Source organism: Crassostrea angulata, chromosome 2 (assembly GCF_025612915.1).
Source record: "Crassostrea angulata isolate pt1a10 chromosome 2, ASM2561291v2, whole genome shotgun sequence".
NCBI lineage: Eukaryota > Metazoa > Mollusca > Bivalvia > Ostreida > Ostreidae > Magallana > Magallana angulata.
The window spans coordinates 30,002,052-30,117,371 of NC_069112.1; the positions used below are offsets into that span (position 1 = coordinate 30,002,052).

Sequence of the window (115,320 nt, forward strand, 5' to 3'; positions counted from 1 at the left end):
TAAAAACACTCTTACTGGGAACTGTTTACCTACCTTCAAAATGAAAAAGCAAATAGAGAAAATCAGCTATAAGAAAGAACTTTACTGGTATATTTAACATATGTAAACAAAAACATGACAGGAACCTTCATTACGTAAGAAAGCATTTAACTTCTGTATCTTGCTTATAGCATACAACTGAAACTCAAAGGTTGGTTGTTACTTAAAATGGTTTACGAAAGCCATGTCAATAATACCCTTCTGAATATATATATGTTAATAATTAGTGGATAATGTCATTAATTAATTAATTTATTATAAACCCTAGAATTACTTAATATCTAGATGTCTTTAATGCCAAATGTAACAACATGTGCATTAATCCATATTTTTTATACAACCTGTTTACATAGTTTTTTTGGCTGTTTGCGGATGCATTATTGAAATTGAAAAACAAAATTGATATCCGCCGGGTTTGTTTTTTTAACAATCTTTAACAGCCAAAGGTTTACCCAAAAAAAAGCTCAGCGGATCGTATGGCAAATCGTGCCTAATATGTCCGCGATTACCAGTATCATAAATAATTCGTCTTGGGGTATCTTAAGCACTTAAACCTAGTAGTACTTACATCTTCTCATTGTAACAAAAGAAAATATCTAAACCTTTAATAATGTAAGGGTGCAATCTTGGAACTTTATTTACCTATTTCACATGTGAATAAATTTCACGTTTTGTTCAATTATGGAAAGGGGCGAGGAAAAAACGCGTGATAATTTAAAAACAATACTTCAAAGGTTGTAAATTTGAGAGATGGTGATATTAGAAATAAATATTTTTTTTATACAATAATATAACAATATAATTAATATTTGGTTATATCTATTTACATGTAATTATTAGCGATACTCTATATCAATTTTCAAAATATTTTTGGAAAGAAAACTGTTGAAATTATCTATAATAAATGAATTAAAAAAAGAAAAACAAGACAATCGTAAAATCATTTTATGTCAGATAAATATATTACACTGAAATTCTAACGGGCGATAGTAAATATTTACCTGTGCAAAGGTGACGTTAACTCTTTTAACGCGATTATATTATTAATGTGTTTTACAGCTATGCATGATATCGCCGATTGTACCACAGGTATTGCCGAATTTAGGGCAATGCCTCGACAATTATTCTCTAATTTACCACAAACTCCATCAGTCGAATAACACATATCAACATTACAATAATTATGGGTATATAGCTTCAGAACGTATCATTTTCAATTGATGCCGATTTCACGTCTAAGTTCCGGTAAAAAAAGATGAGTATTACTTCAGAATTTCTAAAAACAAATGAATGCTGCTAACAACGCGGAAAGTTCTCGAAGGTCATCCTGCAACATTTACGGAATCTCGTTTTTTTATTTTTTAATCGTTGATAAAAAATAATTTGAATTTATAGATAACATAACTGTTTACCAGAATGACCTGTTTAGTATATGTTAATTTGCTCGGCAGCATATTAAAATACAAACACTACTTATATTACTCTAAGAAACATTCAAACAAGTATTATGCACATATAATCTTGTAGTGTAATATAACATTAATACTATATTGAAATGGATAAAGTAACACATAGCAATGTCTTTTTAACCATTGTGATTGAACACCAAACCAGGCACGTACCATCATTGGGGGGGGGGGGGGCAGAGGGGGCCTGATCAAGATTTTTTAGATGAGTCTGCCCCCCCCCCCCTTTCAGAAACGATGCTACGTGTCTGCAAACTGACCGACATATTTTACTTACTGATGATTCAAATGTCCAATTTAGTGACTTCAATTTTTTGTTCTGAAATTTATCTTCGATCCCGGCTGTCTGTTAAATGCAGGACAGGATGGATAAAAAAAACTGGAGTTCAGCTAATTACGTCAATTTTCATTTGAGAGTTGCATTGTATCCCACATCCTTCCCTATAATTTATCCCTGTCAATTTTTTTTTTGGAATTGCGGCATTTTACCAATAAGTCGATTGTTCGACTATTGGTGGTGATGTTACTCTTTGAGTACATATGCACCAATCACAATTACATGGTAATTCGTTACTTTTACAAACTCCATAAACGACAAAAATTAAACCGTTTTTATTCATAAAATCTAACATTTAGTTTTTAATATATACTTGTTACAACATCCTGATCTTTCTATGTCATGTTCGTGCCATGTACTTAGATGCAGTCACAATTTAAAATTTCGTTTAACGTTGAAGTGGTTTTTGGATCTCTTAAACCACGCTCAAGCATAAAATACCCAACAATTTTACATTAAAACATTCTAATCTACAATCGAAAATAGGAAACAAATATAATCGAATGACATGAACTTCCTTATACTTAATTAGGCGTAAATTACTAAAGAATTAATTTGAACATTTGTTTCCGGATTTATGGTTATGCAATTCAACAGTATGGCGACATTGGGTGAATAATAGTTTAGGAACATTTGTCAAAATGAAAAGACAGACTTGGTATATTTTTTGGACGTATTTCTTGGATATTTGTCATTGCTACGGTATGTCATCATTGTTAAAAATATCTTTTACAAAATTGATCGAAAATGATTTTCAATTAAAACCTTAACAGCAGTGTTGTGATTATTTTCTATGAACCATCATTTAATACTTTTAAATGCATTCATAATATTATAATCAACTGCAATAACACTCATTTTATATCAACATCAATTCCTCTCAAATACTTTTGAAAACGTAATTGATTTGTGCAATTTAATTTCATAATTTAATATTTTTAAAAATCTGAAGAACAAGTAGATATATAAACAACATTGAAATACACAATAACTAATGAACTGTTATTTTATATTATATTCAAGCTCATTTGAATCATTATTTTCTGATTTTGCTTTTAATTGTTTGAAACATATTATACTGAACATTTAATACATTAAATATCGCTGAGTCAATGTGATACATGTATGTAGTGACCATTTATTCATATTTTTGTTCTTGGGTAAAAGAAGGGTTCACACTTGTACAAAATAAGACATTTACTTACTACTCTTGGCACTGTTTAATGCTCTATATCAAGCATTATGATACATTTAATTTCTGTACGATCACCAGCGCATGCCAAACAAGTATACAATGTATACATCATTATAAGACACCTTTATAAATATTTAACTTGGAAAAAGGATACTGAAATGTAATTGAAAAGTTTTTATAAATGAATGATATTTGGAATGTTTTTAGATATTCAATTCATTGGGATTTAGGCACACTCAAATAGAAATTCCAATTATTCTGAGAAAAAAATGTACAAAATTACGCTTAATTACAATTTTTGGCTTTCAATCACACCATCGTTAATGAGTTGTATCTTAATACAATCTTCTGTCACTTTCATTGCGCTAAATGCAACACCATCTCATTTAGTGTTTTACATTTATATATTGTGAAAATATTGTATGTATACACATTTTTAAAGTAAAGCAGAACATTTTAATTTAAAAAAGGCATTGGCATTGAAAATTTAAGCTACGATGTCATCATAATCTGAACAAAGTGGCTTTATTTTCATTTGTTATATTTTCATAATACATGTATCAAACAAAGAAATTTAGTCTAAATATTATAGAGTGTATGCAGGCTAAAGTTAATTTTATTAAAGGAATTCAAATCAACATTGTATACCAGAGACCATCAGCATACTTCAATGGTAACAACCGTGCATATACAATAGTTGATGGTTCGAACGTGTCAGGTCACAATTTGCCCAAAAAAGGCCACACAATTTTATACATATGTCCTTTTGCATATTTCAGTGACTGATACATATCTAAATGTTTTACAAACAGGCTCAACATGTTTTTGTGTGGGTGACTGCGTTGCACATCACAAGGAAATAGATTGGAACATATTATATTAGTTCATACTTGCAATAACACTTCAAACAAATATGAACATTAAAATTGGGAAATTTTTTTAACATGATCATCGTCAAAAACACTGATACACGTTATTTTTTTTAACTCTGTTAGGTTCCAATTGTTTGATTATGTTAGGGCTTTACGTCGTTTGCCGACGCACATGAGAGCGATGAGAGAGATGAAACCCATGATGATTCCGAGAGATTGGGGGACTTTTTTGTCGGCTGTTTAAAGTGTGTGTTTCTCAATGATTGTTTTAACGTTTTAGTGGGGTTTTTTATGCACAATGTACATTTAATAGTTTTGTAATAAGCCTTTATTGTACCAATAATTCTGCCTACGATATTCAATTCAAATTCAAAGCTAACAAGCATTCTGAGAGTATTGCATAAGCAATACACGTCCCCTACTGGTTTGTGAAAATTGTGAAAACAATGCACCTTAATGCAGAATATCGAACCCGACCATTAAAGAATTGGAATATGAACAATTATTTTTCTCGAAAAAATGTCAACAAATACGAAATCAATTGAAAATATTATATGTAAACCTGATCTGTAGTTTGATATTTTGAAGCTGCTCAGCAAGTTTCATATCATTCGTCCAACGCATAAAGAAAAAAAGTGTGGAAAACTGAAGTGGGACAGACAGACAGACGGACGGACAGACGGACTAACGGACGCAGAAGAAAGCTATAAGCAATTGAAAAACATGATCAATTCACCCTTCCTGATCCTCTTAAATGTAGGCGATGTCAGCACATACCCGGAAGATAATTCATATACAAAATCTTTATGATAAATTCGTTGAAAACCTAGTAGATGAAACGCAAACTTATTAGATCACAATCATGTAACTTTAGAGTTCTCCTAAATATAAATACAGAGTAACAATAAAACTGTTTCTGAAACAAGCTTTGATGAATATGCTTATGCATGTTTATGCATTGGTTCAATCGGACTTTTAAAAGAAATGCAAGTAATTCAAGAGTTTAATAGGTCTTGATTGTATATCAAAACTTATAGACTCTAATTAAGATTAACCGGGTTAAAATGCACAAAAAAATCAAACACCTACTTTGAAGCATACGAAATCAATTGAAAATATTATATGTGAAAATTGCTTTCTTGCGGATTTAATGTGGTGGTGGTAAGGAGGGGGGGGGGGTGTGATCTACGTATTAAACATTCCTAAGACATTTTACTTTAGATGTCATTTCTTTACGTGCCTTTAAATATCATTTAAACACCGTTACAAGCCCGCAAATTGTAACAGTGTGGTTTGTAAACAGGTAAAATGGCGGCTCTTCATCCCGACTGATATTTATCATACTTTTAATGCCGAGGTCAATCAGTTTGATTAAATGAATACATTACTTTTTTATTTTATTGTATGATTTGTGAGGCTAAGGTTGAGCACTGTCCTAGGATTTTTTGTTTTATTAGAAAATATTGCCATTGAAAAACCAGCATACCAACAGAACCCATTCATCCCAGGTAACGACATATATGCAGCAAGAAATGCTGTAGATGGGCGCAGAACAAACCTGAAGTGGAACGGAGGGCAATGTGCTGTAGCTGTTAGTGGACAAACCGCCACCTGGTGGGTGAACCTGACAAGCATCCACAGCATCCATCACATCACCATATACTTCTTGACGAATGATAAGAAATTTGGTATATTTATATGATTCATTTCCCGTAATATAACATTGATCATAGAAATGATAAAGTAATCAGATACCTATTTTAATTTCTCTATTTTATTAGAATAATGATATTTTGTTGACTATTTAAGCTCGCCTGAGTTTAGGGTTGTAGGGGGGCTGCTCTAATCACATCTCTCCTGGTGTGTAATTGAGCTTCGTCCAAAAGAACATTGAGTGATTAAATTTTTCATTATAGCTAGTTAGAAAAAAATCAAAAAATAAATCATAAAAAAATGCTGGAAAATGTAAAGATTTTAAAAAATATTACAACCCAATCCCATATGTGTCAATTTGCTAATCCTAGGGATTTTAACTTAACCCATTAGTTAACTCATTTCAAGAATGTTGACACCTAATTTTTGCAATGTGTTTTATGCTTTACACATACACATGCACGCAACAAAAGGTGTTACAACCCTTGCATTAAAAAAGAAGACTTGTAACACAGACTTCAGAGAAACATAAAATTTCTAAGCGTCAAGCTAATGCGCAATACATTTTACTCCCCCAAAAATAAAAGAATAGCAAAATGTTTATATTTCTTTTTTACACGTTGTCAAACAATCCTTGATCTAAAATATCATCCATCCTGAAAAATTACAGAAAACGCACGAACGAACCCGTTAATTAAAATAAACAATGTAAGATATTAACGAAACATTTCAGCGACTAAAATTACAGAAAACGCACGAACGAACCTGTTAGTTAAAATAAACAATGTAAGATATTAACGAAACATTTCAGCGACTAAAATTACAGAAAACGCACGAACGAACCTGTTAGTTAAAATAAACAATGTAAGATATTAACGAAACATTTCAGCGACTATAACGAAGTTTTCAAATATCACCTATTAGGTTTGTTACTGACTGTTTACTGAAATTGAAGGTGAGGCGGAGCAAAACTCAAAATTGTGCAATTTTCTTTGTATAACTTGTACATACCCCAATTGTGCATTTTTTAACGATACAATACATTATTATAAAAATGCCAACAAAAAATTTAATTCTATTAGAAACATCTAGTTTAAAATTTATCTGTTTGAATTTGCCTTTTTAGAAGTTAAAATCTGATGAATATCTTTAAAATATATATTAAATACATTATAAAAAAAACCTTATAATTTATCAGAAACATTAATTCCAAAAATGTGTTTTCACTGTTTCCGTAATAACTTTCCTCTTTTTTTTTAAATCCATTAACCATTTACATGATATCTAACTTTATATATTGTATAGATACATTTAAGAAATTCATAGGTTGTCTACGTACTAATTAATAAATAAATCGTTTTCTGAATCAGATTCATCGAATTATCTAGCACGGTCCTCTTTGGGATTTTCGGTGTATGTCTCCAACACGACAAATAGACTACAAGGAACACTGTGTTTTAAGGACACCAACTTTACTGGGAGCACCATACCTGCTGTGTTTAATACAACATGTATCGTGAATGGACAATATGTTATATACTACAACGAGAGACTGAAACATGTTAAATACCCAGAAGGCTACTCTAAATTGGCTGAAAGCGATCTTTGTGAGGTGGAGGTGTATGGTGATTAATTTTTAACATCTTTTCTAAAGAATATTCCCTTTATTTCAATTAATCGTATCTGATTTGTTGATTCGTAAACGATGACGTAAATAACTCTTCAAAAGAATGTGATGTCATTATCATCAGTCAGTCAAGTCAGCTGAACAAGGGAAGCGCAATGCAACGGTTTGCTATCTTAACGGATATAAGGATTTGCGAACTACTATGAAGTAAAATCAGGTTGAACATATGTATGTTAATTCTTACGGGCGGCGGATTATCACCTTTGACCGTTTGATGCTGAAGATATTTTGAAAAAAAAATTGTACAAAATTGAAATCGTGAATTTTTTGTTCAGCTGAGAAAATTACTACGATCTGTTTTCAATTACTTTCTTAAAATTTGCCTTGTTTCATATAACAAAACAAATGTTGACTGTGTTTTCGGGCAACAATGATTATGTTAGCCCCATTGGAACGAAGATATTGCCCGCCGCTTCGCGGCGGGCAATATTTCGTCCCTCAGCGGGTAATATAATTAATGCTGCCCTCAACCCTAATCAATATTTGTATAATATTAAGTGCATGTCGTACTACATCATATGAATTGTAAGGTTTAAAACTAAAGTAATTAAATTGAGAATTATTTCAAGGATGCCCCACCATTGGGTTTTACGGATCTAACTGCTCCATTCCTTGTCCGGACGTCAACTGTCGTTACTGTCACATAGAGACGGGCACCTGCAAGGGCTGTAAGCCTGGGTACCAAGGTCACCGTTGCGAATTAAGTAATATTGCTTTTTGTTTATACATTTCAATTAAAAGGTATATGTGGCGTATTTGGACCAACATTTTTGTCATGGGTGTGAGTAGAATATACATCATGCTTCGTAAAAATAGCAGGTATGAGTATTAGGTTAATTTAATGCAATTAATAACATAATTAAACAACTGTTTATAACATAATATTTGTGTCATCTTTATCTGTGCCGCCCAATCGATGCCATTATATACACGGGTGCTTATTGACACTTATTATCTCGGAAATCTCCTTAGAGCAAAAACTCCTGTACAACCATGACGCTGTCTGCGATCGGCTTTCATATTGACCAGTTCATTTTAAGAGTGATTAATTATAAAGGTGTACTTGTTTCTACAGATTACATGTACGTTTTCCCCTTATTTTCCATGCCCAAAATATCAATTGCGCATTTTAAACCAGTGCTTATTACATTCGAACCAAACATGTTTTATTATTCCCATAGCACTTAACGTAAATAAGGCCTTAATTTTACGTTATTAAAAAGAAAATTATAAATCACAAATTACATGATGCAGGTTCATCAATCGTACGGTTTTTTTTTGTACAATCAGGATTTACTTTTTTAGGATCAGAGATTAATTATCCCTGAAATTAAAAATGGTGAATGGTACTTACGCAGAAAATCATGGAATTAAAGACGTTTACAGTGGCAAACCACCTAAAACTTCATGATGGAAATTTAAGTTTTTTCGGCTTTAATTCCTATTCAATCAATCTACATGGTCTCCGATGATGACCGTCTCTTTGTTTCTATCCTGGTCAATCTGTCCCTTTTTTCTTTCCTGTCAAATCTGTCCCTTTTTTCTTTCCTGTCAAATCTGTCAAACTTAACGGTCTGCCTCCTTTCTCGTCGTCGCTATTGTTGTTGATAGACCGAGATATATGTCACGTCACCAATTAAAGGCGGGGTTGTTCAAGTCTTTTGTATTTTTTACTAGCTTGTAAGAAAATAAAAATTTTTTTTTGGTATTTTTTGTATTTTTCTCATCGGATTGACTTATACAGCGTAATTTATGTGAAAGTCCTCACTTTGAATTAAGTGATAAAGCATATAGTTAGATCTTTATTTTGTTATTCACAAAAATAAGTCACGTATACCTTTTCCTTTTCTACATTGATTCACGTGCCTAAACAGTTGATTATCCAGGTTACATAATATGCAATGCTTATTTTTTCGTTAGTTTAGTCATATAATAAAGAGAATGGTTCAGCAAAGCAAGTGGTTACTCGCAAGTACATGTATACGTGTAAAAAGGAAACTATATGCACATCGTTACCAGTTTTGGTAGAGACATGTGCACGTTTCACATACGTGTTAATAGCCGTAAACCTATAGATGCAGCTACTATTTTTCTAACTAGCTATTGATTAAACATGTTGCAGGATTATTTCATACAAATACTGATATATAGAAACATACAATTTTTCATACAGGGAGTGAAATATATTATCATCTGAAAAGAAAGTGATAGCTTTTTGGTAGTATTTGATAAAGTATGTATTTATATTACTGGTAACAATAAAAAAAAATATTTGCGTTTACATGAATAGGCACTGCTTTAAAGACAGGCAGTAAAAGAGAAAATTAGGATAAGCATTAGAAATCAAAAACATACGCTTTAATTATTGAATAAGAAAATATTTGTGCGGCTTTACGCGTAGTGCTAACCTGTACCCTACATATAAACATAGACACTCTATTGTCTGATGTGTAGACAGTAATTTATCATTCTTTTTATTAATTTAAATATTTACATAATTGCTTAAAACCTGTTATTGCAAGCAACGAAGAAGAGAAGAGGAAAAATCACATTTCTAACTTGAATTTTTACTATTTTACCAATATGACGTAGAAATACTTATACCGTATGTCCATAAAGATTTTGGAGAAAACCGCCATGTTCTATAAAATTTTTATACTATTTTTTAGTATGCATACAAACATCATACTTGCATTTTATTCATTAAACAATGACACCTTGCTTGTGTTAACATCTGTTTTAAATCATTTTTATTCCAATGAACTTTTCAGTAAAAAAAAATGTGCAACACCGAATTTTAATGACCATTATAAAAATTAAGGTACAAAAGGCAGAAAGAAGGAACAAAAGTTAGTTATAGAAAGTTTGATATTTTTCCAAATAGGAAAAGTTCAATCTTATTGACCAGTCACAAAAATGTTTACTGTTTATATATATATATATATATATATATATATATATATATATATATATATATATATATATATATATATATATATATATATATATATATATATATATATATATATATATATATATATATACTATCAGGTTGCCCTCACGGATATTTTGGAGAGGAATGTGCTGATAAATGTTCCGATAAATGTTATGGTTGTAACAACATAAATGGTCTGTGTGATTCCAGATGCCACTCAGGATGGAGAGGAGATTACTGTCATGAAGGTTTGATTTGTAATGTGTTATGTATCATTAATGATTGTGGTCTATGGATTTTGGTGTTTTGTTTTTTATTATTTTTTTTAAGATATTTATTTGGAGTTAGCTAATTCAGTCTGTCCACGACGTGTACTCCAATTACTAATTTTTTTAATCTTTCATTTTTAAGAGCAAACAAAGTATATAAAAACCTTCTATAATTAGCTTACATACCTATTGTAAACTTCCTTAATTTTTGAATTTATGTTGCATATAAATGAACATGCTCTCATCGAGATGATTTTTAAAACGACTTTTTCTAACAAGCTGTCTTAAACCAACATGTCATCATATACATAAAAAGTAAAATGTTTAATTTTTGGTACATAATTTCTTATTGTTAATCAAATAAAGATACAGACGTCGATATTCTTCAGAGTTGCATAAATAGGACCCATAATGTTTACGTTGTATATGCATGTGTACACATAAACACTTGGGTATAAAACTAAGTAAAAACTGGTATATATCTTCCTTTAAGTACAAATTGAGCAATAGTAATGAAAAGATAAATATTTAGTAAATGAACATAAGATACTATTATTCTGAAGTTGTTATACCATTTCACCTTTCCATATGAACGGAATGTAATTAACTGGGCGTTATTCGTGATAACATTAGGGATTTTGTAACTATAAATGTAGAAAGACAGATTTGATTTTAGGTTGATTTTCATTGTACTTCCAGTTTGCTTACACGGGTTCTTTGGACAGGACTGTTCTGAACAATGCCACCAAGCATGCAATGGTTGTAACCATGTCAATGGTTCGTGTCTCTCTGGGTGCAAACAAGGCTGGAAGGGGGACATGTGTCGTGAAGGTATTTGTTTATAAAATGCATTTCGATGTTCATAAAGATCATACATTTAAATGCGCCCCATCATTGGCATACTTTTTTGGTTCGTTTGTTTGGGTTTTTCTTGTTTGTTTTTCATACTAACATCGCAAAACAATAGCTCAAAAGAAACATTTGCGTTGACAATGTTCGAATACCAACATGTATTATACAAATAAACTATAAATAGATCAAAAGCAAGTTTTTATTAGTAGCATACTACACTAAATAGTCATTGATTTTCTTATAAAAGCATGTTACGAGGGACTCTACGGTCTTAACTGCAGTGAAAAGTGTGGACATTGTCAGGACATAAAACAGTGTTTTCATCTAGACGGGATGTGTACAACTGGCTGCGATGCCGGCTTTCAAGGAAAATTGTGTAAAACTCGTACGTTTTTTATTTGTTATGACGTTTATATACCAATCAATGAAAAACTTTTCAGAAAATGTAACTGTACATCATAATTTCAATAAGTTACTTAAATATATGCTTGAATAGATTTAAAAAAAATACTTACAGATTGCAAAAAAGGATCATATGGTTATGAATGTAATGAAACGTGTGGACACTGTCGGAACAATGGTTTTTGTTTTCATATCAATGGAACATGTTTGACTGGATGTAGTGCCGGTTTTACGGGAGAAGTTTGTAAAAAGCGTACGTACGAGGGGTAATCACAGTTTTTGATGATCTCATGTCGATGTAAGCTGAGATAAAAACAATTTTTAAATAAATTATCATGTTTTACAAGCATATTGCAAAATTTGGGCATTTTTCTTAGTTTTAGATATAAGCGGCTGTCATTTGATATACCTGGTTTTGTCAAACCCACAAGTACGCATGATCCATTTTTTTTAAATAAAAAAATATTTACTTCTTGATATGATTTTACTTTCTTCGATAGAAATGAAGCATAATTTTGAGAAAGTTCCACAATCAATGGCATTGAATTTGCTTTGGAAAAAATATTAATTTTACTTTGCCAAACTATGACTTTAAATTGTCTAAAGAATTAGGTCTTAATTCTTTCAAACTAATTATGTAAATCTCTCAACAAATATCATTATTTGTTGGAACTACTGATTATTTGAATAGACAAATTACAGATGCGTTAATTTGATAATACAATGTGCACAAACACGTTCTTAATCAAAGTGCCATTTGTACAGACGGTGAGTCAACCTTTTGATGTGTAACAACTTGCAGATAAGTAAAAGGTTTTTTTTTATTCAATTGCAGTTATTTTATCATTTTCTTACCATAATCACAGTTGATTTGTCTAAACATATGTATGTCTAAATGCGTCATCCAATATACAGTACAACCACTTATTCTTGGGACAATGTGGTTGAAGAATATTTTTAAAAATTGGTATAATGTTGTTTACTTTAGCACTATCATGATTAAATCCTACAGCAATGCGTATTAGACTTTTCTATTTTGTTTTTCTGATTCAAAAATAGGTTTATTTAACTATCAATTCTATTTTTAGTTAGTTAAGGAAAACTATTTGCGATATTTCATTAAGTATTAAATACAGGTATATGAATACTCTCCATACGCTTAGAAAAACTAACATCTTTAATTCGTTATAGGCTGCTTATATTTACATTCGGTGTACATTTTCATTTGGAAACCTAACTCGATCAATGTCGAATAACAGATACGGCGTTAAAGCTTTCAGACGTTTTAGATAAATTAATTACTGAACGATGTTATAAAACTTACAGAATTAATTTTTGTTTGTATTTTGAAAGTTAATCGTAAAATCATATATTTTTGATATGAAAAAATAAAAAATTCCCTGCCAACGTATATTAAACGGCTTTAACCCGATAACAAAAAAAATATACAAAACTAACGTCAACATAGATACATGTATAAACAATTCGAAAATCGAATCATTTTAGCATGTTCATCGTGTAAAACAATGAACTTGATAAAATGACCTAATGTTTGTATTTATCGAAAAAAAAACACATCACTCAATATAGCATTCTCTAGGGTCGATTTTTGTTTCTGGATTTTGGCCGAGAGTGTATTGTTATTGGTTTAGAAAACACAATAGCAACAGGTTATTTTATTTTAAATTAACAGTGTCAATTTTATAAAAACACAAAAACCCTCTCCTATTAGAAAATATTGTTAATTGACATAAAATTTATCAGAGATTAATTAACAATCATTATCATTAGATGAAACTAGACACGTCTGCAGCTGTATTACCGTATATTCGGGTTTTTTCTCATTCGTCGTGCGGATTTTGAAGTGCTTGAAGTACATGCACGTCATTGTAAGTTTAGAAATGGCAAAATAAGGCTTTCAATTAATAAGTTAAGAATAAATAAGCTGTTTTGTATTACAATGTATAAGTGATATATTTTTTTTAGATTGTAAAGAAGGGTCTTATGGCGTAGACTGTGGAAATAAGTGTGGACATTGTCGTGACGTAAATCAATGTTTACATAATAATGGAACATGCCTCACCGGCTGTAGTGCAGGTTATCAGGGGACATTGTGTAAAAGAAGTACGTAGAAATCTACCGAGGAAGTTTTTGTTAAGTAATAGGAAAAAATTGTACATGTATTTGTTTTGATTAAAAGGGAATACTTATACTATCATTTGAACAATCATAATTTTCAAAAAAAAAAAATGTGCATTTTGCCAAAGTCAACTATCATAAAAAACCTTTCATTTTTTAAAATTAATAATGAGATATTCTTAAGGTTTTTTTTTATCTAATATGACCGATGAAAAGAGGTAGGCATGAAAACAAAATGATGAAAAACAAACAACAAACAACTTAACCTTAAGCTTGTCAAATCAATTTAAAGAAATGTGTTTTAAAAATGACAAACCTTTGAATATAATAAAGCTTGCAACACTGGATCATATGGAATGAACTGCGGTAAACAATGCGGACACTGTCGTGAGAACGACTGCCACCATAAAAGTGGAACATGTATAATTGGATGTATGGCGGGTTATCAGGGAAACCTGTGTTTAAAACGTATGTATATTTACAAATCCACAGTTAAAACTACTTTAAGTCCATAAGTGAAGCAAAGCAAGTAACCATGAAGTTCTTATTCGTTTCTTAAAATGACAAAAATGTACATCATTTGAATGTTAACAAACAATGTTATTTATGCAGACATATTGTCAATTATTAGTCAATATATTGCCCATGTTGTAGACAATACGAATATATCATTGAATGTTTGGGAAAATATGTTATTAGGAAAAGATGATTATGAATACAATGCTTATTCACCTTATTCGGGGTTTTTATCCTATTGCAGACTGCAACAATACTTTCTATGGAATAAATTGTACACAAAAATGTAATAAAAGATGTATGAATTATAATTGTCATCACGAAAATGGGGAATGCATTGAAGACAAAACGGTATGTTACCTAGTTTTAAGTATATATTCATACATGATATTATAGAGCATATTTAAATAAAACAATGATAATATGAAGCGAAAATGAAACTAATGTGAATGCCTAAACGTTGCCCCATTGTGCATATATAGTATAGTATGGAAAAACGATTCTTCAAATCAATTATGACGTCATAATGATGCAATCACCAAAAGGACAATCTGGAATCATTTACTAGATCTTGACCTTAAGGAACGTTCACTATGCGCAGAATATACATATATAATATATCAATTGAATCTACACATAAATATATTTCCGAAACATTATCTGTTGATATGTTTGTAGAAAATGTCAACTATTATTGTCATCGTTGGATTTATCGCTTTGGCCATTGTTCTCCTCATCACATTTGTATACAGGAGGTTATAGTTGTTTTATACATTTGCCTTCTTAAATGATTTATGGAATTTAATCATATTTTTATTGCCTCCAATTTAATGATATTGTTTGTATGTTTTACACAATTGATCTCTAAATGTATGTGTATGCATGACAGGTCTCGATTTAAGACTTTGGAACTACGTACAACATCTAATAGATACGATTATTCAACAGAAACGTTTAATCAATATGGTTAGTATGGCTGATTGTGGTTTTGTTTATTGAACGGTAATTGTGTGTGTGTTTTTTTTATTTTAAAAAGTGTTTTTTTTATCTTTATTTTCATGTATTGATTTATATAGACGTTACACACAGAATGCAGAGTATTTCAACTTTTGACCAGACTAGTAACTTGGAAGAAAACATGCATTTACCAGGTCAAGATATAACGCTATGTCTACAGGATGACTCTTTTGTTAAAGCAAGCATTAGCAGGGCAATCAAAGACGAAACTATTGAATCGAATGGAAATCTACATGCAGACAATCCGATAGAAGAAACTGAAATCGGAGATAAACATAATTTAGATATTGATATTACTAAAGTAGAAGAAGTAATTAAAGAATACATGAAAAATGATGACAGTGGTTTTAAAGAAGAGTATGAGGTAGGAAGAGCTATATATATTTTTTTTATATAAAAATATGATCTAATTAAGTTCACGTCATACTTTTTTCATATATTTATTTCTGTGATCTCATAAAATTTAAAGATTTCCTTGTTTTACAGAACATATCATATGGAGAGCAATACTCGTGTGAAAACGGAAAGCTTCCTGAAAATATACCAAAGAATCGATTTAAAACAATATTTCCATGTAAGTATATCTATCAACTACTTCAATAAGAACAAAAGATATAGTTTAACATATAAAAAAAGAATATGTTAATCAATGAATATGATTGATCTTATTCCAATAATTTTAATTACTTGTAGATGACCACTCTAGAGTAACCTTAGCAACACGAACTTCTGACTACATTAACGCTAATTATATTGATGTGAGTATAAATTGAAAAGACACGAATACTTAAAAAAAAATAAACATACTGTTTATGAGAAGGTGTTCAGCTGAAAAGAATCGATGTTTATTTCATTTTCAGGGAATTGGACAAGAAAATGTTTACATTGCAACACAAGGTAATATTAATTATGTTTCATCGTATAAATAAGGCGTTAATATTTTTGTCAGAGATTAGGAGCTTATTGGGTTTTTTCCACAGGACCAAAGCAAACCACTGTCAATGACTTCTGGTTTATGGTCTGGCAGGAAAATGTAACACAAATCGTCATGTTAACAAATCTGATGGAAGGAGTCAAGGTAAAAACTGTTCAGCCTTACAAAGTCGAAAATATTCCCGTTCAATTCTTGCAGTTTAAAAGGCAACAACAAAATTACAATTATTATTTTTTAATTGAAAAGTCATATAACAATATTTTTTATCTTTTACAGAATAAGTGTGCTAAGTATTGGCCTGACTTAGAAGCAAGCATGGATTGTGTGATGTTCACATTGATTACTATTGATGAAAGGCGTTATGCACATTACGTTATTCGTAGGCTGAAAATGACACATAACCTGGTAATGAGACAATTCTGTACAAGAACCTCTGGTACATGTAATTCATACTAAAAATAAATAAATATTGTTGCTGCTAAAATTAATATTCCTCAACCGGTCCATGATCGACATGGAATCTCATTATGCAAAAACTTTTGATTTATATTAAAAACATTTCATCTTAGTAATCTTTTGATAATCCTTCAAAATATTTAGCTTTTGAAAACATATAAATTAAAAAATATCATGAAGGCATCAACATATAATTTAGTTGAACTGACTATTAATCAAAATATGTGGTGTTTCATTAGTTTAAAAAATGAAAAACATTGTGGATAATTTTTTTTTAAATCTAGATATAATAAAAAATACATTGCATGTAACAGAGTTTCATTGAGGTTTTTTTTTTTGCAATTTTAGCAAAATAGGAATAAAACTGTCACCCATTATCATTACACTTCCTGGCCGGATCACGGTGTCCCGGATTCGCTTTGTCTTTTACTATTCCACAATCATGTGACAAGAACAAAAAATATCAGCGACAGAGGTCCAACTATTGTGCATTGCAGGTATGTTCATAGAATAGAACTGAAATAAGAAAATTGAAAGATCAAACGACAAAATGTTTGTGTGTACAATTTTTGTATCGGTGTGTTGCATTCCGCAAAGTTTATTTCGGAATTTTACATTATTTTTAGTAGTTGACTTGCATTTTAATATAAAGAAGTGTAATATAAGAATATATACTGTAGTTTCATTAATATTCAAGGGTATCAATTATCGTGGATAAAGTGAAATTCACAGTTTCAAGGATACGTAAATTCGTGGTCAATGACCCAATCAATAAAAAATGTTAATAGAAATTGCATTTCAATGCACATTTAATTTCGTGGATCAACTTAACAATAAAATGCACGAAAACTGGTATTCAACGAATATTAATGAAACTACAGTATATATATATATCCAAGACGTACAAAACTTTACATTTCTGAAGAATGCTTGTAATAATAACCGAAGTAATTGTTTTTGTTTCAACACGCTCTTTGTAATGTACTAATTATTTAATCTGAAAAGTGCTGGAGTTGGAAGAACAGGAACCTACATAGCAGTTGATGCCATGTATCATGAAATCCAAATGAATATCAAAATCAACATTGCTGAATTCGTAAAGAATATGAGAGAAAAAAGAATGAATATGGTCCAAACTTATGTAAATATTTGAGAACTCATTTATTTCTATAAACATTGTATCAAAACTCGGAACGAAAACAAAAAAAAAAAACAGATACAACTGATGACATATTTTTTAAACAAAAAAAAATCGAGTAATACATATGTTTCCAATCTTACAGGTGTTTATCATTTTTATATTGATATTTATAAGGATAGAGGTTACAAACTACTCAGTATATACTTTCCTTACAGAAACAATACAAAACAGTATATCTGACTCTCCACGAACTGTTTAAAGCTCAAACTACCATTGAAAATACAACGGAATTTCTACAGAAATTGCAGGCTGCAAAAACAGATCAACCGGCAAATACTTCTTTAATACGAAAAGAGTTTCAGGTATTCGTGTATAGTTGTAAAACATCTTTTCGAATACTTGGGTATCATTATTTAGATAAAGAAACTCGAATGGGAGTTTACTCAGTAAAAATCTGCATTATTCAACTCTTAGAAAATGGTACAATGTAATAATGCATTTGGCATGAATTGGCTAGGTTAAGTTTCTATCAAAATTGTTGTTTCTATAAAGACACAGTGCATGTAACAATCGCCTATATAAACATATTGTAGCTGCTTTTGACAATTCGGCCTCAGTACACAGAAGCCGATTACAAAATTGCGTCCGATTCAATGGATATGTCAACCTCAATTCTCCCTTGTAAGTAAAAAAAGAATACGTTATTCCATTGAAATATTTGAAAATTATTTATCACTCCATCATCTTGTTTTTGTTTTTTTACATATAACAAAATAGTTGAATAATTTAAATTGTTTTAGTGGATGAATACGTGTTGTTTCTAACGTCAAGCGTTTCCGAACGTGGGAATTACATCAATGCAATAGCTGTGCCCGTAAGTCTTAAAAAACAAACTTGCAATATTGTGTAAGATATTGTTTACATTCATATCTATAACATTTACCAATATAACTCAAAAACGCATTGATAACCATTATCACTATTGACTAAAATTTAATTAATATACTTTATGTTTATGATAGTCTTTCACCAAACGGGATAAATTTATCATCACTCACTATCAGAATCAAGCGAACGCTGTAGATTTCCTGCGACTTATAACTGATCACGAGTCCGAAGTTGTCGTCTGTATGGACCCTCTCAGCAGTGTTGAATCTGTACGAGCTTAAAATCTAAGACTTAATCTACAGAGAATTTTTTTTTTTAAAACCCATACATTTCTGATTTACATCTTATTGTATGTTGTGTTTTAAGAATATATTGTATGATGTATTACAGGCAGAGCAATGGTTGCCAACTATAACTAAAGCTAAGAGTCTGAGACCTTTCAAAATTGAACTTCAGGAAGAACATAAAACAGAAATAAGATGTCGAAAAATAAGAATTTCTAACAAAGGGGTAAGCAATAGAATGATTATACAGATTTGTATAACTGTTATGCATGTCCATCAACTTTTTAAGTCATTTAAGTCAATGCAGTCTAAGCTTTGTCTTTTTTTTTTCTTAGAAAGAAGACAAAGGATGTTTGGTTGAATTTGTGGAACCATTGTATAGCGTTAATCTTAAGGAATCCCAGACGGCTTCTCAAATTCTTGGTTTGGTGTCATTGGTAGAGAGAATTGAAACAGACAACCCAATAACCGTCGTCAGCAGGTTTAACCTTTATTCGAAATACGAACTGAAACTTACTAATACTTAACAATAAACGGTTTCTGTTATCATCTATATTCAGTGTTAACGTGGTATGCTCCTTATATTCATTGTTAATCTGATTGGTAAAAGGGGAGCATTTTGTAAAGAATATGTTCGTTTCGTTTATTCCTATGCTTATATTTATAAATATATTAGCGGAAAAAAAATACTGTGCATTATTAAATTTAGTATAATTTTTCTATATCTATTGTTTGTATTTATAAATTCAAACATTCGAAAATGGTAATGTTTTTTATAATATCGGATGGTAACCGTCCGGGTGCACGGACTTTTTCATGGTTAGTGAGCACCTGTTGTTTATTGAAGAATTTGTAAGCACGAGTTTTACGGGCTAATACTGTTTGGAATAAGAACTGTAAGGGATTTGCTTACACTTTTTGTGTTAGGAAATCACTTTAGTTTCAACAAAATTTACCCCTATGTCATGCACGACTCAACGAAAACCAACGTAGTCGTGCTGTTGGGATGCTGCGAGCTGGAATGCCACAAAATACTGTAGCAAAACATTTTGGAGTTCATCTGAACACCATCCAGTCATTATAGAGACGCATTCACATTAGACTTGTGCATCTGACAAATCGTTTCCAGACAGCAAGTTTGGAACAGCAAGTTAGACCAATTTGTTCCAAGAACTGTGCGTAATCGTCTGCGCAAGCAAAGCATCAGACCAAGACGTCCAGCGGTGCGCCAAGTACTGCTTCAACGTCATCGTATCGCCAGAATAGCGTGATGCACACAACTCTTCGATTCAGAATACAGGACTGGGTCAATATTCTGTTCACTGATGAATCCAGATTTCATTTGGATAGCAGTGACGGCCGTTGTATGGTGTATCGTTGCGTTGGGGAGCGTTACCAGGACGCTTGTGTTATGCAACGTCGATAATTTGATGGTAGCGTTATGGTGTGGGGTGGAATATCAGCACGTGGAAGGACCCCTCAACAAATTGTCAATGGAAATCTCACCGGCGTACGCTATCGAGATGAAATTATTCAGCGTCATGTGATACCCTTCTTACAGAGACATTAAAATCGCATCACCATGCAGGAAATCAACGCAAGGCCACTTGTTTCACGTGTAGTCAGGGACTTGTTTGTTCGACAGAATGTCAATATCTTGCCTTGGCCAGTTGTTTCCCCCGATTTGTCGCCGATCGAGCACGTCTGGGATGGAATGGAGAGACGTTTACGCCGTTTACCAAATCAGTCAGTGCGATTGGCTGATTTAAACAACATCTGGAACAACATCCCTAAAGCATTTCTTAACACTTTAGTGGCATCTGTCAAGCATGCGTGAACACAAATGGTGGTCACACGCGTTATGAATTTTGTTAATTCAATTTCAAATAACAGTGGCTTTCGAGTGTGCTGAAATTGCCGTAATTCGACGTTGACCTTAATGTGTTATGACATGGTATTACGAATACATGTGTTAATAGTATTAAAAAAAAATAAAATGTGTTCATTGTAACTTTTAAATGTTTTATTCATATATTAAATAATGCACACTTTCTTTTTTCCGCTCGTATGTGTAGCAAACATGATGTCCTTGGTTACACAGTGCCTTGCCTTGTTCTTTGTGTGGCTTGAGCTCTTTTGTAAAACCTTATATCTGATGATGCCCTTAAATGTATAAACTCTGATTGTGTAAATGATAATATATAAAAAAAAATTGCCCACCATAATTATTTTTTGTGCACTACATGTACAAGTGCTTATATGCCATATCTTATTATACTTAAAGGGATGGTGCCGCTCTCTGTGGAGTGTTTTGTGCTGTATATAATCTGATACAACAACTGACAATGGACGAGGAGATAGACATGTTCTCTGTGGTCAGACTCCTACAAACACGACGCCCTGAGCTTTGTAGCTCTCTGGTAAACAATTTTTGATTGCTTGTTGATATAATGTCTTTTGTATAAAGTAAAAAGAGTAAACTTATTCATTTTTTTTTATTTGAATTATGGTTTAAACAATTAATACCGGCCTTTTACAATAAAAGACATTATCCTCAACTAAAGTAATGATGAAACAAAGTTTAACAAAGATTAAAGGCGATAGTCATGGTTATTCATGAAGATTGATATCGTTTGTAAAAAAAAAAAAAACCAACAACAACAATATTTAGCGCATTCGATATACATGATGTAAAGTTTCACTATAACATGTTTATTTTTTTTTTCCAGGAGGAGTACGAACTAATTCATGAGGCCTTATACAGATTCATAAAGTCGCGAAAAGAAGAACACATCTACTACAACCAATAAACATTAAGTTTATACATCGTTCAAAGTAACATTGTCTGTGACAGAATCATATATTGAGTAATCACAAATACTTATATATATATATATATATATATATATATATATATATATATATATATATATATATATATATATATATATATATAGAAAACTTAAATGAATAAAAACATGAAAAAAAAAACATGGTGTTTTTATTCATTTAAGTTTTCTATATCTTATCCGACCACTGTGAATTTTTTCTGGATTTACCTATATATATATATATATATATATATATATATATATATATATATATATATATATATTTGAAAAATCATTTCAGTCTGTGGAAGTTCAAGTTTACTTCTTTTCTTTATTATAAGTAATATGTTTGTGTGTGTTTTTTTATTTAAATGCAAATTACTTTTTGCTGTTTTAATTTAGAACACTGTATTTTTTCATCATTAAAAATGTTTTCGTCCTGTTGACTTTAAAAATGAAATGAAATAGGAAGAAATTTATTAATGATATTTATCCAATTTAGAAAGTTGTTGCAGGTTGGCCAACGATAAATGTAATAGAATTGATAATCAAGTTGAGATATCTAATTCTAAGGTAAGCATGCGATTGCTTTAGAATAAAACATATTGTCAAATTTGGTTTGTTTTCTTCTTTCTTTTCTTATTTTTATTTTGGGAGGGGAGGGGGTTAATACAACTTTTTTTTTATGTTTTGTTGTTGTCTTCTTCCGTACCTGTTTTGTATTAATGCATCTGTAGGGTAAGAATTACATAAAATAATTACAACCCCCCCCCCCAAAAAAAAATATTCGAAAGTGTCTCTTTTTGATAAAGTACATTAAAACTCTATGCAATAATTTTTTTCTCTTTTTTTTTGGTTCATGAATACTGTATTTTCATCAATATTCGTTGAATACCAATTTTCGTGGATTTCGTTGTTAAGTTGATCCACAGAACACAAAATTAAATGTTCATTGAAGTGCAATTTCGACTAACCTGTTGTATTGATAGAACCATTGGCCACGAATTTAAGCATCCTTGAAACTGTGATTTCCTTTGAATCCACGAAAATTGATACCCTCGAATATTAATGAAACCACAATAATAACATAAAGCTGTAATGATTAATGATAAATTTTTTACTTAATTTATGAAATTCGTGGACTTAGGTTTACACTGTAGATGTTATATATAACACGTATTTGCTGTACAATTAAGATGCTTTTAATTATAAGGAAATAACCTAATTGTAATGTTAACCTATCAGACAGTCTTGTTACAATGCCAAACGTGTGTTTATGTATTATCAACGATTACTTCAATGAAACAAAAAGATGTGGTCCCAATGTCAGGAGTTCGTGTGTTAGATTTCACCGATTGGTAGCTGATATTTTCTGTTCCATCGTTTTGTTGTTCAAAGCTGTAGAAAAAGCGGTAGATTTTACATTATGTATGATTATCAACCCCAATTTACCTTTATGCTGCCTTAGCTAATTCTTTTCTTAATTAAGGTAATCGTGATATGCAATGATGATTACTAAATTACATTGAGTAAAACATGTACATGTAGCATTTTTCATGACAAAGTAGCTTGTTAACTGATACTGTACATATTTAAACAAAATAAAACAAAATATTGGAAGCATTTTACTGGTTGACGTTCACATGCAGATTTAGCGCGAGGTGATCGAGTTTAACCGCGAATGACGTCGTATTTACCAAGCCCTATTGGCTTGTAGACAAAAGAAGTGTGTGATTTCTTTACGGATCACGAGACTCCGTGACCTCTAAGGTTTTTTAATTAAAAGTTTCAGAAGTTTTAAGACTGTAAATTGAGGTCCAACAAAGAGTTATTCTATAGAACAATTTTTAAGCGATCTACGTTCACTCATTTTGCTGAAGAAGTATCAGCGCTGATCAGACAACATTCAGAATAACTACAAATGCAATTGTAAGACCACTACTTTTATACAGCCTAAATAAAAAAGAAATAAGTGTGTTAGTTTGTATCATTAGGCGCCGATTTATCATAAGTGGTTGATCTTGTCAATTGTTAATGCAAGAATTTATAGCATTAGGGGTTGCAATTGCAACGCTTAATGATATTTGTATTATTAAGCGGCGTTTTATCATTAAAGGCTGATACACCGTAATGTGCTTCTACAGTATAACATGAACAAATTTCTTAAACACATTTAAAAAGTAAAAACAAAAATTGTGAAATTTCAGACGGTTATTCCTCAATGTACAAAAAATCATGACATATTATCAAATAAAGTGGAAAAAAAATGTTTGAAAATAATCAATTGTTTAATAAAAGTGTTCCGTAGATTGTGTATAATCGGCAAATACTAGGATATTCAGAATAGTTTTAGAAATATACCGTCTGGTTCTTTCAATAGGTCATCTCAAAATGCTAGTACGTACCTGTATACAATTTTATTATATAGGAAATTGTCATCTTCCACACTTTGAAGCAGGTTTAGAAAATTATACTATAGCTATTTTCCTTAAATTGTATGTTATTAGGAATAAAACTTATAACTTATATGAACAACTAATAAATTCAAATAATTAATATTCTTAAATTAAATCATTTTTATTTGTATTTTATATTATATAGTTACTGAAAAAAGCACTGTAACTTAATACTTTGTGCGCAAACATGCATAATCCAAAACTACAAACTGTCTATTTAAAAAAAAAAAAATCAAATTTTATTACATGTTCTACATGTATCTGTAACACATTCTAAAATTTAAAAGAATCTTTTTAGTAAAAAGTTAACAGAGTGTTTTCCTACTTCTGTTAAAACGTTAGCAACCCCATCAAAAAAGCCACCGCCCCCTTCCACTTCCTGTCTTGCTTCTTCCCGGGGAGCTATCAGTTGACTGTGTTCGCTGTTCACGCGATGAATTTCCTGCTCTCTCTGTTCTTTTTCCTCTGCATATCGGCGTATTATTTCTTCAATCTCTTTATCACGTTTTTGTGCACGTTCCCTTTCGATCTCTTCTTCTCTCTGTTTTAAAATTTTTTCAGCCTCTAAATACATATCGTTAGCGTAAAATTTTCCATTATTTTCAGAAATATTGTCATCGATCATCTTAAGAAGAGATTTAGCCTGTTGTTTTCGATTTGACCAATTTGCTAAGTTGTTGAAGGCAATGAAACGGTTGTTACACTTTCTAATTATTGTTTTAAGACGTTCTGAACGGTTTCCAGGTATTGTTCAAAAGACATTTTTTCACGATCCAACTTGTCCTTTCCCGTGAAGACAATGATGCTATAACGGTATACGTTGTTGCCGAAGAAATCACCAAAATGATCAATGGTTTTTTCATCTTCATCGGTGAATCGCGGAAGGGACAGCACTAGACCAAAGCAATGTGGTCCAGGTGATGTTAATACAATACATTTGAGAACCTCTTTCAGGACGTCATCGTTAGAGCTGCTTGTGTCGAATAACCCAGGGGTATCAACTACAAGGATGTCTCGTTTGAAGAGGTTTGCCTGCCTCAAGGTACAATTAAAAGTGATAGACGATCCAGAGGGAGCAGCAGGGAAAACATCTTTTTGCAATATTGTATTACCAGTAGAGCTTTTACCGCTCCCTGATTTGCCAAGAAGAACAATGCGAATGTCATTTGTGATATTTCTTTTAGGTAGAGACCCTGCAAGTAAATATCTTATATTCATCATCTAAAAATTGAGCTAGTACCATGATCAAAAACAATGTGGCTTTCAAAATATAACCAAACAATGATAAATGATAATTTTATTATATGTGTTCAATGTATGCTATCTTTTAGTTTTAGTTTAAATGAGCATCAATAAAAAAAAGTGTATTTTTTGTAACACACATTCTAAAATAGCAGTAGTGTTACATGTTACAAACTATTGAAAATTCTATCATGATTTTCTAGTGTCACTCTACATGCATCTTTTCAGTCCGAAGTCTCCAAGCTAACTCTTTTCTCTCTCTTTCTATACTTCAAGTCCACCTAATTTATAAGATTTAATCCTTTTTGTCAATTTTTTGAGGTAATTATATAAAGCTGTCAGTTAAGGCTAATCAAATAATTACTTTATATCAGTGCCATCCTTTGATGCCAGGAAGTAAAAAGGTTTAAGTAACACCTAAGAGCTGGGACTATAGCCACAAGCATAGAGATTAACAATTACGGTGAAATCACCAAATATTCTAGGGGTTAAGAAGTAAACAACAGTTTAGCTAACCTTTAGAAATAAATAATAAGGGATGCTTTAGATGTCCATTAAGAATTGCTAAGTATTGGAACATATAAGATAAGAATAAAGTAAAATAATGTAGACTATGAAAATGTATGCTAAAAGTTATCAAAAGTGAAATGGAAGTCATTTCACTGGTGATACAAATATGTGTATACATGTATGTAATGGCATGTTATGATACATATAAACGTGTTTTGTACAATTTCACCACGCATTAAAAGTCAAATTAGTCTTGTCTTCAGTTTTTGTTTTAGAAACGTTGGTATATCGAGTACAAGGAGTTCTAGAAGACTATCCGAGTTTCGAAGAAACAAAACGATATTTCTTAACATTATTTTAAAAAATAACCGCATATAGTTGTTTGCGTACCAATCAAAATGATGAGCAACGATTATCTGCAACAGTGGGTAAAAGTTTATCAACATTTGAAGGAGGTGTAGGTAATAATAAAGAACAAGGGACGTTATTGACGGAATTTGGCCGAATCTTGAAAGACAATGAGGTTTATATGAGTCATAGTTGAGATTTTCTCTTTCTAATGATATATAACTTGTTTATATCTGATCATGTTTAACAACTCAGATTCAGTGCTAAAAGGCGGTGTTTAGAATTCATTACGTTAGTTTTGATGTTCTATACGACACAACGTCAATTACGCATCTCATTTCCATTATATAACCGTCAATCATCAAAAAATAAATGATAGTGCGTACAATTTTTTTCATAAAGCAAGTTAATTCTTTTGCTATTTGAATAATTATTCTTGATGTCCAGGGAGAATGAAAAAGTCGACTTGTTTACACATGAAAGTTTATGCTGCACCATAAAATGCTCGTATTCAAGTAACAAAAGTTTGATTATTTACCCCCCCCCCTCTCTATTTCGAATTCTCTCATTTACTTATTGTATACTTAATTTTTCCGTATATTCCAGTTAGAATATTTTATCTATTGGAAAAATGTATGTTTATCTTTTACTACTGAGTCAACATGAAACACCAAGTTGTACAAACATATCAAGACGTGACTGTTTAGGAATGAAAACAAGTCTGCGTGGTTTCTTTTCACAAACTGCACAAGCATCATGTCGATATCCAGTAGATGGAATAGGAAGTGTCGTACGTATTTCCAGTGGGGCAACACTTTCTTTGTCAGAATTACGATTGAGTCCCAGGTATTGGGATTCTTGTTTCAGAGAATAGTAAAAGAGTTGCCTGCATTTATTACAAACTACGTCACTTTCATTCAAGTCAGTCACAAATCGTTTGGACAGAAACTTTCGAAGAGCTTTATTTCAAGAAAGCAGTCTCCGTTCACTAGTCTTTATGCGCCTACTACAGGTTACACACGAGTATGGTCTAAGTTTGGATGGGTGTGTGACGTAAGCCCGTCAAAAGGTTTGTTTGGCTGTATTAAAAACTGCGCATTTTGATCAATGATATATTACAAAGCCAGTTTAAACATATTAACCTAATCAGGCACATAGCATAGTTTTTGAAAATGGGTGCCAAACTCAACCAAAAAATCTTGACACCCCCCCCCCTCCGATGCTACGTGCCTACTAATTTTGATTATTTGATGCATTTACGTTTGATGCATTGTCGTAGAAACTTTTCAAAAAAAAAAATAAAAGCAAATGTTGTCATTGCACTACCTTTTATCGATGAATAACGATACATATATTTCCTTCTTGAGAAACGGTGATTTGAATAATAAAGAGTGATACCAATGTTTAGAACAGTTTTAACTTTTATTACAGAAAATATGGTAAATAAGGAGCAATAACTGCTAGAATTGTTCTTCTAAATATTTTTTTTATCAAAACATTGGCATATAATATTTAATAGCCGGAAAGGTTGGTATGGTACAAGGTTGTCCTAGTTAATAACGCATTGTTTCTCAAAATTTGTGATTGGATTGCAAAAGTTGTTTTCGATATTTTAAAGTTAGACTATCTACATGAACTTTAGACATCATGATTCATAAAGAGACAGCAAGCATTTAATATGACATGTACCGGGTCAATGACAGTATGTATGTTTGCTTTGGCCGATTTGTAATACACATAAAGCAGTCTTTTTAAATCTTATAATCTATAAAAATGAGTTATTTCAGAAAATTTACAAAAAAAAACTCTAGGAAAAACTTTGAATACATGATCTATTGATCTACATTGGATTTTGTTTACCTTGTTTTAAAAAATAATGGATTTGTGTTGATAAAAATGAGTTAGTTTGAACTCTTCTTATGTCTGTTATTTTACAATTTAAGAAAACAACGCACGTTTTGTTGTTTCGTTTTAAGCATTTACAGCTTTTTATTACCTATGTTTGCACATGCACAGATCATAGGTTTATATGAAATAAACAGAAAGGCAACAAAACAAGCCAAATATGAAATCAACTTTAGCAAAATATATAAAGAACATATACTTACCTTTAATCACTGCGGTAGTCTTCAATTAACTGCGTTATACCAAGTTTAGCCCAACAATAGCTATGAGGTAACGAAGCAATCAATACAGAATATTTCATATCGACGCCCTTTCTCTGTTTGAAATTAATTATCCATGGTTACAATCTAAAGATGATGTAATTCCGTCAAAAGGTTTGTTTGGCTGTATGAAAAACTGCGCAATTTGATCAATGTAATATTACAGACACAGCCAGTTTAAACATGTTAACCTAATCAGGCACATAACATCGTTTTTGAAAGTGGGTGGCCAAACTCAACCAAAAAATCTTGACACCCAACCCCCCTCCGATGCTACGTGCCTGCTAATTTTGATTATTTGATGCATTTACTTTTAATGCATTGTCGTTGTTACTTTATAAAAAAAGCAAATATTGTCCTTGTACTACTTTTTATCGATGGTAAACGATACATATATTTTCTTCTTGAGAAACGGTGATTTCAATAATAAAGAGTGATACCAATGTTTCGAACAGTTTTAACTTTTATTACAGACGATATGTTAATTAAGGAGCAATAACCGCTAGAATATTTCTTCCAAATATTTTTTTTATCAAAACATTGGCATATCATATTTAATAGCTGGAAAGGTTGGTAAGGCACAAGGTTGTCCTAGTTAATAACGCATTGTTTTAGCAATCTCAAAATTTGTGATTGGTTTGCCAAAGTTGTTCTCGATATTTTAAAGTTAAACTATCTACATGAACTTTAGACATCATAATTCATATAGAGACAGCAAGCATTTAATATCACACGTACCGGATCAATGACAATATGTTTGCTTTGGCCGATTTGTAATACACATAAAGCAGTCTTTTTAAATCTTGTAATCTATAAAAACGAGTTATTTCAGAAAACTTAAAAAAACAAATTTCAGAAAAAACTTTGAATACATGATCTATTGATCTACATTGGATTTTGTTTACCTTGTTTTAAATAATAATGGATGTGTGTTGATAAAAATGAGTTAGTTTGAACTCATCTTATGTCTGTTATTTTACAATTTAAGAAAACAACCCACGTTCTGTTGTTTCGTTTTAAGCATTTACAGCTTTTTATTACCAATGTTTGCACATGCCCAGATCATAAGTTTATATGAAATAAACAGAAAGGCAACAAAACAAGCCAAATATGAAATCAACTTAAGCAAAATATATAAAGAACATATACTTACCTTTAATCACTGCGGTAGTCTTCAATTAACTGCGTTATACCAAGTTTAGCCCAACAATAGCTATGAGGTAACGAAACAATCAATACAGAATATTTCATATCGACGCCCTTTCTCTGTTTGAAATTAATTATCCATGGTTACAATCTAAAGATGATGTAAGCCCGTCAAAAGGTTTGTTTGGCTGTATGAAAAACTGCGCATTTTGATCAATGTAATATTACAGACAAAGCCAGTTTAAACATGTTAACCTAATCAGGCACATAACATCGTTTTTGAAAGTGGGTGGCCAAACTCAACCAAAAAATCTTGACACCCCACCGCCCTCCGATGCTACGTGCCTGCTAATTTTGATTATTTGATGCATTTACGTTTAATGCATTGTCGTTGTTACTTTTTAAAAAATAAAAGCAAATATTGTCCTTGTACTAATTTTAATCGATGGTAAACGATACATATATTTTTTTTCTTGAGAAACGGAGATTTGAATAATATAATTATAATATTTTTGAAAAATAAATGACTCGGTAAAACCGAGTTTTGCTGTACAAGCCACACATGTCTTAGCAATTGAAAGTAATTCGCTGTAGAGGTCTCTCAGTGTGGACGAACATATTGCCGTGTTAATCGTGTTTTACGCACTTTTCTGAAACCAAAAAAGTACTAACATCAAAATGACTGGTCGATGCATTATTTACGAGCGTAATATGTTCATAAAAAAGAATAAAATGCATAACAATCCAAAAACGAAGAAAGAAACACTACATGTTGGGCACGATTTTCAGATGTGCAATCGGGTGTAACGAAATGGGAATATTTATATACGAGGTATTTGTGTGACGGTGCCTATGTACCAGCTGTATTCAGCTTTAAACATGAATAGAAACTTTTTAGAAACTACAAACTATAAAAAAAGACCTCCGTCGTACGAAAGGGTAACTTCATATCCAAGATGTTGTACTTTTAAATTACCTGATTTTCACTCAACCTATAGTACCTGGCCATAATACAGTGCGCAAAATGGCGACCGTGTCAGTAAAACGTTTTCACAATTTGAAGATTTGTTATTTTTTCAAATGAAAAGAAGGATATTTCTCTTACCTTATCAGTACTCGGCAACATATCCCTTTGCCTTTATTACAGCCCTTAATCTTTTCTTTTCTCTAACAACGCTAATCAAGTCCTGTCTTTTTTTTGATTTCATGTAAGCGGTGTTCTATACGAATCTTAATTGTTCTCCATATATTTTCAATAATCCAAAACAGAAATTTACTTCTCGGAAGTAATATTCACCTCAACTCCGGTAAAAATTCCCACACCATTGTATGATAAACAGCCCCAAAACATGGCTGAAATGCCAGAGTAAGGGAGTGACTGCTGTACATACAAGGACATGCAAAGTGAAATCGCTCTCCAGGTTTCCTCCAAACATGAACAGCCCTTGTCCAAAACAACTTTCATTTTATCGATAATGCTTTGTCTCCTGAAGCTGCTTGCAGCTCTAACTCCTCTTCTGCTCTGCAGAATCAGATACTGAATTCAGACCGTCAGATCCTTGCTTAGGATTATCACCTGTAGAACTCATGGTTTTTGTGAAGGCGTTTTGGCCAGTTGTAGTCTTATTACTGTGCTGTTCTGGAGACAGGAATATAACCTTAATTGTGTGTAAGGTAAAAAGTAAAAATACCAATCTTTGACCCATTAAAAATTTTCTTTTCGATATTCTAAATATTCTATTCTAGTAGGTTGTTTCACAATATTCGCATATCAATATACAAACTATATATATTGATATCGCATGAGCAATTTTTTAGTCACTAGGAAATGTCGAAAACAACTTTGGCAATCAAAACACTACTTTTGAGATTGCTCAAACAAAACATAATCACTCTTATAATCATTACTTTTAAAATAATTCTGAGTTATGCAAATCATCGTTTCTGAAGAGGGAAATACGTAAATCATTTAACATTCGATAAAAAATAATTAAGGACTTTATTAGCATTTAGTTTTAAAACATTTCAACGATAAGTTCACACATTTTTTTTTAACACAATAGTTTCAAATAAAGAGGGAGTCATCTATTATCATATTGAAGAAAGTTATCCACTCCAGTGGCATCGAACCATCATCCCAAGAAACGAAATTTCAACGCTTCGATATTTGTATCTAATAAATCCATGCTCAAATTTCACCAAAAATCTGTGTTTACATTTCTATCAGCAACCTGTGACGACTTGTGTTGAAGTTCTACGAAATATAACTCTTCTTTCCCAGACCCCGATTTTATATGAATTTAGTTTACATTTTCTTTCATTTTGTTTAGTTCCCGACTTGGCTGAAAAACATGACAGGCCTTAATTCAGTTCCGATTTTCCGTACTTGTAATCCACAAATGCATGACAGTGATAGATTTCTGAGCACGTGCATTTCAAATCAGCAGGAGAATGCGTGTCAGTTAAACCGACGTGGTCTTCCAACATCTTCAAATAGCCGCTCGCGACAAGAGTTTGACCTTGCCTGTTGATTTCTTAGTCAACGCTACCCGACCACATTGTTTACAAGCAGCACTGATTTTTATTAATAAACTGATGAACAAATACTGTCTTTTCCACCAATCGCTAAGCCCCTATCTATTCTAAAGGTTTCTCAACATTGGCTATCAAATTTAGATGGACAGAAGAACGCTCCATCTCTTCTTTTTATCATCATCCTAGTTGACTACACAACCTAACAAATTTTACCTTCCATCAAATAACAAGCAAAATAGCGTAGTGGCAACACAATCGCCTACAAAGCTCAGTGTTCTCGAATCGATACCGTAAATTGATTTTCACTAATTACTCAATAATTATCAACATTTCCGGGAATTTTTTTAATCATTGTGAAAGATGGAAAGGCCTCTAATTGTTCCGTAGTGTTGATATCTTATACATGCACATGTTTCTGCGTATATATACAAGTACCTGACAAATCATATCCTGCAAATGTACAACCATTTTTATTTACCAGTACATATGGGTAAATTTGTAAGTGTAAAATAACGCTAATGAAATCTTGGAAAAGACCGAAGAAGTAACATAACTCTAAACTAGATAGCCCAACAGTAACCTTATGTAATGTATAACTGAGGTTTATAGCGCAAGTCTGTTGCTACATGTACTGTTTTTTTTTTTCCTCTATAAAAACAAACAATAAGACAAACCATGAAGTTTTGATAGCAATCTAAATTTTATTAATAACAAAAAGCAAGAAAAAAAGACATGTAACGAACTTTTGTAGGCAGATATTTTAAAACATTTGACTCTTAGGGAGGTTTTGAAGTAGCCGAATAATAATGAGACATTATAAAATACCTCGTCCTCGCTGATATCATGCAACGCAATTCATTCCTCTTTCTAACACAATGTACATGTACATTGATCTGTCCTTGAATCGGAAAACACCAGTTTAGAGTTCTAAAATATCTAAAAAAAATAACAATCATTGTGACATTATTTTGCGTTAATATGTCAAATTCAAGGATAATTAATGCGACGATTTCATTTTGAGGATAAGAGAACTTACCACTGTATGTTGTGAAATAGGATGTTTATTGCATAGTAAAGCGAAAGTAAAAATCCAATTAATAAAACGCGATAATGAATAAACATTTCTGAGTGCAGAGTTCATCAAACAGTTTTAGTGAAACAAAAAACAAAAATATATACTTGTAAAAAAACCCACATGCACTAACTAAACATCTTCCGGCAAGGGATAACTTGGTACATTTAGAAATAGGATCAAAAGCGGTAACCGTAGAATTAAGCTCCATCAGTTTCGGGTCCTTTTGGTACAATATATCATACATGATTTTGGTTAAAATTCATTTTTCTGTATCTAATGTTTACAGTGGATTTAATTAATTCTTCTAATAGTCAACCACAGCTTGGGTGTCACTTAAACACAAGATACCAAGTTCATAAGTCTAATGTACACAAAGCTAAGATAATGTTTTGTTTATATGTTGAATCTTGTCAAGAAAAGTCTAGGTTTAGACCTAAAATGAATGTGAAAACGCTCGAAACTGTTTATTTATGTTCAAAATGATTAAGCAGATATAAATTTTAGCTTGAAGAAAAAATTTGTATCCAGTATATTTAACGATTATTCATCATAAACCCTCGAAGTGATTTAACTAGCATCAAAATGACTTCTATGTCAAATGAAACTATTTGTACGCACTAGGTGTATTGTTTATCAAAAATTACGGATCGATAATAAAAAAAAAAGTAGCAATTGAACAAACATATTATTTATACAACAGCTTAAAAAGGCATGGTCACGATTTCGGTCAAAAAGTTTTTTTTTCCGATGTTCATGTTGACAATGTGTCAGTGATGCATTTCTAACATGCAACAAGAATTTTGAGTGTCATTTGTTGAGTTATAAGCGAGTCATAAAGCTTACAATTCTTTGCTATGTAAACAAAGCTTTTGCGAAAAGTGAAAATTCCAAATTTAAATCTAAGATGAATGTGTTTAACGTTTGGAACTGTTTAGTTATGCTTAAAATCAATAAGAAGAGAACAAATAAGCTTGAAAAATATTTTTACTGCATGGTATATTGTAAACAAAAACAAGGCACGAGTCTTGTTTACATGACAAAGAATTGTAAGCTCTATATCTTGTTTATAATTTAACTACTGACTCTCAAATCTTTCTGATCAGTAGAAATGCCTTGCAAAAGCATTGTAAAAAATAAAAACAGAACAAAAAGATTTTGACCAGAATCGTGACCATGCCCCTTTATATAGTACATGGGTTGTAAAAGGAGCGTTAATAAAATTGAAGAACAAAAGTGATAAACGCTGGGTCAGAAAACTTTTTACTTATTTCACAAGTAAATTAATTTCACGCTTTGTAACATTATAAAAATGGGGCAGGGGAAGGTGAAAAACAAAACGTGTAATATTTTAAAAACACTAGTTTCAAGTTTGTAGATTTGAGAGATTGTTATATTGGAAAAAAAATTCAACGATATTATTAATATTTGGTTATATTCATATGCATGTAATTATAAGATATAATATAAATCAATTTTAAAAAGTTCATTTTATCTTGGAAAGAAAACCGTTGAAATTATCTAGAATGAATAAAATTTAACCCCCAAAATGTAGGGAGAGTTTTAAAATCTCTTTTTGCCCGATAAATATATCCAACTGGAATTCTAATGGACGAAGGTATATGTTTACCTGCGTAAGGATGATGTTAACTCGTTTAACGTATTCACATTAATGTTTTTTTTTTTTTTTTTTTTTACAATTTTGAATGATATTACCAATTCTACCACAGGTACCTGTATGGCAGATTTAAGGGCAATGCCTCGGCCATCATTCTTTAATTTACCACGAACTATAGTTGAATAACACATATTAATGTAACAATAATTATGGGTATGACTTCAGAACGTATCTTTTTGATTGATGCCGATTTCACGTCTAAGTTCCAGTAAAAAGGATGTGTATTACTTAACCATTTCTAAAAAAAAAAGAATCAATGCTGCTATCAACGTGGTTTTTCTTTTCGAGAACATGTCTTGTCCTCGGAGGTCATCTTGAAACATTTACGGAATCTCGTATTTTATTTCTTAATCGTTGATAAATAATACTTTTGAATTTATAGATAACATAACTGTTAACCAGAATGAGCTGTTAAGTAATGTATAATCTGCTCGACAGTATATTAAAATGCAAACTCAAAGAAACATTCAAACAAGTATTATGCAAATATAATTATGTAGTGTGATATAACACTAAAACTATATCGAAATGAATAAAGTAACACAAAGCAATGTCTTTTTAACCATTGTGATTGAACATCAATCTGACTGACATATTTTATTTAATGATGATTTAAATTTACGATTTAGTGACTTTATTTTTTATTCCCAAAAATTTACCTTCAATTATGGCTGGCTGTTAAATGCAGGAGAGAATAGAAAAAACAGAGTGGTAATTTAGCTAATTACGTCAATTTTCATGTGATAGTTGAATTATATCCCGCATTCTTTCCCATCATTTATCCCTGTCGAATTCCTTTTTTTTAAAGTGCGGCACATTACCACTTAGTCGATTGTTCGACTATTGGTGGTGATGTTACCCGTAAAGTACATATGCACCTATTACAATCGTATAGTAATTCGTTACGTTTAAACGACAAGAATTAAACTGGTTTTTTTTTCATTATTAAAATCTAACATTAGTATTCAGTATATACTTGTAACAACATCCTGATCTCTCTGTGTTATTTTTGTGCCATGTACTTAGATGCAGTTACAACTTAAAGTTCTGTACAACGTTTAAGTGGTTTTTAGATCTGGTAAACCACGCTCAAGCGAAGAAACCCCACAATTTTACATTAAAACCTTCTCAAACTACACTGGAAGATAGGAAACAAATATTATCAAATGACATGAACTTCCTTATACATAATTAGGCTAAAAAACATTTTATTTTTTATATGCATCTCATTTGTTTCCGGATTTATGGTTATGCAGTTCAACACTATAGCGGCATTGGCTGAATGACGGTATAGGAACATTTGTCAAAATGAAAAGACAGACTTGGTTAATTTTATGCACGTGTTTTTTGGATGTTTTTCATTGCTATGGTACGTCATCAATTTTTATAAATGCATTGATTTATTAAAATATATCGTAACAAATTGCAATTAAAAGATTTTGAGTCAAGCGTTTCTGTACGGTTGGGAGTTATCGACACAAACTGTAATTGAAAACTTGAGAAGACATACATAATCATGTAAATACTTGTAATTAAAGTTATAATCATTTTTTACTTCATTACCTGATTTCTAAATAAAATCTTTTAAACCTTAAAACGTGAACATTGAATTTATAATATATTGTTAAGGTCATATTTTGTGTAGTGAATTTTAATCGGGTTTTCCAGAGAAAAAATCCGATTATTGAGATGCTGAAAATGGCGGGCGGTCAAATCGGCGGTTTGGCGGATGGTGGCTTAATTTTAATTTCTGATAATTTATGAAAACGTACAACCTGTTGATTTTTTTTAGGCACAATATTGCATAAAGGGTACTCATAGTGTACGGATAAATCTTCTCCTTTTGTCAAGATAGGAAGTTGTTCTTTGGCAAATCGACTGTACATAGGTGTGCACACTGATGTGAGCATTTTGCTAGGATTTTGATGTGTGACCATTTATAATAATATACCAGCTGTTGAACTTAGGGGTTTTTTTTGGGGGGGGGGGGGGGGCAATACAGTGCATGTAGAAAACCCCATTTCTCTGAATAGACAGCTTTTCTTTTCTTATTCAATATATCTGTTTGGGTATGAGAGGGGTTCACACTTACCAAACATTTAACCTTTATCTTTTTCTGTAGACCGTGTGTTATGCAATATAAACTTATCAAGCGCCATAATACATTTAAAAATTGTATAAACACTAGCATATGCCAAACAGCTACACAAACTTATTTTTTTTTTTAAAAGACACCCTTCTAAACATTGAACTTAGAAAAAAGTAATTGAAATGTAATTGCAAAGTAATGATGTGCACCACAGCCCCTATGCAAAGAAATTGAGCGTATTTGTGAAAACATTCAGCCTTAACTGTATCTGACTGTATCAGACAAGGGTTACCCACAAAAGCAACGAATATTGGTCTCCCCCACCCCCCCCCCCCCCCACCCCCACACGTAAAATGAGGATTCCAGAGTATGTGAAAAAAAAATATGGCCTTGTAACGTACAGTATTTTTACAATTTCATAAATGAGAGAGAGAGAGAGAGAGGTGATGATTGTTTCAGAGATATTAAGCATTTTTTATCGGCTGTGTAAAGTGTATGTTTTGCAACAGTTGTTTCAATGTTTTGGTGATTATTTTTTTATATAAAATATGACAATATGACAGTTTTAAGACAAGACTGTTTTGTATGAAGACTTCTACTAACAATGAATTCAGCTTATACGGATTTTTGATAACATTATCAATTTACCCTTCGTGATCCTCTTAAAAATAAGCGATGTCAAAACAAACCCGGAAAATATTTTTTTATACAAACATATATGCTATTTCCGTTGAAAATCTAAACGATTCGCAAACATATAATAGGGCAATCATGTTAAGAACAAAATGTTAGATGTTACAACATTAAAGATCAGCTAAATACTTGCTATTTGTCTTTATTAGAAGCTGGTAGGAAAATGACCAAACAAAAAAGAACACCGGTAAAATATCATTGTTCAGGAAGTTTAATAAAACTGAAAAAGGAAACATTTAAACACTGAAAAAAACTAATGCTTGTAATATTTTTTTTTATTATCTCAGAAACATCATCTGACCGATTATCTCTTTATTGAATTAATTCTTTGAAAACCAATGTTCAACAATGTTATCTGTCATTCATTTAAATATGACTGTAACCGAAAATTTAAACCTTTCGGTTTTAACCGTGTTTTAATGGAAAATTCCGGTTATTGAAATGGTGAAAATGGCGGGCGGGCAGCTGCCAAAAGGGTACCCTCATTGTATGGAGAACTCCTCCTGCAGTTTTTAAAGATAGAACGTTGTTATTTTGCAGCTCAACAGTATATATTAGAGGTGGATTGGTAGGATTTGTGATTTCTGATAACTCATAAAAAATATCGGCTTTTGAACATTTTTTGGCAAAATATTCCATTAAAGGTACCCTCATTGTACAGATAACTTCTCCTACAGTTTTCAAGATAGGACGTTGTTATTTTGCAGATAAATTGTACACATATTAGAGGTGTGTATATTGCTAGGATTTTAGTTTCTGATAATTTCTGGAAAAAAATACTAGCTTTTGAACTTAGTAATTTTTTTGGCAAAATATTTCATGTAAGGTACTTCATTTCACTGGATACGGTAGGTAGTGTTTATGAATTCAAGGTTGACATGGGTTAAAGATACAGTTTGCGGTTTGCTATTACATTTGCAGATTTTCGTCTTTTTTGGTTGTTTTATTAGAAAATATTGCCATTAAAAAGCCAGCATACCAACAAAACCCATACTTCCCAAATAACGACACATTTGCAGCAAGTAATGCTGTAGATGGGCGCAAAACAAACCTGATGTGGAACGGAGGACAATGTGCTGTATCTGCAAGCGGACAAACCGCCACCTGGTGGGTGAACCTGACAAGCATCCACAGCATCCATCACATCACCATCTACTACTTGACGAATAATAATATCTGGGGTATATTTATTTGAATTATTTATCGTCACTTAAAATATATCATTAAAAATGTCGTAGTGGCCATTTTTCTTTCAATCAAAACAGTTTAAAAACAAGTTTTGCTATTAGATACAATAAAATTACCCTGTTGACCTATTTAGCTCACCGAAAGTGAACTATTCCGATCACATTCTGACCGGCGTGTAATTTCGATTTTCCAACAGAATATTATATTGTTTATTTAGATGCAGTGTTTATAAATTTAGTGTCTAATAATTAAGTGAAACCATTTTATAAATAGAGCAGTATAATTAGATATGCTACAAAATAAGAATTGAAGTGCCGTAAGTTGGAAATTGACTAGGTCACTTACCAACTTAGAGAATTTATGGGCTTAAAATTGACAAATCGGGCGATTCGTTTTCACGAGGTTGACGCTAGATTAAGGTAAAGTGTCTTTGCTGTTTTACACTATCAGATAATCAACCTTAGGTGTTACGACAATTACTCGCATTTCTGCAAAAGAAGGCCTTTAACAAAGACATGATTTACTAAGAGTCTAACAAAATTAATGTGGATTTTTGAAGCGTCAAATTAATATGCAAAATAATTTATTTCAATAATATTCCAAAAATCTTTAAAGAAAACTGTTTATCAAATGTTTAACATTTTATCATACATTATTTGATCTTAAAATGACATCCTGGAGTTTGCAAAATATTTTTGAATGGGCCTTTTAATCGAAAAAAGTCTAATATAAGGGAGTAACGAACAATTTTAGCAATTTTAAAACGTAAAGATACTATTAAACTATTATTTTCTACTTCAAGTGAATTGATTTATTTACTTAATTTATCATCAATATTTTCGCGGTCATCCATTTCTTTGTTAGTGTAAGAAACAGTAGCAGATGGTGTGTCTGCGTACTAATTATTACTTTTTTTTCTAATTTAGATTCTTCAAGTTATTTTGCACGGTCCTTTTTGGGATTTTCTGTGTATATCTCAAACACGACAAATAGACTACAAGGAACACTGTGCTTTAAGGACATAAACTTTTCAGCAAGCACCATACCTGCTGTGTTTAATACAACATGTAACTTGATTGGACAATATGTTATATACTACAACGAGCGACTGAATAACGTAACATATCCAGAAAATTACTCTGAGTTTGCTGAAAGCGATCTATGTGAGGTGGAAGTTTATGGTAAGTGTCCTTAAAAGTATTAAAAATAATGTTAACTCAATAGCATATTTTTACATGTACATTTATGTTTCATTGTGATTTTATACAAAATGGCCACAAATGATAATATTTATATTTTCGATTTTCTTTGTCTGTGATAACATTAGGAAATAATTTTGAACCCGAAAACCGCTATAACTTCATAAACAATGAGTGACACAAAATGGGCATGTATTACAGTATAAACGGTATTGGGTGCTCTGCATAGTAATACAAAGCATGTGCTACATAAAAAATAGTTGTTCTATAATAATGTTATTTAAAATTTACAAATGGAAATAATATAAATATAAGTAATAAGGAATTATTGTTTGAATATTTTGAGGTGATAATTTCGGTTGGAGCGTGGTCAAATCTATCATGAAGCCCGAATCATAAAGCCCTTCGGGCTTTATTGGATTTGACCACGCCCCCGACAGAAATTATTGCCTTACATGTGTGCACTTGATACTTAAAGAAATACTTCTTATTCCTTAAATAAATATGTGTAACAAAACACATCAGCTCTTTCATTTAGTACATGCGGATGTGAGTCTTCAAAACAGACAATACCATTTTATGAATACTAGATGTACTTAGATGACTTCATAGTCATATGTACGAGTCTAATTATGACACTAATTACTGTCACTTAGAGGGGGGATACTGCTAGGGTTGTAAGCCTGGCTATCGAGGTCACCAATATCAATTAAGTAATATTGCACATTCTTTTTTAAATTATAATTATCATAAAACGATGCCTATCCCAGCAATATTTTTTTGGGGGGTGGGTGACTCAATGCTTTTGAAATTCCTTACAGTCGCGACCGTGATCAAATTTAAAAGAGCCCGAAGAGCTTTCAAATATCTTTGATCATCTACCAACTGTAATGATTTAATTAAACACATTTTCAAATACTTTTTATCGTTTTCAATAAATGTACAATTAAAAATGTAAAATACCGTATTCAAAACTCAGCTACTGCCCCAACATGGTAATCGTGGTTCTCCAATTTTTAGGGTATGTGCCGATTCTGAATTATTCTTGCAAAGTTAAGGGAAAAAATATGTATTTTGTAATAAATACCAACATGATCTATCGAGATAGATAGATAGATAGATAGATAGATAGATAGATAGATAGATAGATAGATAGATAGATAGATAGATAGATAGATAGATAGATAGATTTCAGTCAATATGTTTTTTTAACAAAATAGTTTGTCCACGGGGATTTTTTGGAGAGGGATGTGCTGATAAATGTTCCGATAATTGTTACGGCTGTAACCACATCAATGGTCTGTGTGACTCTGGATGTAAACCAGGATGGAGAGCAGACAACTGTCAAGAAGGTAGCTTTTATTTTATTAAAGATTTTACATCGTCCTTAGTTCTTTTGATATATACATTCTAATTCCTTCAATTTTATCAAACATAGGTTTAAATAGTTACAGGTCGGAAAAAAAATATATATTTAAAACAAAACAATAGATAGATAGATAGATAGATAGATAGATAGATAGATAGATAGATAGATAGATAGATAGATAGATAGATAGATAGATAGATAGATAGATAGATAGATAGATAGATAGATAGATAGATAGATAGATAGATAGTTTTCAGTCAATATGATTTTACTAACAAAACAGTTTGTCCATGGGGATTTTTTGGAGAGGGTTGTTCTGATCAATGTTCCGATAATTGTTACGGCTGTAACCACATCAATGGTCTGTGTGACTCTGGATGTAAACCAGGATGGAGAGCAGACAACTGTCAAGAAGGTAGCTTTTATTTTATTAAAGGTTTTATTTCGTCATTACTTGTTTTGATATATAAATTCTAATTCCCTCAATTTTATCAAACATAGGTTTTAAAAGTTACAGGTCGGAAAAAATATATATTTCAAACAAACAAACAAACAAACAATAGATAGATAGATAGATAGATAGATAGATAGATAGATAGATAGATAGATAGATAGATAGATAGATAGATAGATAGATAGATAGATAGATAGATAGATAGATTTCAGTCAATATGATTTTACTAACAAAACAGTTTGTCCATGGGGATTTTTTGGAGAGGGTTGTTCTGATCAATGTTCCGATAATTGTTACGGCTGTAACCACATCAATGGTCTGTGTGACTCTGGATGTAAACCAGGATGGAGAGCAGACAACTGTCAAGAAGGTAGCTTTTATTTTATTAAAGGTTTTACATCGTCATTACTTGTTTTGATATACACATTCTAATTGCTTCCATTTTATCAAAAATAGGTTTGAATAGTTACAGGTCTGAATGAATATCTATTTTCTTGCAATAATTTTTCACCGTCTTGTAATTCATTATAAACTTTTTTCGGTGTAAAACTACATGTATTTATATAACAAACGAAGTTGCACAATGGTTGCCTATAAACTTGTTAATCGATTGTAATGTGCCAAAAAGGAAGAATACTTACAGCTCTATCAAAACAGACCACTAAACATGTGCTTATAAGTTTCTTGTTATTTGAAGGAACATCAAAATAACAAACCGGTAATTGTTTTCACTATTTAACGAAATACATGGAGAGGAATGAAATTTTCGTAACACATTTTCGTTCGTTTCCTGACAACAAGAAAAGGAAACGCAAATTGTTTCTTTAACGTATAAGCTGAAAAATCATGACAACCAATAGTGCTTTTTCTCAAAGTATCTCACTCGTAACATGTCTTTTTCCTTAAAGTACTAAAAATCGCTAGAGTGAAATCATAAATGAGACAACTGCCATGGTAAAAAGTAAAACGAATGCAATGCTAACCATAACCCGTTTTGCAAATTCAAGGAAAAAAAAACCAATTAGATAGATAGATAGTGAATAGATAGATTCACACATTTTCACGCAGCAGTATACATAACTTCAATTCTACCATTTTGCTATCAGTATGCTTACACGGACACTTTGGACAGGACTGTGCTTACACATGTAACAACACGTGTAAAGGATGTAACAACGTCAATGGTCTGTGTGATTCTGGGTGTAATCCTGGCTGGAAGGGAGACTACTGTAATGAAGGTATTGTTTTACAAAATATAAGGAAAGCTTTTCTTTGTTTACACTTTTTATTTTAAATCAACTACCATCAGGGTTTTGCAATAGCTGTATCATTAATCATGTATTGAAAACCAGATTAACATAAATGTATTATTACACAAGTATCTGCCTGAACTACAAAACAGAATAAATATGTTTGTCGTGCATAATGAGGTAAATGGAAAAACAAACCTGAATATGCATTATCCATGAATGCAATCATTTGTTGTTATAATGAATATGTTTTTAGTTGACCAGTTAAAAGTGAATCGAGAGATTAAAGGGACTTAAAACGATTAGAGATCAATATTTTTATTTGTATTTTTCATGTATAAAATTGTTTACTGGTGCATTTTAAATGATTGACCAAAATATTGAATGCTAAAGTCAAGCTACAAGCGAGATACAGACATAAGAATTGGTTGTTATGTAAACAAAGCTCGAGTCTTATAGTTGTTTACATAAAATGTAATGTAGAGAATTACCATATCTTAGACAAAATGACACGTAAAAACAATTTAAACTAACTCAATATCTTCATAAATACTAGTATCAACAAAAGAAAGATACATTTGATTGCAACTTACAACAATACACTCATACATGTATGTAAAAAAAATGGCAATATTCGAGCTTTGTTTACAAAATAAAGAACTATAAACTCTCTATTTTGCTTATAACTGTATTTGACTTTCAAATTTTGACATAGCATTAAAAAATTCTATATTTATCATAATAATCATTGAAAATTGAAAAATAAAATTTGAAAATTTTAAGTCAAATCGTGTCCAAGTACCTTAAAAGTGTTGACTAAAGAAAAACGTATAAAATTCCTTTGCCGATAAGAAGAGTTTTCACGTCCAATCTAAAATTATGGATCGATAAATATTTTTAGACTTTGAACATATTTGAATTCATTTTTGTCAACAAAATATCTATAACATATTAATGTAATATAAAGCACACAAACTGCATTCTTGAAACCTATTCTATATCCTTTTTCAGTAAAAAAACTAGTACAATAAGTGGTAATTGTAGTTTGCTCTTTAATTCAATTGACCTAGCTCATCATCATCATCATCATCATCTTATTATTATTAGTATTATTATTATTATTATTATTATTATTATTATTATTATTATTATTATCATTATTATAGTATTGACTTTTTGATTGCAAAACATACACATAGTTTCTATGCACTGTATAATGTGTGCATAAGAGTCGTATGCTTTTAAACTTTATGTTAGAGATACATGTACTATAAATTTGTTAGTTGAGTGATGATAACAAAATAGAAGCATCATTACCTCTTAGTCCTTGATATAGTTCTGGTTTATGTTTCATATTCGCGCTTGAACAACAGTGTTTTTAGGGTCTCCGGAATGCCCCGTATGTTTCAAGCTTATACAGTTCCAATGGTAAATTAATCCAGCAGTGGGCGCCCAGAATAGTTACTGCCTTTTGCCGTTTTTGTTTGATGATTCAGGACTGAAAACATTTTAATTGTTCTTGTTCATCTTGTGAACATAGAATATACGATGTACGATTGTCTTGACATTGATAAATGCTTTCTAATAAATGGAATACTAGACTTAGACTCGTGCGTGCACGGATTGACATTGCATATTATTATACTTTCATGTTAAATACTGAAATCTGATTGGTTTTGACGCAGTTTATAATCCGTTCTATTACCCTCAGCGTTAGCAACACACTTGGCAACGGGTTACACAACAAATTGTTACATGCGCGTAAATTATGCGCGTACGCTTCGCCGTATAATTCACTTCATTTCTGTGTAAGAGCAGTAAACTTTTCTGTAATATTTAAACATTCAGTATAATAAAATAAATAGTGCCTGTTTTGGAGGATAACAGTTGAAATTGACACCCCTCGAAAACCATTGTCAACCTCCGCTTCAGTCGGTTGACAATGGTGTTCTCATGGTGTCAATTTCAACTGTTACCCTTCAAAACAGGCACTATTTATATAATATGATATCGGGCATTTACCATATAGATACATCGACACACCATATTGTTCTCATTTACATAACCAAGCTCTTAAGCCTAAAATAATGCTTTTAATTTTACTACACTCTGCTTAGTTAGAATAATCTAACTTTGTTTCGAGACAGGCCTTCACCACAGTTAAAGCTAGGCTTCCCATATACCAGTAATGTAGCATAAAATTGCAGAATCTATTTTAGAAAAAAAATTAATGTAGCTGCATTAAAAATAATAGTCAAATTATTCTTAACAAACCAATTTGAGGCTGTAAATACCCTTCATCTAAAAATTTGATTCGAATTCAACACTTTTTCACCAACATTTTTTTACTCCCTTCATTATTTACACACAATTTTGATATTCGGAACTTTCGGGATTTTTTATAATAAATGCACTGAGTTAGAGTTATCTCCCGTATTTTGTTTGATGAACAGAATACGGTGTATAGCAAATTTTCAAAAAAAAAAAATAAATAAATAACAGTACACGTGTTTGTATCTGAGTTTATCCATGCAAATGTGATATTGTGGAAATTATAAACTAAAGAGCCTCCCGTAATTTAGCGTGAATGTAATGCACATGCGCAAAATTGTAAGATCCAAAAAATTCAGATGATTTTCGGATTTTTGTTAGGAAATTCCGTTGATTATTCATTTGCAGATCTTGATTGAGAAAAAATAAAATCAAATTAGTAATCTTCAGGTACCAATGCTGTTTGAAATATATAAAACAAAACACAATACTCTTCCAATTTCTTGGTATTAAAGCCCAACAATTCGAGTCTATAATTTTAAATAGTAGTTCATGTATAGATGTTTAATTGGTTGGGGTGCAGTTTATCAAGGGGACGCATGTAAAATGCGTGAATATACTTGTAATCCAGATGTACAAGATACAACTATCTAAATTGAAACATATGTTCATGTAAACAACCCATTCAGTGGTTCAATGCACGAACTATTCAGTCACAGTCTTTTTATTTATATCAAACAGCTTGTTCGTACGGATTTTTTGGACTTGACTGTGCTGAAAAATGCATTGAGACGTGTACAGGTTGTAACAACATCAATGGTTTATGCGATTATGGCTGTACCCCAGGATGGACAGGATATTTTTGCAATAAAGGTGATTATATATATATATATATATATATATATATATATATATATATATATATATATATATATATATATATATATATATATATATATATATATATATATATATATATGTTTAATTATTTACACTATGTAGATTCGTGTATTCGCCCCTATAGATCTTAACTACAAAGATATAACAATGGTATTCCTAATTAACGACCAAAAAGAAGGCCAACCGATCACCCGTGAACATCTCGTTAATAGATCAACGTTACTCAATTTTTATGCACAAACCGCTGCAGTTATGAGACTGTATGTTTCAAAAAATCATGATTCATTGCTATAATGAATACACTTTGTTATTTCATGCGTCATGAGCACAGATACAAACGTTTTTTGTCGTGTAAGCTTATTAAATATCAGTTAATATGGCTGTTCCATGTACGTTTCATATCCCTGACTAAGGGTGCAAATGATGGTTTTATAGCGGCGATACACAATATTTCATAAAAATAGACTTCACTTATAAAAATATAAATATAAGCATTGAATGCCTTTTTTGGATGTCGTCGGTCCTATGACACACCACGCAATGCAGACAAATCGAATACCTTGCGTTATATTTTTGATTGGATAGATGTGTTTTATTATTGATAAGTAAGTCAAGAATTCTTAGTTTTTTTTCAATATAATCTCATTTCTTATGAATGTATGATTTCACAACATAGAATATTGAATAAATCGCTGCGGGTAGGGATAAAGTATAAAGAGTGTAGCATTTCTTGGAATTGCATTTCTCTTAGTTTCACAAAATAAAAAAACAAAAACAAATGAGATTTTTGAACTTGAGAAACTACAATGGTGCACGAACAATTGTTTCATCGGGTAGATTATAAAACTGACCGCGTGCCTCACCTGTTTAAAATCTTTTACGTGTAGTTATTAAAATGTGGTTAAGTATGATTGACAGCTATCATCATTCGGTACTTTAAGTATTAGGAAAATGTAACTGGCATATCGCTTACCATTTACTGAAACATGAAACCAAACATCTTCATGTTGATTTATGGAAAAATCAAATATTTTCCATCGAATGTAGACATAATATTTTGTAGACATAACCTTGAGCAATTTTTTGGGAGGGTAGAGGTGGGAATGAATATAAATTGCTTGTTTTAAAAAAAAATGTAAAGGACCTCGGATTATTATCTGTAGGAAGGGGGGGGGGGGTGAGGGGGTGATTATGCAAACTTAGTAAAATAGATTTATGTAGACCAGGATATGTAAGGAAATCTGATGTCATTAAACTTACACTGAAAATTTTGCAAATTAAGAAATCATTCATTTTCATCAACCAGGTCATCATGCTCTTGTATATTTATATACAATGATATTCTCATACCATTTACATGTAATACACGTAATATTATATGCATTACAATATACATGTAATATTATCATAGCATCCACTTTGACTATCAATATGCTCTAATTATACAATATAAGTTGTGTAATAAATTTTAGTGAAATCATTCTATTTTGTATATTTCCGTATGTTATAAATGTTTTCTTTCCACAGGATTTCTTAAGAGATTGTTTACACAGAATATGTAGTTGATCCAGTTTCAATATTTTTTTAAACCAGCAATTGACAATTTAACTTTTTTGTCAACCTTAGATTTCCAAAAGAAAATTAATCAATTTCTATTTAAGGTAATGATCAATACACCACTACATAAATGAAACTTGCACATTTTTTTCAGATTTCTCAAACATGTATCTTAAGATATATTTTTTAACAAATTTTACCAAGTTTGTAAGCCCATCAGTGTTATAGAATCTAGGGCGGTTGCTTAAATTAGATTGAAAATAGTGCTTGTTTCATACATTAAGAATATTAGCCTAAGCCTGAAATTTGACATTCACAAAATTTTTTTTGACTGCTATCCTATGTAAAATGAACGAATTCATCTTCAAAAACAAATAACGTCATGTAACATTGGCTTATTTTTTATTAAGAATATATATAATTATAGATTTGCTTAAAATTAGATCAAATAAAACAAAATTTCAAAGAGAACTTTTAAAACCTCTTATGATTGTATGTACTTACAGAAATCTCTTTTGAAATATGGATAATGTTTTCCCCTTATGATCCTTAATCAATTGAAAACAAAATTACACAATAGACTGGCATATTTATGATCACAATGAGCGTTATTTCGTAAACATCATTAGAATATATTTTTTGAAAAGAAAGGATAGTTTTAGAACTTTACCTTTCTAAAGTAAAAAGTATGTTTAGCGTTTTGTTTAACATGACTTAAACAAACCGTTGCATAAATCGATCGTGATGTATGAGCATAGTTTATATTTTTCATTGCCATTAGTTTGCCAAGTTGGATTCTTTGGACAAGAGTGTGCTTACATATGTAACAACACATGTAAAGGCTGTAACAATGCCAATGGTCTGTGTGATTCTGGGTGTAATCCTGGCTGGAAGGGAGACTACTGTAATGAAGGTATGAACGTTTACTAAAATATATTTACATTCTACTGTGTTTTTTCAATAAATTATGTGATTTTTAAATGCTTCTAAATGCCACAACTATAAATCAACTAATCACTGTGTATTAATTGTCATAACCAGTTCCCAAACAGTGAATTCTATGTTATCGGTTAAAAGTATATTTCATACATGTTGTCAAAACAGCATGTTTTACAATTATTCCAAAAAGAAGTTTATTTTATTGTTATAATCAAAACTTCAAAAGTTATTTTTCATGGATTAAATTTTCATGCTCATCGATCACAACTCAACAGTATATGTGATAACCAGTTGAAACCAGACTTATAAAACAGCTGTTCTTGCTGTTACTAATTTGTTCCTTCCTTGATCTGCAATTTGTATTGATTTATTTAAGTAAATAATTGATTTCATAATTAAAGGGATGTAAATATAAGCATTAAATGATCTTTTTTTTTATATTGTCGCGTCAATAATTGTCCTCAGTTGAGCAGACAAATCATCATTACGTGCTATTCAATTTGTCTGCCTACCTGATGGCAGTTATTGACACGACGACATCAAAAAAAAATAAAATCATTCAATGCTATACAAACAGGATAAGAGTAGTTTTACGTTTGTTAGATTGTAACAGAGGGTCATATGGCATTGCTTGCCAAGAAATCTGTGGACATTGCCGTGACGTCAACCATTGTTTACATATAAATGGAACATGTCTCACCGGCTGTAGTGCAGGCTATCAGGGGACATTGTGTAAAGAAAGTAAGTAAAACATATCAAGAGGCTGAAAGTGCACATAGATATTAATATTCAATATACATGTATATGGTGGGCTATTTTTTTAACGTATTAATAAGAAAATAAGATATACACATCCGAATGAGAAACCGTATTTTCAACCAACGGTATCTTTTTCAAGTCTATTTTTACCCTTGTTATTTAATACAATCATAACACAAGTTAATTAGAAAATAAAATGTTCCAAATGACTGATGATATAAAAGTAATAGTTTTAGAAATAGTATTTTTTAAATAACAACAGCTTGCAATAACGGCTCATTTGGAAATGACTGCAGTGAACATTGTGAAAGCTGTCGTGACAACGACTGCCACCATATTAATGGGACGTGCTTATCTGGATGTGCTGATGGTTACCAAGGAGACCTGTGTAAAACACGTGAGTAGTGCAACAATTTAAAATACTTTTTTTCAAACTCAGTAACCACCTGTACCATAAATCATTATGTAGTGATCTGTGATTAGTGAAATACAGTTACTTGAAACGATTCCATTGTTAGAAATTTTTTAATTAATGAAAATACTATGTATTTAACTTTAAAGTACAAGACTTCATTTTACTATAGATGTGTTATTGTTATATCATTATTTTAAAAAATAGTTAGTTAGTTAGTGCTCTTCTGGATTATGACAGCAAACTATCTTGTTCAGGATGCATATGCGTTTATTGCACTATTGTGACGTCAAGATGTCGCAAATACTAAAATTTGTTTTCTATAATGAAATGTTTATTTAGTAAAAGAAGGTTCATACATTTTCTATTTTAGTATATAAAGGTAAACAACATAATTTTACAAGGTCATGACAACATCAACAAATGATGTTGTTTTAGCCAATCTAATATTATACAACATGTTCCCGGATTTAGTTTATATTTTAGAATATTCTAGATTTGCGGAATCGGTTTGGTTATTAGAATTTTTCGTCCGTGCACAAGCTGGTTATATTTGTTTCTAGTCTCTGTGCTGACTTCTATCTACCATGTTTACTATGTTTTTGTCTACGAGAGAAAACGTCTAATTTGGTAAGTTTAGAATAGAATCTATTTGTGCATTGTTTTTGTGCAGAAAGATTTACATAAACAAAAGGTATAAACGATAAAACAGTAACTGTTCAACTGTGAAAAAGTAACATGTTAGAATGTTGGCACGAGTGATATATCTAGGAATGCGTACATTAATTTGAAAATACATGAATCATTGTAGCATGCCTCTGCTGAATAGTAATATTGGAAGTTCAGGTTTCGTTGTTTGCATGCAACATTTTTTGCATTCTACTATTGGCATACATATATGGTCATTTATTTAGCATTGTGTGATTTTCTGGCAGGACGAGATTCATTATATTTGCTATTTACTAGAGTATAAGTGAAAACATGGTTTATAAGAACACAGGGCATGTATTTATTATAGTGTTATTTATTGGTCAAATGCTGAGCGTGACATGTTTGTTTTTTACAGCATCAAATCTTTTTTTTTTTTTCAGTTAATCATATCAGATCAGATTACATAACATCATATACCAGCATATTAGCACTCTTCAATGCTTGTATTACTTAAAGAAAGATTGTCATTAACAATACGTTGTCACTTTAATTGATGAAAGTCAGTACAGATATGCTTAAAAAACATACGATATTTTCATAACATTTCTTTATTTAGATTGTGAAAAGACTTTCTTTGGAATGAATTGCTCACAAAAATGTAATATCAGATGTTTAAATCAGGATTGTCATCACGAGACCGGAGAATGTGTTGACAACGAAAAAGTAAGTAACCTACCTCTCAAGTACTTGAAATGAGATGTGAGGCTTTAACAAATTAAAAGATAGAATTTCAGTAAGAAATCAATACCAAAGAAACATACTATCGACAATTAGATTTAAACAATGCGCCATGTAATATATTCTTCATTATAGAGTTTACAACATAGAAATCATCAGTCTTTATGTTTAGTCTTTATTAGTTTGCAGTTATGTTTCATCAAAATCATTTTGTTTGTTTGTGGTCAATGTGTTTGTTATTCAATGTATTGACATCAGTTTTAATACATACACTGTGACCAAATTAAAAGAATTGTTTATGAAATATAAAATAAACCAGTGAACAAAAAACTAACTGTTAACTTTGTGTTATGCTGTTTTTATCACACTTTATTTTTCTGAAAATTTGCAAGGCTAGAATATCGCCTTTAAATCAAGTTTTACAACAGTTTTCTGAAAAGCATAAAATGTATAAACATTCACATATCTAGATAAATTGAAAGTTTACATATCTCAGATTCGTTTTAATGTTGTTTTCTTATGAACCTCTCTTACAACCAGTGAATCATCTTTATATAATCTTTGTAGCATAACAACCTACCAACTATAATTGTCCTGCTTGGAAGTATCGTTGCAGTCGCTGTTCTTCTTATTACAATTTTGTTTTGGAGGTAACATTTATTTTCTATCACGTTCAATATAAAATGTTTCATTAATGGAAAACATATGTTAAATGCCTTCATCTTTTATGCTTTATATTATGTATACATTTCACAAATTACATGTACATGTATTTTTAATCATGATAGGACTCGAAGTAAGACATTGAAGTTACGTACTACCACTAACAACGACGACTATGAGGCACAAACTTCAATTCAATACCGTTATTACTTCCGATTGTGTTTCTAAATATAAAAACGGTGGATATGTGTCCTATCTGTTTATGAGAATAGATTGATTTATGTTATCGATTTTTGATTTTTGATCTATATGAACTCATGTTTTAGTTGGTCAAAACAGAATGCAGAATCTTTCAACTTACTGTCAGAGGAGTAACTTTGAAGAAAGTAGGAATTTGCCAAGTTCATTAAATATGAAATGTACACATGGTAAAACTTCAAAGACGGCAAGCAATAGCAATGGATTTAAAGATAAAAACACATTTGTTAATGAAAAAGTACACGCAGGAAATCAGATTGACGACGTATTTCAGATAAAAGAACATTGTACAATAGATAGAGATGTAACTGAATTAGGAAAAGTTATTGAAGGAATCAAGAAAAACGATGACAGCGGTTTTAAAAAAGAGTATGCGGTAAGTATAATGATAAAGCCTATGTTAGGAAAAATATGTGAAAATGGTGGTATACCTTTTTTAAGAAAAAAAGCTGATAGTACATTTAGCGTTTAATGTTATAAATTTGACAAGCGTATTAATTAGGGTGTTTTTTTTTACAGTCGCTACTGTATGGAGACCAGTATCCGTGTAATATCGGAAAGCTTCCTGGAAATATAACAAAAAACAGATTTAAAACCATACTTCCCTGTATGTATGTCTAATGAGTATTTAATTGGGAATAAAAATATAAATTTTAACTTTAGATATATACGAGTACATTTTTCGCGATCAACTCATAATAAACAAAGATAACTAATTTTGTTTTTTGTTTTTATTATTTTCAATTTAATATTTGTAGATGATCATTCTAGAATTACACTTGAAAGAAAGTGTTCTGACTACATAAATGCCAATTATATTGACGTGGGTACAATTTCATTAAAACACAAATAGTTAAATTCTATATAGTTACGTTATAGAAATTTTCAAATTTTTAAAACGAAAATATCGATCTCTTCATTTACTTTTTTAGGGTATTGGGCAAGAAAATGATTACATTGCAACCCAAGGTAGTATATTTCTAAAAACAAATATTTCATGTCATATTTTGCCGTATCAATGAAAATAATCGTATACCTTAGGGATAAAAAAATAGCTTAATCATTGTTTCCTAAACAGGACCAAAACAAAACACTGTCAACGACTTTTGGGTTATGGTATGGCAAGAAAAGGTAGCACAAATAGTCATGTTGACAAATCTAGTAGAAGAAAGCAAGGTAAATGCTTAAGCTAAGCTTTTTGTTGAGAATTGCTTTTTTCAATATTTTAAACAGTTTTTATGACAATATTTAGAAACGAACTGTATTAATCTTTCCTATTTGAAAAAAAATGTAAAATATGCATTATGTTTTTAAAGAGAAAATGTATTCAGTATTGGCCAGACCTGGAGGCAAGCATGGATTGTGACATTTTAACATTAAAAACGACTGAGGAAAGGCGTTATGCGTATTACGTCATTCGTAGGCTGAATGTTAAACACAGACAGGTATTAAGGGAAAACTGTACAAGAGCATTTGGTAATGCATACTGAAATAAATGAAAATTTAATGGTGCTAAAATAGATATACTAAAATCGGTCTTTCATCGCCTTACAATCCTCTAATGCCAACCAAAATTTCGAATTTATATTAAGAAAGTTCGTCATAGTATATCATATACGTCATCAATATATGTAGTACACTGTAAGTTAGTCTTATATTGTTCAAAAGCCTTTATATGATATTAAGTTTTTTAAGGCCTATTGACAGACCTAAAGCATTCGACTAGATTGAAAGGGGGCATCATGATTTAACTTATTTGATCTGCAAATAAAGTTGTGAATTTTTTTAGGATTAAAGCAGCTTTTAAAGTAATGCCGTTCAAAGACTAATGAAATCTAAATTGACAAAATAATTAAGTGCATAACTTGTATCAGCTTTTAGCATAAGCATTTGCAAATTTTAGAAACATGAGAATAGAACGGTCACCCATTACCATTTCACAGCCTGGCCGGATCACGGTGTCCCGGATCCGATTTGTCTTTTACTATTCCACAATCATGTGGAAAGAACAAAACGTACCAGCTACGGAGGTCCAACTATCGTACATTGCAGGTATATTCACGGTTTTAATCATTTAAGGTCACATCTCGATTTTAGCTAATATAAAAATGAAACGAGAGAATTAATATATCAAACGACATCATGTATGTTGTAAAACACTTGTTTAGATTTTTAATATGTCTATTAATTTTCATACTAAAAATCTACATTTCTGACGAATGTTGTAAAAATAAACCAAGTAATTGTTTTTATGTCTATGACGCTGTAAGTAATTCAGGAACTATTTCATCGGTAAAGTGCTGGAATCGGAAGAACAGGAACCTACATAGCAGTTGATGCATTGTACAAAGAAAGCCAAAGGAATAACAAAATCAACATTGCAGAATACGTGAAGGATATGAGAGAAAAAAGGATGAATATGGTCCAAACTTGTGTAAATAATTGAGAACTCGTCTATTTTATAAACATTGTACCAAAACCCTGAGCGAAAACAAAATAAAAACATAGAAAACTAGTGACAAGTTTATCAAACTAAAAAAAATTGAGCATTACATATGTTTCCAATCTATCAGGTGTTGATCTTTTTTATTTTAATATTAATAAGAATAGAGGTTACAAGCTATACGTTTTCCTTGCAGGAACAATACAAGACAATATATCTGACTCTCCATGAAATGCTTAAAGTTCAAATTCCCATTCAGAATACAATGGAATTTCTTCAGAAATTGGAAGCTGCAAAAATAGATCTACCGGCAAATGATTCTTTGATTAGAAAAGAGGTTCAGGTATTCGTATATAGTTGTAAAACATATTTTAGAGACTTGAATGGAAGTTCACTAGATAGAAATCTGCATCAATCAACTCTTAGAAAATGGCACTGAAGCCTATGAGATCTATTGACGAGGTTAATTTTCAATCAAAATATTTGTTTTAAATTAACAAAAATAAAGACGGTTTGTATTTCTCACTGTATATTAATATATTTTAGCGGCTTCTGACAGTGCAGCCTCAGTACACAGAAGCGGATTACAAACTTGCGTCCGATTACAGGGATATGTCAAGCTCAGTTCTCCCTAGTAAGTAAAACAAATGGTTACACCATTACATGGAAACATTTAAAGAGTATTTTCTACTTCATCATCTTTTCTTTTATGTAATGAAATATGGTTTAAATTGTTTTAGTGGATAAATACGTGCTGTTTCTAACGTCAACCGTTTCCAAACGTGGGAATTACATCAATGCAATATCTGTGCCCGTAAGTCTTAAAAAAACTTGGAATATTGTGTAAGATATTGTTTACATTTATATTTATTTTATTAACCAATATAACTCAAAAACTCATTGATAACCATTATCAGTATTTACTGAAGTTTAATTTATATACTTAATGTTTATGATAGTCTTTCACCAACCGGGATAAATTTATCATCACTCACTATCAGAATCCAGCGGACGCTGTAGATTTCCTGCGACTCATAACTGATCACGAGTCGGAAGTCGTCGTCTGTATGGACCCTCTCAGCAGTGTTGAATCTGTACGAGCTTAAAATCTGAGAATAAATCTACCGAGAGATGATATTAAAAAAACAAAACAAAAAAAAACCATATATTACTGATTTACATCTAATCGTATGTTGTGTTTTAAGAATAGCGTATGATGTATTACAGGCAGAGCAATGGTTGCCAACTATAACTAAAGCTAAGAGTTTGAGACCTTTCAAAATTGAACTTCAGGAAGAACATAAAACAGAAATAGGATGCCGAAAAATAAGAATTTCTAACAAAGGGGTAAGCAATGGAATGATAATACAGATTTGTATAACTGTTATGCATGTCCATCAACTTTTTAAGTCATTTAAGTCATTGCTGTCTAAGCTTTGTCTTTTTTTTTCTTAGATAGAAGACAAAGAATGTTTGGTTGAATTTGTGGAACCATTGTATAACTTTAATCTTAAGGAATCTCAGACGGCTTCTCAAATTCTTGGTTTGGTGTCATTGGTAGAGAAAATTGAAACAGACAACCCAATAACCGTCGTCAGCAGGTTTAACCTTTATTCGAAAAACGAACTGAAACTTACTAATACTTAAAAATAAACGGTTTCGGTAAGCATCTATTTTCAGTGTTAATGTGGTATGCTCCTTATATTCGTTGTTAATCTGATTGGTAAAAGGGGAGCATTTTGTAAAGAATATGTTTGTTTCATTTATTCAAATGTTAAATTATATTTCTAAATATGTAGCAAACATGATGTCCTTGGTTACACAGTACCTTGCCTTATTCTTTGTGCGGCTTGAGCTTTTTTGTAAAACCTGATATCTGACGATGCCCTTAAATGTATAAACTCTGATTCTGTAAAATGATAATATAAAAACAATTGCCCACCATAATGATTTTTTGTGCACTACATGTATGTGTGCTTCTATGCCATATCTTATCATACTTAAAGGGATGGTGCCGCTCTGTGTGGTGTGTTTTGTGTTGTATACAACCTGATACAACAGCTAACAATGGACGAGGAGATAGACGTGTTCTCTGCGGTCAGACTCCTACAGACAAGACGTCCTGAACTTTGTAACTCTCTGGTAAACCATTTTTGATTGATTGTTGATATAATGTCTTTTGTATAAAGTAAAAAGAATAAACTTATTCATTTTTTTTATTTGAATTCTGGTTTAAACAATTAATACCGGCCTTTTACAATAAAAGACATTATCCTCAACTAAGGTAATAATGAAACAAATTTAACAAAGATAGAAGGCGATAGTCATGGTTATTCATGAAATTGATTGATATTGTTTGTAAAAAAAAAACCAACAACAACAACAACAACAAAAAAACAAACAAAAAAAAACCCATAAAAAAACCAACAACAACAATATTTTGCACATTCCAAATACATGTTGTTCAGTTTCACTATAAAATGTTTATTTTTTTTTCAGGAGGAGTACGAACTAATCCACGAGGCCTTATACAGATTTATAAAGTCGCGAAAAGAAGAACACATCTACTACAACCAATAAACATGAAGTTTATTCATCGTTCAATGTAACTTTGTCAGTGACAGAATCATATATTGAGTAATCACAAATACTTATTCACAATACAACAACGATAACCTAAAACTGGATGAAAGATGATATTTCAGAAATACTTTAATCATTCAATTAATTTTCTTAAGTTTATACAAATATAAAAAAAAAATATGGTAATTTACATATTCAATTATAAAAATAAATATAAATATTACATGCTTAAAACAAAAATATGCACCGAATCATTATAATTTTCAATTTCGTGTTGTTTCAGGAACAGCTTTTAGTAATTGATTTATAACTAACCATAGTCAAATAGCAATATAGACAACAGTATTACTTTCAAATATATCATCTCATGATAGATAGATAGATAAATAGATAGATAGATAGATAGATAGATAGATAGATAGATAGATAGATAGATAGATAGATAGATAGATAGATAGATAGATAGATAGATTTGAAAAATCATTTCAAAATAATGTCTGTGGAAGCTCGTTTACTTTTCTTCTTTATCATAAGTAATATTTTTGTGTTTATTGTTTATTTAAATGCAAATTAATTTTTGCTGTTTTGATTTAGAAAACTGTATTTTTTCATCATAAAAATGTTTTTCGTCTTGTAGACTTTAAAAATAAATTGAAATAGGAAGAAATATATAAGAAATAATCTATTTTACAAAGTTATTGCAGGTTGGCCTACGATGAATATAATACAGTAAATATACATGTTGAGATAAAAAAAAAGTACCGTTGCATCGGTGGTATGAACTCCATTGTCTAACGTTATATGACGTAGATGCCAATGGACCCATTTAGTCAAGCATTTTGTTCAATAACTGCTCGTAGAATTAACAATAGAAGACTAATCAAATTTGTTTATAAGGTAACATTATGGTACGAATGAAAATAATCTGGAAAATTTAGAGTTATCGACCATGGCTGAGGATCGGTGTCTGTTGATAAAAATATTTGTTTCATAACTTAAATATCAAGCTCTTTAATCTCTTTGAATGAATCTGAATTGTTCCAACTTGGAAAAAGGTGATGACATATTCGTACAAATTCGGATTACAATTCTGAATCTAAAACTAACCAAAAAATATTTTGTCGCCTACTGGGTATTGAAATTTTAAAATTTCCAAAACGTTGGCCATTCTATATTTTAATAAATATGAGACAGTGATAACTTGAAATGACGTTTTTCCTCGATTTGGTAAAAATACTGTTAAATACTGCAATAATTTGTTTTGTCATTTTTTTTATATAAAAGCACGTTTTGTTTTGTTTTTTAACATTATGTTTTGACACAAATAGTAACTGACATTAATTGATTATGTAGAAAGCTAGTTTTACCCTAGAATGAGTTTATGGGGACTTTACATTGCAAACGAAATTAATTCACACCGAATAATAACGGTAAAATTGTGCAATTTGTCCCGAGTGCTTCCGAATAAAAACAAAATCATTGATAGTACATTGTAATTATCGACAGGAGAATAATTTTGTTAAACTACAACCATTATCAAGGATCATAAAAGATAATAAGATTTAGATTGCCTATTTTTGGTCATTAAATACTCATGAATTAGGTATCACACTTAAGATAAGAACATATGCAAAGGTGTCACTTTTTGGTAAATTACATTAAAACTCTATGTAATGATTTTTTTCTCCTATTTGGGTTCATGAATAATAACATAAAGCTGTTATGAATAATGATACTTTTTTTACTAAATTAATGAAATCCGTGGTCTTAGGGTTTCCACTGTAGATTTTATATGTATCACGTACTTGTTGTACAATGAAAATGCTTTTAAGTATAAGGAAATAACCTCATTTTCATGTAAGCCTATCAGACAGTCTAGTTACAATGTCAAACGTGTGTTTATTTATTAGCACGGGTACTCCAATGAAACAAAAATCCGTGTTCCCAATTGCAGGAGTTCATGTGTTAGATTTCACGGATTTGTAGCTGATATTTTTAGTTCCATTGTTTTTCTTTGTTCAATGCTGTAGATAAAGCGTTAGATTTTACAGATATGTATGATTATCAACCCCAAATACCCTTATGTTGCATTAGCTAATTCTTCTCTTAATGAAGGTAATCGTGATATGCAATGATGATTGCTAAACCACATTGAGTAAAACATATATCATTTCTCATGACAACGTAGCTTGTTAACTGATACTGTACGTATTTAAAGAACATAAAAAAGAAATATTGAAAACATTTTACTGGTTTACGTTCACATGCAGATGTAGAGCGAGGTGATCAAGTTTAACAGCGAATAACGTCGTATTTACCAAGCCATATTGGCTTGTAGACAAAATAAGTTTATGATTTCTTTACAGAATAGGAGACTCCGTGACCTCTAAGGTTTTGTTTAAATAAAAGTTACAGAAGTTTTAAGATTGTAAGTTGAGGTCCAACAAAGAGTTGTTCTATATAACAATTATTAAGCGATCTACCTTCACTTACTTTGCTGAAGAAGTATCAGCGCTGATCAAACAACAGAAAAACTACAAAAGCAATTGTGAGACCGCTACTATTACATGGCCTAAATAAAAGAAAATAAGTTATTAAATTTTTCTATTCCAACATGTTAACGGGCAGCGAGTAGTGCAGGTACTTTTATCATAAAACACTTACCGCATAGATGTAACATTATGACACTTCGGTAATATTTTTTCAACTCATCTTAATTTACTCTGCTAAATTAATATATTCAAGTTTAACTCTCTCTCTCTCTCTCTCTCTCTCTCTCTCTCTTAAAGAAGTCATAAGGATACTTCTTATATTTTTAAAACTATATTAGGTTATCTGAATTATTCTCACAGACCATAAATAAGACATATTCATCATGAAAGGTGTGCATATCGTCTGAAGGCCTGTTGTGGAAATGCATTAAAGTCTCAGCAGTAATGAACATAAATAAATGCGTGTAAATCATAATGCATAAATCTTAACGCGAGTTAATGAATTTTCATCGAAAAGTACAAAGAGAAATAACTCAGCAGTTATTACTTCAATATAACATTGTCCTACATTTATTAAATACAAAAAGACACGTGATATCTTTCATATTTCAATGCAATATTATCGTTCACATGAGTGTACACAGTGCTAAAGTATTGAGTACTTCCGGTCATACGTAAGCATTAACCCTTTTAATGGAAAGTTTTGGTAGCTGTAAATTCTAAACATTAATGAATTTAAAACAACATTTTCATTACTCATTACAGTACTGTTAAAACTAACGGTCGTCATATTAACTGACGAAGTCTCCTGGCGTCCAGTATCAAGATAATCGCGTGATGCAACGCTTTTATTGTCTTTGGTGACATCGGGGATAAAAGATTCGTAAATTGGCGCCATACAGTTTGTTACAAAAGCTGAGTACGTTGTGGTGTCTCTATGATCGGACCTAGTGATGTTTACATCACAACTAGGGATGATCTCATCGACCTGGTCGGTTGTCATATATAGAAACGCCAAAATGACCCCCAACCTTTCCGAGGCCGTGTCTGACCAGAGTATGAGGGCACCGGCTTCATACTTGTAAACTTCGAACTCCGATGACAATTCGGTATCTGAAACTGAGAGAAAATAAACATTTTTGCTTGATATATCAATAATATTGGATTTGTTAAATCATAGAAAAAGTATTACAAATGTTAGATTTCAGAAATATTGATCTCTCTATATTTGAAAAATACTAAATATGTAATATCTTGACATAAAACATTTCTTTAGTACATATACTTTAGAAATCATTTGCTTTTTAATTAGTGCTTATATTTTCTTAGGAAAATGTCTTTTGACGCAATACTATAAACATGAATTGCCCTTTGAATGAGTAAGTTAACATTGTAAATGTATAGTAAGCAGTTATGCACAAGGGAATACATACTAGTATTGTATCTAAATTGTAGGAGAAATGGTCGAGGATCATTACAGAATTAAGAATTCGTCATCATTTTATTCATTCATAAGATACACATTGGTTAAAGTATTACAATTGAACTACCTTGCTGTAAAAGGTAGATAGAGAACTTGTACAAACATATAAACTGCATTCTATTTCAATTCGAAGGAAATAATATTATTGTCATATCTTGTGCAAATTCTGACTGAAGTTAAAGTCTAGTCTGTAGTAGCAAGGCAGTGTTTATTCCATTATTATATTAAGAGGTTCTTAACTCACGGTTAAAATTTTCAGATTGCCATTAAGTTGAATCTCATGAGTAAAGTTTGTTAAAAATTCATAAATCATTATCGAGATGAATTATTTTTGACACAAACGTCAACATTTTCAATATAATTGAATCATACTCAGACAAAATTGTGACTATTAGCAAAACAGAGGAAATTTTGACTCAATTTTATGCCAACAAAATTAAATCAATATAATATATCCAATGCTAAAGATGTTTTAGTATTATCATCTTTCAATTTTGTGTTAACTTGAATCAAAAGTAGGTAGGGATTTGAAAACTAATACAGGAAATTCGGACTGTAATGTATATAAAAATGTTCAATGAAAATTTAATGCTTTGCATGTTTATAATGCCCCTGCTAGTCATAAAATTGATTTCATTTTTTAAGGAGTTGGGTCATTTGTATTATTTTTTTTCAAATAAGAAAAGCTCAATCACTGTTTATTTTTTTTAGTGATTTTTCTTCAAATTTTCAAGGAAAATTCTTCAATGGCCATAAACTCAGAAATAGATCATTGAATTTCAGGTATTCAGGTAATTTGACGACATATTATCAATTAACAATTGTTATTTCCATACTTTCGTCGACTCGATATATTCAAGTGAACTTGAAATAAAAAGATTTCACAGAGTCTGCGTCATCTGTTTCATATTTGAATATTTTACTTGAAATTGACATTGATGGTAACCTAACAACAAAACTTTATGATAAATGCAATGAATTCAATTTGTCTATAGTTAATCTTCCTTACTTATGTAGCAATATACCTTCATCGCCTACATATGGTGTTTTTGTCTCTTACACGTAGATAATTCGATACGGAATGGCATGCTCTTCGTATGAACAGTTTCTAAGGCGAGGCAAGCTACTGACAAACAAGTTGATAAAACAGGGCTACCAACAGTCTCGTTTGATATCATCTTTTCGTAAGCTTTATGGTCGATGCAACGACCTTGTCAACAAATACAGACTTCCACTGGATCGCATGCTGACTAACGTTTTTCATACTAATTGTCAGACCATAATTAATTACCAAATTGTCTACAGACTTTTCCGGGGTTTTTTCGGAATACGACAAAGAGCAGGTGTGACCAGTCAGCAGAGGATACTCACTCCTCCTGGGCACCTGATTCTACCTCTATCAAATTGGAGACCCGTGTTGCTCTGCTTAGAGTTCTTATCTCGTTTATGGATTTTTGAGATAGTTGACGGTTTACTATTGTCATTTTCATTTTTTTTAAGTAAATATTGACACTACAATGAAGGGTCTTCAACGCACAATATATGTTTTTTTAAAAATTATTATTATTTATGATCGTTACTGTAATTTTTTGTCCTTCTGAGTAAACGTAAGTCTATAATAATTAATATCAAAAGAGTTGACATCTATATACATGTAAAGTAGAGATGGCGCCATATTTATTACCTTGATTAATAGTGATCCTATGGTTGTAAATTTTCCCTTGCGTGTCCACTGGTCCAGAAAATCTGATCGAACACCACAAACGTCCTGTTTGTAGTCGCGTGACTGTTACTTGTATTGGACCAATCTTTGCTTTTCCACTTCTCACATTTATCCTTTCCTAATAAACATACAAGCTGTGGTTCATTAATGCATGTTTAAATTAATTTGTATAGTTAGAACTATGCTTTTAAAGATTCGATTTTGGTTGCCCAATGCTCATTTATTTTTTACATCTTCCTTTCAAATTATAATATTTCTGTCTTAACGGAATGGCTTATTGACAAATTTACACCAATACGTTTGCACATGTGATTTAATAAAAATGTTAAATATCCAAAAAACAGTTAGAATTTTTAACTTGTATCAACTTAGTATTAAATAGTGTAAATCTGATGAATAGTAAAACGAATGTATCTTTATAATTAGCAGCCTGTTGTTGAAAATAGGTTTTCCAATTCGTGGTGAATTGGCCGTGAATTAATCATTGATAAAATTAAAAATGTATTTATGTACAATAATTTAAACTTACTGCATTGCTGTTAGGGCAGCTAAACAAAATCACCATACATAGTACAAGAGAATGGTGTACTTTAGCCATGGCAGTGTCGAATAAGAAAGTGGAATACAGTTTGTGTGTCATATATATATATATATATATATATATATATACAGAGTTTCAACATTAGGGACACCGGCTGTGAATTTATATACATGTTAAGGGGACCTGTAGAATAAGGGGACACCAAACCGGGTTCCCTAATATTCATGCTTAATTTGTATGCCAAAGCAACCTTGATTAATAGTAAATTGTTAATTGCCTAATAATTAAAGACATATCCTTACTGTATCCTGTTAACAATTTTTGTTCTGTTGCATTTTAAAGATTTAAAAGGTGCCACAATCATTGACCACATATATGTCAAAATACATAAAAATACGCAACAAGGGTACCGCGGAAATTCAACGATTTCTCCCAATTTTGCCATGTATGTAGTTAAAATTTTTAAATCATAAGTCACAATGGTCATTTTGGAAGGTTTTTGGATGGTTTATTTCGTAATATGGAAACACATAAAAATTCGAATTTTTACCTCACCGTGAAGAATTCAATTTTGTCTACGCGCATTTATCATCCGGGTACTTCGAACATAATCCGGGGATTTCCAAAGAAAAATGGCATCTTGCATTTTCAATGTCACCGGTCACAAGGTGAGTAAATGTTGCTTTATTCTTTAAATTTGTTTATTCGTAGGGAAAACTACCTCAAACAACAATAAAGTTAATAGCCGACGATATTTTAATGTACAATGCACATCGCATCCAACGCCGCTAATGTACAATTTGAATACCGTGGCACACAACCTTCTTACAAATTTCATACGGTGGTTCTGTCTGTATCATAATTATTTCAACTTTCCGATGAGTGGTTTTTTTTTTATAAAATTTAATTTGCAATATAGAATATCTAACGTTGTATGACTCGCGGTGTGTGTGCGTGTGTGTGTTGGGGGGGGGGGGGGGGGGGGTCCGGAGTTCACAAGTTTACCAAGGGCTGCTGGGCTCAATGTGTCGTCGATAGATTTAATATTAATGAATTAAATCAAATTACTGATTCAAATAATTATTGTCGATCGATTAAGGTCTCGTACTCGCACAGTTTATATTGCTTGCATGCTTGTGTTTGGGTTTTAAAACAGAATTCGAATTCATTGATGTACGAGTTATTGAAATACCGTTAAAGAAATGGTAGACCACCATGAGCCTTTTAGTTTTGGGAACTTTCAACGGATTCTGGTAAGATATTTCAAATTATTTCATAATCTTTCAAACAATAACAAAGAGATAAAATGTTTACGCTGCCACCGTTGATATATGATTAAATTCACCCACAGGTTATTGATAAATATCACTATGATAACCTTGATGGTCTGTCCCGATATTCATGCCGCACATTTGGACAATTTTTAATAAAAATACAATTACCTGTGAATGAACATCAATTGAAATAGATAGCTGGGGAAATATCCAAGATAACATTATTCAAACATTACCATATTTCACTCGTAAAAAATCACAGGAACGAGAACAGATTTCCTACGGAGATTTATAATGGAACAGACTGGAAAACATCGACATCTTTTCTTCATTCGAAAGTCACTCGGAGTACCTCGTACACTATTTCAACGTCTGTTGCAATACAGAAAGTCTGCATATAAATCAATAAGTCAAATTTTTTATCATATACGACATAAAATCTGATTTCACTTCAGTTCAGCTTTGCCAGACCAAAATTTAAAATCATATCTTCTTTGGTACCTGCAGCAATAGACGTCTTCACAATAACTGTGGTACTGCTTTCTTGCAGGGCAAAATGATATACTTTGCCGAAGATTTGGTAGATAGACAATTAAATGACGTAGATAAAACAATTGACATTATGTCATATTTCACCAAACTACATCAATTTCCCCTGCAAAACAGCAGTACCGCAGTTACTGTGAAAAGGTGAATAAAATTTTAGCCAGATCTACTTTTCTCTGCTGTTCTGATTTAGCACTATTCATAGAACGGGAATTTCCAAAATAAACAGTCAACAAAATGAAAAGTTCATACTCCTTAATTTCAAGCAAACATTATTAAACTATATATACATTAAAAATATTAAAAATATAGCATTTAATTATAAACAATACCCATTGATTACTTCAAGAAATAAAAAATTAAGTGTTGTCTAACTTGTCTCACGATTTCGTCTGCTTGAGGCAACGATCAACATTTACGGCAAGCCTGGATGTTCTGGGAATATACATGTATAATCTGTCACGGTAACACAGTGGTTGAAATTTTTAACGCTGAAGTGTTTTAGAATATTGGCCATCATGATTCAGAACACTTGTAGCGTCATTACAGCTTGTGCATCCTCCTATTAATTCAGCATATTCCAAGCGATAGATATACCATTTAAGGACGACGGACCTAATTCACTTCTACAATATTGAATTTCATGAAAATTTTATATAAGTTAGACATGTTAGAGTAACTACAGATTTATCAAAATATAACATAAAAATTGAATTATATTTTTAGTAGGGACCATTTCAAAAATTGTTTGTATTTCTTCTCTTTTCCCAAGAACATAATTATTGGAAAAAGCTTTGTTGTGAGGAAAAAAATAATGTGAAAAATTCTGCCATTGATTTTCTATCCAAATTGAAATATGATACTTGTATGATGATTTTGATTTAATATCATTTATAAAATAAGTCTGACCATGTGATCGACTTCATTTTAATTGTGGTACATGCCAAAGTGTGGTCTGTCGTTATTTTTCTTACAATTTTTCATATAAGATACTGTAACAACTCTATGAAAAAGGCAGTGCACATCATTTTGAGGTGGATTTATGAAACAAAACAACTAATAGAGTGTGCTAAACATTTCTTTCACGATAAAATACTTCAAATCTTTAGTACAGGAAGTTAGGAACGGTTTAACCTATTTTCAGTACGAGTATTGAACAATTTGTAATGTAAATGATTTGTTTCCTGGCTCAAACTATGTTAATTAAACTATACAGGGGTAGACACTAACTTAAAATTCATGGTTGCCTGCAGGGCTACCAAATTGAATTTCTTACTAGCCCTGTCTGTGAATAAGTAGCCCAGCAGCCACAGGCTGCTGGCCGAGTCGTGGAGCGACGAGGGGGGTGTGTCCCCCTCCTGGTGGGGGGAGGTTATGGGGGGCCACCCCCGGAAAATTTTGGAAATAAATACCCGGTATGCAAAATCCTGCATTTTGGCTCTATTTTTTTTTTTTTTTAGCAAAATTGTAACTATCAATAAAAAGTAAAATGATTTTTTCACCTTAACTGAAGAAAAAAAGTTTATTTAGGCAAGTAGGCCTATATTTAACGTCATCTGTCAATTTTTTACTTTAAAAAAAGTACTGGTACTAAGATTTCTATCATGGGAATCCATATATTGTTCCAAAATAAAGAGATTCTAAAGAGTTAGAACCCATAATAATGCCAAATCTTTAAAGAAAATTGACACTCGGTTACTATAGATGCGGTAGAACCATCAGTGTTATTCTTGATCCGCCAGGCAATGCCATATTTTTCCCAGATTAATTGTCTATGGCAATAAATAACTTGAGCAAATAAAAAGCTCACGACAGTACTGTGACATCCTCTAAAGAAATTTATGCATGTTAAATTATGTTGAAAAGCGTATTTTAACATGTTAAATTATAGCAAGGTCAGCCACTACTTGCGCCTTATAAAGTGTGTATATATGAATTAAGTTAAACAACCATATATTGCGTCATAAACGATTTTTCATTGAGTTTTATAAATTAGTTATTGTGACGTAATATTGTGAATTCGATGTTCGTAACAATCGCTCATTTTAGATGCGAGATAAATTTGTGCGAAGATAAGGTCTGTTATCCCTAAGTACCACATTGGCTATCAAATTACCACGGCATTTGCAAAAATTATACATACATATTATTTTTGTCGACTTTTAAACTATGTTCATTCACCGGAAAACATTCATGATCAATGTAATACACGCAGTGGTGAAGTTTTCTGGTAAATTTTTGCATTGATATGTCGATCAAAGAAAGATTATTAAATTAATTTCTTAAAGGAAGAAAACCAGTGCATCAAAAAATAGGTGTTTTATTGACAATTTTCTACGGTAACCGTTACCCCCAGGTCGCCAAAAAGTTAATTTTCCCCGTTTATCAAATAAAGATGTCCCAACATAAAATTGAACAAATATTAGCTTTATTTAGATTTCTACAACTATCTGTTCTTAGGCTTTTTTTCTAATAAAAAATACTAAATCCACTCACCAAATGTTAATTGAATGTCCAGAATGTCCGTTGAGAAAGAGCAGTGTGAACAGTTTTCAATCTTTTAGTATTACTATTACCAGAGTTGGCGAAATGTGCCGGATTGCCAGTGATCTGTGGTTGTTTTTATGTTTGTCCGGTAAATTTTAGAACTCCGTTGGACATTGTGTCTGGTAAATTTTGAAATGCAGTATAGAAAACAAAATTCAATTGAGTAACTCAAAGATTGGTTGTTTGATATTTGGGGGTTTCCTCCATTTATCAATTTACCGGTAATAAGACGTTCGTATCAAGTTCAGAGGAAGTTAAAAGTAAATGACCAACAACCATTTAATGATCGAGTTAACTTTGTTAAAAAAATGGCGGCGCCAATGAGATGGAAGAAATGCTTGATGATAGTAACCCTAATTCAACTTCTATTTTTGAAAATGATTTTCTCATATAGGTATGTGTTACCTTTATATAAGCCTTGCTAGGCTCAGTATTTAAGGGTATTCTAACTTATTTTTAAACATCAGCAGTATATATGATCATAAAGCCTCTAAACTTTACCAAGATTCTACATAACATGAGAAGGCATTACAAAATTTTGACAAAACTGCAGCGAAACAAACACTGCAAAACCATTTCAGAACTGTTCATATTGAAGTAAACAGAATTCAAGCCGAGTGGCTTTAAATATAAACAATGAAAATGTTTTCACATATTAAACGTGTATTTTTGTCATTTTATTTACTTGTCTGAATAATTGTCAAGATGTCTGGCAAATTTTGAAAATTTATAGGACACAATGTCTGGTGGATTTCTAGGCCATTTCTCCAACTCTGTATAACTATTAGATGGTGTAAATTAACATGTTAATGTTATTAAATACACTTTTATATGGATTAAGATAATTAATAACTTAACTCGTCTTTAGTTTATTAAACTGAAATTGAATGTTGCAACTACTTTAATAACTTGTGAAAATTGTAACTTCCACGACAGCATAGTGAATGAGTGATTTAAACAAGAATTTATTTTAACAAATTGTCCTAATTGAGTCAAATAAATTAAAACTTCTTAAAGTAGAACATGAAACGTAGCCAGTACTCTTGGTTTGTCAACATGTTGTTTACAGTTCTCATTTCACTAAACGGGTCATTTTGGTTTGAGGGTACCTGCAGATTTTGCAGCATTTCCAGTATATCACGGCAAATAATGACTTTAAAGAAGTCACACATTATCTTCAAATACATATCATATGTGTTGTAACAGTGTAATAAATTGTTTAAATTGTAAAAATGCATATCTAAGATTATCAACATTGCTACTTCCCATGCTGTTCTGAGATTTTCCCCGGGCTTTGTCATTACATAAAGGTGTGGGTCACTTCTCTAAAATTATTGACCAAAGAAATCGTCAGAATTAATGGGGAACACGTCAAAACCTGTAATTCCAGGGTTACATGCGTTGGGACACTTTCCCACGAAATAAAATTTGAGGTGGCACACCTATCATTCCGGCAATGCTAGTAAGATTGATTTGTTAAAACTCCCATGAGAATCATGTACAGTCCCTATTAAATAACTGGAATTTACGGAAATCAATGGAATCCTCAAAATCTTATTTCACCAAATGTAGTCATTCAAATAAAGGCAGGTTACAAACACCTATCCAACTCCGAAGAAATGTCCTTATTTGTTAGCTGTTGTGAGATTCTTAGAGTTCGATAATTCAGAGAGATTTCGGTAATTCGAATTACTGTCATAACAGAGTTATTTCCCTTTATATAAAGTTATTGAGACGTCAGAGTGTATGTTGGTTTTGTGTCCTCTGGCGTTTTAAAAACTCTCCTGAGAATTGCGTATGAGAAGAATATTGTTGTATTTCCTTTAAAAGCATGTTGATGTTTAGTCGCTTTCTGATGCTTTGTCAACAGAGAGAGAGAGAGAGAGAAAGGGAGAGGGGGGATTGTTGGTCTTTTCTGCACAATATGCATAATAACACATCCAAAGAGCCCGGCTTTCAGTTCTTCAGTACTTTGATTGTCATGCCGTACATCATGTACATTGTACATGTATTACTGTAGGTGATATTACTATTGTGTTATTCCAATGTATTTTTTGTGTGTTTTGTTTCAGATGTTTTTAGTAAGTGGTTGCTAGTTTGAAAGTGGTTGCTAGTTTAAAAACTAGCTTTCAGAAGATGGCTGCATTGTCTTATGGAAAACGCATGGTGAGAGTTTTATTGATATAGCTTTACAATACAGTTGAGCATTGTTTTTCTCATCCATATGCTTCTGTTCTAAATTGAATTGTTGGATAGATAAAGCATCTAGATATATAAAGTGAGTCTTTTGCAGTCATATTTATTTAAAGATATATATTGGGAAGGAGTTATGTTTGTGTTTTGTTTTATTTTGGGTAATCACAATTTGCTTTTTTTATTTATTGGATGATTATACATGTACACAATAGTATTTTTAGATAAAATGGTTTTAAAAAACTTTTCTTTATTAATCATAGCTGAAAGCAGGATTGAAGAAGAATGACCCTAGAAAGGTTGGTAACATATTACATTACCTAATGTGTTTGCATACTTTAGTTCTTGTATTCACAACCAAGCAATGTATCAACAACGTTTGTGTTAACATTGGTAACACATACGTTACTTACTAGTTACTTAGTGTTTTTGCATAATAAAGTTTTTGTGTTTGCAACCAGCTACTGAGCTTTATTTCTACAGTCTTGAAGCTGAACACAGCTATTAAATAGGCATCTTCACAACTGAAATGTGTGGCCAACATGTTGTATTCTGTATGTTGTCTTAGATTTTTGCAATGCTCGACAGTCTTCTTAAGATTGTGCAGAATTTTCTACTGCAACTCCTTCTAAACATTGTTAAATACATGAAAGAAACGTCCCATTCCTAAATAGAGAAAATATTGAAAGATTTTTTTATTTATTAAACTAAATTGTGTAAAAAAAAGAAGCAAATATGTCTTCCTGTCTATGTCTATAAATTCCTGTTTAATGGTAATTAAATTGGAAAAGCATATAGTAGCTTAATTAGTGATGTGAAATTACAGATGAATATAATAACGCAATAGAGTAAATATCACTAGACACAATTGTGACTTTGTTGCAATGAATTAAAGAAAGTAGCATCACCAAAAGTGCCAATATTGAATATACAGCCTACTCTGGAAATATTGAAATTCAGGGGACAATTCAAATTATTTCAATATATCCGTAATTCAATATAAGCGAAATCGACTGACATGAAGCCGCAATTTTGTAAAAGTTCAATCCCGATCTTAAATAAAGAAGAACAAACCCGAACAAATTAATTTGATCATCGTTTATATAATGGATACATGTATTGAACATGGAATAATATTATTTAAAAGTTTAATTGAGAAAGTAAAAGACAACCTTTAACCTCATTATAATTCCCTGATCGCATTCGTTTACATTTTGGGGAATAATCACCGTACTCAAGCGCTTCAATCACTGCTGAACGCTGCTTGTAAATAATTGTGAGCGTACTTAGGTTAATCCCAAAATCCTTAGCTATTTCAGATTTAGGCTTTGTTTTCTTATCAATAACCATAACTAGTTCGTATATAGTGTCCTACGATAATTTTTTTTCATTTCTGTAGGGTTTCCCCAACCACACCATAATCTTGATTCAACAAGGCAAATTCAGAATTTTGTCTGAAATAAGCAATTCTTCTTTTAGCCAGCATCACCATATTTGTCCAAAAATTAATTAATGTTCTTCTACATAATTTTTTCTAGAGAAGGCGATTGTCACCAGAAGAGGATGCTAAATTTTATATTCAGTCTGGTCTGGATAAAGACGGATTTCAAGTTAAATACATTTCTGATTTCAAAGGTAAATTTGAGGTTATACAATATATATACTTGTATCTAGAGACATTGTTGCTCAGGTGAGCTACAGTACCCGCAACATTATTTTTTACAATCCTATTCTATCCTATCGTGCGTTAATCCTATCGTATCGTGCTTGTATACTGTTCTATCGTGCGTTAATCCTATCCTATCGTGCGTTAATCCTATCATGTTTATCGTTTACTTTATCAGTTTTTTCATTTATCCTATCGTGTTAATCATATGCTACCTTATCGTGGGAAAATGATTTTATATTCAAGTTAAAAGTCATTCAGTAAGCAGCAAACAATAATTTATCGAATAATAATGCACAACTAGATAAAGCACTCAATCAAATGAACAATATTGAGTTAGATGTAGCCAATTACTTTATTTCAAAGATATTTTTAAAAAAAATAAACGAAATATAATCATCTCTACAAAACGGATATAAATGAGTAATATGAGCAGTCGAAATTCTAAGGAACAAGGTAACATATTTACCTGTATATTTAATTTATTAAATCGTACACGGAGAGTGTCTTACTGCTTCACACAACTTGTACGTTACGCGATGTACATATTTTATGCAATAATCTTTAAAAAAATAATTATATTGATAATAGATTTTATAATAATTCAGAACAAGATTGAATTTTATTCTAGGCCACTATTTTCCGTGTGAATTTTCATCAGGCTGAGCTGTTCCGCGATCGGCTGATCAGTAACGTAAACAACATTAGTGTATATCTACAATACAGATAATTTTAGACAACCTAAACTTATATTTTCAGTATTTTTTAATTTCAAATGACGCATCTATATTTAGCAATATATTTGGTTTGAAAATAAAATAAAATTTCTGCTTATAACTTCGTGATAATGAGTTTATCCTGAACATCGCTTATCCCATTCTATCGTGTATCAATCCTATTATAACGTGCGTGTATCCTGCTCTATCGTGTGTTAATCCTATCCTATCGTGCGTGTATCCTATCCTATTATCTATCTTGTAAAAAATAACGTTGCGGGTAAAGTATGTGACACAAATCGTTGAAAGTATAGAATGGTTTTCTGTTTAGGGATGAGGATGAGCTAGAGACAAAGCATAACAAATTTTCAAATGATATGCATAATTTACATTGATGTAAATACTAGATTAACTTTCTTACTTCATGGTATTTGAGAAGAGCCAAAATGACGCTAAATTGAAAGGAAGAAATTGAAACACTCAAAATATGTTATTCATTATCATCCTAAAGGTTTTGGTGTTTTTGCAAAAGAACAGTTCAAAAAAGGAGAGTTTTTGCTGGAATATTGCGGTGAAAATATTTCACCAGAAGAGTCTGCTGTTCGCTCCAAGAAGCTGGATTGTAACATGATATTTCATTTTTTTCATAAAGGAAAGCAATACTGGTAAGTTACTGTAGATTCATCAATATTCATTGAAAACCAATATTGTAGTTTTCGTTGTTGAACTGATTAAAAATTTACTAAAATCGAGTGTTCTTGTAATGCAATATCTAATAACAAGTTGAATTTAAAGGGTCATTACTCTACCCTTTAAACTGATTTTCACTTAATACATGAAAATCAATATCCATGACTATTTACTTATCACAGTATCTTCATTTTTCATATCAATAAAAGTTGCCAAAAAAAGTTATACATGTATATCAATAATTTACTATGTTAATGATGTATATAAATATATATAAATTATATAGTTATTATGATGCTTTCATTTTGCTCTTTATTTCAGCATTGATGCTGCATCTTGTGTTGACCATATTTGTCAGTATGTGAACGACAACAATGTCAAGGACGCAAACGCCAGGATGAAACTACTGGATATCGATGGGAGGCCGAAACTATGTCTTTTTGCTACAAAAGACATAGGAGTAGGCGACGAATTGTCTTATCCATATGGAGATGACAAAAATCTTTGGTGGAGAAATAAGGCATGTTCTGTTTATGTTGAAACTTAATTTTAAAATGCTTATTTTTTATGGTTTATTAAAAAGAATTTTAATTAAGGTAATGCAATGTCTGTTAATCAATATTTTATTAACTAGGAGTGTGCTAAATGCCTGTTAAATTAAAATTAAACAAGAAAATCTTATTAGCTTAATGAATAGTATCATCTTATTTGATTTAGAGATGTTTTTGCTTGACAGGCACTAAGCTTTTTTGGCTGGTTGTATTTTGTGCAAAATGTGCATTGACTGTAATAATTGTGGAGAAGGGATGTGATGTACAGTTGTATAGTTCAGATAGGGTATACCGTAATTACAGCTAATTATGAAAATTTTGGATGATTAAAGCATTCAAAGTTATATTTATATATACCCCAGTTTCAGTGCAGAAATGGTTTATTATAAAAAAAGAAAAAAAAGAATAAGAATTCTGTAAATATTTGAATCTTTTAGTTTAGAATATTAAGGCAAGAATTAACAAAATGCCAAAGTTCTCAGATGCCAGTTTATATTATTTTTCCCTTATGTTTGCAATGGAAATCTGTGACATTCAATTTTTAATAATGTCAAATCTGATCACGGAGTACGAGCACAAGTGAACGTTAAAAGTTTTTAATATATTTCTTATTGTAAGATTAAATGAAACATTCAAAGTTACATAACCAATTTGATACATACTTTTAAAAAATAATTGTTAAAACTTAAAAATTCAGTCTTAAAAAGAATTTTCTGGGCAAAGTTTTTAGCAGCAGAAGCACACATTTTTTTATTGCTGCTCCATTTGTTATTCATATTTTGGTCAAGGAGTGGGTATAATGACTTTTTAGTGTGATAAAAAAATATTTAATTACAAATAAACATAAAAATCAATATAAATAAAAGCTTATTTTAGGATATCTTTGGTCCTATCCTATAACTCACCAGGCCATGCAGACAAATTATCATACCATGTCAATAAGCGGTATTCAATTTGTCTACATGGCCAGGTGTGTTATAGGACTTTAAAAGTCTTAATATTTATCAATAAAATTAATGGTTAAGTCTTGCCAATTATCAATTTAAGATTCATCCTTTTCTTTTAGGAAAAAATTATACCTGATTTGTATACCTATGGTAATTGGAAAAATACTATTTTTTATTGTTGTATTATTTGAAGGTTTTACACCAACATTAATCTGCATTTAGTTGATAAAATTATTATCAGTTGCTGTATTTCTATGTTTTGATAACTTATTCCAGTTATTGAATTATCTGCATTTAGTTGACAAAATTATTATTAGTTGCTGTTTTTCTATGTTTTGATAACTTATTCCTTTTATTTTTTATCAATCTTTGATGGCCATATTTAAGTTATTACTAGTCATTACTTTACTAAACTTGCATGGATGGCATCTTATGATACATATACAGCTGACATGCTTGAATGCTGAATATGAGCCATCAATTTTAGATGATGAAAGAGGTTAATGTTTTTAGAGCAAGTGAAAGTTATTTGGGCATGTTCCCTTAGATAGAAACATCTAAATGCTTTACTACACTTAAATGGATGATACATTTTCTCATACTGAAGTACTTAATTGTCTTTAATGCTGAATCTGACCCATAGATTTCAGGTGCTTGAGTTGTTTAATGTTTTTGAACAGGTTATATTTTTTGGAGCAGGTGCCCTTTGATGGTCATTACTAAGTTATTAATTACTAGTCCTTACTACAGTAAACTTGCATGAATGGTATATCTTATGATACTTTAAATGCAAATGACATGCTTGGATCAGTTGGATGTTTGGAATCTGAGCAGTCAATTTCAGATGATGGAGGAAGTTAAGGTTTTTGAAGCAGGTCAAATATTTGGAATCAGGTGCTTTTTGATGGCCACATCTAAGTAATTATTGGTTCTACTCTTTGCCAAATTTTGCTGGATGATGCATCTTGTGGTAATTATGCACCACAAGGGAAAGGGGAATTGGCCATTAATGAATTGCTGTTTTCGAAATAGTTTGTGAATTTTTATCATATTAATACACCCCCCCCCCCAAAAAAAAAATACTTAATTTGTGCAATTTGGAGATTGAGTTATCAGGCTTTGAATTCAATATTATGCCAACTTAGATATACATGTATTCAAGATCTTTCACATAGAGTTCATGATGTGAATGATTGGTCATGGCAAATCATTTTAATTACAAGTCTTGTCAGTTGTGAAATCATAAGTTATTGAGAAAGAATGATTTGGGCCACTTTTTTTTTTCAATTTTTTTCATAACTGCTGCAAATCTATTTTTAAAAAATTGACATTAATGTATATAATTGTTACTTTCTTGCAGATAGTGACTCAGATCCATTTGACTTAAATGAGTCATCTTTGGTGGAAGACTCATATAGCGATAGTCTCTCCTCTGTAGGTAAGAATTCATCATACATTTCTTTATTCATCTAAGTTTTTTAAGGGGACCAAATTAGTGACGTCTGTATTGGGTATCTTCTATGGGATGATTAAGGAGACCAATAAAGTGATATATGTGTACTTTATATTTTGTGTGTCTTCTTTGGGATGATTAAGGGGACCAGTTAAGTTTCTTATTAAAGAGTAGGTCATAATCATGTTGTTTATCCTATATTATATGATTAAGGGACCTATTTATTAATGTGTTTTTTATCATATTAAATTATTCTTATTTGAGATGATAAAAAGAACTAATTCAATAACCTATGTATATATACGCTACATTTTGAGTATCTTCGTTGGTATGATTATGGAGACCAATTTAGTATCTTTTGTTTTATACTTTACATTTTATGTATCTGTTGGAATGATTAAGGGGACCACTTTTGTATATCTTTGCTGGGATGATTAAGGGGACCAATTTCATATCTTTAGTTTGTGTACTTTAGATTTTGTGCATCTTTGTTGGGATGATTTAAGGGGCCATTTCAGGTACTTATCTGTGTTTTATTTTGGGTAGCTTCCTTCCAAGTTGGGATAACTATAAGAGGACCAGCTCTTAGTCCTACATACACTATTCTTACTTAACATAACTTACAGGGAATTGGACACGATTTGAGGTCAAAATTTTACTTTTTTATGTTTAAAATGGTTTGAATGTGCATTATGAATGATCAGACAAAATTTAAATGTTAGGAGTCAAATTACAAGCTAAATACAGAGATGAAAACTCATTTTTACGCAAAAAAACATCTCAAGTCTTGTGTTTGTTTACAGATAATGTAAAGTAAAGTTAGTCACAAATGACTTGTGGCAAACAAGATAATTGGATTTAATATGTTCATAAATAATAATATTGTCAGCAAAGAAAGAAACACTTGATCAAAATTTATACAATACAACACATAGTAAACAATAACAAAACTTGAGCTTTGTTTTCAAAACAAAGAATTTTAAACTCTTTCCTTGCAGGTTACTCGATATTGACTTTCAAATTTAGATGAAGCCTTAAAGATAACCATGCATATTTACAATTCTAAACATTATAAATGGAGAACCAAATATGAAAAATTGTAGCTCAAATCGTGTCTTGGTCCCTTTAAAAATATATATCGCTTCTGATAATGTAATTTTTAAGGGCATTGGGTAATCAACAAGTTGTCTATCAAATACTACTTGAAAACTACAGCAATTCTTTTTTTATGTTGGCCATAATAATCAGAAACACACAAATCCAAATAGCATAGCTTATATATATATACCGGTAGTTTTATACAGAGCTCTTCTTTTAAAGGAGACTGATATTGTTGAAAAATGGCAATGACCATCTAGCCCTCTTAAACCGAAGTTATGCCTAATGATGTGACATGAGGCAGTCAAGTGCATGCAATTCACTAAACTTAAAACCCTTTAAATGATTTATAAAACCTGTTTCTAGGATGTACAGATTCTTACTATTTCCTTACATTAATCTTTCAACAAAATCTTTTTACAGTTCCTCTTTCTGAACTGAACGCACTGTCTTGGTAAGTAAAGCAGAACTTAATGTTGAAAGAATTTAACTGATGTGTTATACTGTTTCGAAATAATGGAAAGAAATCTAAATAGTGTCACATTCTTAAATTAGGTTATTCAAGGTTGAAAACAATTCTTTGCATATTTATATTATAGTGATGTTTTGTGCAAGTACTATGCCTAAATAGTAGTCAGGGTTTGATATATAGTGCACGAGCCTGTATCAAACTCTGACCACTATTTAAGCATAGTATATGCACAACACTATTATTATTATTATGCCGACTGTTGAATATACTGGCGTGCCTTTCGATAAGTAGCTGTGACGTTCGAGTGTTGTCTAGTCACCAGAAAGGCAAACGTTTGTTCATTCAAATGAATCAATTGATTTGATTGATTATTTAATCAACAAGTTGCTGTTCAATAAATAAATTAACAAACGTTTCATATGTTCTTTTCAAGAAATGAGATGCAAGGGACTCTACCGAGGAAACTTCAGTTGTTTAGCAGACAAAATCTTATTGAATTTTTCCCTATATATTCCTATATCAAGCATCATTTAGAATAGGGTTTTCTGGATTCTCAAGTACAATTTCGTTCACAAATGTTTAATCAATTTGTTCAAATGTTTATTTCAAACTTTAGCTTTAGAATTCCCGTCAGTATTATATGCTTTTGGAAAGGTTATTTATATTCATTGTTCGATGTCAATCGTATGTATCTACGTTTCATAAATGTAAAAACCGCGGTTGTCATCCCTTTGTATACTATGCGAAAATAGATGAGTATTGAATATATATAGAGAAAATGACAGAAGGCATAATGATGATTTATTCAAGGTTGGCAAAATTGTGTCATTTTTCGGATGAAAAATATTTACAATGTTCACACTGTTGATCATTATTCATAAGTAGTATCCTATTTCATACTTGGCTCAATTTGGAATTCAGAAAATTGATATCTAAATATTTTGGTTTGGAAAATGATCCTAGTTTTCATATTCTTTATTAGGAAGGAATGTGATGCTGAAAGGCCCATTTCATCACTGGCAGGTAATGTTGAAAAAAAAAATGGTTGTGGGAATGTACAGCAAGATTGTTGTTAGAATTGAATAATTTTTCATAAAGTGATTCTTTAAATTGATTTATGTTTCTTCTCAAAGTAGGTTAATTTTGGCTAATTGTTTTAATTTATCAATATTTGGTTTGCTCTAACTTAAAATTGATTTTTATGAATTTTTTGAACACAGCAGTCAAAGAGGACACTAGAATTGCCAACATGCCCCTAGTATCGTCAATGACAGTCCAAGAGGACACCAGTAATGCTGAGATACCCAGAGTGTCATCCATGATTGTCCAAGAGAACACCATGAATGCGGAAATGTCCAGAGTGTCACCCTTGACTGTCCAAGAGGACATCAGTAATGCCAAAATGTCCAGAGGGTCATCCCTGACTGTCCAAGAGGACACAAGTAATGTTAAGATGTCCAGATTGTCATCCTTGACTGTCCAAGAGGACACCAGTTATGCCGAAATGCCAAAAGGATCCTCCTTGACTGTTCAAGAGGACATCAGAATTGCCAACATGCCCCTAGTATCGTCAATGACAGTCCAAGAGGACACCAGTAATGCTGAGATACCCAGAGTAGCATCCATGATTGTCCAAGAGAACACCATGAATGCGGAAATGTCCAGAGTGTCACCCTTGACTGTCCAAGAGGACATCAGTAATGCCAAAATGTCCAGAGGGTCATCCCTGACTGTCCAAGAGGACACAAGTAATGTTAAGATGCCCAGAGTGTCATCATTGACAGTACAAGAGGACACCAGTTATGCCGAAATGCCAAAAGGATACTCCTTGACTGTTCAAGAGGACACCAGTTATGCCGAAATGCCAAAAGGATCATCCTTGACTGTTCAAGAGGACACAAGTTATGCTAAGATGTCCAGATTGTCATCCATGACTGTCCAAGAGGACACCAGTTATGCCGAAATGCCAAGAGGGTCATCCTTGACTGTCGAGGACACCAGTTATGCCGAAATGCCCAGAGGGTCATCCTTGATTGTCCAAGAGGACACCAGTTATGCAGAAATGCCCAGAGTGTCATCATTGACAGTACAAGAGGACACCAGTTATGCCAAAATGCCAAGATGGTCATCCTTGACCGTCCAAGAGGACACCAGTAATACTGAGATGCCCAGAGTGTCTTCCATGATTGTTCAAGAGGACTCCAGTAATGCCGAAATGCCAAATGGGTCATCCTTGACTGTTCAAGAGGACACAAGAAATGCAAAGATGTCCAGATTGTCATCCATGACTGTCCAAGAGGACACCAGTAATACTGAGATGCCCAGAGTGTCTTCCATGATTGTTCAAGAGGACTCCAGTAATGCCGAAATGCCAAATGGGTCATCCTTGACTGTTCAAGAGGACACCAGAAATGCAAAGATGTCCAGATTGTCATCCATGACTGTCCAAGAGGACACCAGTAATGCCGAAATGCCAAGAGTGTCTCCCTTGACTGTCCAAGAGGACACCCAAGAGGACACCAGTAATGCCGAAATGCCATTGAAAGGTATTTATATTTATTATTGTTGTAAATTGTGTAAGTTATTTAAAAATTTAAAAGAGGAAAGATGCATATCTTCTAAACATGATTGACATGATCAATATTAATTTATTTCTGTGACAAATAACCTATTTTCTCAATTATTTAAGATAATTTATTATGGAAAGTTGTCAAGTTTTTGGAATTTGTTAACTTTGGTATCTTTGGTATTGAAACCATATTCATGATACATGTAGTTGGAAAAAAAAGCTATTCAATTAAATAGCATACTGGTTACATGTTGATTATATATCAAGTGATCAATAGAATGTGTAGTGTTTATTTATTTTTTTACATAAGTGTGTTTTAACCGATATTTACTTCATGCTATTGACAGGTGACATGCTATTGACAGGTGACACAAATAGCTGTAAATCAGAAAATGCATCACAGAAGAAAACCAATGTGTACAAGGTATGTCTGCTCAGACATAAAATATATGTAAATAATGGTCCCAACATGCATGAATGAGTTTACTTTTTGAATGAACCACAGAGCTAGTTTTACATACATTACAAAGAGTTATTTTGATTATCCAGATGTTTAGGCAGGTTAAGATTTTAGAACTTCTCCAATTGTGTAATTGTCTCGGAGCCTGTTACACGATGAAATAAATCATGTTCATCCCCAGTCAAACTTGCACTGTTGATAGAATTATTAATGGGTTATATAAATAGAGGCAGCTTCAGATAAAGAACTTGGTCTTGATTATTTGGATGCTGGGCAGTCATAGGTTCTAAGAGAGAGTCAGAATCTTTGCCAAGAACTTCAAGCAGTGCCCCCAGGCCCCTATCTCTAAAAAAAAATACCCCCATGAAATTTTTACAATATTTCCATATTCATTTATTTAAGTGCTCTATTTTTCAGAAACCTGACAGGTACTGTGTGTACTGTAGGCAAGTTATCCACAATGGCAAACTGAAGAGGCATATAATGAGGAAACACAAATCAGAACCCGAAGTTGCGGAAGTTTTGAAAAAAAGTACCATGCAACAAAACATTTTCTTTGACAGAAAGCGCAAGGATGGAATATATGAATATAACGTACTTTTAATCTCAGACAACAGAGATCCATTGATGAGAGAAAGACAGCCAAACCAAAAGGATCAATTGCGTGTTTGTGCTTCATGCAAAAGTTTTGTGTCCAGTAGGTTTTTTTACAAGCATAAATGTATTGTCTCTCAGCCTGATCCAGTCAAACCCAGATTACTACAGAAAGCAAAAACCAGAATGGATGATGATAAACAGTTCAGGGAAATATTGAACAGTTTTCGTGATGGCCAAGTTGGTGAGTTATGCAGGTCAGATCCAATGATAAAGCTGATAGGTTTCAGGCACTTCAATTTAAGAAGACATGAAACAGGAAAAGAAAATGAAGTGAAAAGGGTAGTTATGGCAGAAATGAGAGAATTAGCTCGACTTTACTTAACATTTTGTGACATAAGTGGTGAATCAGAAACAAATTCTGTGGAAACAATGTTTAATAGAAGTCATTTACAAGATCTCTATGATGCTATTGACCAACAGGTTTCTATTGTTGATGACCACACTGAAAGGAAAGAGAAACATGGACAAAAACTATTCTTGAATGCAATTATTCTAAGATCTATCAAAGCATTGCATGGGCATTTTGCGGAAACAATGCAAGACGCAAAGGCTAAAGAACTGAAAATTTTCAAGGATGCATACAAATTCAAGTCATGTGAGTTATTCTCAGGTGCACGGCAAATGTGTGTTAAGAATAGCATGGAGAAATTGAGAAAACCTGAAAATCTTCCAAAGGAGACTGATATACAGATACTGAAACGCTATATAAGTGAAGAAATTTCTGAAAATGTTTCCAATTTTACCATGGAAAGATATACATGGCTTAGAACTCTGATTGTAGCAAGACTGACGCTGTTTAATGCAAGGCGAGGTGAAGAGGCATCTAGAATGTTGAGAGCAGAGTGGGAAGATGCTGAGCAAAATGTCTGGGTTCCGCAGGAGCAGGTAGAAAATGTGGAAGATGCGGCCGAAAAGTTCCTGGTCGGACAGTTTAAACTTGTTTACCTTAAAGGGAAAGGTAAAAAGTTTGTTCCAGTTCTCGTTCCAAAAGATTTGGTTCCAGGAATAAGACTTCTTATCCAATATAGAACCTTGTATGGTATCTCTGCAGAAAACCCATTTTTATTTGCAACAAAATCTGGGAAGTCACATTGTTCCGGTTGGCATGCTCTAAAAAATGTGTGCAGTAGAGCAGATGTCAGTATGACCATAAATGCAGGCAAAATGAGACATAGACTGTCCACTATATATGCAAGTCTACACATGCTACCACAAAACCAGGAAATATTTTTGGATCATATGGGACATGAGAAGGAAATTAATAAAGACAACTATCAGTGCCCAGCTGGAATTAGGACTCTGCGTGTAATGGGACGCATGCTGACTGATGCAGATGAAGGTATTTAAAATCTTTGTTCAAAATGAATGCAATCAATATCAAATGGTAGATTTTTAAACCTAAGCCTCAGCTTTTGTCCTTTTGATACCCCCTGCAACATTTAGTTTTTAATTCATCTGAGCCGAAGTGAGCTTTTCTAATTTGTCTAACGAATTTGAAACGTTCACATTCCATCTTCTTCTATGGAACCATTTTGCCACTTCCAACCAACTTGGTACAAAGAATCCTTGGCGACAGGCTTTCATGGTTTATTTTTCATATGAAAGGAAGATAATTGCGGTTGGGCAAAAAATGTGCCTGTCATTACAAATAATAATAAAATCACTATATTTTAATACTAAGAGGGTTCGTCATGACCACCATTTTGAATTTTGTATTTTAGTGTTTGATTTTTTCTACTTTGAGCCTACAATGAGCCAATCCAGGGGATAAGCCAAGTCTTGTGCATCAGACAAAAAAATAGCCTATGCCCGAAAAAATACGGTATACCAAAACTGAATTCATGAAAACCAGGAGGCCCTCTACCAAAATTATAAATGTCAGAGTAGGGGTTTTAACTCTAGGATGGGGCTAAAATGGTTATATAGAACCATTGCACATAATGTTTTAATCTCCATTTTCTTACTGGCAATGAATTGAAACTTACTGCATATTTAGTAAAGCCCTGAACCAGTAAATTTCATGTCCCCTTGGGTGGGATGGGAAGGGGGGAGGGTTAAAGGTAAATGAAGTTTTCTTCCCTTGCTTGTTCATATCTAAAAATCAATCATTGTAAATAATGTAATGATTAAAAGAGTTATACAAGCATTAAATTATGAGATTCCTCCACAGTTCTGTGTGTGGGCTATGGTACTTTGGTGAGTGTTATGTCCTGTTGGCCTCTTGTTAAATTGTTGTAGTATTTTTAACTATACTAGCATTCTTATTGTTTCCACTTGCAATAATTTGAACACCGAAGATACAAGGGGCTTTAAATGATGAGATAAACAATTCTCATGTCCAAATATTTTTTATTATAATGACTGCATATATCTTATTTTATTATCATGGCAATTACTATGGTTTCATCAATATTTGTTAAATACAAATTTTTTTGGATTTCATTGTTGATTGAATCAACAGAATATGATATTCGTTGAAGTGCAACTTTTAATAATAATCTGTATTGTTATGAACATTATCCAATAATTTACTTATCCTTTAAACTGTGATATTCATTTTATCAATGAATATTGTTGCTCACGAAAATTGATGAAACCACAGTATTTTCATTTTTGGCTATTGTTCTGTAGGTGAGCAATATGGTCCATGGTTCTCTTGTTTAAAAGATGCAAATTAGTTCAGTTGGTCTTGCCCATTTCAATTTTTTTTTAACATGTACGTGTGAACTGGCTTGACCTTACATGTAAGTGTTATTTGCCAACCTATTCAGTAAGCTTGTTTGATGTGACTAACCTTTGCTTATGCAAATATATTGATTTTAAGTCGTATTTTTATGGCAGTTCTGATTGCCAACTGATAAGCAATATCTTAGATATGAGTCATGTCAAATCTGCTTGATTTCTTCGTATAGTAATCTTCTATTTATTAGACCTGCCTTTTCTATTCATTTTTATTCATTAAAAGAACAAACTAGTTAAAAACTCGCTTTTAATGGATCTAAAAATGCATTGATCATGCATCAAAATTACAATATAAAATCATCAAAGCTCTTAACAAAAATCAGGATATGTCCCTTTCTTCCCTCTTATTATATATTTTCCAAAATTCATTCACTTGTAATTTTAGGAAAGGATATGTCAGTTTCTAAAGAGGTTTCTAAGAAGGTGGAAGAAGAGGCCAGTGAAGGTATTACATTGTATTGTCATCATCATATTACTGCTCTTTTCAAATTATTATTATGAGGGAGAAAAACAGTTACAATTTAAACCCATAATTGAATGACACTTAATATATTCAGTGTCAGTAGTATTTGTAGGTGGTTTTTAACTAAAATTTGATGTCTTCATACAACATGAACAAACAATGCAATTGTCTTTATTTACTAGAATTGGATGATATGGAATCATCACAGGGTCCAGAAATTGATATGGATGGTAAGTTGTGACCAAATCTAAATGTACAGCTTTAAATCTGAGCATTTAATGCAAGAACATCTAGTAAACCCCAAAACTGAATGACAAATGCCAAATTGTATGGTAAAGGGCTGTTACTTGGTTCAAGGAAGGGCTAGGCTCCTCTTCATGGGAGGGGGGAATAAATATCTCTTAATGCTTTTTTTTAACAACTTGTTATTATTGTTATTATTTTATTGTTGTAAAAACTATAGTACAGTGCTGCCATAGTGAAAGTTGACAAGGATAGGATAGGATACAGGACGCACAATACATGATAGAAATATAGAAGTTAAATCCTATCCTATCCTATCTTTTTCTGCATCCAGTAGCCAATCAAATTTCATAATGTTTTTGCAAAACGAAAATCAGTGTATTTATTACCTTACAGCATCAATTAATACATTTAAAACATGAATTTTATTTGTTATACAAAGTAAAACATAATGAGTATCTAGCACTGTGCTGAATTAACTAAATGGTGAAAAATTTTGATGCGTATATTACATTTTATCAAATCGTGGATAACATAGGAAGTGTTCACAATACAGGGTATAAATTTTCAACATATTAAGTATATTTCTATCGCTTCGTGTACAGAACGCAGCAGTTAAACTGTTTTAATTGACTGTCATTTCGAAAAATACAGAAATAAACACGAAACATACTTTATGTGTGCACTCATATGTTCACGTTCACATAATGTCTACGATGCCCGATAACTTGGACGTATATTCCTGCCTGATAATTAAGTGATCAGATTGAATTAAGTAATGTCAACTCACCATAAATTCGTACAATTTCATATTTTAACAAAATCAAATGATTAAACAATTTTGATTGATTCAAGTAAATATAAATTCCCGTATCGACAGAACATCAATCACTCAGAATTTAAACGATACGGAAAAGTAATTGATAAAAATATTAATCAATAATTCCTTGCATCTATATTAGTTGTTTTATTTGCATTTTAGCAATTTATGATATGAACATCAAATAAAAACAAAACCATAATTGTGTACCTGTCTATTAACATAATTTTGTACATTTCACATACTATTTAATTTATCGATGCACTGGTTAAAATGCTACATCGCTCTGAAAATCCTCAAGTTTATGTACCTGTATTAATTGGATCTTTTAAGCATAATATTAGTTGATAAAGTCATGAATTTCTTTTTTTTCGTTTCATTTATCTTTTATTCCTAAATATGGACTGTATGGGACAGGATAGGACAGAGCTGGTTTGCAGTATAGGATGCATGATACAGGATATAGGATAGAATAGGATTGTTTTGTTTTGTTTTGTTTTGTCAACTTTCATTATATCAGTGCTGTAATAGGAAAAACATATTTAATATTCAGTCGATCGACTTAAAGGGACTTGGACACGATTTGACTTTAAAAAAATTAAATCTCATTTTTCTATTTTCAATGTTTATACTTATAAATATAGAAGTTTATAATGCTACGTCAAATATCAAGTTATTGGCAAGATACAGAGTTCATAATTCTTTGTTTTGTAAACAAAGCTCAAATATTGTCATTTTTTACATATGTGTTATATTGGTGTAAGTTTCAATCAGCTGTATCTTTCTTTTGTTGATAATAGTATTTATGAATATATTGAATTAGTTTAAATTGTTTTTTACATGTCATTTTGTCTAAGAAATGGTCATTCTCTACATTACACTTTTTGCAAACAACTGTAAGACTTGAGCTTTGTTTACATAACAATCAATTTTTACCTTTGTATCTCGCTTGTAACTTGATTTTAACATTCAATATTTTTGTCAATCATTTAAAATGCACAAGTTAACCATTTTATACGAAAAAAATAAAAATAAGAATTTTGATCTCAAATTGTGTCCAAGTCCCTTTTAAGTGCTCCTGTACCTGCAGTGTTTTATGAAAATCAAATCATTTGGTTTTATTTTAGGGGGCATCATAAAAAATTAATTACCGGTACCTATCTTTACTATATTACCAGATTTTTAAACATCCCAAATTGTTTTGATTGGTAATTTGTTATTTGGTTTAATATTGGTAAATGGTATCAAAACAATTTGTAAAGACATGGCAAGCACAAAAGCATGTGCAACAAAATCCAAAGTTGGCCACCTTAGTTTTAAATTCTTAATGTTAATATTACTTATGTAAAAGCAACTTGAATGACAGATGATGTGAAACCATATATTTAACATATCACATAGGCCTATGATTAATTTGTCTTTTTTCCTACTTAGATGAAATTCTAGAGTCAAAAGACAAGAACAACCCAAGGACTGGTAAATATTTATGTATTATTAATGTCAATGTATTTTGGGGCAAAATAGAATTACTGTTTGTTTGGAATTGCCTCCAGCCTAATTGAAACAGTAACTATAATCACCCCTTCCTTCCCCACCCCTGCTAAAAAAAAATTGCATATTTTTCTTAATTGTTTACAAGTTAGTTCAGTTTAGATGTCAGATAATGTTTGAGGTGGAAAACTTCTCCTTTATGCATATATTTCCATTCAAGTAAATGGTGAAGTAAAAGTAAAGTAATGGGATAAGCAGTTTTAGTAAAGATGATACATGGAAAAAGATAGTAGTGGAATCAGACAAGTCTGACATGTCAAAATTGAAATAAATATAGAGGGGACAGTTCAGTTATTATCAGAATTACTTGGATCAGAAATATTTTATCCCAGCATTGAATAGTAAATGATCTCCATCAGTTTGACAAGACTTTGGAGTATGTAACTTTTAACTATTATAGTTAAAATGTTAATTTGATACTTTTTCAGTGAGTCAAAAATTCGTTACATCACATCCTGCAAAGCATAACATGAATCATTTTCATTTCAACATGTTGGACTTGACTTATTTCATTGTTTTTTTCTGCCAGTATCTTTTTCCATGCTATGCTTCACTATCTGTCAAAAATCGGCAGTAAAGAAATGGAATAAAGTTTAATCATATATGAAGATTGAATGACAAGAACAAAGATAAGAAACATTTCCTGTTTATTGATGTTTCTACTGTGAAATCATTAAATTTCGTAGGGGCCAATTTTCGTGGATTGCTTAAATTTTACAGGTTCATGAGGACGTAATTTCGTGTATTCACTGAAACCTACAAAGGAAATATGACTTTTTGTATCCTAATATATTAATTCGTTGAGGATGTTAATTCGTGGTTGAGAGGTACCCACCAATTCCACGAAAATTGAGCCACCACGAAATCTAATGGTTCTTCAGTATTTAACAATTTTTCAAACGAATTTGAAAAAGAAATTTCCTTCCTCTCTCCTGGATCTGAAAACCCTAAGGTGGCAATTCCAAACAAACAATTTTTAACAGGGTTTTCTGAAGGAAAAATCCAGTTTTTGAAACTGAAAACGGGGGGCGGATGGGTGACTGCCAAAAGGGTACTCCTTTTGTATTGATAATTCCTCCTAAGTTTTTAAAAGAAGAAATTTACATATAAATAAAAACTCATAGAATAACCAAAAAATATATAAATATAAGTAATAAGGAATCATTATTTGAATATTATGAGGTGAAAATTTTGGTTGAGGCGTTATCAAATCTATCATAAAGCCCTTTGGGCTTTATTAGATTTGATCATGCTCGATCAAATTTATCACATCAAAATACTCAAAGAATGATTCTTTATTCCTTAAATATAGACAATATTGTACTTTATTTATAGATTATAAAGTGTCTTAATTTTCTGGATTGGATATCAATTTAGGATTGACAAATGTATAATGGATACTGTTCACACAAAAGAAAACCTGGTTTGCTGTCATTTTGACAGCTTTTTTCTTGTTTAAGTATGGCCCTGAATTTTTTTTGGGGGGGGGGAGGGAGGGGGCAGGTTGTGTTGATGACAATTTCATAAGGTATGCGCTTTTGCAACCCAAGATGGCCAATGAATATATAAAAAAGCCCTCCCGCATCTATTTATTTATTACTTTAAAAAAAGTTGCCACCATCCTCCATTTTTTTTTAGGAGAAATTTGGCCGAGAAACGTAATGTTAATTTTACATCACCTAACCCAACAAATTTGAATTATCAATGTTTTTTTTCTGTATTTCAACAGTGAAATGGTCAAAGGAAGATACAGCCAATTTGAAATCCTTTTTCAGGAAGTACATATTGACTCAGAAAGACCATAACACAGGCAATCTACCATGTAAGTTACACTTTGCTCATGAACTGTAAATTAAAGGTGATCATCTGAATTGTAACTTCAAGCGAACCTGGCTAATGACATGTAGTTGTAGCTGTTAGCCATCCTGTCTGTTGACTATTTTGTCACAAGACCACTAACTGCATGAGAATAGACTTAAGTTAAAGTTTTTATTGCAATGTGATTCCTGCAGGATATGATTGTAGCGACAAGCCAAAAAATACATAACCTGCATTAGATGTTAAATAATTCTTATATAATATTTTATATTATAATTTAAATTTTACATCATAAAGTTATGTAAAATTTAACTCAGTTATTTTTCATTTAGAAAACATTGAGTGCAGGCTTGAAAAATGAAAACCTCTTAAATAAAGATTTATCAATACAAGACTAAATACTCAAAATTTTGAATCATTTTGGACCAAATTTAACTCTTATCATATATATAGACCTTTTAATCCTGGGGGTAGGGTGGGCAACAATGGGGGAGGGTTGACTATAAAGGTTGAATTTAGATTTAAAAATTATTTGATATTATATATTATTATATACATTTTATATTATAAATTTACATAAAAATTGCAGGCAGTTGTTTTTCGTTCACAGAACTTTAAGCAGAGGCCACGCATATGGATAATATTGATAAATATAAATTGTTCTCACTTGTTTGATAATTAGATATTGAATAATTAAATTGTTGTCATTCAATTGTTGAAATTTATCTTATAAGTTAATAGCAAATTCAGAAATTCATATGTTCACATTAACTATGATTGACCTAAATGATGCTGATTATGTTTTGCCTCTCCATGAGGCAAAGTCTATCCTCTAGACATAAGTCATGTGACAAAACAGACAAATTGACCCTTGAAAACAGGCATGTTCAAAACATGGGACCTAAAAACACTTGTTGCTGACTGTGGTGGACAGATTGTTGCTAAAATAAGTTTAGATATATTAAAAAAAAACATTGATACTGGCGACTTGTTAAAGGTAGCCATAATGGAAGGTGTGGCTGAATTTTAGACTTGTTCATATGTATAGAAGAATTATAAAATTGGTTTAATGTGGCCTCAAATTTTGCCATGGCAATACATGAAGGTTATAAAACAGCTTTAGATTTAAGATATGGGCTTTGTTTACATTGTAATGAATTGTGTGTAATGAGTCTTGCTTATAAATCAATAACTAAAACTTTTTAAAAAATTAGCTCACTGAGAGTATTGCATAAACAATACACGTTCCCTACTGGTACCCCTTTAATTAAGAATGGCAAAATTTTGAGACCTTTTGTATTAAATATCCCCCATCATAAATGTTGAAATTTTCAAAAATTAAAGACTTCTTGTATAGTATGAAATTATGAAAAATAATTACAACAAACAGCTAGCAACCTTGAAAATCCATTTTAAAAATACATATTCGAAGCGAAGCAGACACAGTCGATGTTGAAATTAAATACAAAGTGGGTAAACTAATACTCTTTATTTTATCTCGTATAATTTTGCCAAGTTAATTGTTTCCTGCTAGAGGAATTCCCTGTCATACTCAATATCATCACAGTCTTCTGTACTCCGAACCTCAAACCAAACTTTAATATTTAACAGCCCAGACACGATAACACTGGATTGTTATAATACAAAAAAAAACTGCCGATAAAATGTACAGCACAATGCTTGACACAGTTTACAGAACTTTTTTGTTTGTAAGAAATTATAAAAGTAATGATACATGTACATGATATTATTACTGACCACATACTGGCCTCATTTATTGAGTACATACACCGAATCCAGTCATTAAAAAAATTGGAATGTAAAAATCAATTCTCTCAAAAATATGACGACCAGAGGCTACTAAAATGTATACTTGATCTGTTGTTTGACATTATGAAGCAAGTTCATATTATTCTTCAAACCCATAATGAAAAAAATTGTGAAAAACTGAAGTGGGATAGACAGATGGAGAAAAAAGCTCTAGTTCCCTTCAGTGAAGTCGGTTGGGGAATTTGTTACCGAATTTAGGATTATTTCATTGAGATTGATTAAAATATTAATGTTTAAAATGATGACTTTATGCCTATGACTTTATGCCTATTTATGTGGTGTTCATAAACATGTTTTTAAAAATATAATATCAATGACAAATCATTCACTCCTCTTTATTTTTTACAGGTAAGAAAGAAATTGAAGACTTCCTGCAGACAAATAACATCTCATCATTAGATGGTCTTCATATGAAGACAAAAATTTCTAAAGCTAGAACAAAGATTTTTAATGAGAGAAAAACGGCGAGGCTAAGAACTTCCAAAAAACTCGCAGAGTTGGAGTTGGTGGCTGTATGAACAATTTAGAAATGAACATGTCTTGTGAATTTCTATAGTCTGTCCCAAGATATTTTTGCCGCATATTTTCTTAAATTACTCAATATTTATAAATACCTCTTGGTTCAAACGATGTTCATTCAATAGTATGGAAAAATTCCAAGATTTCCTCTTTGAAACGCCCCCTCTAGCTTGTCGGGTATCAGTACACTGCTAAAAATAAAAAGTCTACGAGGTTTTTCCATTGCCAAGGAGATGAAGACGCCCGGATGATAACGTTGAAAAATTGCGCGAGGTGTCCCGAGTACTTCCGAATAGAGAAAAGATGTCAACATTCCCCATTATAAATCTCCGTAGGAAATCTGTTTTCGTTCCTGTGAATTTTTACGAGGGAAAAATGATAATGTATGAATGAAATTATCTTGGGAATTTTCCCTTTCATCGATTTTAATTGCACTTCAGTCACAGGTATGTGTATTTTTATTTAAAATCGTTCAAATATGCAGCATAAATATCTTGGGACAGACTATAGTCAGATATTAGCAATTAGTACACCTCATGGGGGAGTGGTCACGATTTTGGTCAGATTTTTATTTTTGTATTTTTAGCTCACCTGAGCTGAAAGCTCAAGTGAGCTATTCTGATCACATTTTGTCTGTCGTCTGTCCGTCCGTCTGTCCGTAAACTTTTCACATTTTCAACATCTTCTCAACAACTACTGAGCCAATTTCAACCAAACTTGGCACAAATCATCCTTAGGCAAAGGGGATTCAAAGTTGTGAAAATTAAGGGCCACGCCCTTTTTCAAGGGGAGATAATTAGAAATTAATTAAAAATTTTGAGAAATTTTCAAAAATCTTCTTCTCAATAACCATAAAGCCAGGAAAGCTGAAACTTGTGTGGAAGCATCCTCAGGTAGTGTAGATTCAAAGTTGTGAAATTCATGGCCCCCGGGGGTTGGGTGGGGCCACAATGGGGGCTCGAAGTTTTACATAGGAATATATAGAGTAAATCTTTAAAAATCTTCTTCTCAGAAACTAATCAGCCAGGAAAGCTGAAACTTGTGTGGAATTATCCTCAAGAAGTGTAGATTCAAAGTTGTGAAATTCATGATCCCTGGGGGTGGGTGGGGCCACAATGGGGGCTCGAATGTTTACATAGTTATATATAGAGTAAATCTTTAAAAATCTTCTTCTCAGAAACTAATCAGCCAGGAAAGCTGAAACTTGTGTGGAAGCATCCTCAGGTAGTGTAGACTCAAAGTTGTGAAATTCATGATCCCTGGGGTCGGGTGGGGCAACAATGGGGGCTCGAATGTTTACATAGTTATATATAGAGTAAATCTTTAAAAATCTTCTTCTCAGAAACTAATCAGCCAGGAAAGCTGAAACTTGTGTGGAAGCATCCTCAGGTAGTGTAGACTCAAAGTTGTGAAATTCATGATCCCTGGGGGTGGGTGGGGTCACAATGGGGGCTCGAATGTTTACATAGTTATATATAGAGTAAATCTTTAAAAATCTTCTTCTCAGAAACTAATCAGCCAGGAAAGCTGAAACTTGTGTGGAAGTATCCCCAGGTAGTGTAGATTCAAAGTTGTGAAAATCATGAGCCCCGGGGTTAGGGTGGGGCCACAATGGGGGGTCAAAGTTTTACATAGGAATTTATAGAGTAAATCTTTAAAAATCTTCTTCTCAGAAACTAATCAGCCAGGAAAGCTGAAACTTGTGTGGAAGCATCCTCAGGTACTGTAGACTCAGAGTTGTGAAATTCATGATCCCTGGTGGTGGGTGGGGCCACAATGGGGGCTCGAAGTTTTACATAGTAATATATAGAGTAAATCTTTAAAAATCTTCATCTCAGAAACTAATCAGCCAGGAAAGCTGAAACTTATGTGGAAGTATCCCCAGGTAGTGTAGATTCAAAGTTGTGAAAATCATGATCCCTGGGGGTAAGGTGGGGCTACAATGGGGGGTCAAAATTTTACATAGGAATATATAGAGTAAATCTTTAAAAATCTTCTTCTCAGAAACTAATCAGCCAGGAAAGCTGAAACTTGTGTGGAAGCATCCTCAGGTAGTGTAGATTCAAAGTTGTGAAAATCGTGATCCCTAGGGGTAGGGTGGGCCACGGGGGGGGGGGGGGGGGGGGGGGGGGAGAGGGGTCAAAGTTTTACATAAGAATATATAGTTTAAATCTTTAAAAATATTCTTCCCAAAAACTAATCAGCTAGGAAAGCTGAAACTTGTGTGGAAGCATCCTCAGGTAGTGTAGATTCAAAGTTGTGAAAATCATGATCCCTGGGGGTAGGGTTGAGCCACATGGGGGGGAGGGGTTAAAGTTTTACATAGGAATATATAGAGTAAAACTTTTAAAATCTTCTCAGAAACTAATCAGCCAGATAATTCTTTATAATTGTTAGACTTTGGCTCCAGGACAATTCTTCGGCCTCACAAGAAGGTTCAGAGTTTGATGTAGCTTTATATGCGATAGATAAACAATTATTAAGGATCTTTTTGAGAACTACAATACTCATCATGTGATATGACTATAAAACCATCCTGTTAGAAAAGGGACTAATGATTATAAACATAAAAAATATCCAGGGGGAAAATGGATTTTATTTATACAGGATCTACATGTATTATTGTACATTGTCCAGATTGTTTGTATTATGACTCCATTAAGCTGATTTTATCGTACCTATTGTTCCTCAGGTGAGCGATGTGGCCCATGGGCCTCTTGTTTATTGTTTATAATGCATTAGTATAATGCATTTCTAATGACCAACCAAAATTTGAGTGTTAGTTGTAGTGTTATGAGCCAGATGCAGAGCTTCAATTCTTTGTTTTGTAAAAAGGCTTGTGTCTTATTTTTTTAATTTACATTGGTTTAATATACTGGTTAAAGTTAAAAGTTAAAAAAAGTTCTTTTTCAAGCTGAATTTTTTTTATCTCCTAATTTGTTTTGTACATCAATAAACAGCTCCTTGTATTTGTCAAATTCATTTAATGTCTTAACCTGGAATTTCAAAATGTAAACAAACACATGGCATAAGTCTTGTTAACATACCAAAGAATTGTTAGCCCTGTGTCTTGCTTAAAACTGGACAACTGAAACTCAAAGTTTGGTTGACTATTAGAAATGCATTACTTGAGCATGATGAACATTCAAAATAGAAAAATAAATTTTGACCTAAATCATGACCATGCTCCTTTTAAAACAAACATGGAACGTGGCCTATATGTACATGCAGTATTCTGTGAATTGCCATATTGTCTGCATTTTTATTGTGCTGGTTTATTGTATTTTAATACTCCACTCCAAAGGAGAGGGGGTATACTGCGTTACCCTTGTGTGTCTGACTGCCTGTCTTTTTGTTGGTTCTTTACAAATTTCTGTCTCATTTTTTCAGGAACTATTGATTGCAAATGCTTTAAATTTTAAAACACTCTTTGTTTTGGTATGCTGTATTGTTGGATCCAAATTTGTACCAATCAGATGTGAACTTTTTGTTAAATGACGACTGTTTTTTTTAGCTTAAATTTTCAAACAAATTGTTGTCAAAAATTTCTCGGCACCTATTAATAGCAGAGGCTTAAAATTTTAACTTCTTTGTGTAAGCATGCCATATGGTGGGATCCATTTTTTAAAAAATGATGTCAACTCCCTGTTAAATATCGACTGCTTATTTTGTATATTCAGATCAGAGCGGGGGTATCACTTTTGAGTATTGGCTCACAGATATCTTGTTTGTTTGTAATGAATTGACCTTTAGAATTATGTTTCTTTTAAAAAAAATTGATATTTGTTGTTACCAAAAATAATTGCAGATGTAACCTGTACATCCCTATAGAAAAGATCTGTGTTGCAAAATGTTACATACTGCAAATAACTTGATGCCTTTTATATTAAAGGGGCATGGTCACGATTTGGCTCAAAATTTATTTTTCTTTTTAATGTTTACAATGACTTAATTAGGTATTTCCAATAATCAACCAAAAATTTGAGTGTAAACCCTCAGTCGTGGAGTTATAAATGAGATATAGAGCTCACAATTTTGATTATGTAACCAAAGCTGAGGTCATGATTTTGTTTACATTTTAAATGTTGAGGAAAAACTTTCAGGTTTAGACCAAAAATGAATGTTACAAACGCTAGGAACTGTTTCTTTAAGTTAAATACGAATTAGTAATTAGAAAACTCAGCCTGAAAAAGAACCTTTACCGGAATATTGAACTTATGTAAACAAAAACATGGCGCGAGCCTTATCTACATTATATTTTATTGAAAATGTTTGAAACATGATTTTTCATAGTGTTCACCAAAAGTTTAGCCCCACCACACCGAATCAAACAAAGCTGTTTTTATGAAGCATCAATGAAAATATTTATATCTTGAATTTCATAATCCTGTAGGCACATTGCATGTACAAGATCTTGATCTTAAAGATGCTTTGTTTAATTTTCTAGATTTTAAAGTAAGTTATGATAATGTCGTGTGTTGGAAAAGGTGCATAGAATAAATTTAAACAAAAACATTGAGTTATTGTGAAATTGTCTACTGAAGAATTGAATGAAATAACTCTGATTAAATGGACATTTATTTAAGTAATGATGCAAACTTATGTATTAGATTACTAGTTTGATGAAACAACTCATCAATTTTCTGAATTTAATCCTATGAAATATTGAGAAAAAAATGAAAGTATTTAAAATTAATGATACACTGAAGATGAATAACATTTTTGTTCTGAACTTGCTTATAAGAATTTAAGTCTTAATTTGTTAAATGAGAAAAAATATTAGATTGTAATGATATTTGCATTACATTTATATATAGTAGATTATGCAATAATGAATTACTTTTATGATCAGTAGTAATTTCTTAACTTTAAATGGATGTTTAATTTAAAACTTGATTGTCTTCTGAACATCATATTATTTAGTTTTAACACGGTCTTGCTCAACTAAAAGTGCAAAGTGTTGAAAAAAAAAGTTTGGTTAAGAATCACTTTGTAACTGACAGACTGCATTATATTTTGCTGAATTAAAAATTCAGCTTTGAGCTTTGATTGAATGTAGACTGGTCATTCAAGGGAGACATGAAAGACATTGACTAAAATGTTCCACATTGTTGTAATTCTCTTTGACTTTTGCTCAAGAATTTTTGAAAACAGTATAATTAATGTTTTAATTTCTATGTTGTTTTTAAAGAAATGAAGTTAGAACAAATTAAATTGTTCCTATAAAATTGTTTGAATATGTAATAAAAGAATTTTAGAAAGCCCAATTTCGTTTTTCTGGTATTTTTTTAAGTTCCCAATAGTTGTACTTTGAGATGCAGATAATGAAATGAATTAATTTGGAACTTTGGTATTATTTGAGACACTTATGTAGGCACTGAAATATCTCATACATTTGTGTAGTTATTTTTTATTTGTCACTCGCTTCTCAAAGTCAGAAAATACCTACACCTTTTCACCTTTTGACATGCCTTTAACTGAATTTTAACCTCTGTAATATTAGAGATTAAAAAATATATATAATAAAAAGTAGGAATCATCGCAAATTTAGAAATTAAAGAACTAAAGAACTGATAAGAAAAGAAGTTTCTTTATGGTAAGAAAAACTTGATGATATTATAAATTTATCCTAATGGCGGGCCTTCAGCCATGTAAGGAATGTTTCACTAAACTATTTAAAATTATCTCATTATAAATACAAAAAGAACACAATGTAACACTTTAAATGAGATAAATTAAAATTTTGGGCACCTTAAGTTGGAATATATCAATATACATCTGGTCTACTTAAAGTGCCCATTGTAAATAAATATACAAATGTCCCCGTAAACTGTGCGACATGGTTTCTAAATTTTAAGGGGACACGAAAATTGTATATTTTTTTTCTTTACGAGTTTTATGATTTTCTATAAAAAATTGGCCTTTGGTAACCATACAATTAATGTTCATGTAACTCATATAGTGTTGAGAGTAACATATCAAATTATACGAAATGTCCCCTTAAGGTTCAAAAAAATATAAAGTCACCCTAAGGTTGAAAGCAGATATATATATATATATATATATATATATATATATATATATATATATATATATATATATTCTGTAAAATCTGATGATATTAAACAATGACATATGGTGAAACTCCATGATAATGCTACACGATTCCCCTTTTGATGTGAAATTGGTGCAGTATTCATCACAATGTAATATGATTATCCTTATTTTGAAATAACTCTGACCTTTTCTCAAACCATTGATTCTAAATGTAGTAATTGTGTTCAGGAGTTTAGGCAGGCAGTTTATTATACAATTAGCACATCAATAATCACCAGCCCTGACATATGGTGATAACTAGTAGCTGCAATTGACCTTTAATATGAATTAATTTGAAATTGTAATGACTAAATAGATGGCAGTTTAGTTTTATCAACGTCCATGGTTTTTACACAGGAATGAAACATGCTACCAGTAAGCAATCTAACGGCATTAAAAAAAATGTGTCCCAAATCTCAAAATCCCATTCGTTTCTTCTTATTTAACCCCGTGGTCAATTGTACATACAGTTTTTACCATATCCGATTATTGTTTTGTTTTGCTCTGTTTTCGTTTTTGATTTTTCTTCCTTCTTTTTTTTTTTTTGCTTCTTGTTGGTTTATTTTTATTTTTATTTTTTTTTTTTTGGGGGGGGTGGTTTTTGTTTGTTTTTTGTTTTTGTTTTTTGGGGGGTTTTTTTGTTTTGTTTTCTCTAAAATTGATGAGATAAACCAGTTGAATAGTAAGAAAAATATCTATAACACAGTACATGGCCCTTCGATCTTAAGGTGACAAGTTTTGATAGAGCATAGATGACTATGTTCCATTCATTTTTAAAGCGCTAAGCATAGCTCAGCGCTTTATTGTCGTTAGACTTCTATTTCCGGTGCAAGGAATAACTGCCCTCTATGAGCAGAAATATACATCATTTTAACTGGTAAGAGGTATAGGGAACAAGTTATCTGAGTGACTGAAATGGCCGAGTAGATACGATTGGTTTGCAGTGCTTACGTACATCAGCACCGGATGCTACGCAGTGATGAAAAAATATAGGGCGTATTCAGAATTTATAATTTCCCCTTTTCCATTGCTGCCAAAATCTCACTTTTTTCTAACATAATTTACCAAGACGTAGTTCGTCTTGTCACTGACTGATGAATATTCATCTTGTGAAGAGATGTATTCTATCAGAATTGTCATTTAAATTCCATATCTGATTTCCAATTTACATAAAAATTACTTTTCCCCATTTTTCACAAATTTAAGTTTTACCACATGTATAAGTTGTAAAAAAATAACTCATTGTTCAAACAATTTTGATTAGTTAAAATATTACTTCAAAATAATTTGTACAAGGTCTAATTTGAAACATCTGCAAATAAACGTTATCTTTCCTCATTTTGAGTCATTTATTGTTAGGTGTATTTGCAAATTTCTACCACACCTTTGGTAATTTTTATATGGTTTTAAGAACTATTTTATTATTGTTGACACTAGTTATTTAGCTTTGCTGCAAAATAACCTTCAATGGCGCCAATAGCTTTATAACAAAACAAAATAGAATAATGTTATTAAAGGTGGTATAACACACCTATTAAATGTCGGTGAAACTGGTAATAATCTAATATAATATGAAGTGAATTATGATGATGAACTGTATGTATATCAAAAAAGCAAAAAATATGCAATTGTGCAAACGTATAACAACAATATAAAGTGCAAGCATTAGACCCCAAAAAACATTCAAAACGTCGAACACAAGGTCCACATGAGAAATTAAGTATTATAAAATCTAAGGCTTTTATATACCATGTTTCAGGCAAGTATCCATATACAAGTCGTGTTCAGCTTTAATTCACATAATCTTCAGAAAGTAACATATATTTAAAGAAATCTGGCCTTCGATACTTTAAATTGATATTCATTAAACATAAACCAAAATTTCAATAAGGCTCATTTCCGCCTACGCTTGCACACAGTAAATTTTCTTAGAACCAAGCTAGGTTAGCGCTTTTCAGTACTTTCAGTACTTTGATTTTCTATTATCTGGGCTCCAGATTAACAATGAAAGGTTGTTGATAGCAATAGTACTTTTTCAAAAACATGAAATTGTGGCTGTCAATCTTATCAAGAAAAATATATATGAGTTATGACTTACTGATGTCTATTCATTTATCAAATTTGGTCCATACATAAATATATAAATTTCAAATTGCCAAAGGTTTTGACTGAAAAAAAAACAACCAAAGTTAAAAAAGTTCATTGTCTAGAAATCAAGCTAATACATTTAACTGGGATTATTTAAGATAATCCGTAAAAGAGTATATGCAAATTTTCATTAACGAATCAGGAATGAAAACTGTTCAGTAAATACAATGTACATCGAGAAATAAACGCATGGAAACATACAAATATGACAACTCCAATGCTTGCCCAATTCAAAAGAAAATTAACTTCTAGTGCAATATTGATAAAAAAAAAAAAAAGAAAACCCGAAGAGGCCAGCACAGGTTTATATGCATTTTGTTTTGTATGGTGAAATAAATTTGAAGGTTCAATATCATATCAATTATTACAAGGAAGCCATTTTTTTAAAATGATTAGAGCAAATAGTATTTTCAATACTGTTCATACAAAGATATAATTTTCAATTTTATTACAACTTTTAAACATGTTTACATCAATCAATGGATTAAAGACTTGTACTCACTAGTTTTTGAAAATACTGTATCGCAGTTTTATAGATATATGTCTACAAATAAACATAAAAAAGTGAGTATGTGATATTTAGAAATTATATAGGTGATGCTAGCTACGATAAACGATGTATACTAGCTGTATGAATATACTGGGAATTGTTATGTTCAGTACTTATAATCAGATGTATAATTATGTGATTAATAATGAAATTTTCAATGTATAGTGTTAAAAAGATTCTAACATCTGCTTTAAATTGGAGACATCTCAAAATATGAAAATGCACCAAATATTGCTATATATTTGAAGTATAACAAATGTCGATTGGTTTAATAAAATCATTATGAAGTTTTTAAAAAAATCGTTTGTAGATAGCATGGTCTTTATTTAAAATTTCGAAGGCTTACACTTTAAACTTTTTCTTCCATATTGTTTCTTATGACATATTACAACAAAGCTTCATTTTATTATGACGTCATAAAAGGACAATGACAACTCTCACCTATCGAACAACGAAATCATCGTTCCAAAACATTTTCCTCTAAAAAAATCTAAACATTTTTATCTGTATTTAACTTTTTATTTTCAATTTTAGGAATGATAAATAAAATTATCTTTAAAATTATTAATGCACTATAATTTATATGTACTACTTTGTGCAGAGATGTGCACAATCAAAACAGGCTCCTTAAAGATGGAATTGATATTTTTTATGTTACATGTACATTCCAAATTCTTAAACGTGATGTATATACATGTATGCGTCGTACATGTAGTTACATTCCACTTATGAAGCAAAATGTTACTTGTAAAAGAGTACAACGGTCTATTTAAAACTGTCTATTTTCAGTAAAAAGTTAACTGACTGTTTTCCTACTTCTGTTAACACGTTAGCAACCCCATCGAAAAAACCACCGCCTCCCTCTACTTCTTGCCTTGCTATTTCGCGGGGAGCTTTGAGCTGATTAAGTTCGCTGTTTATGCGTTGAATTTCCTGCTCTCTCTTTTCTTTCTCTTCTGCGTATCGGTGTGTTATTTCTTCAATCTCTTTATCACGTTTTTCTGTACGTTCTCTTTCGATCTCTTCTTCCCTCTGCTTTAAATTTTTTTCAGCATGTAAATACATATCGTTAGTATAAAATTCTCCATTATTTTCAGAAATATTGTCATCGATCATTTTGATCAATGATTTAGCCTGTTGTTTTCGATTTGACCAGTTTGCCAAGTTGTTGACGGCAATGCAGCGGTTGTTACACTTTTTAATTATTGTTTTAAGACGCTGTGGTACTGTGTCAAGGTATTTTTCAAATGACATTTTTTCACGATCCAACTTGTCCTTTCCCGTGAAGACAATGATAATATAACGATATACATCGTTTCCGAAGAAATCACCAAAATGATCAATGGTTTTTTCATCTTCATCGGTAAATCTCGGAAGGGACAGCACTAGAAGAAAGCAATGTGGTCCAGGTGATGTTAATACAATACATTTGAGAACCTCTTTCAGGACGTCATCGTTAGAACTGCCTGTGTCGAATAAGCCAGGTGTATCAACCACAAGTATGTCTCGTTTAAAGAGGTTTGCCCCTCTAATGGAACAGTTCGAAGTAATAGACGATCCAGTTGGAGCCGCAGGGAAAACATTATTATTAAGAATTGTATTTCCAGTAGAGCTCTTACCACTCCCTGATTTGCCAAGAAGAACGATGCGAATTTCATTCCTGGTATATTTTGGGGGTAGAGACTCTGCAATTTAAAAATCTTACATTCATTATCTAAAAATTAAACACACTTTCTTTTGTCGAGAATTGGTCTTTACAAATAACCTATTTATGTATTATCAAAGATCTGTCATCTTATAAATTGATATCATCACTCAAAAAAAAACATTGTCAAAATTAAAAAAAAAACCATATAAAATACTCATGTTATAAGTTTATTACATATCAAGAAGTCTAATAAATTACTCTATTTTAATTTTGGCAGAATTCATTAACAGATGATTAAGAACTGATTCAAATTCAGTTAAAACTAGATAATGTGAATCTTTAAACACCAGATTATAAAAAAAAAAAACAGAAAAAGTAAAAGCTAGGAAGGTCAACTTAGTACCAATTATCAATAACTGATGCGGCTTTTAAATTACAATGATGAATAAATTTTTATTTACATTGTTTACATCGTATGTTGCATTTTATTTATAAAAAATACCCAGCTGTTTTCGTTATGCTTAATATTTAATAAAATAATACTGTTCAATAGTCTCCATACCATGTCCTTTTTTATCCCAGTCGTTTTTGCTATGGCACAGCAAACAATTAAAAGCTAAAACGACAAAATGAAAGTTTTAAAGAGACAATACAATCAAGAGTCTGTGGAATCAATAAGATAATAAATATTATATTCAATTAATGGGCTGATTCAAAAGTTAGGTTACTTTTCCATGATTTTTTTTTTTTTTACATGTAATCATTTCAATTTTTTTTCTTTATACATTCTAAACAAATGTCTCTGTATTTTACCGAATAATAGGGTATACAGAACTGTGGACAAAATGTCATTATCGAATGTAAATAAATGCTTTAATAATATGTATTAATAGTTGTTTTTAAAGAGGTACCAGGAGGATGTCTTTACCCATTCTGACTTGCTTTAAGATTTAACAGCTGTTTCTCTTTAGCTGTGGGACAAGGTCGTCGGCTGTTGTTCCTTCTATTCTTAGCCTTGTCCTTGACGACTAAATGAAAAAAAAAATATTTTCAATAATATCAGAAATAACAATAAGCACAATGCTTTCATAAGGAACCTTAAAACAGATTAATGGCTTATTTGTTGTTTTTTTAGTATAAAAGACAAATGAATATAAATAAAAACATATATGTAATGGTATGTTATGAGACATTTAACTTGTTTTATACAATTTCATTAACGCATTAAATGTTAAATTAGTTTTGTCTTCCTTTTTTTACAAACCTTGGTATATCGAATACAAACGATCATCTGCAACATTATGGGTCATGATAACATTTTATCAAAATTTAAAGGATGTTTGGGTAATGATAAATTTTATCAGAACTTTTGAAGAGGTCTGTGTAATGATCAATTTTATCAATAATTTTAAGGAGGGCTTAAGTGTTGTTTTATCAAGCATTCCCTATTCGTGCACATCAGAAATCCGTATCATTTGAATGATTAATGACGAGTTCACCCATTCAAAATGACTGCTAAGTATGTTTATCAAAGATAAACGTTGGTACCCTCATTTTCCAAAAATAAAAACAACTGCGTAGTAGTTCAATTTGATATCGAATGTGTAATGATACAGTAAAAATGGCATCTCATTTAAGAAAACATGAACAATCAAGTCCCAACTTATAAAAAATCGAGTTCCAGTCAATTCAATTTGCAGATTTTTTTTCACGAAAATGTCAATGTTGGCTAATAATTTAAAGTGTGTCATTCTGTTTTATCACGTCTCTAAGTTCTAAGTGTAGAGTAGAAAAAAACATAATTTCGCACAATCCTAGAAATGAGAGAATGAAATATATTTCACAAAACTTCTCCTGTTTTTCTTCAGGTTCTTTACTTTGGTTTGATTTAAACAACTGATATACTTTTAATACATATCTTAAGTAAAATATTTTTAAAGAAATCATATATTAAATTCTTCTTAAAATTATTACAAAAAAGGTGATAGTTTTTTTTTCTATCATTACGTATTTCTTGTTTTATTTTTCGTGTATTTCATCTAGTGTTTTTTTTTGACATTATGTTTAAAATGTTAAAAAATTTGAAACTTCGTTTACAGTACCGTATATTGTTATATTTAATATCAGGTGAAATAAATCTAAATTTACAATCTTTGTCTAGGACTTTATATACAAGGCGTGTAATTTAATTAAACATGATAAACACAGTCCCCAAAGTTGGTATTAACTCAACGTATTAAAAAGAATACAAACACCAAACGCAGTTGATTCGATAAAAAAACTCATATGTTGTCCTGTCTGATTATGGAGGCCACAATACAAATCTAAGTAAAATTAATGACATCTTAGTGAAATTGAACAAATCAGAAAATTCGATAACTGTTGTCAGATTTCATTTTTTTGAGGTAAAACTGTTCTGTCTAAAATTATGTTTTGACAAAAAATGAATTTGAACTTATGTAAACTTTGCTTCCTTTTTAACATTAAAAACAATCTACTATTCTTAACTATTGTTATCCATATCACACTGATAAAAACATATTTTAGCTAATTATCAAAAAATATTCAAAGCTAATCATGTCGAAAGTCCAAACGCATATAACTTTAATGCTGGTGGTAACAAAAAAAGAAGAAATGAATTTTTATATCCTGTTTTTTAAGACTTTCAATGTATTTTCTAAAGCTGTAAGACTCTAAGAAAGAGAAATGAAAAATCATTAGAAACATATTATACGTTACAGTTAAACATATGCTTGCCTTTAATCACTGCCGTAGTCTTTGTTAACTGCGTTATACCAGGTTTACACCAACAATAGCTATGAGGTAACGAACCAATCAAAATACAGAATATTTACTTTGTTTTATTTCGTATCGACGCTCCTTTTCTGTTTAGAATGAACTATCCATGGTTACAATCTATAGATGCAGTTAGCCCGGCATGTCGTTCGTTTGGCTGTACTAAAAAACTGGGTAGTAATATATAAATGTAGTATTACAAACAAGGCTAAGTTAAAAATTGTTGACCTAATTCTGATTATTGGATGCATCTAGATTTTTTTTAAACGAAAGCAGTTTGCAATTTATAAATGTTGAAAGTAAAGAAAGCATGTATGGTTCTAGCACATATGATCACAAGGTGAAGCTCTGCCATTCAGTCAACTGAATGATAAATGGATGGTCTGGAAAGGTGAAAGAATGACAAAGATATGCCATGCAACCACATTTCAGTAACCTTTCAGTCACCTTTTAGTTGACTGAATGGCGGAGGTTCGTCCTGTGAATATTACATAACTCCCTCTTTATTTGAAACGAATATTTCCCCAAACATGTGTGGACTTACATGTATCGTTGAAACATTTTAAAAATTAAATGCAAATATTGTTCTAATATTAATTTTGAACGCATGTTAAATGATACATGTATTTCCTTCTTCAGAAACGAGAATTTGAATAAATATGATACCAATGTTTAGAAAAGTTATAAGCACATTTTAAGCATATGGCGTGTCTAATGATTGCCTATTTATAGCAAAGCTCGACTTTATGCATATAATAAAATATCAGCCTATAAGGACAAACTATTTAGCATATAATGTTATAGCATAAGAATATACGCAGAAAATATCAGTATATAATTAAACGTTTGCATAAAAATAAAAAGTTTCAGCATATGAATAAATAGATCGTCCCTTTTATGATGTATAAAAACATATGTTCTATTTATATATAATTTTATATATTTTCCCACTGTTTTGTCAATTTCATTTACGACATACTTTATCTCTACATGGACGTTGATTCCATTCTTTTTCAACAAAATTATAAGCAAGGTCCTGAAAAGTGTTAGCAATAAATAAAAAGTCAAACAAAAAAATGTTGTTACTAAAATCAATACTATTAAAACTACAAGTCGTCGCATTTCTTGCCAATGTAAACTGGCGTGTAGCAACATCTAATGCAACAATAACCACAGCTGATATAAAACACTATTGTTAAAAATCCTGAAATAATTATAAATGAAAAATTGTTCTTCTTTGACTACATGCATTAAAAACTTCTTAAAATCTTTTGAAGGATTTTACAGTACAACAGAGGTACATGCACCCTATATGCAACATTATCAGTCCATATATTACATTTAGCAGCTTTCGGGTGAAACAGAGGAATGAACAGTTGTACCTTAAATTATACTTCAAATATATTTTTTTTCAATAGTTTAATTTTGATGTACTTCAAAAATCAAACAAAACGTGAAAAATTTAACTAAAATAAATGTTTAAAGTGTGAAACTAAGTTAAAGCAAGAGTGATAAAGAAATCTATCAGAATCGATTCATTCTTTAATAAGAAGAAGAAAACAATGAGCGAGATGGAGAGAGAAAGAGGGAAATAGGAAGAGAGAGCTTACCTGCAAAATAGATCCAGACTGTATCTCCTGCAAACATTTGTACATTGAGCAGCGCATCTGATGACAGACAGTGAGTCTAGCTTATGATCAGTCATAGCCTTTGTTTTGCAACCCTGGCTTCGCTTTAAGAAACTTGGTAATTCACAGCATTGGTTATAGGTGTATATGTGAGTGAGTGTATTCAAAACTTGCCGTACACCGTATACATGAACAAGGTTAGCATACTGAGTAGGAGACAGGCGTTCAACAGTACAATATATGATTACACACCTAATACTTATTAAATAGACTTTTAACTTTGCAGAGATCTCTCTCTGAATTAAATGGTCCTGTCGCAAACTACTGTCAATAAAAACATCCTTTCAAGTTCGAGAAATATAAAATTTGTATGCAGACTCCGGGACCGTGGCTACAGACGATACCCAGGGACAGTCTGATGTGCATTTTGACGTATTTAGAAACTGACTAGTTTCATAATTTCGAAATTCTTTAACACAAATTCCTTCCCAGTAATCCATTGAATACAAGCGCAATCGAATTTTCGTCCCAACTTTAATTAGTCAGTCCGTTGGCCGACTGATCTGTTAATATGCATTACAAACTACTCTCCTCAAATTGATTGAAATGGTATGGTCAGATTCTCACACATGTTTTTTCATGCATTTTCATGAAACTTTTTTTTAATTTCTGTATAATTATGATTTTAAAATATTAACAATTGACATTTTTAAAAAAAATAGCAATGAGGCTTGCTTAGCGCTTTAAGTATTTTGATCAAGAAAAGGGCCCGACAATCTGATTTTTTTATATGCCATACAAGACAAACTTTAATTAGATTTAATACGCATAAAATAATCGAAGATAATTTCAATCGAAAATTTTATAGGCAAAAGTCACCGATGTACACACATTTAGGGTGATTTCTTTATTTTATTGGACAAATTATCAACAAAGACATCAAAATTAGGATTATACTTTTATATAGTGTACATGCTGATAATGTATTCTAAGCTGTGTATACCAAAAGCTGTCTTCATCGAAACAGACACAATCGATCTTTGAGAAAGAAGTGTAACTGCATGTAACGGTTCACCAGAAATACATTGACCACACGACGAATCAACAGGTGGCTGACGAATGCATTGGCAAGATTTTTTTATACAAGGGACGATTGCTTTATATTCAATTACAGATGTACTTGGGAACCAAATAATCAAGTTTTTTTACGGAATAAGTTACGTATATCATACATGTTTACACGTGATATTGACTGTCTTTCTCCCGCGGTATTCCGAAACACTTTTGTAACAAGTTTTAAAAAAATACATTGTATCTTTCCTTTCGTATAATGAATTTAACTGTTTGACAAAAAAAACCCACATCTGCCTACTTATACATGCTATCGCTTATTCTACATAAAGATATAGAAATATATATTTACTTACGTACGTACAGTACAATGTTACTTTGCCATCAATTTTTTTCTGTTTGTTAGCAATATTCATGTATCTCATAATCTACTGCAATTGAAAAATACCGTGGTAAATGAAACAATGCTTTTAAATAAAGCAGACTTTACTAGTAAGTTCTATTGACAAAATACTTAAAGAACTCCAGATTCCATGTACAGATTCAACTGACGTCGCAAACTATGAAGTCGATGATGCAGGATGTAAGCATGAATACACAGTGTAAAATTACTTAATAAAACATGATAAAGTTAGGTTTATATGCATTTCTTCCTCAAGTATTTAATAAAATGATGATTTTGTAAAAAAAAAAAAAAAAAAAAAATACAAATAAATCTTTATCATTATTACCATAATTTTTGCTATTTCAATATAAAGTAAGCAAATAATTACCATAAAATAGAGTGGTCTGTTTTATTCTCTGTTACTGAAATTTTATTGTTCCTTTGATTAACAGTTTTTTGTAGTTTGCATAGTGGCATCTTTATGTTGTATTTTGTACTTTGTCATTTATTATATTATTTAATAAATGACCATTATCATTACTTAATCAATGTCTTGAGATGTATTGTGTCAAACCGAGCACCACCATATCAGTTATCCATAAAAAGTTTTAAAGAGGAACTCAAGTGTGGCTCCATTCAAATTTGTGAAATACTGCAGTAAAATTTACAATGTTCAGCTATTTTTAACGACCATAGTATGTTTGATGATGCGCATTTGCTAAACGGTGGGGCCGAAGAAAAAACATTTCATATGCATAGAAGCAGAATATTGTGCCCTACATTTTGAGTAATTACAATTTGTAATGTTTCAAACTTGAGTTTTGTGAATATTTAAGGCATATTTTGATGCTTTGTGGATCTAGTTCTTTCTTAAAACTATGATTGAAAGAGTAAGCTTTCAAGATTAATTTTCAATTCAACTTTTTTCTTTCCTTTTCATTATTTTCACTCTTCAACATATGTACTGTAGTATATTAATGTATTCTTTATTGGAATTTCTCAACAGTAGTTTATACAGTAAACTGAATATATATATTGCCATTGTCTTTGTCATTACATTGCCAATCAACTGTGCTTTATATATGGTTGCAATGGATTTTGGGTCAAACGTCCTGCACAAAAAAGCAATGCATCTTGTTGTTTTGCAATGAAAATTTTTGAGATTAAGCCTTCACGTCAGCATGCTTAGAATGTGCACTGATAGCAAATGTGAATTATCTGAATTTGTATCTTTAAGAACACTCATTCTCTGTATGTAGTCTAACGTGTGCCACGTTTCCGTCACGTTATCTAGAAAAATCTTCTATATATTTATTTTGAAAATACCGACTGCTGTGCACAGAGTATAAATGGATCGTATTATCTCTGTAGAATACATACTTGTATATCAGTGGCTGTTTACTTTAAACCTTATGTTATATTAAAAAGTTGGATATGTGGTCGATGTATTCATACTTTTTTAACTACGGCGAAAACTCAAGACATGAAATCCTAAAGAAAAATCTTTGAAATTTATGTTTTTACAAGTTTACAGTTTAACCAAATGGCATCTAATTTCCAGGGTCACCAATCTGTTGGATGTGACCAATGCGGACAATCAGTTTTGTTTTTTTGTAGACAATGCAAATTTAATCTATGCGAGTATTGTATTGAATACCACCAACGTACAAAGTCAAGAAATGGACATGACATTGTTGATTATGATGAAAGGAATAACGAAGACACTTCCAAGTGCGGTTTCCATCCTCAAAAAGAGTGTGTAGCGTACTGTAAATCCTGTAATGTACCAATATGCCTTCTTTGTATTACTTTGAGACACAAATCGCATGATGTGTCTGAACTGTCAGACAAAATTGAAGAACTTTTTACAGTTATCAGCGACGAAAACAATAAACTTCAACTATCTAAGCACGATTTAGAAACAGTTCTGAAGCACACAAAGATATTTTTGTCCTCTTCATATTCGGTTTATCAAAAGACAAAGGATCAGGTTACAGCGCGAGGTGAAGAATGGCATGAAGAGGTCAATATGAAAGTGAAAAAGCCCATCAAGAATTAGATGAAATGCAGAAGAAACAGCAAACTGAACTACAAAAGAAAAAAACAGATCTTGAAGAAATGATAAAAAGGGTAGAAGAAATGAACCAGAAGGTGATAGAAATACAAAGATCCAAAAACGTAAAAGAAATGCAAACATTGGTTCAAACAATGGAGACACAGGAGACGTTCAAAGAATTTTTATGGTTTACGCCCCCGAGATTTTATGAGTGTAGATTAGATGGGATTTATTTGCAAAATTATTTCGGCTACATTCAAACATTGCAAAACGAAAGCATGCCATTTTTTAAAAAAATGCCACAAAAAACAGAGTCATTGTGTAAACAAATATTACCGATACCAAAGGTTATTTCCGTAATAAAGACTGATTTTTCGGCTGATGAATTTTATAAATATGAGAATCGGTTTCAAGCAATAACCTTTACAGACAAAGAGAAACTATGGGTAGGGGGATCAGCCAGAAAACTGAAACTGTTTGATATGCAGGGAAACCTGAATAACACTGTCGATATAACTTGTACTGGCGATTTTTTATGCATGTACAACAAACAGGCAGTGTTCAGTGATTGGGTAAATAAAGAGGTAAAAATGATTTCGGATACCAATAATATGGTAACAATGTTTTCAACCGGAAACATGGAGCCTCGTGGAATTACAAGCATGGCATCTGGTGATTTTCTGGTCTGCATTCGTCATGGTAATTGTTCAAATGTTGTCCGATTCAGCCCTACCGGCTCAGTTCTTCAAAAAATACAATACGACTCACAATATCAACCTCTTTACGAGGACGCCACCTACATTACTGAAAATGTCAATGGTGATATAATTGTAACTGATAAGAAGAGAAAAGCAGTCATTGCTGTCGATAGACTTGGCATATTCCAGTACCTATATTGGGGAAAGAAGCAGAGTTTTAAACCGGTTTCAATAGCATCTGATTCAGTTGGTCATGTTATTATTGCAGATTATGTCGGCCAGATTCACATCCTGGATATTTATGGACTATTCCTCGGGTATATCATTCCTAAAAGAGAATTGCCAAATCCTTGCGTTGTGTGTACCATCGGTCACGGTGAACTTTTTGTCGGAGAGTGTTTGACGGGTCTCACCAAACGGATCAAATACTTTGAAGAATGAAGGCTTGCATGGGTGTTTTATTTTAACATTAACGTTTTATCGATTCTTTTTCAACAATTGCAAAACATATTATAAATTGATGTCATATGGTGGAATTTTGTAAAATCATTTTGTTTATGAATTTATAACTTACTGATACCTAAGTGTTGCCCATGTTTTGTTAGCTATGAGAAAAATGCCCAATTATTGATACCTTAATGTATTATTAATATGTATGTCATATAATGAACATGGCTACATTTTTATTTACATATAACAGAAAAATTAGATCTCTCTAAAACCCTTGAATTGCAGCCCTAGACAATATCCTTAGAAGAGAAAAGTTAAAGATTATGTTTCCTTGTTTGTCCATTTTGTAGTTTTGTTCTTTTACAATGTCAACGACTATTTGACTATTGCTTAGTCTTGCCGATCATTGAATATTTCCTAAAGTCGGTTATGCTTACGTGACAAATTGTAGAAACTTTTTTTATTTTTCTTAACGCACAAGATTTTATTCTACAACTGAGAAAAGAAGTTTTTTCTACATATCTTATACGACAATAATAAAGCACTTTTAGACTTGAGTCAGAATAAGTACACTGTCTTTTTTCTGTGATTGAAACCATCGAGAAAATGATATTAAATGTTTTCTTACTTAGTTAATATGATGTCACATATTAAAGCGTAAATTCATGATATACTATAACTGTCTGCATGATTGAAGTTTAGACTTAAGTCTAAAATACTTCTTGGTTTTAAGTCTGTTATACTGTCTGCTTTAAAAGTAGGTATTTATGTGGGTATTCGAGCGGTTTCTAATATTTCTTCTTATTTTGTGTATATTTTGTGCATATCATTTAGCGATGTACTTGATTTAGCGATTTATTCCGCCAAAAGTGCTAAATAGAATACACAGCCAAATATAGTACGTTTACAGTATTTTACCGATTTAAATGGTTATAATGTTTCAGTAATGCATTTTTAATAGGTAAGCAAAATTTGAGTGCCATTTGTTGAGTTATAGGTGAGTTACAGAACTTGAAATTGTTTGCTATGTAAACAAAGGTGTTGTTTACATTTTGAATGCCGAAGTAAAAATTCAATTTTTTTAACTAAATATGAATATGTTTCACGTTAGAAATTGTTAATTTATGCTAAAAATGAATAAAAGGATGTGAATAAGCTGTAAATAGTTTTCATATCCGTAGCAAACACGATTTTATTGACAAAAGTGATTGTCAACGGTTAGATATCGTCTTTTGTCGACCATAGGGATAGTGGATACTTTGTCCTTTTAACTTAAAAGCTTGTTTTATATATATATATATATATATATATATATATATATATATATATATATATATATATATATATATATATATATATATATATAAGCTATCAAAGTTAAGTGAATCGTCAAGACACAGATAACAGACACAATACTGTAGATTCCTACTAAAGGATTTATAATTAATATCTGCGTAAAATCGCAAGAGGCAATCTTTGCGGGTGTTAAAATCTCGCTTTGATTTTCCAGACAGTTTTGAACTATAGGAAATCATAACAAAAAGTTGGTGCTTGGCATTTGATATTTTCGCAATTTTATACAAAACCGCGTAAAAAAAAAATTACAGTAAAGAAATAATTTTTTTATTATCGAATTTTAGACTTATCGTCCTTTTTTTCACTAAAAAGTGACTACAGAAAAACCATCTTATTGCAAAGACAGAGAAGTACTGAATATTTTATGAAGATTCATCATAAATAGTTGTTTAATTCTGTACTGCAATTTCAGAAATACAATATTATGGACTACATATTGAATAAATCTGCAGCATTCTAGTGTTCTCTTAGCATCATGACTGTTTGGTTCAGAAACCCTCCGTTTACAAAGTCAGGCGACCAATAGATAGACGGTCCATTTAAGAATGCTAGATGACAAGCGTTGAACCACCAGCCTCCTCCAAACCAGGCGGCACAGTTTAATGCTGTGAACAAGTCGTTATCTTGATCAAATGTTGAGAACGACATTCCACGCAAATCGCCGTCAGGATCAGTCGTTGATACAAGACCTTCGCCTACTAAAATATGTACCCACATGGTTATAACGTCATTTTGATGTAAATTATGTTCTTAAATAGAGTGCTATGATGTTATTTTTTTGATAATTATTTATGAAATCTAGTTCAAAATAGTATTTGTTCCTTGTGGATAAGCTTTATATCATATGCATGTACGCATAGAACTATAATTTAAAACCTGATTATGAACGTACATGATAGGGTGGTACTGCATTAGGATCCATGCAAGAGACACATCTACCAAATTATGCCCTTAAGCTACCTATTTTGTATCAAGTTATTAATAACATGCACTTCTAAGTCGAAGAAATGTTGAAAAAAAAAATTACCCAAAGTTCCAGTCGGTGTTCCGCCAATGTGGAGTCTATATTTAGTTGCCTCTGATTCGATAAAGAAATAAGGATATTCTTTGTAGAATGAGCTTCCATTCAAACCAGTCATTGAGATATACAAAGAAACGTTTTTCTTGGTAAGTTGATGTAGTGGGTCATTTCCTATTGTTAAAGATAAACGACTTGCTCACAAACATAAACAAGCAATAATGCATCGAGTCATTAGAGGTTCAGAAAAAAATACCTTTATCATGCAAATGTCTTTAAAGCACTTTTTTAAATCACAGTTTAATACTTTCCTCTTTAACCAGTTCACAAATATTAAAACACATTACCCTGGAATACATTAAATCGAATTGAGTCTGTTATTAAGGGCCAAGATCCTTCAAACAGGTCACATTTTTAGGACAAGATGTATAAAATTATATATATATATATATATATATATATATATATATATATATATATATATATATATATATATATATATATATATATATATATATATATATATATATATATATATATATATATATATATATATATATATATAATGTTACTATTACAATATTTCGTTTATTATACATTCCTTGCTTTGACCTTAACATGTACATCATTAAAAAGGCTATCGTTAAAAACTAAAAATACATTCCTTAATTACAAATATTTTTTTTAGAAATTGCATAGTTAACCACACATGTAATATAAAAAAAATTCAATTTTCTGTATGCATAGACGCTTACCTCAAAGAAACCCATTTAATCAGAACAGGTAAAGTTTGTCGTAATGCACTTATTATCTAAAATAACACTAATATAAACTTTTTTTTTACCCAGCCAATAAGAATCATTAGGATCACCAAATCCAACTTTATAGGCATCCCAATCCCGATCAAATCTAAGTGTGATTCCGAGCCTTCTCTGCACAACCTTTATGAATAAAAACCGAAATTTATGAAAAGAATAAAAAGGTTCTCGTAATATTACAATCTCTGCTTTATATATGCTTGTTTTCTTTGAACATTTAAAGAAAAATGTTTTAGTTTTCTTTTCTTTTTTATCTTTAACCTTATTATACTTTTTATTATACTTTTGATTTTAAAAAGAAACTAAAGGTTTATCTTCTTTTACGTTAGTTTTTTAAATCTAACTATCTTAAATTAAGTATGCGAATTTTTGGAAACATTTTTATTAAATAGCATAAAATAATTTCACTTTATTTCTTGTTTTTTTTTTTTTTTTTTTTTTTTCTTTGGGTGGGGTTGTTTTTTACATTCCATTTTCTTTTTTCAATATTGGTTTGTTTTCATAAATATCAAGTGTTTTTTTTTTTATTTTAGGCCTGTCATTTACATTTCTATGTATATTATCTTACTGTCCAACCGCCTCCAGCTGTGTCCATATCGCAGAAAACCTGCAAAGGTCGATAAGTCAGGTCTGAAATGTCCCATGGATAAATGGTGTATACACCGGACACAGTGTTTCCGTCCATATATAACATTTTGCAGCTTTCGGGTGAAACAGAGGAATGAACAGTTGTACCTAAAATATTACTTCAAATATATAATAAACATGTATTTTCAATAGTTTAATTCTGATGTACTTCAGACCTCAAACAAAACGTGAAACATTTAACTAAAATAAATATTAAAAGTGTGATACTAAGTTAAAGCAAGAGTGATAAAGAAATTTATCAGATGGAAGAATACAATGACCGAGATGGAAAGAGAGAGATAGGAAGAGAGAGAGAGAGAGCTTACCTGCAAAGTAGGTCCAGCCATTGTCTCCAGCGATCGAGGCACCTAAATCACAATTTTTGTAAATGCGGCATTTGTTTATAACAGAATTAAAACCAAAGCAATCA

The 115,320-nt window shown here is 31.4% G+C and overlaps 7 protein-coding genes and 1 pseudogene across 8 annotated transcripts; 4 read left to right on the forward strand and 4 right to left on the reverse strand.

The window, feature by feature from the left end:
- Positions 1 to 5,059: 5,059 nt before the first annotated feature.
- Positions 5,060 to 21,942, forward strand: LOC128174166 (receptor-type tyrosine-protein phosphatase T-like). Its single transcript, XM_052839787.1, has 27 exons — positions 5,060 to 5,070; positions 5,332 to 5,597; positions 6,933 to 7,187; positions 7,819 to 7,953; positions 10,301 to 10,432; positions 11,153 to 11,284; positions 11,553 to 11,690; positions 14,180 to 14,314; positions 14,607 to 14,713; positions 15,041 to 15,117; positions 15,252 to 15,328; positions 15,439 to 15,743; positions 15,866 to 15,953; positions 16,073 to 16,137; positions 16,240 to 16,276; positions 16,360 to 16,457; positions 16,590 to 16,718; positions 17,118 to 17,266; positions 17,775 to 17,910; positions 18,126 to 18,272; positions 18,504 to 18,591; positions 18,711 to 18,784; positions 18,933 to 19,067; positions 19,189 to 19,308; positions 19,418 to 19,563; positions 21,367 to 21,502; positions 21,812 to 21,942. Exons 1-27 carry the CDS (start codon positions 5,060 to 5,062, stop codon positions 21,890 to 21,892), a joined length of 3,399 nt encoding a protein of 1,132 aa, XP_052695747.1. The 3' UTR covers positions 21,893 to 21,942.
- Positions 21,943 to 24,610: 2,668 nt separating this feature from the next.
- Positions 24,611 to 25,587, reverse strand: LOC128174167 (GTPase IMAP family member 7-like; annotated as a pseudogene).
- A 10,715-nt stretch (positions 25,588 to 36,302) lies between these two features.
- LOC128172074 (receptor-type tyrosine-protein phosphatase mu-like) lies at positions 36,303 to 58,939 on the forward strand. The gene is made up of 28 exons (XM_052837845.1): positions 36,303 to 36,434; positions 38,798 to 39,028; positions 39,962 to 40,216; positions 41,455 to 41,586; positions 43,164 to 43,295; positions 46,320 to 46,451; positions 48,817 to 48,948; positions 49,578 to 49,715; positions 49,996 to 50,130; positions 51,413 to 51,519; positions 52,102 to 52,184; positions 52,323 to 52,399; positions 52,524 to 52,831; positions 52,975 to 53,062; positions 53,214 to 53,278; positions 53,388 to 53,424; positions 53,534 to 53,631; positions 53,772 to 53,900; positions 54,359 to 54,507; positions 54,754 to 54,889; positions 55,095 to 55,241; positions 55,445 to 55,532; positions 55,639 to 55,712; positions 55,858 to 55,992; positions 56,126 to 56,245; positions 56,354 to 56,499; positions 56,905 to 57,040; positions 57,398 to 58,939. The coding sequence occupies exons 1-28, from the start codon at positions 36,374 to 36,376 to the stop codon at positions 57,476 to 57,478; spliced, it is 3,552 nt and encodes a 1,183-aa protein (XP_052693805.1). The 5' UTR covers positions 36,303 to 36,373; the 3' UTR covers positions 57,479 to 58,939.
- A 1,629-nt stretch (positions 58,940 to 60,568) lies between these two features.
- LOC128172306 (uncharacterized) lies at positions 60,569 to 63,820 on the reverse strand. The gene is made up of 3 exons (XM_052838102.1): positions 63,709 to 63,820; positions 63,141 to 63,297; positions 60,569 to 61,092 (listed from the first exon to the last, which is right to left on the reverse strand). The coding sequence occupies exons 1-3, from the start codon at positions 63,817 to 63,819 to the stop codon at positions 60,620 to 60,622; spliced, it is 741 nt and encodes a 246-aa protein (XP_052694062.1). The 5' UTR covers position 63,820; the 3' UTR covers positions 60,569 to 60,619.
- Positions 63,821 to 64,158: 338 nt separating this feature from the next.
- Positions 64,159 to 74,667, forward strand: LOC128173109 (N-lysine methyltransferase KMT5A-like). 2 transcript variants are annotated; one of them, XM_052838832.1, is made up of 6 exons: positions 64,159 to 64,973; positions 70,160 to 70,253; positions 70,544 to 70,579; positions 71,819 to 71,915; positions 73,174 to 73,327; positions 73,674 to 74,665. In XM_052838832.1, the coding sequence occupies exons 2-6, from the start codon at positions 70,224 to 70,226 to the stop codon at positions 73,897 to 73,899; spliced, it is 543 nt and encodes a 180-aa protein (XP_052694792.1). In that variant the 5' UTR covers positions 64,159 to 64,973; positions 70,160 to 70,223; the 3' UTR covers positions 73,900 to 74,665. The 2 variants fall into 2 exon arrangements, with proteins under 2 accessions (XP_052694792.1, XP_052694793.1); XM_052838833.1 differs by having other exon boundaries at positions 64,340 to 64,388; positions 73,674 to 74,667.
- A 1,279-nt stretch (positions 74,668 to 75,946) lies between these two features.
- Positions 75,947 to 93,618, forward strand: LOC128173110 (uncharacterized). The gene is made up of 12 exons (XM_052838834.1): positions 75,947 to 76,288; positions 77,825 to 77,855; positions 78,856 to 78,896; positions 79,094 to 80,048; positions 80,199 to 80,419; positions 80,790 to 80,866; positions 81,320 to 82,898; positions 84,687 to 84,746; positions 84,947 to 84,994; positions 87,262 to 87,303; positions 89,108 to 89,200; positions 91,375 to 93,618. The coding sequence occupies exons 4-12, from the start codon at positions 79,123 to 79,125 to the stop codon at positions 91,542 to 91,544; spliced, it is 3,216 nt and encodes a 1,071-aa protein (XP_052694794.1). The 5' UTR covers positions 75,947 to 76,288; positions 77,825 to 77,855; positions 78,856 to 78,896; positions 79,094 to 79,122; the 3' UTR covers positions 91,545 to 93,618.
- A 6,468-nt stretch (positions 93,619 to 100,086) lies between these two features.
- LOC128172563 (GTPase IMAP family member 7-like) lies at positions 100,087 to 103,020 on the reverse strand. Its single transcript, XM_052838341.1, has 3 exons — positions 102,916 to 103,020; positions 102,550 to 102,603; positions 100,087 to 102,024 (listed from the first exon to the last, which is right to left on the reverse strand). The coding sequence occupies exons 1-3, from the start codon at positions 102,917 to 102,919 to the stop codon at positions 101,105 to 101,107; spliced, it is 978 nt and encodes a 325-aa protein (XP_052694301.1). The 5' UTR covers positions 102,920 to 103,020; the 3' UTR covers positions 100,087 to 101,104.
- A 9,785-nt stretch (positions 103,021 to 112,805) lies between these two features.
- LOC128170439 (ficolin-1-like) lies at positions 112,806 to 114,999 on the reverse strand. The gene is made up of 4 exons (XM_052836206.1): positions 114,832 to 114,999; positions 114,290 to 114,386; positions 113,455 to 113,619; positions 112,806 to 113,125 (listed from the first exon to the last, which is right to left on the reverse strand). The coding sequence occupies exons 1-4, from the start codon at positions 114,955 to 114,957 to the stop codon at positions 112,884 to 112,886; spliced, it is 630 nt and encodes a 209-aa protein (XP_052692166.1). The 5' UTR covers positions 114,958 to 114,999; the 3' UTR covers positions 112,806 to 112,883.
- Between the last annotated feature and the right edge of the window lie 321 nt (positions 115,000 to 115,320).

What these genes read in the sequence shown, in the direction of transcription:
- LOC128173109 (XM_052838832.1), top strand. Translation starts at nt 70,224, where the DNA reads ATGGCTGCATTGTCTTATGGAAAACGCATG. An exon ending in AGAAGAATGACCCTAGAAAG is followed by an intron (nt 70,580 to 71,818) that starts GTTGGTAACATA and finishes AATTTTTTCTAG; the next exon opens with AGAAGGCGATTGTCACCAGA. An exon ending in ATACATTTCTGATTTCAAAG is followed by an intron (nt 71,916 to 73,173) that starts GTAAATTTGAGG and finishes ATCATCCTAAAG; the next exon opens with GTTTTGGTGTTTTTGCAAAA.
- LOC128172306 (XM_052838102.1), bottom strand. Translation starts at nt 63,819, where the DNA reads ATGACACACAAACTGTATTCCACTTTCTTATTCGACACTGCCATGGCT. An exon ending in GCTGCCCTAACAGCAATGCA is followed by an intron (nt 63,298 to 63,708) that starts GTAAGTTTAAAT and finishes TATGTTTATTAG; the next exon opens with GAAAGGATAAATGTGAGAAG. An exon ending in TAGGATCACTATTAATCAAG is followed by an intron (nt 61,093 to 63,140) that starts GTAATAAATATG and finishes ATTTTCTCTCAG; the next exon opens with TTTCAGATACCGAATTGTCA.
- LOC128173110 (XM_052838834.1), top strand. Translation starts at nt 79,123, where the DNA reads ATGCCCCTAGTATCGTCAATGACAGTCCAAGAGGACACCAGTAATGCT. An exon ending in GCTGACTGATGCAGATGAAG is followed by an intron (nt 82,899 to 84,686) that starts GTATTTAAAATC and finishes TTGTAATTTTAG; the next exon opens with GAAAGGATATGTCAGTTTCT. An exon ending in GGAAGAAGAGGCCAGTGAAG is followed by an intron (nt 84,747 to 84,946) that starts GTATTACATTGT and finishes TTTATTTACTAG; the next exon opens with AATTGGATGATATGGAATCA.
- LOC128174166 (XM_052839787.1), top strand. An exon ending in ATCTGATGGAAGGAGTCAAG is followed by an intron (nt 16,458 to 16,589) that starts GTAAAAACTGTT and finishes TATCTTTTACAG; the next exon opens with AATAAGTGTGCTAAGTATTG. An exon ending in CTGAGCTTTGTAGCTCTCTG is followed by an intron (nt 21,503 to 21,811) that starts GTAAACAATTTT and finishes TTTTTTTTCCAG; the next exon opens with GAGGAGTACGAACTAATTCA.
- LOC128172563 (XM_052838341.1), bottom strand. An exon ending in CTGGGATAAAAAAGGACATG is followed by an intron (nt 102,025 to 102,549) that starts GTATGGAGACTA and finishes TTTAAATTGCAG; the next exon opens with AGTCTCTACCCCCAAAATAT.
- LOC128172074 (XM_052837845.1), top strand. Translation starts at nt 36,374, where the DNA reads ATGAAAAGACAGACTTGGTTAATTTTATGCACGTGTTTTTTGGATGTT. An exon ending in GGGAGACTACTGTAATGAAG is followed by an intron (nt 48,949 to 49,577) that starts GTATGAACGTTT and finishes TACGTTTGTTAG; the next exon opens with ATTGTAACAGAGGGTCATAT. An exon ending in ATCTAGTAGAAGAAAGCAAG is followed by an intron (nt 53,632 to 53,771) that starts GTAAATGCTTAA and finishes ATGTTTTTAAAG; the next exon opens with AGAAAATGTATTCAGTATTG.
- LOC128170439 (XM_052836206.1), bottom strand. Translation starts at nt 114,957, where the DNA reads ATGTTATATATGGACGGAAACACTGTGTCCGGTGTATACACCATTTAT. An exon ending in CAGCTGGAGGCGGTTGGACA is followed by an intron (nt 114,387 to 114,831) that starts GTAAGATAATAT and finishes TTATTCATAAAG; the next exon opens with GTTGTGCAGAGAAGGCTCGG. An exon ending in TAATGATTCTTATTGGCTGG is followed by an intron (nt 113,620 to 114,289) that starts GTAAAAAAAAAG and finishes CTTTAACAATAG; the next exon opens with GAAATGACCCACTACATCAA.